Below are 144,179 nucleotides of genomic sequence, written 5' to 3'. Positions count from 1 at the left end.
ATGAAATCGATTAAATTGAGCAAAAAAAAAAAAAATGCAGTTCTTCGCCGACAACAGTCATTGAATCTAAAAAATTAAGCTCAAATTGAATAAATCAGATCAAATTGAATACATCTGTTATAAACAAGACTATAACGATTCAAAACCCTAGAAATCTAACACATTATTTGTAATATATTGTGAACAATAGATCGAAAGGCGGAAAAAAAAAAAAAAAACAGCAGAATTTTTTTTTCCACAGACATCACTGTGTTCTTCTAAAAACTCAGGCTGTAATTGAGTAAATTAAATAAAACTGAATATGGTAAATGATAAAAGACACGATAAAGATTTAAAACCCTACAAATTTAATTGATTATTTTCAAAATATGGACTGGAATTGATCAAATGGCGGAAAAAAAAAAAAAACGTAGAGTTCTTACCTGGTTTCGTGAACGTGTGGCTTCAATCTCCAAATTAATCTGTTTTCTCAAAGATAGTCATAAATTCGTAACAGAAATTTCTAATGAACACATTTACGATCAATATGCATCAAACTTTTCACAAATTCATGCCCTATTTGGCATGAAACAAAACGAAAAGCGGAAACCCTAAAACCCGCAACTTTCATGATCCAAAAACTTGAAATTTTTCCACCATTTAATACATGAAAAGGCTGAAAAAAGCTGTATAAAGCTTGAATATTCGATCACATGGAAAAAAAAAGAGAAGAAAAATGATAAAAAAAGACAAAATTTGAAGAAACCAGTGAAGAACACTGTGCAGCCTGTGTTCTTCACAGGACTCGCAGATTCGGTACAGTGAATCTGCAATTCACTGTACATAATCGTTCGGTTCTCTTTGGAATCAGGCAATTCCATGTAAAATACCGAAACCTGTACGGACTGTGCCAATTCTCGAGTCGAACCGAGCAAGTCAGGTTTGACTCGGCGTTTTTTAAAACACTGGTTAAAAGGGAAAACTTTATATGTGGTGCCACTCACATGTGACCCTATTCCCAACGTTGAAGCGTAATTTAGTTGTTTTCCGTCAAAATATATATATTTTTTATTTCTATCAGGTGTAGGGGTGGCAATGGACCCGGACCCGACCCGAGACCCATCGGGCATACCCGATGCAGGTCCGAGTATGGGTCCAACATTTGGACCTGGCGGGTTGGGTCCGGGTCCAAAACTAGACTTAAACACTATTAATGGGTTCGCTTGGACCCGACCCGTATCCGTAAACTGTTGGAGATAAAGTACTTCAAGCTCCATTCATTCGGGTGTATTAAGGATCGTATACAACAAAAACTTATAGTCATCTTTAGCTATTAAACGACAAATCAGATGGTCTAATAGCGGGTGATTGTGACCTTGTTGCCAATAATATAGGTATATGATACGGAAAAAAAGGGCAAAAAAGAAAAAAAAAAAGAAAAAAAGAAGCTCATAGTGAGGGTGCAATGGACTTGACTAGACCTAGGACTCGATGGGTCAGATATGGGTCCAAAACCTGGACCCGAATACTATTTAGGTTTGAGTCCGGGTCCAGTCGGACCTAACGCATACCGGACCGTTGCATGCACCACCAAATTTTTATTGCTAAATAATTTATGAAATAAAAAAAAAAAAAAAAAATATTCTGCGCCATTCTATCAAGATGGAACACTTGATAACTAACATGTAACATTGCGCCTAGATTTATCCTGACCATCCATTTAAGTCGAAGGACTGAGAATAGGGGTCATATATGACGTGCTGGTGGCTCCACATGTAAAATTTTCCATGTGTTTTAAAGTCACAGTTTGAACACATCCATGGCCATAAATTCTCTTTGTCCTTGTCCCTTAGTGCCGCACCTTGGAACCCCACTGCCGAGTGTGGATTGAACCCAGCCAATAAAACCCTATTTTGAGTTTATGCTTAAAGTGGGAGCGCTTGTTCTGACTTTTGATGATAAGCACCCAAACTTCAAAGCTCAGAAAATGAGCCAAAAACAGTGTACTTCTTTTGACCTTTCTCCATCTTTTTGTGATCCTCATTAGGCTATTGATTTGTCAGATCACAATGGTCCAATCCGAATATCACAGGAAAATGTTCAAAAAATCGGATTCGGCCTGAACTCATTAGTTGGGCCACGTTAGCTCAACTGTTCCCATCAAGATTGGCCGGATGATAAGCACCCAAACTTCAAAGCTCAGAAAATGAGCCAAAAACAGTGTACTTCTTTTGACCTTTCTCCATCTTTTTGTAATCCTCATTAGGCTATTGATTTGTCAGATCACAATGGTCCAATCCGAATATCACAGTAAAATGTTTAAAAAATCGGATTCGGCCTGAACTCATTAGTTGGGCCACGTTAGCTCAATTGTTCCCATCAAGATTGGCCAGATGATAAGCACCCAAACTTCAAAGCTCAGAAAATGAGCCAAAAACAGTACTTCTTTTGACCTTTCTCCATCTTTTTGTGATCCTCATTAGGCTATGGATTTATCATATCACAATGGCCCAATCCGAATATCACAGTAAAATGTTTAAAAAATCGGATTCGGCCTGAACTCATTAGTTGGGCCACGTTAGCTCAACTGTTCCCATTAAGATTGGCCGGATCTCAGATTAAGCCTCCCTAAAAGTGACCTAGGCAGTGGAAATTGAAAGAAAGACCAATGTAATCTTTTACCAAGGAATAATATATATATATTTTCTTCTTCACCCTTGTCTGTTGGCAAAAGATAACTTACATATGGTCTTTATTACAATAATATAAATTTCAAAATAAAATCAACATAATAATAAAACCAATATCTTAACAACTTGATGTCATTGAAACAATTACGCACTATGCTTGAGAATGAAAGATAAGATTGCAAGAAACAAAATGAAGAGTCTCGGAGATTACCTCAACCGGACTTATTATACCCCACACCGAGTCATTACCATCAGATGGCTCGTGATCAATGATCAACCTTCAATCTCAACTGGGAAAGCAAATTTATGCCAAGTCACACTAATAGAACATAAACCCCTTTGATCACAAAATCAAATCCTAGGTGAATTATCTTAGCAACCTAGTTTGAGGGAGATGAATTATCTTTTTGCTAAACCATAAATCCATAGTTGAGAGATAAGAGAGAGAACAACTCCATAACCTAAACCCTTAAGTTCTTTCACAATATGGGAAGAGAGATCAAAGATGAAAGAGTGGTGCGTGCCCATTTTGGCTTTGATGAGAGAAAAGATTTTCCTAAGAGAGAGAGAGAGAGAAATTCTAAGTGGGACATGCCCCTTTAAGGGAAATGAGAAAGAAAGATGAGAATTAGGTACAAGAGATAAGGTGTAGAGATTTTTGGTTAAAGACAATGACTTACCTTTTCTTGTGAGATTGAATATGAACCATTGATCTTGGGTGACTTGTGGGGTGAGATATTTGAGTCATCCATTTCATAAATGAGTCATCAACATTATGGAATATGCATGAACTATTATCCCCATTTCCTAAATCACTTACCCATCAATAGAAATTAAATAAATTAAATCTAATCAAAATATTGTGCATACTATAAATAACACAAGTCTACTCAATTATTTCACAAAATCTTTTAAAGATATATCAAGCCAATATTTAGTCAATATCTTCCAACCATATGGCCACATGTCATATATCATCAAAAAATAGAAAAAGAAAATATGGGTCGGGCGTGCCACCCAAGGGAGGCACTCATGAGTCCCACCTTCTAGAAATATGGTGGGCCCATGTGCACAATGGGCCTCCATGATATTTTTGTATATTTAAAATTAATAAAATGATTTTAGAATATTATTTGAATATTTAAATCATTGTAAAGTCAATATCTTTAATTTTATAAATCCAAAAATTATAAATAAAATATCAAGGGGTTAATAAAAAATCAAATAATAATCATAAAAAAAATTTCATCACAAAACAAACACAATTAAATTAATTTGATAGGAAAATTATCCATATGATTTAGGAACCAACAATCATGGGACACTCCACCTTCAACTGTGGACTACAGACCACACTTATATTATCAGACCGACCCAGTGTTTCCCATTACCCATAATCTAAACGGGGGCTTATTAGCGAGTTACTAAAGTCAGACCGATGAGTCAAGAGGTCACAATCCCAGTATGTAGATTTCAAGTCATCCCTTAGAGACGAGTCAAGGTCACCAAGACCTGATGCAACCATAGCTCCTATGGTGCATAGGAGTATCTCTCGCACATGCTTACGCTTCACCCTAAAAGATGGATTTTTGGTTTTTCCAAACGGTGATAGTACATGGATGATGCTTTGGCCCCCATCTTTGTAGGTCACAATCACACTAGGGTCACACAGTCCCTCGGCTCACTCATCCGGGCATATTTTCCGACCTCATCAAGGGCTAACCCATTAAAACCCTGTTTGGTTTGTTATTTATGCCAAAAAAACATGGGTTTTTCCCAATCGACTGACCTAGATCGTCAAGCACAGTCCGGTATCATCAAACATCGTTTGCTTAGTATGGTCTACGATGGACTACACTCCCACTGAGTTCATGTTCCACTATATCATTTCATTTTTACAAGTACTCATAAGGCCTTTAAAGGCCACATAAATCCAACATCTCCCATTTGGCCTTTGAAGGCCTTATATTCTCTCTTTCTCACTTTCTCTCATTCCCATCTCTCTCTCTCTCTCTCTCTCTCTCTCTCTCTCTCCCAATTACAATCTCTCTTCAGTATTTTTACTTATTCTCTCAATACATTAATCATGGCTTTCGCCATCAATCCTTTTACAAAAAGATTTATTGAGGCAACCCATTTTTCTCTTTGCTGCTCGAATCTCATCCCAAAAGTAGTCGTAGCTCATCTTTCACATGGCATCGCAAATCATTGACCTGTTGTCCCAGAAGAACATCACGTACCCTCATCACATGGGGTCGTATGTTCATGGGCTCAAAAGAGTTTTTTAAATAAGCTGCTTCTTTTTGTAACTATACAACCAGCACCACACATTTGGGTTCCATGGGTGAACAACATTATAGTATGTTGTTCCATTTAGCATGTCAATTACTAGCAGGTGCTCCCACTAGAATATTTAGTTTATCTGAATCTTGATCTTTTTCAATCTCACCTCATTTCTCATGTGATAAAAACATGGTTTTATATGCTTGGAGTTCTTATGGAATCGTAGCTCCTTTGACAAGCATATCGTCACCATGTTGTCGCAGAAAATTCTTACTGCCTCACAACATACGAGGTGAAAGTCAAGTCGATTAAAATATTTCTTAATCCATACGGCCTCCTCGATCACCCCCTCCAAGCATGAACACGTATCCAGATGTAGACTTCTCATCATCTGGATTTTTGAGATAGCTTGCACCTGTATATCTAAATATCCAGACAGCTAAAAAAACCGTGGGATTGTAGCAGCTCCCACTCAATTATTGCATATACAATATATACATTCTCAATATTCTTAAGCATATATTATGAGATAGCATATCAAGTCTCATGCAATGTATAATTCAATACCTGTTGGTTTCACAATATGCAAAAACCTTCATGAACCACAAAGCTTCAACTACACTAGACATCTTGGCAGTAATTCTTACAAACCAAGTTATCTAATCAACACAACATGTGTCAAGGAAGCCTAACATGATGGCATTCCTACAATATTCCCTATGGTTCAAAGTCTTAAGTAATCGAAGATTCTAAATAACTGGAAACATGAGTCAAAACATATAGGTATTAAAAAAAAAAAAAAAGGCGCATGATAGTTTTTCTCCCACTTTTATAAATACCTTCAAGACAGAATGTTTTTCTTTTTAATAAATAAATATATATATATATATATATATGCATCCACAAACAATAGTTATATAATAGTATGACAGTTTAAAATGATTTTCATAAAGACTTAATAGACCTTACAAGACTATATGGTTTTCTCAAAACCATATTCATAAACTTAAGCTTTTTTCAAATCATCCAATTTAATTTTAAAATACTAGCGTTCCTAAATCATTTTATTGCATTTACCTTTAATTTCCTACCAAGTAAAGTTCATGGCCACAAAAAACAAATCATAATACCATCTTATAATTTTATCTAAAATAAAGCACAACTAATTAATGTCTATTAAAGCCTTGACAAAATACTTTCTTTTCGACAATTATGAAGAATTTATCGAGAGATTATCATCACATGCAACACATCATATTATAGGCATTATTGAGAGGATGGTCACCAAGACCAAGTTCCATCAGAACACTCCTTTTGTACTTACATATTTGAATGAGCCACACCGATCTCTCGTGTTTCATCCTTAGGGCTCAAAGTCCTTGATCAAATCATCATATCTCTATGTTTATCACTGCCTTAAGTAGTTCATACTCAAGCACAAGGAGGCACAAAAGCACAACGTATTCAAAATCGACACTTTCAAATTTGTTAGCACTTATCACTTAATGTCCATACACTCCATACATATCCAACCAAAGCATATTAAACAAAGTTATTGAATAATCTTTCCCTATATGACCTTATCATGTATTGTGGTATAGATTTCATACCTCAAAACCATATAGTGTGGTACCTGGGCTTTTTTGATTCATCACTTTTACTTATTTGACAAGCTTTTGTGATCTTGGAAGTACACGCAACTGATGGAGAATACATTGGTCATCAGTTTAATATGTAACGAAGTGTCCATCTCTTTGGCACTTGGATTCTCCTATCTTACAGTGTGCAGAAAATCTCTTCTTCATCTTATTAATTTAAATAACACAATTTCGATTCTCCCACTGATCTTTAGCGTTTCTATTCTACCACCAAGTTTCTCTATATATCCCTTCATTTCGAAGAAACCAAGATACATTTATAGGTATTGTGTTTTTTCTTCTTTCTGTTATTCTTAGATCGAATACTCTTCACATATAGTGTCTTATCTTGCCAACTCTGTATTACATATCTCTGAAGTTGTACTGTAATAAATCATACTCATGACACACTATAAAACCTTTTAAAATGAGCATTAAAGGTTTCCATAATTAGGAAATCAAGGATGTGCATTAACATGCCACACCTTTTTAAATTTACTGCAATATAGAACATGAGCTTTATATGATAAAAATATAATATATGTCAACTCATAAAAAGTTTATCTCTGAATCCTTTTGAGTATTGAAATCAACTAAAAAATATAAAATAATGCTCAGTTCCATCCCTAAATCATACTATATAGTGAGCCTTTGTTTCAGTGACATTTAGGTCACAGGGCAATTTTCTCAGCAGAAAATCAGATTGAGCACCTCTCAATAAAAAATTGTTTATCTCAATTCTTAAAGAATTTCTTCATGAAATATTTAGTGTTGAAAACTAGACTCAAAATCAAATCACAACATCATAGTTTGAATCTCAAATAATATTTTTCTTCAGAGAAATAAATAAGTGACATTTACATCACAAAATAAATCATACTGCAGAATTCCATGATGAACACTATCTAGTAAAATTGTCTTTTTCTCTCTACTCTCATGGAGTTTCCATTTCAAATTAACTTTGTTTGAAATTAGATACATAATGATAACATATATATAGCTACAAGCCTCATATGACTCTGTTAAGTAGGCTTGATAAATATAGTTATTCGTGTCTCAATGAAGAACATACTAAATTGTCAAAAATTCAGGATGGCCTCTCTTCAATCCAAAATTTTAATTCCTCCCTTACCATAGATATTTTTCTTTCAAATAAATTTTATTAAAAAATAAACTCAGAATGGAAGTTAAAAATTGAGTGTGGACCATAAATCATTCTGTTAAATATAGAAATAAAATCACGACTTTCAAGTCAGAAATAATTGTCATTGTAGAAACAACACTTGCGCACCCTTTAATAAATTGATCATATCTTTCAAACCACAACGAATTTCTCGATGAAATCTTTTTTGCTTGAAAGTAGACTCAATTTTTTGAGTAAGCAAGAAATAAAATCATATGTTGGTGGAAAAAATCATGGAACTCATTAGACAGTTCCTAGATTTTGTAGGGTCAGAACTGACACCCTTTATTGATGATTTCATAACTCTCAATTTCCTTAGGATCTCCCACTGAAATTTTAAAAGTAGATCTTACTCTTAAAGACACAAAATATCACTGAAGTATGTAATAGAAAAATATCCCATTATCTTATTTATATCACTACTACAAAATAGCCAAGAATACTCATTATGCAGAGTACCTTTTCAGTGTTCGAGTATTTCAATATTTCTTAACTGTGGGTGGATTTCTTGACTACAAAGGTCATTAACTTTCTTAAATCTCATTCTCAAGCTTGATCTAAACTCAATAAAGAGAAAAGAGAATTAATAACATCACGTATCAATAGCTCTGATACCAATGAAAGAAAAACCTATGTGATCTTTTACCGGGGAATACATTTTTTTTTTTTCCTTCACCCTTTTCTTTTAGCAAAAGATAACTTACAGATGGTCTTTACTACTATAATATAAATTTCAAAATAAAATCAACATAGCAATAAAACCAAGATCTTAACAACTTGATGTCATTAAAACAATTATGCACTATGCTTGAGAATAAAAGATAAGATTGCAAGAAACAACCAAGCTTATTACACCCCACACTGAGTCACCACTATCTAATGGTGTGGGATCAATGATAAACCTTCAATCTCAACCGAAAAAGCCAGTTTAGGCCAAGCCGCACCAATAGAACATGAACCACTTTGATCACAAAATCAAACCCTAGGTAAATTCTCTTAGCAACCTAGTTTGAGGGAGATGGATTATCTTTTTGCTAAACCTTAAAACCCCTAGCTATAAATCCATAGTTGAGAGATAAGAGAGAGAAGAACTTCGTAACCTAAACCCTTAGGTTCTTTCACAATATGGGAGAGAGAGCGATCAAATAAGGCACACATATTATTTCCCCTCTTATTATATATATATATATATATATATATATATATATATATATATATATATATATATATATATATATATATATATATATATATATATAAAAATTAGGAATTCCCACTAAATATGAAACTTCCCATAGATGTTATATATATCTAAAAAACCAAGAGATATAGCCAAGGGTCCTAAGCTTTTAAGACTTCTATTTCTTTCAGGAAACTTTTCAATATCTATCATAACTCCACATATTATGAGATTTATTTATTTTTGGTGATTTTTGATGTCGTCATATCCAACCATCTCCACTTTAATATCAAAATCACAGGCTCACCATGCCAATATCCATTGGATAGCTTTATGAATTTTTCATAGTTTGCAAAATAAATTCCTTCATCACTTTTGCTGGAAAGATTGTGCATGTCATCTTATTTCTCCACCTCTAATAAGACATTTGTATACTTTGCTATATGCATTGCTTCAACTGAATGGACAAGTACTAGCCTTGTACTAAACCACACGTTGTTGAAATTTAAGAGCCCTCTTAGATGTAAAAATAAAAATTTCAAAAAGTTTGATCCCAAGAAGAACGTGTACTTCTCAAGTTAGAAACAAAATAGGCGAGAGTATGAGCTATATTAGAAGAAATAAAGCATAAAAATATACACGTCACAAGAAGACAAAGATTTATGTGGTTCATGCTAAAATAGCTACTTCCACAAGTATGGAAAGTTGAAATCCATTATATCAATAAAAATTACATCACAGTCCCACATAATATGATATTTTATTCTTTTAGGTGATTTTGGATATCTTTATATGCAATACTTTCGGGATGATAGTGTATCAATCATATGTTCTTTGTGAGGACAAATTTCCTACGTAAACTGATTCTTATTAGTAAGGAGTCATTATTGTCTCGTGAAATAAAGTTTTTGTACTTGGAGACAAGAAGATTGTTGGTCATTTGTATACCAAAAAGCAAGTTAGTGAAACCTTCGATCGTTTTGCCTCGCTTTAGCCACCAAGTTCTTTTAGGTATACTTGTGTGTATACGAGAGAGATAAAAGAAGAAGCAAATGTTACAAAGGGGAAAACATTACGAATGCCTTTAGAAAGGGTGCAGTTTTTATAAGGCACCCACCTAAAACAACCAAAGTAATGTGCACCTACAAACCATCTAGAAAATGCAATTCTGGTGCCGAAAACTCTTGTGATGACCTGAAAATATGTTCTTTTACCCCTAATTATGGAATTTAAATATTTGAAAATGATGTATACATCCTCATAATTATGACTAAGGAAACTCCCAAGAACCTTTAACCCTAAATGGTAATTATGGCTAAGGCAACTTCCAAGAACCTTTAACCCTAAATGGTATTAATTTAATGATCCCTAGTACACCATAACTATAGTTTAAATCCTAAATATATCAAAAGGACCCCCAATAACCCAATTTAGTAGGACAATATGTCGAAATGGCAGGTTTCAAACTTAAAAGGATAGAGGATTTGAAGTTTATAGACCCTGGCAAGAAGTATATCAAAAGAATCCCCAATAACCCAATTTAGTAGGACGATATGTCGAAACGACAAGTTTGAAACTTAAAAAGATAGAGGATTTGAAGTTTATAGACCCAGACCCTGTGATATGGCAAGAAGTAATAGAGACTGAAACTGAAACCCTAAATCTTGACCAAAAATAGAGATTGAAACTGAAAATCCTAGGATATATGTTCTCTACAATTTTAGAAGATATTTATACTCCACAATAAATTACGTGTCAAGGAAAGCACTAGGTAACCCATAAGGAAACATTTTCAAGCTCAAAATAATATCTGGTTCAAGCCAACACTAAAGCTTAAGGAGAAGAATGCTTCACCATCTAAGTCTAATCTAGGTTCCAATTCCTGGTTCTAGGTTCTGGCTTGGATTTTTCCTTCCTCTTTTGATGTCTACACTATAATTTTCTAAAGTTCTCTTTAAAAGTTATTTTTTGATTTCTTTAACCCATTTTAAAAGCTTTTACCTGGTTTTACATGGATCTTAAGCCAGTACGGCTACTAAAGGGAAATTGAGGTGGAGTAGATCTCATGTCATCTGGCCTCAGATTTTCATGTGTAAATGGATGCGAATCAAGCAAATCTATAAATACTTGAAAACATTGGAAATTGATGATCCATATGAAAGAAAGACCTATGTGATCTTTTATCGGGGAATACATTTATTTTTATTTTTATTTTTATTTTTTTTCACCTGTTTCTTTTGGCAAAAAATCACTTACATGTGGTCTTTATTATAATAAGATAAATTTCAAAATAAAATCAACATAACAATAAAACCAAAATCTTAACAACTTGATGTCATTGAAACAACTATGCACTATACTTGAGAATAAATGACAAGATTGCAAGAAACAAGAGGAAGAGTACCGGAGATTACCTCAACCGGGCTTATTACATCCCACACCGAGTCACTATGGTCCGATGGCGCGGGATTAACGGTCTAGCTTCAATCTCGAACCGGGAAAGCAAATTTTGGTCAAGCCACACCAATGGAACATGAACCCCTTTGATCACAAACTCAAACCCTAGGTGAAGTCTTTTAGCAACTTAGTTTGAGAGAGATATATTCTCTTTTTGATAAACCCTAAAACCCTTAGCAGTAAATCCATATTTGAGAGATAGGAGAGAAGAATTCTATAACTTAAACCCTTAGGTTCTTTTACAATGTGGGAGAGAGAGATCAAACATGAGAGAGTGGAGCGTGCCCGCTTTTTGGGATATGAGAGAGAAAGATGAGAATTAGGAACAAGAGATAAAGTGTAGAGATTTTTGGGTAGAGACAATCCCTTTTTATAGGCTTTGAATAAGATTAGTTCTTTGGCTTGTCTCTTCTTGTGAGATTGAACATAAACCGTCGATCAAGGGTGACTTGTGGGGTGAGAGATCTGAGCCATCCATTCCATAGATGAGCCATCAACATTATGGAATGTGCTTGGACCATTATCCCCCTTTCCTTAAACCATTTTCCCATCAATATATTTAAATAAAATAAATATCATGCATTCTATAAAATTTGCCCGATCCATGTCACATATTTTATAAGGATATGTCAAGTAATATCAATTAGATAAATACTACCAATTATAAATAAGAAAAGATCCATGTCAATTCAAATTGACCATATCTCTTTAAAATAAACTTGCTACAAAATAGATAAAGCCATGGTCAATATATCCCTTCCAAGATTTGACCACATGTCACAAATCAAACTAACCTTATCTTAAAAGTAAACAAGAGAATCCAAAGAGGGTGGGGTGTGCCACCCTTTTGTGGCACACGTGGGCCCCCGCCTACATGCCACATTGGTGGGCCCATGTGCACTATGGGCCCCATAGAATTTTATAAAAAAATATAATTTTTAAAATTGAATAAAATAATTTAAAATATATATTTAAATTTATATAACTTTGTAAGAACAATAACTGTATTTTTGTAAGTCCAAAAATCACAAATAAAATATTGAGATATTCATAAAAATTCAAATAATAAAACTAAAATCATTTCAATAATAAAATGAATACAATTAAATTAATATGATGGGAAAAAGATCCATATGGTTTTAGGAATTCAATATATAATAACGGGGTACTCCACCTTCAAGTATGAACTACAAACCACACTAGCTTTATCGAACCGACTCAATGTTTCTCATGACTCACAGTCTAAGCAGAGGCTCATTAGCGGGTCACCAAAGTCAGATCAATGGATCAAAAGGTCACAATCCCAGTTTGTGGATTACAGGCCCTCAGCTAGAGACGAGTCAAGGTCACTTAGACCTAATGCGATCATAGCTCATATGGTGCATAGGGGTTTATCTCGCACATGCATACGCTTCACCCAAAGGTGGATATCTGGTTTTCCCGAACGATCTATCAATATACATGTCGTGTGATGGAATATGGATGAGGTTTTGGCTCCCGTCTCAGTAGGCCACCATCACACACAAGGGTCACACAGTCCCTCGGCTCACTCATCCGGGCATGTTCTCTAACCCATAAACCCTCATCGGTTTGTTCTTCATGCCCAGGTAACATGGGTTTTTCCAGATCGACTAACCTAGATCGTCAAGCACATATCGGTATCAGCAATCATCGTTTGCTTAGTATGGTCCACGAGGGACCACACTCCCACTGAGTTCATGTTCCACTATATCATTTTATTTTACTTACACTCATAAGGCCTTTAAAGGCCACATAAACCCAACATCTCCCACTTGGCCTTTGAAGGCCTTACATTCTATCTTTCTCACTTTCTCTTATTCCCATCTCTCTCTCCCAATTACAATATCTCTAAAACATTTTTACTTATTCTCTCAATACATTAATCATGACTTTTGCCATCAATCTTTTTACAAAAGGATTTACAGAGGCAACACATTTTTCTTTTTGTTGCTCGGATCTCATCCCAAAAATGGTTGTAGCTCATCTTTCACATCTCATCGCAAATCATGAACCTCTTGTCACAAAATACCATCACGTACCCTTATTGCATGGGGTCGTATGTTCATGGGCTCAAAAGAGTTCTTCAAATAAGCTGCTCCATTTTGTAGCAACCAGCACCGAACATTTGGGTTCCATGGGTGAACAACATTATAGTATGTTGATCTACTTGGCATGTCAAATACTAGTAGGTGCTCCCACTAGAATATTTAGTTTATCTGGATCTCGATCTTTTTCAAGCTCACCTCATTCATCAGGTGATAAAAACATGGTTTTATATGCTTGGAGTTCCTATGGAATCGTGGCTCCTTTGACACACATATCGTCACCGTGTTGTTGCAGAAAATTCTTACTACCTCACAACACACGAGGTGAAAGTCAAGTCGATTAAGAAATTTCTTAATCCATATGGCCTCCTCGATCACCAAACAACACGTCACGTACTCTGCCTTCATGGTGGACAATTTCGTCACATCCTGTTTCTTTGATTTTCAAGAAACTGCACTCCCTCCAAGCATGAATACATATCCAGATGTAGACTTCGCATCATCTAGATCTGTGAGATAGCTTGTACCTGTATATCTAAATATCTAAACAGCTAAAAAAACTGTGAGACTGTAGCAGCTCCCACTCAATTATTGCACATACAACATATATATTCTCAACATTCTTATGCATATATCATGATATAGCATATCAAGTCTCATGCAATATGTAATTCAATACCCGTTGGTTTCACAATATGCAAAAACCTTCATGAACCACAAAGGTTCAACCACACTAGACATCTTGATAGTAAATACATTCAAACCAAGTTATCTAATCAACACAACATGTGTCAGGGAACCCCATGACATTCCTACAACATTCCATATGGTTCAAAGTTTTAGGTAATCAAATATTCTAAATAACTAGAAACATGGGTCAAAGTATATAGGTATTTAAAAAAAGAACAGTGCATGATAGTTTTTCTCTCACTTTTATAAATACCTTCATGACATAATGTTTTTCTTTTTAATAAAAATAAATAAAATTGAAATGATATATATATATATATATATATATATATATATATATATATATATATATATATATATATATATATATGCATCTACAAACAATAGTTATATAATAGTATGACAGTTTTAAATGATATTCATAAAGACTTAATGGACCTTGCAAGACTATGGGGTTTTCTCAAAACCATATTCATAAACTTAAGCTTTTTTCAAATCATCCAATTTAATTGTAAAATTCATGCTTAGCCTTCATAAATCATTCTACTGCATTCACTTTTAATTTCCTACCAAGTCAAGTTCATGGTCACAAAAAACAAATCATATATATCATCTTATAATTTTATCTAAAATAAAACACGACTAATTAATGTCTATTAAAGCCTTTGACAAAATACTTTCTTTTCGACAATTATGAAGAATTTATTAAGAGATCATCATCACATACAACACATCATATTGTAGACACTATTGAGAGGATCGTCACCAAGACCAAGTTTCATCAGAACACTCCTTTTGTGCTTACATATTTGAATGAGCCACACCATCTCTCGTGTTTCATCCTTAGGGCTCAAAGCCCTTGATCAAATCATATCTCCATGTTTATCACTACCTTAAGTAGTCATACTCAAGCACAAGGATACATAAAAACACAAGGTATTCAAAATCGACACTTTCAAATTTGTTAGCACTTATCACTTAATGTCCATACACTCCATACATATTCATAAAACAATTAGCCAAAATATAGCCAAAGCACATTAAACAAAGTTATTGAATCCTCTTTCCCTATATGACCTTACCATATAATGTGGGATATATTTCATACCTCAAAACCATGTAGTGTGGTACCTGGGCTTTCTTGATTCATCACTTTTACTTGTTTGACAAGTTTTTGTGATCTTGGAAGTGCATGCAACTGTTGGAGAATATATTGGTCATTGGTTTTACATGTCACAAAGTATCCATCTCTTCGGCACTTGGTTTTCTTGTCTTACACCGTGAAGAAAATCTCGTTTTCATCCCATTATTTCAAATATCACAATTTCGATTCTCCCACTGATCTTTAGCATTTCTATGCTACCACCAAGTCTCTCTATATATCCATTCATTTCAAAGAAATCAAGATGCTTTTATAGGTATTGTGTTTCTTCTTCTTTCTGCTATTTTCAAATCGAATACTCTTCACAGAGAATGTCTTATCTTGCCAGTTCTGTATTACATCTCTGAGAAGTTGTACTATAATAAACCATACTCATGACACACTATAAAGCCTTTTAAAATGAGTCTGAAAGGTCTCAATATTTGGGAATTCAATGATGTGCCTTAACATGCCACATCTTTTAATTTACTACAGCATAGAACATGAGCATCCCATGATAAAAATATGACATTCGTCAACTCATAAAAAGTTCATCTTCGAATTCTTTTTAGTATTGAAATAGATTAAAAAATATAAAATAATGTTCAGTTCCATCCTTAAATCATATTACATAGTGAGTCTTCGTTTCAGTGACATTTAGGTCACAATATAATTTTCTCAGTAGAAAATCAGATTGACCACATCTCAATAAAAAATTGTTTATCTCAATCCTCAAATAATTTCTTCTTGAAATCTTTTGTGTTGAAAACTAGAATCAAAACTAAATCATAACATCATAGTTTGAATCCTAAATAATACTTTTCTTCAGAGAAATAAATAAGTGACATTCACGTCACAAAATAAATCATACTGCATAATTCCAGGATGATCAATATCTAGTAAAATTGTTTTTTCTCTCTACCATCATGGAGTTTCTCTTTCAAACCAATTTTGTTTGAAATTAGACACATAATAGTAACACATATATTTTCACAAGCCTTATATTACTCTGTTAAATAGGTTTAATAACTATAAATATTCATGTCTTCAATGAATAACATTCCAAATTGCAGAAAATTTAGGATGAACTCTCTTCAATCCAAAATTTTTATTCCTCCCTTCCCATAGATATTTCTCTTTCAAATAAATTTTATTAGAAAATAGACTCAGAATGGAAGTCTAAAAATTTAGTATGAACTATAAAATATTCTGTTAAGTATAAAAATAAAATCATGACTTCCAAGTCATGGAAATAGTTTTTGTTGCAAAAAACAACACTTGCGCATCATTCAATAAATTGATCATATCTTTCAAACCACAAGGACTTTCTTGATGAAACTTTTGTTTTGGTTGAAAGTAGACTCAATTTTGTTAGTTACAGTAAAATTTTAGCAAGAAATAAATTCATATAATTGCTGAGAAAAATCAGGCGCTCAATGGACAATTCTTGAATTTTACATGGTCAGAACTGACACCCTTCATGGTTGAGTCCATAACTCTCAATTCCAATAAGATCTCCCACTGAAATTTTGCAAGTACATCCTACTCTGAAAAATACAAAATATCACTGAGTATGTAATCGAAAAATACCTCATTATATTCTTCATATCACTACTCCAAAATAGCCCAGAATATTCATTATTCAGATTGCCTTTTCGGTGTTGGAATATTTCAATAATTCTTAACCGTGGGTGTATTTCTTGACCACAAAGGTCATTAGCTTTCTTATATCTCATTTTCAAGCTTCATCTAAACTCAATAAAGAGAAAAGACAACTAATAGCATCAAGTATCAATAGCTCTGATACCAATGAAAGAAAGACCTATATGATCTTTTACCGAGGAATACAATTATTTTTTTTTTCACCCCTTTCTTTTGGCAAAAGATCACTTACATATGGTCTTTATTACAATAAGATAAATTTCAAAATGAAATCAACATAACAATAAAACTAAGATCTTAACAACTTGATGCCATTGAAACAATTATGCACTATGCTTGAGAATAAAAGATAAAAGAAGAGTGACGGAGATTACCTCAACCGAGCTTATTACATCCCACACTGAGTGACCACCATCCGATGGAGTGGAATCAACGGTCTAGCTTCAATATCGAATCGGGAAAGTAAATTTCGGCCAAGCCATACCAATCGAACTTGAACACCTTTGAGCATAAACTCAAACCGTATGTGAATTCTTTTAGCAACCTAGTTTGAGAGAGATGGATTCTCTTTTTGCTAAACCCTAAAACCCTTAGCCATAAATCCATATTTGAGAGATAAGCTAGAAGAACTCCATAACCTAAACCCTTAGGTTCTTTTACAATGTGGGAAAGAGAGATCAAACATGAGAGAGTGGTGCGTGCCCCCTTTTTGGGATATGAGAGAGAAAGATGAGAATTAGGAACAAGAGATAAGGTATAGAGATTTTTGGGTAGAGACAATCCCTTTTTATAGGCTTTGAATAAGAATATGGTTTCTTAGGGTTTTCTTTGGCTTACCTCTTCTTGTAAGATTGAACATAGGTGACTTGTGGGGTGAGAGATCTGAGCCATCCATTCCATAGATAGACCATCAATATTATGGAATGTGCGTAGACCATTATCCCCCTTTCCTTAAATAAAATATATTTAAATAAAATAAATATCATGCATTCTATAAAATTACACGATCCATGTCACATATTCCATAAGGATATGTCAAATAATATTAAGTAGATAAATACTATCAAATATAAATAAGATGAGATCCATATCAATTCAAATTGATCATATCTCTTTAAAATAAACATGCTACAAAATAGATAAAGCCATGGTCAATATATCCCTTTCAAGATTTGACCACATGCCAGAAATCAAATTAACCTTATCTTAAAAGTAAACAAGACAATCCAAAGAGGGGTGGGGCGTGCCACCCTTTTGTGGAACATGTGGGCCCCCACCCACATGCCACATGGTGGGCCCATATACACTATGAGCCCCCATGTAATTTTATAAAATTAATATTATTTTTAAAATTGAATAAAATAATTTAAAATATATATTTGAATTTTTTTTATCTTTGTAAGAACAATAACTATATTTTTATAAGTCCAAAAATCAAAAATAAAATATTGAGAGATTCATAAAAATTCAAATAATAAAACTAAAATCATTTCAATAATAAAATGAACACAATTAAATTAATATGATGGGAAAATGATCCATATGGTTTTAGGAATCTAATCTGTAATAACAGGGTACTCCACCTTCAACTGTGGACTACAGACCACACTAACTTTATTGAACCAACCCAGTGTTTCCCATGACCTACAGTCCAAGCAAAGGCTCATTAGCAGGTCACCAAAGTCCTGTCGATGAATCAATGTGTCTCAATCCCAGTCTGTGGATTACAGGTCATCTCTTAGAGACGAGTTAAGGTCACCTAGACCTGATGCGACCATAGCTCATATGGTGCATAGGGGTATCTCTCGCACATACATATGCTTCGCCCAAAGATGAATATTTAGCTTTCCCGAATGATTTATCAATATGTATGGCGTGTGATGGAACATGGATGGGGTTTTGGCCCCTGTCTCAGTAGGCCACCATCACACACAAGGCTCACACAATCCCTCGATTCACTCATCCGGGCATGTTCTCCGACCTTATCAAGGGCTAACCCATAAACCCTCATCGGTTTTTTCTTCATGCCCGGGTAACATGGGTTTTTCCCAACCGACTGGCCTAGATCGTTAAGCACATATCGGTATCAGCAAATCATCGTTTGCTTAGTATAGTCTACGAAGGACCACACTCCAACTGAGTTCATGTTCCACTATATTATTTCATTTTACATGCACTCATAAGGCCTTTATAGGCCACATAAACCCAACATCATATATTGTGTTACATGATGCAGCATTTTAAAACTAGAAATCTTTTTCGTTCTCATATCTATAGATCTCGAGATTGAGGTGATCAATAGGAGGGTTTTTCAGCATCCAGACAATCTTTTCGTTATGAGGTGGCCACACTTTTATAATATGAAGTTGACATCTTTGAACTTTTTCCTCCTATAAAAGAGTGTGTTATGTCATTAGAAAAGGATGAAGGGCCTAGGCTTTATAAAAACAAAATAAAGCCTCACATGAAATTCTCATTCAAAAAGCACTTTCAGCCTTAGAAATCCTCATGATGGCTCTATAATTGATTATGAACATCGACAATAAAATTTGAAACTAAAAAAATGTACAGATCTTGCGGAACTAAAAACACTTATTTTTGGGCGAAATGGATGGTTTAGATGATTTAGAGGATTTACTACAATATACACTATTTTTAGAATTTAAAATTCTAATTATTTTTGTACATCGATAATGTTCATACTGAGATGATCAGCTTAAAGGTTTTTCAACACTTGAATTGTAAATTTTGATAAGTTATGAGGTGAGGCTTTACTTAATTGGATGGGGTTGCAGCCCTATGAAACGATTTTCCTCCCTATGAAACGATTTTCCTTAGCAAAAACTCAAATAGTGTATGACATATATTCGGTAATGAAATAATGTAAATCATCTATATTCGATAATTCATTATTTATTGGGTGTAACTTCTTCAAGAGCGACTTTTGCTGCAATGACACTAGTTTTTGGGGTATATAAGTTAACTTTTCAATCTAAAATAAATGGAGGCATGGAACATACACACATGGAAATATCTTTTACCACTAAATCAAGGGTTCTTTTGGACGAAATGACTGAAATGCCCTCACTTTCCAACAAAATAGTTAGCCTTTTCTCATGCCACTAACAAAATAGTTTGCCTTTTCCCATGCCACTAATTTGATCCCCCTCCATTTTATTTGACTGCATTCTTCATGTTTTAAGCTTAAATCCATCCCTAAAACCTGGCAAAATCCAGAGCAGTTTGCTTCCCCTTATGAGGGATTGCAAAGAAATATTCCATTAACTCCCCAAAGAGAAAATCCTTGTAAATGGGTTTCCCATCTTTTTGTAGGATCCCCGGTAATGGTCCAATCTTAGTGTGAGGCCGAGGGCCCACGAATATAGGAATCGAGATGCGATTGGTGTTGCTAGTAGCTCTTGCCATATGCTCCACACACTTGTATACTCCATTGCTCAGTATCTGCAAAATCAATGGTTTACTGTTATTTGCCTTGAAACCCTGTAATGTTTTCTGAATTTTTAATTATTTTGTAATTTTCTTACCTATTTTTAACATAATCCTATTTTTAACATAATCCTTTTTTTTGGGTTTATGTCATTCGGCCGGGTAACTCGCCTTAGCCTTTGCGTTGCTACCTTTGCCGAGGTGATTTCCATGACATTGGTTTGGACAGCAACCATAGGGATATTCTTGGTTCATTTATTGTAAAATAAGGGGTAAATAGCCTTTGGATGGGGTTGCTATGAGTCAGCTGAATATATACACACGTGCAGCCCCTTCTAAAATTTACCTCAAAGATAGATTTTTTAGCTTAACTTTTAGAGATAAGATTTTTTAGCTTAACTTTTAGAGATTGATCAGTAACGCCAAGCTGATCATAAATAAATAAATTAAAAAAAAAAAACAACAACTTTAAAATGTGCTTTGTTTTTTTTTTTTTTTGGCACCGTTCATATTTGATCTGACCCGTGCGTTTTACACGATGTTCATAAAGATGGATGTTAAAGAGTCAACCGGTGCAAGAGCCCACTGACTCATAGAACACTTTTCCTTAGCCTTTTTTTTTGTAAAGTGTTTGGTGAGTCGGCCAACTCACCTGTAGATATACGCCCCCCTTCAAAATCCATCTTAAAGATGAATTTTGGATCCAACATTTTGGCATTTGTTAGTCCAAGCTATATTGGTGATTATTAATATAGAACATTTTCCTCTAGGAAAAATAAAAGTTCTATCATTGAATATTTGTTTTCCACCATCTATTTTGACGTATAATAGAAGCACCGCCTTTTGCCGTTCATCTCTAAGATGAAAGACGGATATATGATGAAAGAGGAGACGCGCATGTTTTGATGAGTCGGCTGACTCACTAAACCATGTCCTTTTTCTTTCTTTCTTTTTTTTTCTTCAAATGCTACGCGCACAAACAATGTATTTTACTTGTTGTTTACTCTTGTTTAATAGGCAAATACCCTTAACCTTCCATGCTTCACATCCCATACAACATATCCATGCATTGTGGACATACCTCTAGTGTAGCACCAATGTTCACTACGAGAGCACCAGGCGTGGGGGCTATCTCCACCCACTCATCTTCTATCTTGGCTTGGAGACCTCCAACGTCATCCTGCACTAGAAGTGTGATGATACCGAGGTCCGAATGTGGGCCCACCCCGACCGTGAGTTCAGGGTTCGGACACGCCGGGTAGTAGTTCAAGTTTACTGCGGTGCGCTCTATGTATGCTTTTATGACCTCATCGTCTATGGTCACACCAAGCCCCTTCAAGAGGGATTCGAATATGAAAGAGATAAGGGGCTGTTGCAGTTTTAGGTACTCTAGAAGCACATCCCTGCAAAACTGAAGGTTGGTAAAACACTAGCACTCAACCCCCTCTGATGCAGGGGTACACAAGATGAGAGAGCTAATCAATTACTTTTATTATCAAATTCAAAATGGTAGGGTTTAGGTGTGTATAACCATGCGCAATATGGTTGAGGCATCAGCACTTAAGGGACTGACGCTTAAGTACCGATGCCTCAACATTACATCCCAACATTAATATGTCAAAAAAAAAACACACAAATATAGTATGGAGTTTACCTTCCTGAACTCCATCTTGGAGATGGGTTTTAGACCCAAATTTTGCATGTTTATCATTTTGACTATCATGATCATGAGTATTGAAAAAACAAAAAAAAGATGAATTTTGAGATTTAAAATGGTTAAATTTGTAATTTTTTTTTTTTTTGCATTGTTCATTTAATTTATTCAAGGATCGTGAGATTTACTTGGTTTTTTAGTATCGAAGTTTAGGAATCTAAACCAGAAATGATTTCACAGTGATTTTGATATATTTTGGGCCCTAAACCCCTTGAAAAGCAAAACATATGCTTAACTTGGCCAATACCATGAAATATGTTTCCAATTTAAATTGGTGCACGAGTTATTTCTATGAAATTAACATATCTGAGTAGCGGAGCACATAACATCCTCTACAACCGGCTTTTTATAATAATAATAGTATAAATTAAAGGGGAAACAAATTTTGAATGGAATAATGAGAATAAAGTACACGACTAATAAGACTATTTTGTTAAGGGATTGTATATGATGAGACTATTTATCTTTGGTATAAAGAGGTCACAACTACTTATAACAATCTAATGCGAAATTGATAGCAATGGTGCATTACAAAGTTCAAAAAAAAAATTGATAGCTTGGGTATGTCACAAAGTTCAAAAAATTTATTTTGAAGTTTGAGCTTGGTCAATAGAATAAATGTACCGACCCAATTTCACATCTAGGTCATGATTAATTGTGACCACCTTGTACCAAAGATAAATGGTCACATTGTATATTTTTCCTTTTCTTAAAGGACACAGATATTGTACTCCTTTAGTAGCATAATCCACTTGTCCTGCCTTGGTTGGAAGACCTATTTGGGAGAATTTTTTGAATCTGAAATTTTGGAAACAACCTAAAAATCACCTAGATGAAAAACAAAAAAATTGAAATTTGAGTTTCTAAAAGTTAGCTCTCACCATCTAAAAATTAGACAGTCTGTATTCAATCTCGAGACGTTATTTTTTCAAGTGCATGGTGCAATTAGGATTTTTTTTTTTTATTGAGGTTAATCTATATGTTGAAGAGGTTACATCCTCAAAATTTGGTATCCTAAAAGCAATTCTAAGTAGGATTTTTACCCAAGGGAGTAAATGGACAATATACTCCCACCGGAGTATAATACCTCTTGAGTTTTTTTAAAAATATGGATTGGATTGAGCTGGTAAAATCTTTCTATGTTCCCCCTACAACATAGAAGTTCTATGTTCCCCTTATCCAACCGTCCACTTTTTATTGGAGGGCTAAGATTGCCCCAATCACAATGTCACGTTTCTACAATGTTTTATTTTTAAATTTTTTTCTATAAACTGTTTTGAAACCAAATTTTGGACGTCCATTCTTCTATTAAACTCGCACTCGCACTAATGAAAAATATAAAAAATATATTTTCAATAAAAAAAATGACAAAAATACCCTTAAAGATTTCAAGGGGTATTTTGATCGTTATCTTTTATCGAAAAATTATTGTTAATATTTTTTTATAGGTGTGCCCCAATGAGAAGATTGCATGTATCAAATTTCATGTTCAGAAAAATTGTATTAAAAAACTAAAAATAAAATACCTTGAGACGTCGGATCTAAGATCAAACGGTGAGCGGCTCTCTTAATAAAAAATGAACGGCTGGATGGTAGGGGGAACATATAACTTCTATTTTGTAGGGGAAACATAGAAAGCTTTCCCTTATGTTTTAATGTCCAGCATGGACTTGAAGATATTAATGTGTCAAGTGTGAATAACTGATGTAAGGATTGCGACTACAAGGCCATTTACCTTTATTGTAAGAAGGTCACAATTACTCATAGTCGTCAAATTGGAAAGCTTGAGGTGTGTAACAAAGTTTACAATTTATTTTTGAACTTTGAGTCTAGTCAATAATACTCTTACAACCACCTGATTAAAATATGAGAGAATATGATTGTGATCTTGTACCGAAAGTAAATAGTATCTTAGTAGACTTTTCTATTGATGTTAGACCATATGGTTTAGTAATTTTATGTTGATCAAGGTGGGTTTGGAACTAAAGGTTTGACCAAGCTTACACCTTTCTCTTAGACAACAGTAGGGGAATTGGTCTAGTCATATTGACCCGCAGACCTAATTGGTATACTTGACTTAGGTTTGGGTTTGGGTCCATGTCCAAAACTATAGAACCAAGAGTTATGTTAGGTCGAGTTTGGGTCCTTTCATGACCTAATCGGGATCCATTGGGCTTGGCACTGCCCGACCCGACCTGAGCCATTATTGTTCATATATAATACACATTTTTTAAATTTTCTTATACTTGACCTAGACCCAACCCGACAAAGATCGACTTGGACCTAATCAGGTCCCAAGTTGGGTCTAGGTCCAACGTTCGACTTGCTGGGTTGGATCTAAGTTAGGCCCAACCTAGACCTAACGTGACCCATTTACATCCCTAGTCAAGAGGCCAAACCCCCCTTATGTTAAGTGTCACTAGGAAAAGTATAGACATCAAATTACATAATGCAAGCCTTCCGCTCTATTGATCATGGTTATAGAAAATGGACCGTACTGCCATATCTTACTAGATAGACTGTCAACCATTGTTTTAGCTTGTCTAGTCTAAAGAAAAATTGGATTTGGTTGAGAACCAACTAAAATCAATATTTGAAATGTGTTGTGAACTTTTTTACAACACATTTCATATTTTAAAATTGTTATTTTTATTCTAACATTGTTAATCATATCCAATTGATTTGATCGATTGTCCAATGGATTTGATTAGACCAAACTCCTCACCAGTTTTGTAACTTGACACTGCCACTGGCTACTGACCTTTGCTTCAATTTCAATGTTAAAAGAGGCAATGGGAACAAACACTCACTCCCCTATGTGAATTGAAAGTGATTTACATACAGACTTTAAAGTTTTAGGTAAAATACGAAATGCTCCAGTTATGTGCAGAAATTACAAAAAAAGTTGGTCCACCCTCTTTTTGATTTTTTTAAAAAATTACCCCCTAGTCGACCTGAATATTGATTTTTTTATTTTTTATTTTTTTAGTTTTTACATTAGTAGGGCAGTGCCTTAAAGATTGGGGCACTGCCCTACTAACAAAAAAACCTAAAAAGAAAAAAAATCAAAATTCGAGTTGACCGAGAGGTAGTTTTGGTGGAAAAAAAAAAGTGAGTTGGCCAACCTCCTTTGTAATTCTTACCTATAAGCAGAGTATTTTGTATTTGGGTAAGTTTATATAGAGTAGAGGCTCTAAACAATCAAATTTGAGCCTACCTCAAAACTTTCACTAGAAGATGTTGTTTTGATGCCCAAATATCCTCAAATTGATCATCTCGACATCAAGATGTGTGGGCATAAAAAAAAAGTGGATTTTAAGTTTGGGAAATTGTGTATTTTGTAATGCATTTTTGGACTGTCAATATTCAAGATTTTTATAGATCTGTCAATCTACACTATTTTTGAAGCTTTAAACCCTATAAATAAAGATGAAAATATATTTGAAAGCTATCACAAAGATTTTCAATTTTGAAACAGCATTTTTCGACACTATTTGAAGGTAGGCTTTAAATTGATTGTTTAGAGCCTAGGCTCTATACAAACCGCACCCTTTGTGTTTTACCTAAAATTTTAAGGTCGGTACCTAAATCACTCGAATTTAAGAGATCAAAGCTTTTTACCTGAATTCTGGAGGCCAAAATGCACGGGCCTCGTCCTCCCCAATGAAAAACACTCCGAAATAATCTTTCCATTCCAATAATTTCTCAGTTTCAGGAGTAAAGCTTGTGCTTAAGAACACATTCTTGCAAGGTGAGACCCCTTTCAAATAACAAGCCTTTTTCTCAGGTGGCAATCCAAAGAACTCATAAGTTGAATCCATTAAGCGTTTGACAAGGTCTTGGGGCACACCATAGTTGATCACTTGAAAGAAACCAAACTTCTTTGTCGCCTCCCAAATTTCTTGGGCAATTGAATTCTTGATTGAGGCATCACTGAGACCAGAGAGATCGATTATAGGCAAGGTTATGGTGCTTGAGATCCTCTTGAAGTCGGCAAGCTTTTCAGGCGGGTGGATGTATCGGTTAGGGATGCGGCTTATACCGGCATCGACCAATCCCTTCACTCCATGCCCCTTCTTGACAACAAATTCAAAGAGTTGATCTTCATCGGAAGCAATGTGGGCTATGGAGTTGTCGGGAGAGGCCGCCATGACAGAAGCTGAACGAGAGAGAGAGAGATGAGGATGGATAGGGAGAGTTATTTAGCTTTTTAATATCGAGCATGCTGACAGAGTAGATAAAGATGAAGCTTCTAAAATGGGTAGTTTATGTATGCATGCTTCTTCTTTTATTAGTTAGCTTTTGATATCGAGCATGCTGTGACAGAGTAGATAAAGATGAAGCATGTACAATGGGCAGTTTTTCCTTGGATTCTTGGAGGGTGGCCGTGTCAATTCTATCTTTAACATAATATTAAAATATATTAAAATAGTTTTTATTTTTTATTTTTTCCCATCTAGATTTCTAAACTAAACCTAACCCAATTATTTTAAATTATCAAATAATATTTTTATACATAAATATATAAAGGTTAATATTGTAGTATGAGTAATGAAACTATAAGACCCTCCCACACTCATGAGTAAGATCTTAAATGATCACTATTAAATTTTGATACAGACGTCTAGAAAACTCATTCACCCAAGTCCCACACCTATGTCATAATTTTTCTAGAGATCTGTGTTAAAATTTAATGGTGATCCTTTGGCATCCTACTCACATGCATGTGGGAGGGTCTCATAGTATCATTTCTCTTGTAAATATATACATACTCTTTATAGTATTTTGACATTCTTTTTATAGCCTACCCACTCCGTATTATGTCTTTTTTTCTTTTTGGCAAATCTTCTTATTTGTCTTAAATGGGAAAATTGATGAATTATTGCTTAAATCTTCTTATTAGCTATTTACATATTTTTGGTAATATTTAGTAACTTTTGGGTACATGTTTTTAGGTAATATTTAGTAATTTTTTCTATGTATAGTTTGTCGGATCTAGGTTCGGTTAGGGTACTAGTCCTCCCAATAAATTCCAGGTTGGAGTCCAGATATTCTGAACCCGGTCGAGTCTAGGTCAGGGCATGAGTCCCATGTATGAGTTTCGGGTCCAGGTCCTGATCTAGGTGAACTCAGCTACTCGACCCCTTCCCACCCCTACCTAGAGTGCAAAAACTCATATGTCATATCCTTAGTGGAGCCAATAACCATAAATATGCTTCTCCAAAATGCAAAAAAGTTGTAGTCAATAGTTACTAAACCCATCTCCAATGTCCACCTCTACAACAGGTGATGGAGAAGAACCCTTCATGCCCTCCCCATGTTGCTTGAAGATGGACTACTAACAAGTTGGAGACGAGGAGCAATGATTCTACACACATTAGTCTATAATAATTTGTATTTAAGTACACGTCACAAATGAATGGTAACGCCATGGGTTGCATCCCATGCACCTATCATGCTTGTAAATGACTCCTAAATAAGGTGTATGGTGCATGCTAGCACTCGGCATAAGAGAAGGAAAACTTATCAAAATATACTCATCAACCATTCAACACCAAGAAAACGTATCAAAATATACTCATAAGCTATTCAACATTAAAAAAATAATCAATTATTCAATATGTCACATATTTCCAACAATTTCAACCCGTGATCATCTTTTCTGATAGATTTTTTGAAATTGAATGAACTAAAAAAAGTATAATAATAATAAGAATATCTACAAAAAGACCATTTATCTGTTATACATGGAGGTCACAATCCTTTAAAATTCAAAATATGTAGTTGTAAGAGTGTCATTGAATAGACATAAAATTCAAAAAAAAAAATTCAAACTTCATGACTCACCCCAAATTCTCCAAATTGACATTAAATAAGTAAGAGTGATTATAACCTCCAGATATATACGACAAATAGTATCTCTATAGACAATCCCAATAATAATTCATCTCCCAAATCCTTTTTGATAAATTTCACTGAAAGTGTTGTACAACCTTTGGAGATCGTACTATAGTTATTGAGATCGGACCAAAATTCTTATCTATCGAACCACGGACTGCTCGTGGCCAGTTCAATATAAAAATCAAGTTTGACAAAAAAAAACAATCAAACTGGTGTGTAACCACTTTGGCTAGTTTTGACCATCCAAACAAAGAGGGCATTCTAATATATCGTATATTTTTAATTATTATGCATATTTCTTAATATTTTTAAAATCCATTTAAATTGAACTACAATACCACGTCGAATTAATGCGTGATGCCAAGTTGCCCATGACCGGTGACTTTTGATTTTTGGGAAGTTGCAGGTATAGTCAATAACATGGCTCCTACTATTCATTTGAACCCGACGTTGAAACTTCTATTCAATGCTCAAAAATTTATTTCGTGGACACCTTGGATTTGGACTTTGGGTCAGGGTTTAGAAGGTTTAGCCACGGCGAAAATTCAAATACTAGCTACTATTGGGATTGGGATTGGGCTTGATTGATTAGCAGCTGATATTTAGCAGTGTTATATCGAAAGTTCGATTCCTAACATTGAACTAACAAAAACAAAAAAGAAAAAAACTAGCTAATGCTGTTATTTCAAAAACAAAAAATACTAGCTAATGTATATATACACAAGTGGACACCTATTCACTTAGGCCAATGGCTACTATTCAAAAAACTTGAAGGGTATGTATTGGGTGGTCGAGATGACCACTTTATACACGTGGTCAAGTGCCCCAAAATACAATTAACGGGAGTTTCTTTAAAGAAAAATGTATTGGGTGTCGACCGTCATTCCAAGATCAATTTCACCAAGAAAATTATTAAAAAAAAGAGAGGAGAATGTATAGTTCAATAACGTAATCAGGTCGTCCTTGGAGGCTGATTTAAAGACCTCCATTTGAGGGATGGTGTAATATAGGGTTGTAAGACTAGCTAGTTGTTGTCTAGGATTTTTTAGATGTATTCCAATGGAAGGCTCAAACAGGACGAGGGGTAATCTCAAAAGGATATGGTTGGAAGTAGTGAGAAGAGATATAGGGATTTATGGCCTCACTGAGGGTATGACCTCTAATAGAGTAGAATGACAGACCAAGATTCAGATAGCTAACCCTAATTAGTTGGAAAAATGTTTGACGATGATGAGAGTGATTTTCATTATTTTTCACTCAATATCCTCCCAAATTAGCCAACGTGATATTTGACATTATAGTTATTTTATGATTATATAGTAATGCATATCTATTTGTATATGGAATAATTACGGATCATAATATTAAAATAATTGTCTATGTGTAACTATATGTGTAACTATACAATAATATTTTATAACTACAAATTTTAATAAGAAAAAAATTTATATAAGGTGTCAACTATTTAATATAGAAGTAGGTGCACCAAAATAACCCACTGAAGAAGGTTGTTCCCATGTTGGAAAGCTCTCAAATTAATCATATAGACTTTAAGATTCATAGATAAGAGAATATGGGGATTTCAAGTCCTAAAAGTAGTTTCAATCTATTTTAAGATTGTTTAGTATTTATAGATCTCCTTGATCATCACCATTTTTTTAACCTTGAATTTCAAACAATAGATTTTATACCGGCTTTCCATCATAGTAACTACATCTTTTGCCATAGTTTTGAATTGTGCCTTACTTTAATGTAATAAAGTTGAGACTTTATACAAACCTAACCTTTTTGTAAAGGCAAAAGTTTATATAAGGTTGCAACCTTAAAATGTAGAATCACATATGCACCTCAAAAATCTATCGGAAATGTTGTTTTAATGTTGAAAAGCCCTCTAATCAATCATCTCAACATCGAGGCCCATGAATATGAAAAAAAATAAGTTTTTGAAGGCCGAAAATAGTGCATCTTGCAACACATTGCATAGACCGTCCATTTTTAAGACTTTCATATATTTATAGATCTACTTGATTTTAACCATTTTTGGAATTTAAAAAATTCTAATAAGGTATGAAAATAGATTTTAAAATAATACTAAGAATTTTTTATAACAAAATTACATACGATGATAAAATGTTAAGGTGCACCTTAATTGGATTGTTTAAGGTTGCAACCGTATAGAACGCGCACCCTTTTGTATATATGTAGACATCAGTCTTAGTTATAATTGATGATGAATATTTCATTTTTCAAAGTTATTTTATATGGTTTCTATGTTGACTTGTGCTTTGTCCATGTGAATCTGCGTACCATTCATGCACATTATTTTCTCTATTTTCAAGATATTTCTTTGTGAAATTCTTACTGTACTTTCGATAATATATTTTATTTGACAATTGATAGGTCTCATGACATGTGCATCTTGTTGTCCCCGGGCATTGTCAAGTGAAACCGACATGGGCTCAAGAGCAATTATTCTTAAGATTTTCTACTCCTGCTGGAGTATATAAACTCATGGTTAGGAATTTCCATTGTTTTTTTTTCTTTAATTCCAAATTCTAAAGATGTATTGTCCCTGGAGGTCAACTACAAAGAAAGAAATTTAACTCTCACTCTCTACATGCTTAAAAAACATGACATCCAAATATTGCACAGGAACCCTTCAGATTTTGGGTGGAAAGATGTAGATGTTCATGGACTCAAGATTTTTTTTCAAAGTAATAATCTAGAGATCCTTAGATGAATCCTAAAGTTTAATATGTATTTTAGGGAAAATTTTATCTAGATCTCTAATTTTCTATCTTGTTTCACGGTAGACCCTCCTTTTATTTTTCTTGCAAGCGGCATGAAAATACCCTCGAGTATTTCACCGCACCCCTTCTTCTCTTCTCTCCTAGGTTTATTCACTTTTGGCCATAGAAACTAGCCTTAACAAATTGTTTTATTTTATCTCAGTCCAAAAGCTTTTTTAACCTTATTTTATACTTTTTCATACCCATCTCTCTCTTTTCCTTTTTTCAAGTTTAAATATATGTGTGCACGAATTTAAATATGTGTGTACATAAATTCTTGATTTTTCAAGTGGCATTGGACAAGAATTTAAATATGTGTGTACATAAATTCTTTTGGATTGAAAAAATGTAAAATAGAGTTAAAAAAGCTTTTGAATTGAGATGAAATAAAATAATTTGTTGGGGCTCATTTTTTTGGCAAAAAATGGATAAAAATAGGAGAGAAGAGATAAAAAGGTATGGTGAAAAATATAAAGACGGTTTACCGTAAAATAAGATGGGAAATTAGAGGAATGTACAAAATTTTCCTTATATTTTACTCAAGGGAGTTGTTGTATAGTATGGCTCCCACAGGAGCATGCTATGCGCACTAATTAAGCCAAAAGAAGCAACGTTCAAATCCAACCTTTCCACACAATGATATCACAATGACGCACAGTGGGAAACATATGACCAAATATTTCTCAGATTTTCAGAGAAGGACAATAAAACAAAAATGTGCTTCTGAATACTATTTTTATTCCATATTTTTCTGGTCACCTGTTCAAATGTGATCTCCTTAAAAAATTCATGTTGGAAATGAATTTTGGACGTAAAGATTTGACGGGTCGATAATCTCCGCTACCATAAATTATTAATTTATAAAAAGTGGATTATGTACCTTAAAAACAATCAAATGTAAGGTGCATTTTTAAATAATGTTAAAAGATGATTTTTCAATAAAAAAATCATGAGTGCAGTATGTTATGACATGAAAACTTATTTTCATCTTAAGTTATAAAATTTAAAGTTTTAAAAATAGTGCAGATCGAGCACATCTATAAACATTTGAAAATTGACATGCCATATAACACATAATAAGATGTGCTGCTCCTTAGACTTGAAATCATTTTTTGTTTCTACATTTATACATGTTGAAGTCAAAAAATTTTCGACATCAAAACAAACTCTTTTAATGAATTTTTTAGGTTCACCTATATTGGACTGTTTAGAGCCTCGGCCTTATATAATTTTTTTTTTTTCCCATTTTTAAACAACTAAGTCATTTATCTAAAGCAACAACGCTTCAAGAGTGATTTAGGATGTAGTTCATTGATTAAATCTTTATCAACAACAACTTTTAGAGTGAAATGACTTTGGACCACAGTACAACCGTAGTGTTAAAGGGGAACTTTATATGTGGTGCCACTCACACGTGACCCCTATTCCCAACGTTGAAGCGTAATTTGGTTATTTTCCGTCAAAATATTATTTTTATTTCTATTAGGTGTAGGGGTGGTAATGGATTCGGACTTGACCCGGGACCTATCCAGCATACCCGACGTGTATCCGGGTATGGGTCCAACATTAGAACATGGCAGGTTGGGTCCGGGTCCAAAACTGGACCTGAATATTATTCAAGTCCGATTGGACCCAACATGTACCCGTAAACTGTTGGAGATAAAATACTTCAAGCCCTATTCATTCAGGTGTACTAAGGATCGTATATAATAGAAACTCGTAATCATCTTTAGTTATTAAACGACAAATCAGACGCCTTAAAATCTAAGGGCTATTGCAACCTTGTTGCCAATAATATGGGTATATATGATAGGAAAAAAAGAGCAAAAAAAAAAACAAGCTCATAGTGAAGATGGCAATGGACTTGACTAGACCCAAGACCTGATAGGTACGGGTATGGGTCCAACTTTTGGACTCGACGGGTCGGATCTGGGTCCAAAACCAGGACTCGGATACTATTTAGGTCTGGGTTCGGATGCAACCAATGAGAGGCATGCACCACTAAATTTTTATTGCTAAATAATTTATAATATAAAAATCAAAAATGAAATACTCTGAGTTATTCTATCAAGATCAAACAATTGGAGAAGTAACACGTAACATTATGCCTGGATTTATCCTCACCATCCATTTAAGTGGAAGGACTCGAGAATACGAGTCATATATGGCATACTGGTGGCTCCACATGTAAAATTTTCCAAGCGTTTGAAAGTCTCATTTGAACACACCCATGGCGATAAATTCTCTTTGTTCATGTACCTTAGTGCCCCACCTTGGAACCATTGAACCCAGCCAACAACCCAATTTTTGGCTTTATGCTAAATGTGGGAGACCTTTCTCCATCTTGTTGTGATCCTCATTAGGCTTTTGATTTGTCAGTGCATAATGGTCCAATCTGAATATAAAAGTAAAATGTTTATAAAAGCGGATCGGTCGGAACTCATTCGTTGGGCCAAGTCAGCTCAACTGTTGCCAGCAAGATTGGCCGGATCTCAGATTGAGCCTCCCTAAAAATGACCTAGGCAGTGGAAACTCAACCAAAACTGCAAGTATTTTAGACTAGTATGTCACCGGTTTGAGCCAAGCCAAAACTAATTGCATTTAGATTAATGCTTGCATGTCACCGTTTGAGCCAACTCGGGTGATTCAAAATCGGCTCACTAATTTCTAAAACATTGCATTGAGGAAATATGTTACACATACGTTGTGGAGTGGGCATGTTATCTTGGGCACTTACAACATCTACCTCTATGATGGGTGATGAAGGAGAATCTTGCTTGTAGCTCCATGGTACGGTGAATTTTATGTTAGAATTTAAGAGCTCTTTTAAATGAGGTAATAGGAATCCTAAAAAGTTGGATCCCATAAGAAATTTGTACTCATTCAGAAACAAAATAGGTGAAAGTACAAGCCATAATATGAAAAATGAAATATAAAACAACACGTCACAAGAATACAAAGATTTACATGGTTCACCCCAAAAAGGCTACATCCATGAGCATCGCAAGTAGAATTCTACTATAACAATAAAAGTTACATTACAGGTGTTGGAACACAGAGTTACCACTTTAATCCCCAACAAAACCTAGTTGAGCAACCCTTTTAGATTGGCTCTCCTGATTGGCATCACCTACTAATCTCTGATCAGTATTCCATAACTAAACTATTGGTCCAAGAAGAGAACCAAAATTTTCTCTCGCTAAAAGGAGAAACTACCCAAAATCTTCATAGAAACCACTACAGGAGGCGTCATCGCAGTGTTGAGCATTGGGGAGGCCGCATTGTAGCATTAAGCGTTGGAGAGTCATTGCCTCTCGTGCACATGAAGCCTATGCTTCTTTCTCTATAGAGGAAACAACTTTTCCCATATGGTGCACCAAATAAGGCATACATATTATTTTCTTGCTTATTTTATATATAGGTTTGTATAGAGTTAACAACCCCTCAAAATACAAAGGTTCAAGTTAAAAGGGGTTGTGATGGATGTTTTTATCAAAACAATCATCACTTGTTTTTATTAAAAATTTATTTAAATAGGTAATTTTACCATTAAACAAGGGAAAATTTGAAATTTTTACAAAAGTACAATGGCATTTCAGAAGTTAGTGTCCTGAAACTTTATTTGTAGAGTGCCTTTGTCCTTTAGGTAAAATTTCAATTTTACCCCTTATGGAGTTGACAAAAGTATCATTTGTCTTGTAGTAATATTTACAAAATTGGCCCACAAAAGTAACTTTTAAAAAAAAATAGACTACCTAATTAATAAATCAACCCTCCACAACTCTCTCTATCTTGAACGTTTGTAATTTGAAGGGTTGTGAAGTTTAGAGTATACCTTTATTTATATAAGATTAGAAATCCGCATTAAATAGGAAACTTCTTATAGATGCTACATATATCTAGAAAACCAAGAGACATAACCAAGGGTCCTAATCTTTTTAAACTTCTATTTCCTTTAGGAAACTTTTCAATATCAATCACAACTCTACATAATATGAGATTTCTTTATTTTTGGTAATTTTGGTGATATCATATCCAACCATCTCCACATTAATATCAAAATCCCATGCTCACCATGCCAACATCCACTGGAAAACTTTATGAATCTTTATATTTTACAAAATAAATTCCTTCATCACTTTTGCTAGAAAGATTGTGCATGTCATCTTATTTCTCCACCTCTAATAAAACATTTGTATACTTTGCTATGTGCATTTCTTCAACTGAATGCACAAATACTAACCTTGTTTTGAACACGTGCTCTAATACCTTGTTAGAATTTAAGAGCCCTCTTAGATACAAAAATAAGAATTTCAAAAAGTTTGATCCCACTAAGAACTTGTGCTTATCCAGTTATAAACAAAATAGGCGAAAATACGAGCTATATTACAAAAAATAAAGCATAAAAGTACACACGCTACAAGAGCGCAAAAAATTATGTGGTTCACCCTAAAATATGTACTTCCACAAGTATGGAAAGTAGAAATCCATTATATCACGTAATATGGTATTTTCTTATTTTGGGTGATTTTTTATATCATCATATGCAATACTTTAAGGGATGATAGTGGTATCAATAGTATGTTCTTTGTGATGACAAATTTGCATGAGGAACTACGTACACTGATTCTTATCGGTAAAGAGCAATTATTGTCTCGTGAAAGCGAAGTTTTTGTACTTGAGACAAGAAAATTAGTGGTCATTTGTATTCCAAAAAGCAAGTTTGTGAAACCTTCAATCTTTTTCCCTCGCTTTAGCCACCAAATTCACATTCTCATAGGCATCTTTGTGTGTATGTGAGAGAGAGAAGAAGAAGCAATGTTACAAACTGAAAAACATCATGAATGCAGGGTACAGTTTGTATAAGGCACGCAACTCAAACAACCAAAGTAATGTGCCCCTACAAATCATCTAAAAAAATGGAATTTTGGTGCAGGAAACTCTTATGATGATCTGAAAATATGTTTTTTTACCCCTAATTATGGAATTTAAATATTCAAAAGTGATGTTGTATACATCCTCATAATTATGGCTAAAGAAACTCCCAAGAACCTTTAACCCCTAAAATGTATTGATTTAGTGATCCCTAGTACACCATAAATATCGTTTAGATCCTAAATATATCAAAAAAATCCCCAATAACCTAGTTTAGTAAGACAATATCTGGAAATGGCAGGTTTCAAACTTAAAAGGATAGAGGATTTGAAGTTTACCGACCCATGTGATATGGCAAGATCTAACAGAGATTGAAACTGAAACCTGAATCTTGACCAAGAAATAGAGATTGAAACTAAAAACCGTAGGATCTATGTTCTCTACAATTTTAGAAGCTATTAATCCTCCGCAATAAATCACCTTTCAAGGAAAGCCCTAGGTAGCCCTTTCAAGCTCAAAATAATATCTGGTTCAAGCAAACACTAAGGGTTAAGGAGAAGAATGCTTCGCCATCTAAGTCTAATCCAGGTTCCAATTCCTGGTTCTAGGTTAGTGAGCCGGCTTGAATTTTTCCTTCCTCTTTTGATGTCTACACTTTAATTTTCTAAAGTTCTCTTTAAAAGTTATGTTTTGATTTCTTTACCCCATTTGAAAAACTTTTATCTGGTTTTACGTGGACTTTAAGCCAGTACAGCCGCTAAATGCAAATTGAGGTGGAGTAGATCTCATGTCATCTCGCCTCAGATTTTCATGTGTAAATGGATGCGGATCAAGCAAATCTATAAATACTTGAAAACATTGAAAATTGATAATTCATATGTTGTGTTACAAGATGCACCATTTTAAAACTAAAAATCTTTTTTGTTTTCATATTTATACATCTCGAGATCAAGATGATCAATCGGAGGGTTTTTCAGCATCCAAACAATCTTTCCGTTATGAGGTGGCCTCACTTTTATAATATGAAGTTGACATCATTGAACTTTTTCCTTCTAGAAATTCTCACCTGATATTCTCATCTAGAAAGCCTCATCTGAAATTCTCATCTAGAAAGCACTTTCAGCCTTAGAAATCCTCATGATTGCTCTATAATTGATTTCCAACACCAACAATAAAATTTGAAACTAAAAAAATGCCAGAACTGAACTAAAAACAAGTTTTTTTTGGCCAAAATGGATGGTCTAGATGATTTGTTGCAATATACAATATTTTTAGAATTTAAATTTCTATTTTTTTTCGCACATCGATAATGTTTATATTGAGATGATCAACTTGAAGGTTTTTCAACACTTGAGTTGTAATTTTTTATAAATTATGAGGTGAGGCTTTATTTATTTTGATGGGGTTGCAGCCCTATCAAACTATTTTCCTTAAAAAAAACTCAAATAGTGTATAATATATATTTGGTAATGAAATTTGATAATTCATTATTTATTGGGTGCAACTTCTTCAAGAGCGAAATGACTGAAATGCCCTCACTCTCCAACAAAATAGTTTGCCATTTCTCATGCCACAGATTTGCTCCCTCTCCATTTTATTTGACTGCATTCTTCCTGTTTTAAGCTAAATCCATCTCCTAAAACCTGGCAAAATCTAGAGGAGTTTGCTTCCCCTTATGAGGGGTTGAAAAGAAATGTTCCATTAACTCCCCAAAGAGAAGATCCTTGTAAATGGGTTTCCCATCTTTTTGTAGGAGTCCCGGTAATGGTCCAATCTTAGTGTGAGGCCGAGGGCCTACGAATATAGGAATCGAGATGCGATTGGTGTTGCTAGCTCTTGCCATGTGCTCCACACTCTTGTATTCTCCATTGCTCAGTATCTGCAAAATCAATGGTTTACTATTATTTGCCTTGAAAGCCTGTAATGTTTTATGATTTTTAATTATTTTTTAATTTTTTTTACCTATTTTTAACGTAATCCTTTTTTTTAAATTTTTGTCCTTCGGCCGAGTAACTCGCCTTAGCCTTTGCGTTGCTACCTTTGCCGAGGTGATTTCCATGACATTGGTTTGGACAGCAACAATAGGGATATTCTTGGTTCATCTATTGTAAAATAAGGGGTAAATAGCCTTTGGATGGGGTTTCTATGAGTCAGCTGAATATTTAATATATACACGTGCTTTGTTTGTTTTTTTTGCACCGTTCATATTTGATCTGACCCGTGAGTTTTAGACAATGTTCATAAAGATGGATGTTGAAGAGTCAACGGGTGCAAGAGCCCACTGACTCATAGAACACTTTTCCCTAGCTTTTTATGGTAAAGTGTTTGGTGCGTCGGTCAACCCACCTGTAGATGTACGCCCCCTTCAAAATCCATCTTATAGATGAATTTTGGATCCAACATTTTGGCATTTGTTAGTCCGAGCTATAGTCGTGATTGGTAATATAGAACATTGTCCTCTAGGAAAAATAAAATTCTATCGTTGAATAACTGTTTTCCACCATCCATTTTGACGTATAATAGAAGCACCCCCTTTTGCCTTTCATCTCTAAGATGAACGACGGATATATGATGAAAGAGGAGACGCATATGTTTTCATGAGTCGGCTGACTAACTAGACCATGTCCTTTTTTTTTTTTTTTTCCTTCAAAAGTTGGCACAAACAATGTATTTTACTTGTTGTTTCCTCTTGTTTACTAGGCAAATATCCTTAACCTTCCATGTTTCACGTCCCATACAACATACCCATGCATTGTGGACATACCTCTAGTGTAGCACCAACGTTCACTATGAGAGCACCAGGCATGGGGGCTATCTCCACCCACTCATCCTCTATCTTGGCTTGGAGACCTCCAACGTCATCCTGCACTAGAAGTGTAATGACACCGAGGTCTGAATGTGGACCCACCCCGACCGTGAGTTCAGGGTTCGGACAGACCGGATAGTAGTTCAAGTTCACTGCCTTGGGTTCTATGTATGCTTTTATGAGCTCATCGTCTACGGTCACACCAATTCCCTTCAAGAGGGATTCAAATATGAAAGAGATAAGGGGCTGTTGCAGTTTTAGGTACTCTAGAAGCACATCCCTGCAAAACTGAAGGTTGGTAAAACACTAGCACTCAACCCCCTCTGATGCAGGGGTACACAAGATGAGAGAGATAATCAATTACTTTTATCAAATTCAAAATGGTAGGGTTTAGGTGTGTATAACCATGCACATATCAGGGCAATATGTTTGAGGCATCAGTACCTAGGGGACCGACGCCCAAGTACCGATGCCTCCGCATTTTACATCCCACCCTCCATTCCCACCATTAATATGTCAAAAAAAAAAAAACACACACACACATTGTATGGAGTTTACCTTCCTGAACTCCATCTTGGAGATGGGATTTAGACCCAAATTTTGCATGTTTATCATTTTGACTATCATGATCATGAATATTGAAAAAACAAAAAACACATGAATTTTGAGATTTAATATGGTCAAATTTGTAATTTTTTTTTTTTTTAGCATTGTTCATTTAATTTATTCAAGGATCGTGAGATTACATGGTTTTTGAGTATCGAAGTTTAGGAATCTAAGCCAGAAATGATTTCACAGTGATTTTTGATGTATTTTGGGCCCTAAACCCCTTGAAAAGCAAAACATATGCTTAACTTGGCCAATACCATGAGATATGTTTCCAATTTAAATTGGTGCACGAGTTATTCCTTTCTATGGAATTAACATATCTGAGTAGCGGAGCACATAACATCCTCTATAACCGGCTTTTTATAATAATAATAGTATAAATTAAAGGGGAAACAAATTTTGAATGGAATAATGAGAATAAAGTACACGACTAATAAGACTATTTTGTTAAGGGATTGTATATGATGAGACTATTTATCTTTGGTATAAAGAGGTCACAACTACTTATAACAATTTAATGCGAAATTGATAGCTTTGGTGCATTACAAAGTTCAAAAAAAAAATTGATAGCTTGGGTATGTAACAAAGTTCAAAAATTTTATTTTGAAGTTTGAGCTTGGTCAATAGAATAAATGTACCGACCCAATTTCACATCTAGATCAAGATTAATTGCGACCACCTTATACCAAAGATAAATGGTCTCATTGTATACTTTTCTTTTTGTTAAAGGACACTCATATTGTGCTCCTTTAGTAATATTGTTCACTTGTACTGCCTTGGTTGGAAGACCTTTTTGGGAGAATTTTTTGAGTCTGTAATTTTGAAAACAACCTAAAAATCGCCTAGATGAAAAACAAAAAAATTGAAATATGAGTTTCTAACAGTTAGATCTCACCATCTAAAAATTAGACGGTCTGTATTCAATCTCGAGACGTTATTTTTTCAAGTGCATGGTGCAATTAGGAATTTTTTTTATCAAGGTTAATCTATGGGTTGAAGAGGTTACATCCCCAAAATTTGGGATCCTAAAAGTAATTCTAGGTAGGATTTTTATCCAAGGGAGTAAATGGACAATATACTCCCACCGGAGTATAATACCTTTTGGGTTTTTTATAAAATATGGATTGGATTGAGCTGGTATTATGTTTTAATGTCCAGAGTCTGCATGGACTTGAAGATATTAATGTGTCAAGTGTGAATAACTGATGTAAGGATTGGACCACGAGACCAATTGTCTTTATTATAAGGAGCTCATAGTTCCTCATAGTTGTCAAATTGAAAGGCTTGAGGTATGTCACAAAGTTCACAATTTCCTTTTAAACTTTGAGTCTAGTCGATAATACTCTTACAACTACCTGATTGACCTAGACCCAACCCGACAAAGATCGACTTGGACCTAATCAAGTCCCAAGTTGGGTCTAGGTCCAACCTTTGACTTGCTAGGATGGGTCTAGGTTAGGCCCAACCTAGACCTAACGTGACCCATTTACATCCCCAGTCAAGAGGCCAAACCCCCTTGATGGTAAGTGAAGCCAAGAAAAGTATAGACATAAAATTTCAAAATGCAAGCCTTATGCTCTAGTGACCTTGGTTACAAAAAACGAACCATACTTCCATATCTAACTGGATAGATTGTCAACCATTGTTTAGTTGGTATAGTCTAAAAAAAATCGGATTTGGTTGAGAACCAACTAAAATCAATATTTGACTGTTGGGGCCTATCGGTTTTGACCATCAAAACAAAGTCGGTCAACTTTTTTACAACACATTTCATATTTTAAAACTGTTATTTTTATTCCAACTTTTTTAATCATATCTAACTGTTTCGAACGATGGTAAGATGGATTTGATTAGACCCAACTCCTCATCAGTTTTGTAACTTACATTGCCACTGGTTACTGACCCTTTGCTTCAATTTCAATCTTAAAAGAGGCAACGGGAACAAACACTCACTCCCCTGTGTGAATTTAGAGTGACTTACATAAGGACTTTAAAATTTTAGGCCACTATGTGAATTTAGAGTGATTTAAATATAGACTTTAAAATTTTAGGTAAACTACGAAATGCTCCACTTATGTGGAGAAATTACGAAAAAGGTTGGTCAACCCGTTTTTTTATTTTTTTAAAAAAATTACCCCTGGTCAACTTGAATATTGATTTTTTAAAAATGTTTTTACTTTTTTTGTTAGTAGGGCAGTGCTTTAAAGATTGGGACATTGCCCTACTAACGAAAATACTAAAAAATCAAAATTCGAGTTGATCGAGAGGGAAAAAATGTGGGTTGACCAACTTCCTTTGTAATTTTTGCCTATAAACGGAGTATTTTGTATTTTACCTAAAATTTTAGAGTCTGTACGTAAATCACTCGAATTGAAGAGATCAAAGCTTTTTACCTGTATTCTGGAGGCCAAAATGCACGGGCCTCGTCCTCCCCAAAGAAAAACATTATGATATAATCTTTCCATTCCAAACATTTCTCAGATTCAGGAGTAAAGCTTGTGCCTAAGAACACATTCTTGCAAGGTGAGACCCCTTTCAAATAACAAGCCTTTTTCTCAGGTGGCAATTCAAAGAACTCAGAAGTTGAATCCATTAAGCGTTTGACAAGGTCTTGGGGCACACCATAGTTGATCACATGAAAGAAACCAAATTTCTTTGTCGCCTCACAAATTTCTTGGGCAATTGAGTTCTTGATTGAGGCATCACTGAGACCAGAGAGATCGATTATAGGCAAGGTTATGGTGCTTGAGATCCTCTTGAAGTCGGCGAGCTTTTCAGGCGGGTGGATGTATCGGTTAGGGATGTGGCTTATACCGGCATCGACCAATCCCTTCACTCCGTGCCCCGTCCTGACAACAAATTCAAAGAGTTGATCTTCGTCGGAAGCAATGTGGGCTATGGAGTTGTCGGGAGAGGCCGCCATGACAGAAGCTATGACAGAAGCTGTGTGAGAGAGAGAGAGAGAGAGATGAGGAAGGATAGAGAGGGAGAGTTATTTAGCTTTTTAATATCCAGCATGCTGACAGAGTAGATAAAGATGAAGCATCTAAAATGGGTAGTTTTACTATGCGTGCTTCTTTTTTTTTTATTTAGCTGTTGATATCGAGCATGCTGAGTAGATAAAGATGAAGCACGTATAATGGTCGTGTCAATTCTGTATTTAACATAATATTTAAATAGTTTTTGTATTTTTGAGTCGGGTCTAGGTCGGGTCTTAGCTTTCCATTTGTTAATTGGACCTCATAATATATAATATATGATCGCAAAAGGTCATACTAATATCATGGCTATGAGGCCATCGTTGTCACATCAATGGGCTTGACGGCGATGGAAGTGTGAATATAACAAAAAGTTACTAACTCGCAGTAACATCCAGGGGGAATAGCGGGTCGCTGATCTGGATTGCCCATCCAGATTTATGACCTGGACCTAACCCAATTATTTTAAAATATTATATAGTATTTTTATATATAAAATATATAAAAGTTAATATTGTAATATATACATACTCTTTATATTCTTTTAACATTCTTTTTATAGCCTTACCCACCCCTTATTATCTTCTTTCTTTCTTATTTGCAAATCTTCTTATTTGTCTTAAATGAGAAGATTGATTAATTATGGCTCAAATCGTCTTATTAGCTATTTACATATTTTTGGTAATATTTAGTAACTTTTGGGTACATATTTTTAGGTAATTTTTTAATGTTTATTTAAATTTTTTTTTTTTTTATGTATAATTTGTCAGATCTAGGTCCGGGTCAGGGTACAGGTCCTTCCAATAAATTCTAGGTTGGAGTCCAAATATTCTGGACCCGGTCGAATCTAGGTCTAGGCCTGAGTCCCATGTATGAGTGTCAGGTCCAGGTCGTGATCCAGGTGAACTCAGACCCTAGTCGACCCCTTCCCACCCCTACCTAGAGTGCAAAAACTCATATGTCATATCCTTAGTCGATTGGCACATGCCTAGAACCATAAATATGCTTCTCCAAAATGCAAAAAAGCTGTAGTCAATAGTTACTCAGCCCATCTCCAATGTCCACCTCTACAACAGTTGATGGAGAAGAACCCTTCATGGCCCCATGTTGCTTGAAGATGGACTGAGGTAAGATTAACACTAACAAGTTGGAGACGAGGAGCAATGATTCTACACACATTATTGAATAAGGTGGTAATTTTAATTGTAAAATAAAATTGTGGTGATCTATATTTTTCATTTTAGTTACATAATTTAGATCCAGTATGTATCTTAATATAAAAAATGACACACTTGTAAAGACAATGTCAAAGGTACACCATCTACTTAAATGATTGTATGCTATAAAATCATCCACTTTTGGTATAAGGAGGTCACAATCAATTTTAAATTTTAGATGTGAAACCATTGACGTGTGTCACTATGTTCAAGAAATCTTACTTTGAACTTTACGCCTAGTCAATAACACATCCCAAACCACTCGATTTCATATTTAACAGTCAATAATGATTGTGCCCCTCCTTGTATCTAAAGTAAATAATTTTATTTATTGGGTGATGGTGGTCATTAAAGGCCTTATGAGTGCTTGTAAAATGAAATGATATAGTGGAGCATGAACTTAGTAGGATTGTGGTCCCTCGGGGATCATACTAAGCATGATGTTTGTAGATATCAGACTGTGCTTGATGGTCTAGGCCAGTCGGTTAGGAAAAACCCATGTTACTTGGGCATAGAGTATAAACCGATAAGAGTTCTAATGGGTCAACCTTTGATGAGGTCGGAGTATACCTGGATGAGTGAGCTGAGGAATTGTATGACTCTTGAGTGTGATGGTGGCCTTCAGAGATAAGGGTCAAAGCCTCATCCATGTACCATCACACGGCATGCATATTGATAGATCGTTTCAAAAAAGCAAACCACCTTTCATGGTGAAGCGTATGCATATGTGAAAGATACCCTTATGCGCGCATAAAAGCTATGGTTGCATCACGTCTAAGTGACATTGACCCGTCTCTAGGGGAGAACCTAAAATTCACAGACTATGATTGTGACATCTTAGCTCATCAGCCAGTGTTTGCTGACCCACTAATGAGTCCTTGCATGAACTGTGGGTCATGAAAAACATTGGGTCGTTTGATAAAGCAAGTGTGGTCCATATTCCACAATTGAAGGTAGAGTGCCCCATTGTTTGATTGATTTAATTCCTATACCATATGAATCATTTTTCCATCTTAAAAATTTAATTATATTTAATTTATGATATATACGATTTTAGAATTATTATTTGAATTTTTCTAGATCTCTGGATATTTTATTTATCAAATTAAGATTTATAAAATCAGAGATATTGATTTTTCAATGATTTAAATATTCAAATAAATTTTAAAATTATTTTATTGAGTTTTAAAAATATTTAAAATTACATGGGAGCCCATCGTACACATGGGCCCATCATGGCCTAGATGGTGGGGCCCATGAGATCCTCTCATGGGTGGCACGCCCCACCCATTTTAAAGCTTTCTACTTTTGTGATAAGTGACTTTGGCTTGTAGGCCAAGTTGCTATATGTTTTGGAAAGGTATTAGCTTGAAGAAGCTTTGAATGACTTTTTGAAAAGCATGAGAAGGCTTGTGCATTATTATGATATGCACAATATTATATTTAGAATTATTTTGTTTAATTTCTACTGATGGGAAAATAGTTTAAGAAATGGGGATAAAGGTTCTAGCACTTTCATGATAGCCCATCTATGGAATAGATGGCTTAAATCTCTCACCCCACAAGTTACCTAAGATCAATGGTTCATATTCAGTCTCACAAGAAGAGGCAAGCCAAAAAAAACCCTAATCTTATTCAAAACCTATAAAAAAAAAATTGTCTCTACTCAAAATCTATACACCTTATCTTTCTATTTCTCTCATGGAAGCCCAAAGGGGAGCACGCCCTACTCTCTCATCTTTGAGATCTCTCTCTCCCATACATTATGAAAAGGGGCTAAGGGTTTAGGCTATAAAGTTCTTCTCTATCCCATCTCTCAACTATGGATTTATGACTAAAGATTTTATGGTATAGCAAAAAAAGAAAATCCATCTCTCTCAAACTAGGTTGTTAAGGGAATTTATCTAGGGTTTGAGTTTGTGATCAAAGGGGTCCATGTTCCATTGGTGTGGCTTGTCTTAAACTTGCTTTCCTAGTTGAGATTGAAGGTTGATCATTGATCCTGCACCATCGGATAGTGGTGACTCGGTGTGGGGTGTAACAAGCCTGGTTGAGTTAATCTCCGATACTCTCTTTTTGTTTTCGGTATTCTCTTTTTGTTTCTTGTCATATTTAATTATATTGTCTTTATATTCTCAAGAATAAAAATTGTAGATATTTTCTTTGTTTAAAGAAAATTGGTTTAATGGCATCAAGGTTTTTAAGATCTTCGATTTGTTAGTTTTATTTTTTTTTTGAAGCAAGAGTTATTGTAATAAGAGTATTGATAAGTGATATTTGCCAAAAGAAAAGAAAAAAAAGAGTGAAAAAAAAAATAAAAAATAAAAAAAATAAAATATATATATATATATATTTCCTTACAAGATTGCATTAGTATTTCTTTCATTATTATTATATACATGTCCCTAATTTAAATAAAAATGTAGATTCCCTCCAACTTCTACGAAACAAAGTTACCACCTTATATAAACTTTTATGAACCATTTTTTATAATTTTAATTGCATAGGATCAATTTCTTAGGGAATTTGGCAGAAATTACTAACATAAATTATATAACATAAAGCATTTAATTTTCACCTCAGTTCAACGCACTGAATGCATGTTTCACGCTGTTCATAATCCAGATCTTTGATAAATTACTCTAGAAGCTGAAAAACGAAAATTTGTTTTCTCAAAATTTTGAAAGAATTATTCTTGGTCTAACATCGATCTGGCAAAATCCAGGGTTTTCTTTCCGTCGTGAGCTGCAGAAAAGAAGTTGTTCATGTACTCCCCGAAGTCAAGGTCTCTGTAAATGGCTCCTCCATCTTTTTCAGCAAGCCCCTGCAATGGTCCAATCCTGGTTTCAGGTCGAGGTGACACGAATATAGGAATCGAGATTCGATCTCTGGTGTTGCTAACCCTTGCCATATGCTCCACACTCTTGTATCTTCCATTGCTCAGTATCTGCAGAGACAATTAAGTAATTGCAGATTGTGATTTTAAGTTGGTGCTCTTTGCATGCTAATCTACCATTTCTTGGAAATGAATATGGGGCACTGAGTCCATTCTCAATGTTTTCAAACTCGGCTTTGGCCTCGGACTTGGCCCTGGCGTGAGCTGACTTACTCAGCCAAATCTGTACGGTTAGTATAGAGCAAAGGCTCTAAATAATCAAATTAGAGCCCACCTTCAAATAGTGTCGAGAATTGTGGTCTCAATACTGGAAATCATTGTGATAGCCTTACAATATATTTTTTTTTTAATTATAAAATTTAAAGCTTCAAAATTAGTGTAGATCGAGCAGATCTATAAAAATATGAAAATCTTGAAAACTGACAGTCCAAAAATGTGTTCCAAGATGCACTATTTTCAAAACTTGAAATTCATTTTTTTTCTATTCCCATGCATCTTGATGTCGTGATGATCAATTTGAGGATATTTGAGCATCAAAATGACCTCTTCTAGTAAATTTTTTGAGGTGGGCTCTAATTTTATTGTTTAAAGGCTCAGCTCTATATAAACTTTTTCATATAAAGAAAGGATTATTGTTTAATAGTATAAACTGATTGTGTGGGGGACTAGATTATCCTGCACCTCCTGCCTTGCTTTTGTGCTATTTAGGATAATAACGTAGACAACCACCACCTAAGCATGACTCCAGTGGATATGTGGGTATATTAGTCTTGTGCAAAATTAGGAAAAGAGACCGGGGTTAGCACTTAAATGATTTGCAACGCTGCATCCTAGGCTCAATACCTATAAAGGATAGTAGCCCTCTCCCCACTGACTCACCAATAAAATTACTTGTCTAAAAGTCTCTAGAAAGTAAAAGAAAAATTTGAAAGGCATTGGTGGTTGGGAGGGCGGATGCCTCAGCATAATGTCCCACCCTCCATTCGCACAGTTAACATATCAATAATAAAAAAATGAAAAAAATACACTTAATTTTTAAATAACCACATCATTTATATGCTTGTTACGTTCATATTTCCTTTTCATGTCACTAACAATAAATAATCATTGGAGAGAATAACCAGTGTTTTTAAGAAAAGGAAATGAGTGCCAATTTGTGTTTTAAAAAAGGAAATGAGTGCCAACTCGGACACTCAGCAATCCTAGCCGGATCATTGATTCTAGAGTCCGCTCGTCATTCCTAAGTCGGCTCAATGATTCCTATACTCGGGAACCAACCTTGAAAAACAATATTACGAAAAAAATTGGAAAAAATCACCCTGGGAATCGAGAATAGCTAGAATCCCAACATTGAATGATCACCCTATTTGGGGCCATTTGAAACCAAGGTGATTCCAAGTCAGCTCGCTGATTTTTGAAACACTGAAAAAAACTAATGTGATTCAGGCAAGACCAAAACTATCTTGGCCATCCATGTTTCACGTGACATTCAAAATCAATTCATTATGCACATACCTCCAGTGTGTCCCCTACGTTCACTATCAGAGCCCCGGGAGTGGGGACTATCTCCACCCACCCCTCATCTTCTACCTTCAAATGGAGACCTCCAATGTCATCTTGCAGCAAAAATGTAAGGGCCGCGAGGTCCGAATGCGGGCCCACTCCAACTGTGAGTTCGGGGTTTGGACACACAGGATAGTAATTCATGTTAACTGCCTGGGACTCCATGTATGATTTTATGGCCTCATCATCGATGGGCACTCCAAGCCCTTTTAGGAGAGAATTCATAATGAAATAGATCAGTGGTTCTTGCATTTTCAAGTACTCTTGAGCCACATCTCTGTAAAAAGGGATAAAAATGGGTGTTAATAAGGAAATTATTGTTCTTATTATTATCATCATCATCATCAGTATCATCATCATCATTGTTGTTGTCGTCATCATTATATAGGGTCGTTTATCTCAAATACAAAAAGGTCATAGTTAAAACTATCCCTCAAGTATGAAATTGGGTGGCCATGGGAATCTCACAGTGGTCGACAAAGTTATTTTGGACTTTGAGCACAGATAATAACATAGCCTAACCACCCAATTTCACATTTAAGGGTTAAGAGTGACAGTGACTTTTTCTCTAAAGATGACCGGTCTTCTTGTAGACTTTTCCTGTTTTTGTTGCCGTCATTATTGTTGTTATTGTTATTGTTATCATCGTTATCGTTATCCTTGTTCTTGTTGTCGTTATTAACAGTATTATTGTTTTTGGTGGTGGTAGTATAAGATGTCCCAAACTAAGTCCATAAAGAGACACAAGGTAAAATATACCAGTGAAATAGTATAAAGACATTTTGGTAATAAGGCTGGGTATGAAATCTAATATATTGAAGTTTGTCGCAACATTCAAAAAAATTTATTTTGAATTTTGTGCCTAATAAAGGACACATCTCAAATCACCTAATTTCAAATCCAACGGTCAATAATAATTGTGACTTTTTTGTATCAAAAGTAAATAGTCTCATCATATACATTTCCTAATTTTAAAATAAACAACAAAAGAAAAAAGTTTCGAATTATACAAAACCAGAGGCCAAACACCCTCCTTTACCTGCACTCTTGTGGCCAAAATGCACGCTCCTCTTCCTTCCCAAACATGCTGAGATAATCTTTCCATTCAAACCATTTCTCAGCTTGAGGAGCAAAGCTTGTGCCATAATAAACATTCTCAAAAGGTGAAACCTCCTTCAAATAATAAGCCTTCTTTTCGGCCGGCAATCTAAAGAACTCGCGTGTTGAATTCATTAGGCGATCGAGGAGCTCGAGGGGCATGCCATAGTTGATCACTTGAAAGAAACCAAACTTCTTTGTTGCCTCACAGATTTCTCGAGCAATTGTGCTCTTGATTGAGCCATCACAGAGACCAGAGAGATCAAAAAGGGGCAAGGTTGGAAAGTTTGAGACCTTTTTCAGGTCGGCAAGCTTATAAGGAGGGTGGATGTATCGACAGGGAATATGGCTTATGCCCGAGTCGACTAATCCCTTTACTCCATGTCCCTTTTTGACGACAAAGTCGAAAAGCTCATCCTCATCCAGTTCGAACAGGGCTAAGGAATTCTCAGAGGAGGCCACCATGTTTGAGCTGAGAAAGAGAGAGAGATAGAGAGAGAGAGAGAGTGAGGAATAGGCACTTACAAAGAGGCACTTAGAGGGAAAAGAATAGAAGAAAATCTCTAAAAGTAGAGAATAGTGGTCTTAAAACTATTTTAAGGTGTGTTATGGATTGCAAAGACTTAAATAGTGAAACAGGAGATAAACACAGATAAAAATAGAGATAAAACATCATCTTCTTCTTTCTTTTAGGAAGATAAACATTATGGTCCCTCAATTTTGACTGAAATAGATAGCTTTTAACATTGTGGCAGCTATGCGGCATGCCCTTGCATCCAAAATATAGAAATGTAGTGTAAATCTGGTTAGAAGCATCCACATCTTTGGATTCTTGGATGGTGACATGGAGAAGAGAGACCTCTTAGCATAGTTATCAAGACTGGACCGGATGAACTGCCTGAATGGTGCCTCGACCGCTCTAGTTTAAAGTGAAAATTGTATTATGCCAAAAATCACTCAAAACCAACATTTGATCAGTTTTAAAGGGTTGGGCCTGCACTTTTTGTTAACTATTTCATATCTTTAAATTATTCTACTGATATTTTTATTTTTTTTTAATTCTAGTCAAACAGATTCAACTAACAATCAGTCTAGTTTGACCATTCCTTCAGCTGATCCTGATAACACTTCCTCTAGAGAGATTATTTCTTTCTTTTTCTCTTTAGACCATGCTGCATCTTGATTCAAATAGGTTGAATTGTTGAATTTATGTGGCCATGTTTCCCGTTTGATTGAAAAAGTTAACCAATATCGTCTCATCACAAATTTTCTCATCTCTCTTCTTTTCCTTCTAAATTTGTTTTAGCTAATAACATTAGTTTATAAAATTTTATTATAAAGAGACATAAAAGTTTAAACTAGTATTTTAAAATTCACTGATTTGGATTGGAAATCAGTCGGGATCAAATTGGTTCCCCTTCTTTCATAACTTTTTTTTTTTTTTTTTAAGCTTGTCTAATCTTTTCTTTCTTAAGTTCCCCCCTAAATCCCCTCCATAGAACTCTCTTTTAATTTTTATTTCTAAAATTTTTAACATTCTCCAAATTTTTGATTTGGACCTCTGGATCAGCAATCCAACGATTTGCGATGGATCAGTGGGGTGGAAGATACACCTTACCGATCTGGATTTTGAAACATTGATTTAAACCCTATCCCATCATCAGACTAGGTTTAGAAAAATGTTTAACTACAATTAAATAAGCATAAAAGCAAAAAAAAGCTAGTTGGAGATAAGAAGCAAACCTTATGCACTTGTAACGTAGTATGCAATCACCTCTATTTGGATAGCCTCTTTCACTAACAACTACCAACTACGTAATTTTATAAGGGTTTTGATGATGTGGGCATATTTTTGCATAGGATCAATTATATTATACTAACGTAAAACTTTGTCACAGCTTATTATGAATCTTGAATATATTTGAAAAACATCATTCATGTAGTCGACTTCAAATAATTAAGATAAGACTTGGATATGATAATATTCGAAAAAAACTAAAAAATACGTCTTCTTTTTTTCTTTTCTTTTTGCAGTAGAGGACTCATATACTTTGAGTAGTCCCATCTTAAACAGATGGTTGAGATGTTTCAATGAGATTTATTTCTAGTATTTGTCGCATGAATCGGATTAAGCTGAAATTTCAAGCATCGGTTTATCAAAATAGGTGCATACTTTCTGCGTACGTCTGCATTGATTGAATGTTACTTTGTTAATGTGATTATATCTTACAAGTGTATATGTGAGAAAGGGAAAAGTAGAGGATCAAATCATAATGGGTGAGGTTTGTGTAAGGTGTCAACTTTATACTGTTGAAGTAAAGTGCACTTCAAAACTATGCCAAAAATGCAGTTTTGGTGTTACAAAAGCCTTGCGATGATAGGAAAATCTATTATTGCCCCCACTTATGAAATTTAAAGTCCCAAAAATGGTGACGATCAAGCAAATCTATAAACACTTGAAAATCTTAAACATTGATGGTCTAGATAATATGTTAGAAAATGAACTATTTTTTAAGACTGGAAATCCCCTTTTTTCTCTTTTCTATGAATCTCGAGGTCTAGATGATCGATTTGAGGTTTTTTTTATTATGAGAACAAACTTCTTTAATGGGGTTTTTAGGTGCACCTTACTCGTACATTTTAAGGTGTCAATTGTAAGCTTCTCTAATACACTGAGTCAATTGAATCATTAGAAGCCAATATCTTGTCTCTTGAATTTTGGAGATCAGCTTCTACCAAAGAGTCCATTACACCAGTCAAATATGTTTACCTGCAAATTTTCAATCACCATAGGTTATTAGCAAATTATAAACCCTTTAAGTAAATCTTCATTATAATATCAACATCATCATCATAAGACGTTATTCCTAATTATTTGGGGTTGGTAAATTTTTATTACAATATTTGTGTGAAAATAAATAATGTGAATGTTGACAATGTACCCCGTTTATGTTGTACTTATGCAAATCCTTGTTTTGAGATATTTAGTATATATGGATAGCATTGCAAATTGTATTTTATAAGTTTGTTTACTTTAATACAAAAAGGTCACAATCATCGATGGCTATCTGACGTGAAAATTGGGAGGCTAATGGTGCATAAAAAGTTCAAATAGAAAAACTTGAACTTGAAGCCAGGTTCATGGCGCAGCCCTAGGGGCCCTATTTCACATAACCATTGACTTCCCTCACTTAAATTGCTATGTCTACCACTAAGATGAAGCCTAAGTTAGTATCAAGGGTATCTAGATTTGTGTTTTGTGCGTGTTTCTACTTGTTCAAAGATATTCGTGTAGTACTGTTGCACTTGTGTCTTTTGTTTTGGAAATTTATCAAAATACACCTCACTTTTTAACTATTTAATACTTTTTCTATTATTCAAACACAAGAGCATGTGTATTTTGATGGGCATTTTAAAATTAACTAAGAACATATAGATAAAATGTTGAATAGTTAATACCTTAAAATGTACTTTGACAAATATCTTTTTTTTAAAATTTTTGAATAGTTTAGCAATGAAGGAGTCCACACCCATGATAAAAAAGAAACTCAAGACGTCATATTGTGAGATCCCGCCACCCTAATGACTTTCCCCTTAGACCATTCCTACCTATTTATGTCTTTTGTGTATGGCATTGATTGGAGTTGTTAATGTATGATTTTTGTACAATTTCTATGGAGCAAAATTTTTTTTAGGAAGTTTTTATCGGAGAGATTACTTTTTCTTTGGAAAGTTTGGTTGGGGGATGCTCTCAAGGAAAGTATAATATGGTCACTCAAAAAGTGTGGAAAAACCATGCTCATCTGAGCATATCACCATCCAGTTGAGGAACAGATGGTGATGGAGAAAGAGATCGACTAGAACATGACCAAATTGGGTCCTACACTGCCTTCGTTATGGTCCATCCATTAATTGGCTAGTGATAATCCAAGGGCAAATGTTTATGTAGGGAAATTTATCAAAACACGTATAAGAGATGAACTATTTAACGTTCTATTCATTTGCAATTATTTCGTTCCAAGATCATAATCTTTTATGGGTATTTTGAAATTAAATAAAAAAAATATGGATAAATATTAAATTGTTCATCCCTAATGTATGCAGCAGTTGTGGTTGTACTATACCTTCACTACTTTTTAACAAAATCTACATGCAAATAAGAAATCACATTCTCTCGTAGGGCTAAACTATCAAAATGCCATTGCTTATTCATGGTACATTTTCGGAACAAGGGCAACAAGTACTGAGTGAATGGAAACTTACAAAGTAACCACTCTAACGCTAAACTGGTAGATTTGGTCAACTAACTTATTTTTTGTATTCACCAACTTAGTGAATTTCACAAAAATACAAAACAATCTTTTGCAATTTTTATGAGATTTTTTGTTAATAAAAAAAATATATTATTTCCCTTTTCTTGGAAAGTAAACGTAAATACCTTTTTACATATATTTTTAAGAATGTTCCAAAAATTTTAAAATTTACATTTTGTCTTCTTTTTTACAAATATGTTTTTTCACATATCACCCATTAGTTGTGCCCAAACTGAAGTTGGTTTTTACGAAAATCAATCATATGTATTGGAGTACTGAATATAATATTTAAAAGAATAAGTTTGTTCTATATTCTTAGTACCTTTGATAATGTTCGGTAGTGCAAGTACCAAACAACTTTAAAATTTTATGTTCAGTACTTTAAATATCGAATATTATTGTTTTGGGTAAATTATAAATTTTATGTTCAGCGTACTTTTAAATAGTACCTTTAACAATGTTCGGTAGTGCAAGTTCCCGTTTTTCAATAGTCCAAGATACAAACAATTATATCAAGCTATTTTACAACCTTGTAGTAGGGTAATTACGCCATATCATGAAGTAAAGAAAGATGAAGGAAATCGGGAGGTCTGGAGCACCAAATGGTGGCTTTCTTGAAAATTGTAGCTTTCTTCGTAAGAATATCAGCCGTCATATTAACTTCACGGTAGACATGACATATAAACCATAAAAAATTCTTAAGCCTCAACACACAATTAGCAGCTATTATGTGGAACCCATAGAGGTTTACATTTACCCCAAAAAAAAAAGAATATTATTGTTTTGCAAAAACCAACCTCAGCACAATTTGAAACTCAGAGTACCAAACTAATAGGTATTATGGGATAAGCACGTAAACTATGCTCCCGTAGGAGCATATTATGCATCTACTCCCTCAGCCAAAAGACCTACTCAAAAGGATTTTTTGCTGTCTTAAATTTTGGAACCATCTAAAACTCACTAGGTGATTATTTAAAAAATAATAATTAAATTTTAAGTTTTTTTTGACACTTAGATCCGGCCTTTGGAAAATTGGACGGTCCCTATTCAATATTGAAATATTATATGTTTCTAGTACAAAGAGAGTTGAAATCGAGAATTTGAAATTTTTTCAATGAGGTTATTCTAAGAAGTTACGTCCCCAAAAATTTGAGTTTTAAAATGACATGTATATTGGGTTTTACTTGAGAGAGTAAATAGACAATATACTCCTATAGGAGTATAAAATCTTGAGAAAATTGCTATAGCTCTCTAAAATTTACTTTCTAGACACTCTACCCCCACTTTTAACTTTCCCCACTTCTTTTTCTCAAAAACTATATTTTTTAACTAATACCCCCAACCTAAAAAAATAGAAATAAAGACAAAATTACCCCCCATTTTTAACTTCTATGTTAAAAAGGGCATTTGCATAGGCAGTCCGATTTGCGTAGGCAGTCCGGCATATACATAGGTAGTCCGGCATTTGTGACCATCAATCTGCCGTTTGCCTAGGCAGTCCTGCATTTTGTGGGCGTGGTCTGGCGTTTTGTGTACTGTAATAAAATCACTCCGACGTTTTGATGCAGTTATCCGGCATTGTATGTGCGCAGTCCGATGATATGTTTACTATAATGTGGGTAGTCTGGCGATTTGAAGTAGTGCTCCGGCAATTTACTTACTAGAATGGGGTCAGTCCGGCATTTGCAACATGCTGTCTGGCATGTGTTTCTAGAATGATGTTAAGTCTAGCGTTTCACAGCTTCGCTCCGGCATTATGGTCGATCTATCAGGCACTACGAGGATGCAGTCTGGCGATATCTTACTCGCGGTCCGGCGATATATAACTTCGGTCTAGTGATTTTACTACTGGAGACGTAAGTCCGGCATTTCATGGTCCCGGTCCGGCGTTTTAGATACATTAGTAGGGTGGTCTGGCGTCAGTAGTCTACAGTCCGGCGTATGTCTAAATAAGCAGTTTGGTATTGTAGAAATGCAGTCCAGCATATGTCGTAAGTTTGGCAAATAACAACCACGGTCCGACAAAAGTAGTAATGGGGTCCATCCAAATGATTTGTTCGTACGGTGAAAAAAATATATCACTTTTTGAGTTGGGGGTATTAGTTAGAAAAGGTGGTTTTTGATAAAAAGATATGAGAAAATTTTAGGGTGGGATAGAGTGTCTAGAAAGTATATTTTAGAGGTTTTTCAACAATTTTACCTAAAATCTTTTGGCTTTAGGGACCTCCGTACTAAGAGAACGGAGTACCCAACAAACTACTTTTATATTCGGATAACGTAGTTTGGGGGTTGTTTACCTTAATTTCCATGTTTTTCATCCGTTCACTTTCCCTAAAGAGTCCTACTTTAGTATCGCATATGATTTAAAAAAAAGATTGTATATTATAAGACCATTTATCTTAATACAAGAAGATCACAATCACTCCCAATCATCAAATATGTAGAATTCGGTAGCTTAAAGTGTGTCATAATTCTCAAGAAATTTTCCTTTGGTCCTTGATCTTATTCAATGCTACATTCTCAACGACTTGATTCTATATCAAATGGCCAGAGGTGCTTGTGATGTCCGTATGCTAAAAATAAACAGTCTTACAGTATATTTTCCCTGAAAAACATAGGATCTAGATCGGAACTGATTGATCTGAACTGGGAACGAGATGGATTAGCCCGGTTCCATGGAATTGCTGGTTATGTGACAAAGCCCTACCTTTTATTTTTATTTTTTAAATTTTTCCTATAATTTTTAAAAAAATTTAAAATTTTATAGTAGCCAATTCACTCACTTGGATCAACCATCTGCCGAACCAAAATGATTTTCCAAATGGACGATCTGGGTCATCGATCCACTTCTTAAAACCTTGTATCACGCAAAGTTACCTCCCTCTCTTGTGCTTTGGATTTAAGTTTCGAACTTCGAATTTGAATTGCGGATACGAAGTTTTTTTCCTGATCATCCATCAATGGAGTGTACGATGATACACTCTTACGTCCATAGATTTGTATATAGTCCTAAGGACCACGAACCACGAGTGTTTGCACGTTCCTTTGTATTGACCTCTGCGTACAAACTGAAAAATGGAGGTTGCCCTCTAACACAACATGGATCATCAAAGCAGAGGAGGGTCATGGAACTTGGTGCCAAGCGCCTCTCAAACCCTAATTCAAGATGAACAACAACGCTTTCATTCCTTGCCTTCTCAGTTCCACCTTTTACCTGTAATTCTTTTGATCTTATAATTTACTGGAAGTTGAGATCTCAAACCCTAATTCAAGATGAACAACAACCCTTTCATTCCTTGCCTTCTCAGTTCCACCTTTTACCTATAATTCTTTTGATCTTATAATTTACTGGAAGTTGAGATTTTGGCCTGGGAAAATTAGGGTTTTTTTCTCCTAGCTTTGCTTATGTGAATGGAAATTAGTTGCAGGATTCGACTTCCTCCTTTTATTTTCTCTGTGTTGTAATTAAAGTTTCTTTTTTCAAGTGTTTGTGACCTTTTTTGAAAGCTTCATAAATAACCCTCTTAACTTATGTAGCTATTGGAAATATGGTTTTCACGTGAGTATCTTCTTTGTTTCAGATTATTGAAAACTTAGCTGATGCGATAGAAGGTGGTACACGTGATCAACACTCTGATGCTCTGGTTTGTAATAAGTTTCAGCTTTTTGTTATCTTTTTATTCTTTGTTATTCGATTCTTCGAGTTTTGTTGCGATTATTTGCAGTCTTTATAGTACAATGTATGAATAAGAAGCAAAGATTTCAGACGATTAAGTACGTTTTTTATCATTTACTATTTAGTTTTTTATTAGTTGTTGCCGGTCGAGGATATTTATTGTGTCTTAGAAAGTCTCCATTTATTTTTAGTTATTCACAACTGGGCTGCCCTGTGTATTGAACAGTCACAATAATGTAATCATGAGTGGATGGTTTCCTATTTTCAACAAAAGTTTAATGAAGGCATAGTAGAATAAGAGAATGGATACAGAGTGAGATCCTAAAACTTGTGAGTTGCAAAAAAATAATGGTAAATCCATCAAAATGGAAGGTAGAAGGAGTAGTGGCTCGCAAAAGAGAACAAAGAAACCGTAGAGTGTGATATACAGCTGCTGCAGTATGTTCACAGAACAAATCACTTAATTGGATAAATTAGTATCACACTTACATGTCTAGTGCTTTCAGAGCATACGTCACATTCTTCTTGAAGAGTGCCTGAAACTCGTACCTTGTACGATTACGCAATTCCGGAAAAAAGTCCATACTCCATAGGGTTTTCACTTGGAATCTTAGCAGTCTAATTGTTCTCAAATCATTTATATTTTTTCTTATGGAACTCAGCGGTGTTTGAATTGTAGTTCACTAATAATTTTTACTTCGGTTTTAAATAAGGGTTATTAATATCAGTTCTAATGTTTCTTAGAAATAGCTTGATTTTTTTGTCAACTATGTCGGAGAGAATTTCAAGGGGCGAGATTTTAGGAGCACGTATATGAGAATTGTGAGAAAGAGAGACCATTAGAGAAATTTTAAGAATATTGTTATTGGATTTAGATATAAAATCTGAGAAATTTTTAAGGAGAAAGAGTTTAGGAGAGATTGAGTTAGATGGAGATTTTAGGAAAATTGTAGGGAAAAAGTTCTCATGGAAAGAAATTCAAATTCTCCCTTAAAAGAAGATTAAGAGGTTAATAAGAACAAAGATGTTAAACTTTAAGGGTTTCAGTAATTACTGTGAAACTAATTATGCAACTGAAGTTAGCTTTCACATCTTCCGACTGTACGTGGTGCTTTCGTTTTTTGTTCTCTTTGTTGATCAGTAAGGGACGGTTTTTTTTTAAATTGTCAATAGTATTTTTTTATCGATTTACATTTGACCAAATGGCAATTTGGTCAATTGGCATTTGCTCTTTATGGGTGTTTGATTGTTGCAATTTGAATTATAAATTATCATATTGTAGTGTTGATGGTGGTGGTATAATGTGATAGTACTGGGGGATTACAATGTGAAGATGGTGGTGGTGGTTGTTTTGGTGAAGCTAGTGGAGCGGTGGTGGTGATGTTGGTGCTGTCGAGGCAAGTAGGTGGTGGTGTGTAGGCGGTCGTGGTAGTGGCAGCTATGCAGTGGTGGTGGTGGTAGTGGCAGCTATGCAGTGGTGGTGGTGGTAGTGGCAGCTACGCAGTCGTGGTGGTGGTAAGTGGTGATGGTGGTGGAGTGGGTGGTGGAATGGTGGCAGAGGGGGTGGTGGAATAGTGGTGGCTAGGTGGTGGTAGTGGTGGTGGGGCGCTCAAGAGAGAGAGAGAGAGTGAGAGAGATTTTTTCCAAACAACTTGGGTTGGTTTTGCAAAAGTTGCATTTGGGTGCCCAATTGCTGTTGGGAATCATTCAAATTTGCAAATCAAACATCTTGTGAAGTTAAATTGTTCAGGAGAAATTTTCAAATGGGCCCAAATTGCAACTTGTTCGGAAATCAATAATGGTCACGTTTGGTTCGCGTTCACATGAAAAAATTCTCTCATGTGGTCAAGTGTGGGAATATTTTCATACCAATTGTTCTTTTTGCATCTTTTCACACCAATTGGCAACTAATTGATGTAAAACTATCCTACACTTGACCACATGAGAGAATTTTTTCCATGTGAAAATGTACGAATCAAACATGTAAGTGAACTTGATTCTATGCTTACTATTTTGAATTGTATAAATTCTTGTAATATTTTAGTAATTATTGAGTTTATTTTCCCACTATGATCTCACAATTGACATTTCCATTTTCATACAGGTTAGTGAGCTGAGTACCCAGTTCGATAAGTGCCAGCAACTTCTAAACTCCATATCAGCATCTGTAAATGTTAAAGCCATGGTATGAACTGTTCATTTAATGTAGTATCTGGTTCTGGAGAGCGCCTTTCATAGAATCACAGATATCTTTTATTTGGAACCATATTGCTAAACTTACTTTGTCTTTGTAAGTTGTTATGCTGACAATAAATGTTTAGCTTTGAAGCATGTCAAATTCTATGTATTAACGTTATATGTATATGCGTTTTTTGGCCTACGACATGAAATGCAGGTGTATTGTATGAATTAGAGTTTATGAGGTTAAAAATGGCTACTTGTCGGCTATCTAAACTTCAACTTGGGCATGTGTTACCAACTAGCTATTATTGCCATATCTGCTGGAGCCTCTAGGTCACCTGTAATGTTTGGAAATAAGAGGAATGTGAAAGGGTTAATATATGGTGATAATGGGATATGTCGAAACTCTTAAGTTTATTGCTCTCTTGGATGTGAAATTTGTAATGCCAGAAAATTGTTGACTGATCCTGTAGTGCAGTTTCTTAATATATGGTGATACTGGGATATGTCGAAACTCTTTAACTTTATTGCTCTCTTGGATGTGAAATATGCAATGCCAGAAAATTTGTCGAAACTCTTGACTTTGTTGCTCTCTCGGATGTGAAATTTGCAATGCCAGAAAATTGTTGACTGATCCTGTAGTGCAGTTTCTTAAGCGTTTTTCCTACTGCATCACATATTATACTTCAAGATCATACACATAGGTTAACTCTTTCAATCTTTTATCAGCACGTATTACTATATCTATGGAATTGTGTTTGTATCTTAAGGACACTCGCTAAAATGAAATTTCTTAATTGTTTTCTTTATCTATATCTTGCTTTATCTGTTAATGATTTTTCCACAGATTTTTTTTTTTTGGCGATATCCTCCCATTTGTTTCATTAACTAAAAGACAATAAACCACTGAAACTTTTAAAATCTCGTGCAATTGGCAATAAATGTATTGGTGTTACAATTTAGACTAGTATACTGCATAAGTTTGGAGGCAAAAAGAACACTTTTCACTCTTTTGTGATCTGTATTGGTATGAGCTGGGAAAGTAGTCCTTAATTCTTTTTTGTCATTTCACTTCCAACATATGTGCATTGTTACCACGCAAACTGCTGATCATCTGCTGCTTCTTTCAGACAGTAGAAGGCCAAAAGCGTAAATTAGAGGAGTATGAGAGGCAACTAAACCAGCGAAGGTTTGTATATTTGTGCTGTGGTTCTCTAGGGCTTATTGATTTTGCGATAAATAATAAATTGGTTCATTTCTTTATTTCTTTTGGGCAGAGAACTTATCGCTGAGTATAGACGCTCTGTTGAAGAGTTCACCAAGTCAGATTGCAACAGATAGTATATGTAACTCATTTGAATCTTTTCTCTTTTCATTTACTCATACTAAGAGACACGGTTGTTGCCCTTCTGTGTGATCTTGGGAGTTTGTTTTGTACTCTTATTGAGAAAAAAGTTGGGCCTTTTATTATTCATTAACTTATACTGCTCGGTATAGTAGGAATAGGATATGCTTATAGGAGTTTCTTAAACTTTTGTATATTGTATGAGCTTTGTTGGCAGAATTGGGAAGTTGAGATAATCTATCTGCACTTCAATGCAAAGCAAGTGGGTACGTTTTTGTTGTTATTCCACCAGATAGATCATGAAGAAGTGAATTGCATGGGCATGACGTCATGGTCCGAGCTTCGTACATTGACACTTGTTCTGCAGCGTTGGGGGTTTGCATCCTTCTATGGAGGTTCTGCTGTCTGCATTTCTATGATAAATGTGTGTGAGAGAGAGAGAGAGTTCAAATCTTTTTCTGTAATGCCAAATTCTAAATAAGCTAATAGATGTTATGCTACCTGGTATATGCTCCTCTAATGAAACCCCATTTATGTTTCAGAATCTCAAATTTTGGGGTGCAAGCTCAACCCGGCAATCAGGGGGAAAAAAAAATGTGTCTGAAAAGAAAAAAATAATCTCTTTGAGATTGAATCTGTATTGTCGAATTCTGGATGACCATATTCGAGTGTTTAGGATTTTATTTTATTTTTTCTTTTGCAATAGATTTGAGTGTTTTAGAATGTTTTTTCTTTTGCAAATACTCATCTTGGAATTCTAAAGTGGATCTCAAAATTTTAGATCCCATAAAACTCATAAGCAGGCCTTTTGCTTTTTGCTTAAGGGAGTTCTGAAAGTCGAGTTTTTTTCCAAATTGTAATACTTTGACTTATTTTAAAACAAAGGTATTAGTGATTCAATGTGTCTACTTTTAACACAGACATTTCATGATTCAATATGTGTACTTTTGTGATTCAATGCCTATTTTTGTTCCTTTCACACAATGAGATTGTGTTTGATGAAACTGGTGCCTAATGTCATTGAACCTGGCGAATCTCTAAAGGCGAACTTCATGGCATAGATTCAAATGAGGAGCAATTACGATCTGTGACAGAGGAAGCTCAGCTATGAGATGTAGTAGCTAAGATTAGTGGCCTATTGTTTGAGCAAATTAATAGCAAAGAAGATAGCAAAAATGCAATACTCAGGATCTTTGTATGAAAATTCAGAACTTGCAAAGGGCATACTTGAATGGAAAAAGTATATATAGGGTTGCAGCCTTATATTATAGAAGCAAGGTGCACTTCAAAAAACCAGTAGAAGAGAATTTCATCGACCTGGAGACTTATGGATATAAAGAAAAGGGTGTGGTTTGTATAGGCTCTTAACAATCAAAGTAGAGCGCGTGTTCAAATAGTGTCAAGAAATGTGGTTTTAATACTGAAAATCTTTGTGATAGTCTTAAAATATAGTTTTACATCTAATTATAAAATTTAAAGCTTCAAAAATAATGTAGATCAAGCATATTTATGAAAAATTAACAATCTTGAAAATTGATGGTAAAAAAAACATTACAAAATTCACTACTTTCAAAACTTGAAATCCATTTTTTTGTCGCATCCATGCATCTTCATTTTGACATGATAAATTTAACAATATTGGAGCATCAAAATAACCTCTTTTAATGAACTTGTTGAGGTGCACTCTAATTTGATTGTTTATAGCTGTGGCTCTATTTAAACTTTTTCCTAAAGAAAAAGAAGAATTTCAAGTTTTAAAAACTAGTACATATTGTAATAAGTTATCTGGATTGTCTATATTCAAAATTTTCAAGTGTCTATATATTTGGGATTTTAAGTTTTATAATTATGTTTGAAAAAGGATTTCAAACCATTGTAAGATTTCGGTCGCCCGAACTACATTTTTTGTCAAAATTTAGAGGCATGCTTTACTTCTATAGTATAAGGTGTCGTAGTATAAGGTGGACACCTGATGCAAATCTCATCCAAAGTAAATTAAAATAGAGAAAAGCATTGAAAGAAGAGAAGCAATGAAAAGAGAAATTGGCTAGGTATAATTCTTGAATTTTCTTATTTTGAAATTGGCCCATTTCTTAAATTAGAGTAGTAGGTGTTTTCGTCTGATTGATGCCCCATAGATGTAGCTCCAGTTAATGAATGTACAACCCTAATAGAAGGACCACTCATAGTAGCCTAAGAAGGAAAAGAAAAAGTGAAAACAGGACAATTAAACATTTCATTAAGCTGCCTTATTGTTCTTCAACATTGGATCAAAGTAGGATTCCTGATTATACCAGCATCTGGATATCAGATTAGGGAGGAAGATTAGATTTTCGGGTTTGATAGAAAGGTAGGGATATGAACGTGTCCATGAAATTATATATACATATATTTCCGTCGGAGTTTTGGTGCATAAACCCACACACTTATTTAAATGTGATCTGCTTTAAAATTCATTTTCATATACGTTTTGGATTTAAAAAATTTATGGGATTGTATATTATGAGACCATTCTTTTTTTTTTACAAGAAGGTCATAAACACTTTTAGCTTGTGAAATGTAATAGATGAAATTGTATCTCAACATTCAAGAAATTCTATTTTGGACTTTATGCTCAAACAAAGTAAAAAAGTAGCAAAAACACATTTTGTTGGCTGAAAGAACTTCCCATGGGAACGGAGTTGGGGTCGTGGTGGTAACACCCTATATCCTAGTCACCACATTAGTTTTCATTCCCAGCACTAACACCACTCTACTAATACATTAAAAAAGCTAACCCCTAATCTACTTGAAAAAATAAATAGGGGCTACAATAATTACCGCTTCATGCTAGCTGTTAAGTCGCTTTATGCTAAATTGAGTAACTCAAGATATGTCCAAACTATGAAGCTTGCTAACAAAGCCAAGATCCAGAGTGCTAAGCATAAAACTAGAGATTTTCTATGGTTGGTAATCCGAAATTAAAGTTGTACGAGGAGGATGAGGAAACATCATCATCCTTAAAGTGATTTTTTAGTTATTTGGGATCAGTTACACGAATCTTGATCCGCTATTCTACTATATCTTTTCAGGATAAATGAATAATAACCTATTATTCCCTCATTGCTTGTTGTTAAGAGCATTTTTGTGTTGGATTGTAAGCCTTTTTCATCATTGTTGGGTGATACCTCGAACCACAGATTAATCGTTTCTACAATGTAGAATGGACATGTTGTACAATGCTTGCACAAGCATCACAATAGAGTCACCGTAAAAGGGACTTACCCAATATCATTAAAGGATCAGTAAATGCAATTAACTTCAAGTGAAACAGAGAAAATTATCAATTTTAAATACGAGACTTCGGAGGATTAGTAAATGTAATCAATTCCTAAGTAACATAGGTAAGGAAAAGTATACAATGAGAGGATCGGTAAATCCAATGGTAAAGACTTGGGAGCAATGGTTTAAAAAACGGATCGGTGACCCGGATCGGGCTTCCAAAAAACCGATCCGGATTGGCGAATCGGCGATCCGGATCGGGAATCGGGTGAATCGGTCCGAATAAAGCTTCAAAAAAATCAGAAAAAATTATTAAAATTCATTATAAATATTGTTTTTTAGGAATTCAATAAGAAATGAGGGTACTCCATTAAGAATTTTCATGTTTTTGAATGAATATGCGAATATTGATATATTCTTTCCCTGCATGAACCGCCATTCAGTATTTAATTTACATCACACAAAAGGATAAACATAGAATTATCATGGAATAAGTATATCAACATACATGGACTACAATAAAGCATAAAATTAGTAACATACGATCTAAAAATAAAATGATAGACGACGTTGTTGTTCTTCTTGGTCACGCTGGTGCCATTGATTGAATTCGTTTAACAATTCATTGATTCGATCTAAAAACGAATCATCGATATTAGCGGGCCTCTGACTATTCCCAAATCCCTGAGTGTTAGTGTTTTGTTGTGTTCCCAATCCAAAATCCCCGAAGTTTGTCCATCCTTCATGCTCACCTGCACTGTCGTGCTCATCCCTACACTGTTGCTGTTGGGACTCGATATGTGAATAATATGGCTGGGATAGGGTGGCCTCAGAATCATCATCTCTCTCATTTTCTCTTAGACCCCCTTCCCACTCTCCCTCATTAGGTGCAATATCACCGACATATTGTGGATACATTGGCTGGCTGCTTCCTCTTTCATGCTGCTCATCACTTTCTTCAATATCTTCATCACCGATAGCCTCAAGGAACGCTCTCTTGTGCAACACTGGCTCCTCCTCTTCTACTACCCATTGGTCTGCAGTGTCTGTGACAAATATTGTGTCTAAGTCTATCGGCCCATAGTCTTCAAGCTTCCTTCTTATTTGTCGCTCTCTGAGGTTTAAATTATAATGAACGTAGACTAGTTTATGAAGGTTCTCAGAAGCGAGTCGATTCCTCCTAGTAGTGTGCAACCATTGGAACGTACTCCAGTTGCGCTCACAGCCAGTAGCAGAACATGTCTGGGAGAGCACCTTGATTGCTATCCTCTTTATGTGAGGTGCATCAGTACCATATATCTCTCACCATTCAGTTGGATTAAAATGTAAAAAGCATTGTAAGGGCAAGAACAATTCATAAGATTAAATATATGAATGAACAAAATATTAGCGAGGGGATAACCTGGATCCATCATAGTTCGAGAATTTCTGGCAAGTCTAGTTCCGAAGGATCCTATAGCATCCCTATACATAGCAAGCTAAAACAAATATATTACTTTTTAGTGCATTATTCCTCACAAATATAACAACTCAATGAAGTTCTTACCCGAACATTAAATAATACCTCTTGTATTGCTGCTACTTGGTTTCGATGGCTTCTCTCCAACCTTGCAATAATGTATCTGACCCCTTCCATAATCTTGTGAGGTTGTTCAGGTGTCAAATAGAAAAATTTTGGGTTGAAGTAGTAACCTAAAAAATATATAGGTAGAAAAATGTCATTTACAATTTCATAAAAAAATGATTTAAACTGAATCATTGTAATGATATAAATATATATTTACCAGCATAATGAATTGGGCGTCCAAATTTGGTGTTACACCTCTTTTCTATAATCTCGATCACTTTGCTAGCAAAATTACACTTCTCCCCAATAGTTGATTTCGCCCTCTCAATACCTTCATAAAGGATACCCATGGTAGCTTTCTTGTCAGCATTCACCATTCTTAACACCGTGACCAAAGGGGCAGTAGCCTCTACAACACTGGAACATCGAGACCAGAACAACCTATTTGAGATTATGTTGTCCACTTTTATACCGGTACTGGACTTCAAGAGGCGGTCATTTAACCACTCTTCACAAGTAAACAATCTCTTTAATGCACCTTCAGATTATCGAATGGAGTCCACAACTAAGTAATCGGTCGCAAAGCGGGTTATGGCAGGCCTGATTATCTCTTTTTTCTTAGAGTGTTTTCTAAACAGAAATAATATTGTAAAGTGGTTGTATATAAATCTCGACACCAACCTTGCTTCATCTAGAGTCTCCTTCACAATTTTGATCTCACCAATCTCCTCTAACATAAGATCGATGCAGTGTGCAGCACACGTGGTCCATACTAGATGCTGCCTCTTATCGATCAACTTGCTGCCCGCAGAAACACATGCACGCGCATTGTCCGTAATAAACTGGACTACATGCTTATCTCCTACCTCCTCCATTATCTGATCATATAGTCGTACGTAGAAGTTTGCATCCTTCTTCGTCCCTGATACGTCTTTGCTAGACAAAAAAGCTGTACCTTTTGTGGAATAGGCCAAGAAGTTTAAAAACTCCTTTTTGCTAACTTTATTCAACCAACCATCACTCATGAGAGTAATTCCTGTCCTTGGTCAACTCTGTTTATATTCTTCAATCCACTTTTTAACTTCCTCTACCTCTTCATCTAATATTGGCCCACTGAGCTCATATGCCGTCGGGGGTTTTACCCCGGGCCCGACGCTCTGGATTGCACTAATCATAGGTGGAAAATATGGGCTATTGGCTGCATCAAAGGGAATCCCTTTATCGTAGAGCCATTTACCAACATATCTCCCTAACATGTTTCTTGTACCTTTAACCATGCCTTTTAGGGTCATCTGTTGTGACTTAGGCTTTGAGAGAAATGGGTCTTTACAACCATGCCCTGCAATACTGGCACTCCTAGGTAACCTAGAAACAATTTCTTCAACAACTAATTCTCCTTGATACATATTGCCACTAACCCCTCCATACATATTTGAGCTGGGCCCGCCATACATGCTCGAGCTGGGCCCACCATGCATATCTGAACTAGGCCCACCATGCATATCGGAGCTAGGCCCACCATGCATGTCTGAGCTAGACCCACCGGGCATTCTAAACCTACGTTCCCTCTGATATTCTTCATGTAAACGCAATCTTGTGGCCATGTCCAGCTCATTATTATATTGCTCTTCTAGGTCATTATTATATTGCTCTTCTGTATCATTTCTGCTTGATGGTGTATATAAACTAGCTATCTCCTCATTCATCCTATGTTTGGCAATTTTTTTACCTTTGTTAGCATTAAGAATTGCCACCATCTGTTTTTTTACATTACTAGGGACACTAGTGCATGCAGAAACTTCTCCCTTAACCCCTGCCAAGTGTTGCTTGAACCTATGTACCCCACTACTTATCACTCTTTGACAGTAATTACAAATAATTTTGTCTTTCTTGTTAGGATCAAGTCTGACCCCATGTTGCCATGCAGCGTCTTTTGCAGATCTTGACATGATTCAACTGTTTTAAGATGTAAAAAGTATAAAATTAACCTGACAGTTCAAAAAGAAAAATAATCACCATGTGTAGTGATAATATGTTGCGGTAGTTCCTGTAGTCATATTCGTTGTTATTTGTTATTGCAAAATACCTTTTTTGACAATAATATTTTCGTACATATCAATTACAAACATTCAGAATAATATAATACAAAATGCAAGCTCCAAACATGGCTACAACTCAATTATCAAGAACATACATTTTTTGCATTAAAAAATTAATAATAAAAACAATTCTTCTAAGAGCCAGCTAACATCAGTCATTCCAACTAAAAAATCCAAGAACAACAGATAAAAAAAATACAGTTTTGTATTAAAAATATAATAACATGCATTTTTTTACATAAATAATCCATCAACATACAATTTTTTCAACAAAAGCTTTAACAATAAAAATTTAAAATATGGTTTAATACCTCATGATAATTAAAACCTTGTCACGATTTTCACATCTTTTCGGAAAATCATCATTTTTCAAAAAATTTGAACATGGAAAAAAAAAAAAAAAAATACAGCAAACTCAAACAATAAAAATTAAAAATCGGGTTTAATACATCATGATAATCTAAACTTTATCACGCTTTTCACATCTTTTCGGAAAATCATCATTTTTCAAAAAATTTGATCATGGATAAAAAGAAATAATAAAAAAAAAGTACAGCAAATTTTCAAAAAATTCGATCATGGATTAAAAAAAAAAAATAACAAATTTTCAAAAAGTTCGATCATGGATTAAAAAAAAAAGATCACAAATTTTCAAAAAATTCGATCATGGATTCCAAAAAAAAAATCGATCATGGATTAAACAAAAAAAATCACAAATTTTCAAAAAATTCAATCATGGATTACAAAAAATTCGATCATGGATTACAAAAAATTCGATCATGGATTACATAAAATTCGATCATGGATTACAAAAAAAAAAAAACATAAAAAAACAAAAAATTCGATCGTGGATTACAAGAACAGAAAAAAACAATTCGATCATGGATTACAAAAAATTCAATCATGGGTTACAAAAAAAAAAAAAAAACAAAAAATTCGATCATGGATTACAAGAAAAAAAAACAAACATTTCGATCATGGATTACAAAAAAGTCGATCATGGATTACAGAAAATTCTATCATGGATTACAAAAAATTCGATCATGGATTACATAAAATTTGATCATGGATTACAAAAAAAAAAAAACAAAAAAACACAAAAAATTCGATCGTGGATTACAAAAAAAGAAAAAAATAATTAGATCATGGATTACAAAAAATTCAATCATGGACTACAAAAAACTCTATCATGGGTTACATAAAAAACAAAAAACAAAAAATTCGATCATGGATTACAAAAAAAAAAACAAACATTTTGATCATGGATTACAAAAAAAAAACAAACATTTCGATCATCGATTACAAAACATTCGATCATGGATTATAAAAAATTCTATCATGGGTTACAAAAATAAAAAATAAAAAATAAAATTCGATCATGGATTACAAGAAAAAAAAACAAACATTTCGATCATGGATTACAAAAAATTCGATCATGGATTACAAAAAATTCTATCATGGGTTACAAAAAAAAAAAAAGAACAAAAAAGAACAAAAAAAAAAAACAAAAATCTGTTCTTCATAGAGCCGTTTTACATAAGCGATTTTAACTCAAAAATCCACCTCTAAGTGAATAAATTACATCCAATTGAGTATATTTTCTGATAAACAACAATATAAGGAATCAAAACCCTAAATTTTTAACACATTATTTCTAATATATCATGAAAACAAAATCAAAAGGCGGAAAAAAAAAAAAAAACAGCGGACTTTTGGTTCCGCAGACATCTCAGTGTTCATCTCAAATTTCATGCTGTAATTGACCAGATTACGTAAAATTGAAAAATTTAAATCATACTAGACACAATAAAGATTAAAAACCCTAATTATTGAACTCATTATGTTCAAAATATGTCGTGAAATAAATCAAATGGCGGAAAAAAAAAAAACCCAAACTTCTTACCTGATTTTTTGAACCGAAGGCTTCAATCTCCAAAAAACTCCGTTTTTCTCAACGATTATCACAAATTAGTAACAAAATGTTTTGATTCATAGCTTTAAGATCAAAATGCCTACAAATTTTGAAAGATTCATGCCCTATTTGGCATGAAACTTTCAGAAAAGGCGGAAACCCTAAACACCAAATTTTTCGTGATCCAAAAACACTAAATTTTTCAACCATTTAATCCTTGAAAAAGCTGAATAAAGATGTTTACAGCCTGCAAATTAGATCACATGCCAAAAAAAACAAGAAAAATGATAAAAAAATGACAAATTTCAAAGAATCCCGTGAAGAACACTGTGCAACTCGTGTTCTTCACGGACTCGCCGATTATGCACAGTGACTCGGCTAGTCACTGTGCAGAATCGTCCGGTTCTCTCTAGAACCGGATGATTTCCAATTTTTTAGCCGATCCGATCCCCTTTTCGCGATTTTCGAGTCGAATCGGGCGAGTCCGATTCGACTCGGCATTTTTTAAAACACTGCTTGGGAGGATTAGTAAATGCAATTTTTGGACTCAGATCGGGTCTACTCCTCCAGTCTAGGTCCATTGCCAACTTTAATTAAAAATAGATTTTCAAGGCATTGTAAAATTTATAGACCCCTGAATTACATATTCCTACAAAATTTAGATGTGCGTCTTACTTGTATAGTATAAGTTTAGCACAACAAACCTCACCCTTTAAATAAATTAAATTATTGCTAATTATGAGTACAATAAAACATTTCAGAAAAGCATAAATAGTACACTAACGATATGACATTGGAAGGGAGGGGACGTATATTACACATTGTGTGTGAACTGCATAGTCTAGTGATCAACCATCCATCTTCAACCTCATCATCGTAGGAGAGAGATTAGCTGGCTGTTTGTCCCATATTCTCTCAACATAGGAATAGGAGATCATCTCTACCGTCAGTTGATGCGGAGGAACGATGGATGGCCTACCTATGGGCCATTCCATGCACCATACACACTACGTGTAATATGACAAGCATGAGCCCTTTTGTAAAGGAAAATTATCTCATGTGGGCTGGACCACATGACTACATATGCGGTTCAAAAAATATAAAGCATCATTATAGAGATGGATGTAAATAGGTGTTTCATTTAAAAACAATGAAAACTAATAGTCTAAATGTCTTTTTATTATATTTATTATTTTACTTTTTAAAATTTAATTTTTTTTATATTTATTATCTCCATGTTAGAGATTACGTATCCTTAAAAATTAAATACAAAACCCATATGAAAAAATAGATTTATTATTGCTACATATGCGGGCTTGGACGCATAGAAACCGCGTCCTTTGTAAATAGCGATAAAAGCGAGGGCGGTGAATGTTTCATTAGGGGTATATTTGTAAATTTTCACTGCCGCCTTAATGAGTTTAGCCTTCTATTTTATGGTTTAGGGTTTTTATTTCTTCGCTCTATAAATTCGCGGGTTCTGTGTTTAGGGTTTCCTCTAGTGCGGAGGCCCTCTCCTGTTGACTGGTACGTTGTCACTCCTTTCATTGTGCTTTTTCTGTGTGAAATTACATATTTACGTGAAATTCGATCTTATTTATTTACATATAGATCTAATAGTTCTTTCTCTATTGTGTTTTCTGTATCTCTCTCTTGCTATGTATTTCTCTTGTTATGTATTTCTGAATATCTATATGAATGTTGGTTTACTCTTTTTATTTTTTACTTTTCTATTTTTCTAGTTGAATCAGGAGTTGGGTTTTTCTCCATTTAATTTCGCAATGTTAACCTTTAAATTTGATGCATTATTTAGTGAGAAAAAATGCTTGCATTTGGGCTAATCGTATGCTCATGAGAGTATTATTGCTGATTTATTGTCATTTTCTCACGAGAAAGTGACATTTCTGGGAAGATGTGATTGTTGTCATAGTCGCTGACCTGAGCTGATTGTATGCTTTATAGTTTAATATGTTTTGAGCTTGAAGGAAGATTAATGGCTAATGAATTTGTGTGGTTTGATAGTTGGGATTGATATGTGGCCGTGGAGATGTAGATGAAATCTTTTAGTGCGTTTTGCTATTCATTAACTGATTTTGGGTAAAGAGGACATTCAAAAATCAAAATTGCGGAGATTCCATTAAAGGGGTGATTTGGGGGATAATGAGTGTGGTTGCATCTCAATTATTTGCATGAATAATCATGATTTCAATTTTTATTCGATAAACAATAGTTTTCTGATCAAAGTGAGCAATACAAAGAGACTGATATAAGCATTACTACAGTAAGGTGGCAAAAGTTCTCACAAAATCTTTTTTGTTGCACTTGTATTTGCTAGATGCTTGCAATTTTTCCACAAGCCAACACTTACCATTCTCCTATGCATGTTGAATGAGTTGTGCCAAGCATTCCAGTTCAACATATAAAATCAGAACTGGCATGGCCATGATGTTTTTCTTAATCACTTAGCATTCATCTTTGACATAGAAAAATGGGTGTATTTTTCATGTCCAGTGTTGGGATTGATTTCCCTGATCACTTGAAGCCTCCATTTACACTTCATCATTTTCTTCCTTCTAAAGTATGTTTACGTTGCCAATTTATATAGTACTCTTAACCGTGCTGAACTCATTCATTCTTGTTCATGTAACTGGCATGCATTTGTGTTCATTCTAGATTGTTATCTTGAGGCACTTCGATCATGTAGTTGTCCTTGCTGAAATGTTTGATATAAATTCATTTGAGTACTGATTGTTGAATGATTTAGGCCTTACCGACTTGACCTTTTACCAGTTTAGGATGCTTAAATTTTAGCTAAAAACTGAAAGGACTAACTCTGCTTTAAGTAATGGTGGATTACGTGATGCTGAACTTTGATGGAAGGTTTTCAAGTATGGCAGGATTGGGAGAACTACTCAGTGATTGTCAGGCAAACACAAGCTTTTTCAGCATTTAAAAATGAACTTGATGTCCTGGGGGTTTTCAGTGGTTCATCCACCAAAGAAGTCCATGATTGTTTGCCACAAAATTATGTGTTTTATTGTTGGTTTTAACCCCACCCTTCTTTCCCCCAGAGAAACATCCATCAAACGTCTTTTATTGAACTTTTGACAACAACCTTATCTGAGTATCTGCTCAGAGACTCATCATATTGTTTGAGAGGAAAGGTGAAAGCAAGAAATCCTCCCTAGGACCCCTGGCGCTCCTTAAGTCGCTTTTCGAGGCCCTAGTTATGGTATGAGACATGCCGTTTTAATGGGAATCTTTATATGTTGAATTCATTATTTGCAGTCCTAGTCTTCATAAAAAATGTACCAAGGCATAAATTTTGTGGGTCTTTTCCTGGTCGATCTTTGTAAACAATAGTTCATGCACCTGGCAAGGATATTGAATTTGAATCTTGCAACTCATTGACCAAAATGAGTCTAGATTTAATTTAGTGGACTCTTATCAACTCCTTGGGATTGGTGATCTAGTATGAAATAATTACTGTAGTGCTCTTAGCAACAAATCAAGCTACAGTTTTTGTCACTAGCCTGGCACCAGCTTATTGGCATGTGGTTACTAGCGCTCAAGAGTTTCCACAACCTTCATTTGGGTATGAATTAGCATTGATCACAATCACCATTATTTAGTATGTTAATGTACCTTTATTCTGTACTAGAAATCTCGCTCTCTTCTTCCCCCCTGTGGGGTCTCTCTTTTTCCCTCGCTCGCATGCATATATGAACTTCTTTACGCTAGGATTCTTTACATAAAGCACTTGAAAAACCATTAGGTTTGGGACTTAACATCTATACATGTTAAAGACCTAGATTGGACCTTCATTTAGGTTGGTACCTCTTCTTTCATTAAACCCAGTTCATATGCATGGCATATGATTCGTAACTTCCTAGCAAAAGAGGGTGTGGCAAGAGACGTGCTACTTGTGAGGAGCTTCATTCTAATTCCTAGAATTTTGCTGCTCATATGTGCTAGTTAACTTGATATACTTGGCTTTGTAGTGTAATTTACTTCTAGAAAAAAACAAAATGATGTTATATGTTGTTCCAAAGTTTTTAGTGAATGACAAATAGATATCCAATTCCATAAACTCAAGCAATATTGTTTGTTGCAAATTGTACTTGGGGGTAATAAGTTTAGTTCATGTCAGTTATCTTTTGCATGACTTCTTTATTCTAAAATGTGTCATTGTGTTCGGATTTTTAGGGTTATGGTTACTAGTATGGTTTATTTGTTATCCTCCAGGTGTTTATTGATCAAATAGATGTCCAATTCCATAAACTCAAGCATTATTGTTTGTTGCAAATTGTATTTGAGAGTAATAAGTTTAGTTCATGTCAGTTATCGTTTGCTTGGCTTCTTTGTTCTAAAATGCATCATTGTGTTTGAATTTTTAGGGTTATGTTTACTAGTATGGTTTATTTGTTATCCTCCAGGTGTTTATTGATCAAAGGTTAAAGAATTCCTATCATCCAATGGCTCCTAAAGGTAACCCTTTTTAGATTGATTATTTCTTGTCAATATGTATTTGCTATTAGACTGGTAGAAACAGCAACAGAGGTAAATGCACTTATTCTCTGGCGAGTGGAGGGGTCATTGCTGTTTTGAGAAGACGTCGTTTAATGTTGTCTAGCATTTTAGTTATTAGCAGTTGGAACTTTGTTAAGCTCTTACTTGGAGGAAAACTTAGTTGTCGGAAGTAAACTCATTTTTTTTAATTAGTAAGTTCCAGTTTCATAAAGTTGTGAACTTGTATGAAAAGCGTTATTGTCCTGTGTTTCCCTAGCCTGTCCCATTTTCTGTGTTGGTTCTGTGTTTACCACATCTCTTGTGTTTCCATCTGGTTTTCCATGTTTTTCTTTCTAGTTTTCTTCCCATTCCCCATTTCCCAAGCATTTTAAAGGTGAAGACTTAGGTTTGCTGACTTCAACTCGCTGGCCGTTTTTTGAGAGCAATGACTTGGAGTAGTTTGGATTGTATACATATTGGTGGGTTGGTGGATGCTGGACCCCTATTAGCGGTGAAAGATGAGTGATGTCACTGACTTCACTCCCTCTTGCTACATTATATATATATGTGTGAGTGCGTGCGCGCATGTGTAGATCTTGCTGTCCATCTTTACTTTCAAGTTTATCTCGATACCCATGAAAGAAAATCTAAAACCGCTTGTTCATGCAGCCGCTGCCACAAAGAAGGCTGACCCCAAGGCCCAGGCTTTGAAAGCTGCTAAGGCAGTGAAGTCTGGTGCATCAACTCTTAAGAAGAAAACCAAGAAGATCCGCACGTCAGTTACTTTTCACCGCCCCAAGACATTGAAGAAAGAGAGGAACCCCAAGTATCCTCGCATTAGTGCACCCCCAAGGAACAAACTTGATCACTACCAGATTCTGAAGTTCCCACTCACAACAGAGTCAGCAATGAAGAAGATTGAGGATAATAACACATTGGTCTTTATTGTTGACATTCGTGCTGACAAGAAGAAGATCAAGGCGGCAGTCAAGAAGATGTATGATATTCAGGCCAAGAAAGTGAACACCTTGATCAGGTTAGAATTTTCTTCCTGATTTTTCTTTTTAATTCTTATGCATCATGTTTGAATTTCTTGGACCTTAAACTGTCTTTTCTGAGGATGGGACGTGGAACTGCCACTTGCTGATTAAATCATCGAAAACCTAACTTGTTGATTTATCAAAGTAGTTAACTTTTACAAAGTCTTTCTAGATATTGTTGTAATTAATGGCCTTTACATGTTCTTTTCTCTGGATTTTTATAATCTCACTAATGTTTGTTACTGAACCAAAAGTTTAACTAGGGTGTAGATTTGACTCTTCCTTTGTTTTTCTCTCCAAAGGTCTCGTAAAGTGTGCTTTAAAGCACCATCTATCTCATTGTCCATGAGAAAAGAAAAAGAAATATTTGATCACCTAAATCTCTCTCTCTCTCTCTCTCCCCCCACACTCTGTGTTCGTGTGCATGCATGGATGTACATGCGTACGCTTGCACACGAACAGATTCCCCCCACACACAACACAAGTGCACATGTATAACACACAAGCATGCATTAAAAATAACTGTTGCATATCTTGTAAACATCATTGTTATTTTGTCATGTGTAAATTCAAGGTTATCTGATCATTCAGTGCTAAACTTTTTCAAATTTCACCACCTCAACCAGATTCTGATCATTGAGTACTAGACATTTTCAACTCTCATCCCCTCAACCAGATTAGTATGAGCCTTTGTTGTCCTTTTTGCGGAAACACCATATCTTTACTTTCAAGTGCCACTGCCAAATGGCATGGATCACTATTGTTCTGAATGGAGGTTCCCAGTGATAATTGTTAATTTACTTTTGAATTGTATGGAATTTGCTATTAACATATTGCTTGAATTCTGTAGTATTCTGGCATATTACTGTGAGGTTGGTAAATTAATGTGTTATATACGAAACAACAAACTAAAAATATACATAAATAAAAAATAAAATGAAATTGACAATGAACTCTGGATGTTCCTGAAAAAAAATATGCCGAAGGATTGAGAACACAAGACTGACCAGTTTTTGAATAATTAGATCTACGTGTACAAGAACTAAAAATCTTTTCTTTTTAATGCTCATGTTGTGATTCTAAAGTGGATCCGAAAATTTTGCATCGAGAAAATCCTAAGCTGATCTTTTACTTGAGGTGCAAATGTACAATTTGCTCTTTGGGAGAGAATGTTGATTTGGTGAATACATTCTGATAGTCTTTTGCTTCTATTTTGTTATGAATTCAGGCCTGATGGAAAGAAAAAGGCTTATGTGAGGTTGACGCCTGATCATGACGCATTGGATGTGGCTAACAAGATCGGCATTATCTGAGGCTCCATTTTTCTCTTTTTGCTTCTTTTCTCGGATATCATTTATCATGTCACCTTGTATTTGAGTTTCTTTTGTAGGGCCTGTTTATTTGTGACGGTTTAGTTGTGTTAGATACAGCAGTAGTACTTCTTTTTATGGGATTTTAGGCATGAGTAATCTCGATTGGGCTTTCTCTTAGTTGATTGAGGCCCATGGTACCTTCATTGTTGGCGGATTCTATATGAATCTTGAATTTGAGAAGTGACCTTCATATTGCTGCGTATTACAAATATGATACATGTCATCTCCATTGTCTACAATGAACAGGTGATTGAGACGAGACATTCATCATTAGCATCCTTTGTTTTTTTAGCATGTGGGAAGGACTTGTGTTTGATATGCTACATCTGATGGTTTTTACAGAAAAGTAGTGCGTACTGAGTTTCGCCTGTAACACATTCTGGCCAATGTTAGATGTTTCAACCCTCCAGGTGTTAATGGACCTAAAAAATAGACATGCCTCGACAAGTCAGTACAAGAAAATTTTTAGAATTAAAAAACACTTTCTGCAATAGAAGTTAATCATCGGTTTTTCTGCGGTCTATTATTGTATTGGCATACTCAATATCAGATAAAATACTACATGCACTAATAATACAAAAGCACTCTATTCCTGAAAGAGGAAACTTTGTGATAGATTAATAGTATTTTTTCGGTTTTTTTGTTTGGGTAATAACTGGAAAAAGGTTTTGATGGTGATGGTGATGATGAAGTAAATTGTTGCTTTTCATTTTTGTGTAGTTCTTTGATAATTTACAGATATTAGTTGTCCAAGACAATTCGTTTTTTTCTTCTTATTCTGTATAAGTAAATTGTTGCTTTTCATTTTTGTGTAGTTCTTTGATAATTTACAGATATTAGTTGTCCAAGACAATTCGTTTTTTTCTTGTTATTCTGTATAATAAGCATGTTTATAGTTAATCATGGAAATTAAATGGCATAAGAATAGGACTTCACTCTCTAGGTCAAAAGGTCCAAGTGCCATTTTTGGTTTCCTTGAACATGACATCCCCGTGTGTGAAACATTGGTGATCCTATTAGGGACTTCAAGGCCTGGTCATTTTTTTTTTTTTTTTTGGAAGAGTAGGGTAGCTCTTTGTCATTTAATCTGACATATTTGGACGGAGTGTCTTACATGTGTTTATATGCGACACCAAGTCAATGGCAAGGTGTCTAGGTGGCATTGATTCTAGCTAAGGTTGAGAACTAAATTATCACGAACAAGCTCTTCATAACTGCTTTCTGGTTGAATTTCTTGGGAAAATGAACACGTGTATTGTCTTTCGAACAAACAGATTTGATGCAATGGACGAAATTTGTTTTTATTGCACCGAGTGGGAGGAGACATCATGCTGGTAGTGAGAGAGATGGCTGAAACCATACAAAACAACAGTGTCCTGGCAAGAGTCCTTAATCTGGAAGGTCTTATTTCTGTTGGGTATGAACCTTTCCAGTGTTGGGACATGGTTGATAGAGCAGAATGATTGACTAGAATTATGGATTAATCTAATTACCCCCAAAACATAAAGTATGGATTGGAAACTCGTGTTTGCCTATGCCTTTAACAGTTTATTTCGATACCAGATCCACGATATGATGAATACAGGAGTTCTGATTTCAGCGCGGATGTCTCCCTTCTTTCAGCAGATTGGCTTATGGGCCTCCCCCTCCCCCTCCCCAAACGCCACGAGTGGTGATGTAAACCGCTGTTTCCCTCTCTAAAAATGGCAGGGATGCTGCAAAGCTCTCTAAATGAATGGCGCATGGTGTAAACCTCCTTTTTCTCTGTGAAGATGTTTTGGAGAGAGAAAAGCCTGGTTGTAAGTCTACAGAGAGAAACAGGATGTACGAGAAAGAGGGAGGCGTATGCAACTGTTTTTACGGGATATACGAGCGATTAATGGCTCATTCTCTCTTCAACTCTATCATTGAAAGAGCTATCTGGTATTTTAACATTCAGACAGCTTTTTTATTTTGAAAAAAATAGCGTTCTTTTTGTTCCGTATTTGCATTGCCCCACATTACATGATACTAATTGAAGAATCCTTAGCTAATGGGTATTGAAGCTCAACATGCATATTCTTTTCAAGTGTCAAGGCATGGTACCAAAAAAAGAAATGAAAGAAAAAGAAAAATAAAGGACGGCGGGGCAAAGTAATTGCATATGAGAAATTGCATGATACACGTGTGGTATAGGTTATATAGATCACTCATCCATCATCTTTTGCATGATACACGTGTGGTATAGGTTATATAGATCACTCATCCATCATCTTTTAATATATATATATATATATATATATATATAGAGAGAAAAAAGCTTGGGTGAACCCACTAGCTCATGGAATGGTCTAAGTTTAATGGTCTAGATTGAATCGCAACCGATCTGACGAACATGGATGTCTAGTAGTGTTTGAATTTTAATTTTTTTTCTACAAATCCAAATCACTTGAAATTTTAGGCGTGTGTTCTTCTCATCATGTCACATTTAATAAAAATATAAAAAATAATAATTAGTAAAAAAAAATTGATCAAAATACCTCCAAAACCTTTTAGGGGTATTTTGGTCAATTTATTTCATATAAAATATTTTTTTGATATTTTCGAAGATTCACGTATTTTTGATGTATATACATTCCAAAATTTAAGTGATTTGGATTTGTAAAAATAAAAAATAAAATTCAAACACTATCGAACATCCATGATCGTCAGATCGGTTTAGATTCAATCTAGATCGTTGGGCTCATTTTTCCTGTGAGCTAGTGAGCTGTTTATATATATATATATATATATATATATATATGCTACGATTTCTATAAGGTTGCAACCTAAAACAATCCAATTAACGGACACCTTCAAATTTTATCACAACATGTAATTTTGTTGTAAAAAATTTTTAGGACTATCTTAAAATTTCTTTTCATATCGAATTAAAAAATTTTAAACTCCAAAAATAGTTAAAATCAAGGAGATCTATAAACATATAAAAATCTTGAAAATTGATGGCCTAGATAATGTGTTGCAAGATACACTATTTTTGATACCCGAAAACTTTTTTGTTTTATATTCATACGTCTCGCTGTCGAGATGATCAAATAGAGGGTTTTTCAACATTAAAACAACATTTTCGATAAATTTTTAAGGTGCATCTGTAATTCTACATTTTAAGGTTGCAACCTTATATAAACTTTTCTTATATATATATATATATATATATATATATATATATATATATATATATATAGGAAGATGCTAAGGTGAACCCACTAGCTCAACGGAAAAAATAAAGCCAATGGACCAGATTGAATTTGAGTCAATATAACAATCACGGATATCCGATAATGTTTAAATTTTAATTTTTTTTCTACAAATCCAAATCACTTGAAATTTTAGACATGTATTGCTAAAAATTAGGTGAATATTCGAAAAATATTAAAAAAATATTTTACATGAAAAAAAGATCAAAATACCCCTATAAATATTCGAAGGTATTTTGATCTTTTTTAATTTATCGGATTATTTTTTTTTATATTTTTATTAAATGCGGTTTGATGAGAATAATATTCACCTAAAACTTCAAGTGATTTGGATTTGTAGAAAAACAAAAAAAAAATTCAAACACTCTTGACCGTCAGATCGGCCCAAATTCAATCCAGACCATTGGACTTATATTATTTTGTGAACTATTGGACTCACCCCAAGCTTTTTTCACATATATATATATATATATATATATATATATATATATATATATTTATTTATTTGACAACAGATCAATAGTTCGCCTACACCGTTTTGTTGATGAAGACGGATAGGGGTTGGCTTACATATGTACCATCTACTACATAGGAACATGAATAGCATAACAACGAACCACCAAAACTTGCCTCGTACAAAGACGTATTTGAAATTTGGAAACCATATCATAATACAAGGAAAAAATATGAAAGCACTATGGCAAAAACATTACAAAGAGTTATGTAGGTATAGTTCTTTCTTTACAATGCTACATTAAATCTGAAATGCTGATAGCATCATGCATATAAAAAGATTTTGGATGATATAAAACCCTAACAAGTGACCCCTGTTTTCAGGGTGCTTGATATTGTGGGGATTTGTGTATAGGACTAAAGCACAAAGAATAAGCCATTCTCTGCCACGATGATTTTATAGGACCTCCATGAATGATGCCAGCATACCAAACGAGTACGTTCTTTTCAGTTAAATTCAACAGGTCCCTTTGTGAGCTACCTTCATCTGTAACAGGGTATAAACACAATTCCACTGGGCAGTCAAATATTTCATATGAAAAGATAAAGAGGACATACTAAATCTGAAAATTGGCATACTAAATCTGAAAACTGATTTCTCAGTAATTTCACTAAACAATTTCATTAAACCATAACATGGTAACAGCTACAACCAAAACAGTTCATGGCATGTAATACATATCCAAATCGGTATTGAGAGAGAGAGATGGCAAATGTCTGTCTGTTACTAAATATTCTAGGTAGTTCGGCAAATCTGCCTTCAGTGCATCACCTAGAAGCCTGTAGGTCTAGTTTCTGGTTTGTCAAAAGCATATGGAGAAAAAGGGTTCATTAAAAATGTTGATGAACAGTAATAACCAGAAAAACAAAAGAAAGCCAGAGATCATAATTTGGACAGTAAAATTATAGGACCAAATAAGTTCACATACTGAAAACATGAGGGGAAGAATGACATGAGTTTCCCAAAGATCCTCTAGAAAATCAGGCCCCAAGGCCCAAAATCAGACCTGCACCTAGCTGTGGTACTTGATTGAGGTCCATTTCTTTTACAGGTCAGTGGATTGCGCTCCTATCCGTACAATCAAAAGGCATTCCAATTGCAACCATAATGTAGCCAAAGCTAATCAAGTTGTTTTTCTTTTTTAATCTTTCTTGTGCAGTGGGTCTGTAACTGGTTTGAGTTTGCACAGCACGTCTCATTATCTTGCATGGGCTTGAGTTGGGTTCCTTAGTGAGGTACTAAGAAGTGGAGTTATTCTTGCTTCTTTATTAAAAGAGTAGGTCTTGGCGGACTGCAGGACCAGCAGCAGAGGTGTCACCAAGCACAAATAATACTTAGTGAAGGATTCTCTAGGATCATACAACTTCGCCATTGCCAGTCCCAACCCCGGATGAGAAAGAAGGTGGGTTGTGTTACGTTGGCATCCAGAGTAGAACTTTTGCCACATCTCTATTATAAATCCTTATCCAATTGGCAGAATAAGATTCGTGTAGCCGACCCCAAATAGTTGGGATAAAGCTTAGATGACGATGATGATGAAATATTCTATTGGATTTGCATGCTCCACAAGTTGTGCCAATAACATACTTGATAGGACTTTATAATGTTGTAATTATTCCCATTTTCATTTTGAGATATAATCTGGATTCCTGGATTATTGACGATTGGATAAGAACCTGAATATCTAGAACCGGAATGTTCTCTTTAATATGTAAGAGCTCGAGCTTGTAAGATGGTTTTCTTTTTTATCAACTTTCATTGCCAACCAGAGTATCTTGCTTGTTGGCAACCCACTGCCTTTGCTGCTTGAAAAAGCAAAACAAATAAGGCAATCGATTCTTCTCTGCTTATTAAAAAATCACAGGGTATGAACACACATCTAGGTCGTTGAGTAGCTGCTTACTGTTTAGAAGTACATATAGATGGTTCCAAAAATGGAATTGTTATTCCTGATTTGGACAAGACACTGATTTGTTTACTAAATGCTTGTCATTTTATAGGATCTCCCATTCCTCACTCCTATTCAAGATCACTAGAGTTCTTCTTAGGGGACTGTAGGACAAACACCAATCAGGTTTCCATTGGGTTGTACCATGCGGCAAATCTTCCCAAGTGGTTAAAAAGATTAGTTATGTTAACAAAATAATATTCCATGGAAGATAGATATGTTAACAAAATAAAATTCTATGGAAGTTAACTTCTCTCCAATTATATTTGTGTTGAATGCTAGTTGTCACCACCCTTTGGTATCAATATGAAAACGTAGTGAGGATGAATGCATATTTACAGCTGTGTTTGTATCTAGATGCGATTCAAGACATATACCTTATGTCAATATCTGTAACTCATTCATATCTATATCTGGGCATCATATCCCTGTAACCAATCAAGCAATCGGTAAGGGTTTTGTGTTTAATCAAGGATTTTGAATCCTCTCATCAGCAATTTTCATCATGAGAATATATAAAAATTGGTAAAATAAACCATATTATATGCAGTATCCAAACAGTGCACATGTAGTCTAACCCATCCATCCTCCACCAAGGATGTTGAGATGAATAGTGCCTCTGTTTGAGCAGATAATGACATATTTGACTTGAGAAGCATCTCACCTTAATAGTTCGTTGTGAAGAACTTAAAATTGCAATCGCATTCAGGATATAGCTGCAAGTAGCATATCCTAATCCTTGTCATCATATGCTTTCCCCATAGTAGTCTGGATGCAGTGTCATGTCTCCACTATAGTTTCCAAGCATAGGAAATCAAGGGCCATCCATGCACTATATGTTCTCCACATATCCTCCCATGCAGCCTAACTCCGAACTATATGTTTTCCTTCAATGTTTCATATCTCTGGGGTCTATACACTTGAAGGGGTATATGTTGTTTACACCTTACCTTAGTCTACACAATATTTCTTTCAAGCAAAGGTAAAAAACTAGCCATTTCAGAAAGTTACAATTCGATAATATTTATTCAATTTGATAGTTTTTTATACTTGTATCCTTCCTAAACTGAGAAATCCACAAAAGGCTACTAAGTCTACACCAAGAAAATCTAAAGCTTGCAAAACCTACTCTCAGAATGAGTCAGCAATTACAAAATCTACCTGATAACAGAGTTTTACAACCAACAGAGCATCAATAAAATATCCAATAGTTGTATCAATGTCTGGTTGCTTGTAGCAGGTGATTTCCTTGCAAATCTAGCTGGGCAACATGCTTCAAAGATTGATCCTTTCGAAGAATGTGTCCACACTCGAGACAGTCGTGAGCTTATTTATAGTCAGTGTAACCAATCATGATTTTTTTCTTCAAAGGAATTTCTACATGGAACCATTTCATATTATTAAAACTAAAAAGATTGTATGCAAAAAAAGGAATAATTTCCATATTCCAACCTTGAACTGCATGCTGGACAGCTGGAGAGCTAGGCTTTCTTAAATAATAAATCCAATAGAAGTCCTTTGCAAAGCTTGTGAGATTCCTGAGATCCAATACAGTTAAGGTCCACCATTGTTAATCCAAAGTCTGTTTCATATACCGAAGTGCAGATCTCAACATCCCTCTAGCTTTTCTGTCTGGTGTGCATCCAGATAAAATCATTTCTTCATAGACATCGGGGACCTGGGACAATCCAGACAAAAGTTTTTGATAGTTAGGAATAATCTGGACATATAAACTTCAGATGACATGAGAAACCCCAAATTTCTTATAGGCATGATAACAAGAAGGATTCATCATTGTAATACCTCTTGTTGAGAAATGTTAAAGAGTTTAGGAACTGATGTAGTTAGGGTTTGCTAACTTTTTTATGTTTCCTAGGAGGCTGAAAAAAAAAAATTCAGCTCAATAAGAACAGCAGGCAAGCTATGGAAAACAGTTTCTTCAGGGATAAATAGGCCACTAAAGGAGAACTAACACTCTTACTGCACAGAGATAATCCCCAGTCAAATTTATCTTTTGCAATTCTAATTACTAACTACCATGCCCAAATACAGGGATAGAAACGGACAACGACACAAAGAACTATGAAATGACTAGTCAATATGAGTATCTTATCTAACACATAAAAAAACATGTCATAGATTGTATAATAAAGATATACATGCATCCAACGCATTCACACATATAAATTGGTACTATTATAGTTTATTCATATTTTTCTCTAATTGTGTCATTTTGTACTAACAAGTATCCTTGCAGTTTCAGGTATCAGTCTTGGTGTCAACATGGTACAACACTTGCACATTAATAATATACCAGTACCCTTGCAACATAGCCTATTAATGTTAGGGTGTAAATGTCATAACAGACCATCCTATTCAGTTTTGCTTAGTTGATAATCCATGAAAGCACTATTTTTTTGAAGGAAGTTTTCTTCGAAGACTCTGGAGTAGCGGGAAATGTATGAAAACATAACCTGTACACAGAAATGGACTTGATTGATAAATAGCACAAGTGAATACCAAAACTTCAAGAAATCAAGTCAGATAGTTCTACTCACTTATATTTTTTTATTTTTTGGAAATGCAAAAAAGAAAATTTAAAGTTTAGTCACATGTTCTGAAAGATTATAATTTTTAAAGTTTGTAGAGCCACTGAGCTGAAGCCCTCGACACCATTCCCATTCTGCAAAGTAAGGGAGGGCAAGTACTACAAAAACAACATAAATTTTTTCACACATCACATATGCAACATCAGAGTGATCATACATGCAACATCAGAGAGACAACTAAAAATTTTCATTCTTGAGTTCCCAATACAACCTTCTAAATGGAAGAACATTATTAAGCAGCAAAAACAAATATATATGGATACATGCAAAAGAAACAAACCCAAAGAACAGACAGCACAAATGTATAACCATCAAAGAAAGAGAGACAATCGTATTAGCCTCATTCCAATTTTTCCCTTTTTTTATTTTTTTATTGCATCTAAATGCCAACAGAAGTCTTTAATATCTGAAGGAATTTACCAGGCCTCTCATGTAATTAACAAAGAATACCCATATACGAAAATAAATAAGAAGGGATGCTTATATATGTTAAGATAAAGCAGTCACTGAAACTTGAGAAGGGCCATAATGTATTGTAAGTTACACGTGGATAGTTATATACTTTGAATAAATCTCACAAGTTTCAAATTTCCAGGAATCAAATCAAAACTAATAGAGAGAAGATTGTAGAAATCATACCTTATCAAACTTCTCTGCACGGATCAGAGCTTTCATTAGTGTTGTGTAAGTCACAACATCAGGTTTCAAATCCTATAGTCATGGAAAATAACATCAAGTCAAATTTTTAGGATCATAAGATGTCACAGATATATGCATTTTAAGAAAAGCTTCCACTAAGATGCTTTCTCATGCATGTAGGACAATATAGAGCATCATCAGAACTACACAAAAAACATAATGTAGTACATACAACAAGAAGAAACTTCGTAGGCAAAACATGTAAAGATTATCGAAGCTCTTGAGTATAAGAAAATAAGGAGGTTAAAGAACATGATGGTGATAAATAAAAGGGTCTCATACTTACATTTTCCTTCATAAACTCGAGCACTGCGAAAGCATCAGCATCCCTTCTATCCTCACCAAAGGCATTTATTAGTAGGTTTAGTACTAAAACACTAGACTTTAAACCATCAGCTCTCATGACTTTAAAAACATTCACTGCTTGATCGGACAAGCCCTGTAAAGGTAATTAAGATGACAATATCAAATGTATGCCCAATTACCAATTAATATCCATCATAATGTTACTCCATTTAAACAAGAGATACTGGAATTCATCAGCCCTCCAGTAGGGAGTGGATAAAAACTGCTTGGAGCGAGATTGTTTATTACCACTTAAAGGGGTTCTCATTGACCTGCTCATCTACCTGACTCTAAGAGTCAGAAAGGCCCTGCATTTCTTTGGATTTCTTGTTGGCTCTTTAGTTCATACAATGCCAATAAACTTCAAATGAAGATTGTTGATAAACTAAAGGCCCTGCATTTCTTTTTTATCAGACCCACCCATCCTACATTACAATCAACTAGGCTGCCCCATTTCAAATTTTCTATCTAATGGCAATAATTTGGATTGAATTCCACTTCAGCCATGTATAGAAAGTTAAGATTTTCATGCAATGGTATTTAAAAAGCAAATAATCATTTAGGAGCTCATAATGGAACTTACTGATAGGAAAAATTTGAGTTTCTAAAAGTAGGACAAGCATTTCCAACTAAATCATCAAGCACAAAAAATAAATAACTAAACTACCATCTCACTCTGTGAGTTTACTACAGCTTGATGTGTACAATTAAAGACGGAAGGAATTTTGTGCTTAAGAGAAATAACCAAAAACTAGTATTGTTAAGGAGACACAGAACCAGGAAGACCAAATGGAAGCTGCATTAGAGGACACAGTAGTAGTTAGTACCTTCTGAGCATAGGAATTGAGAAGCGCATGGTACATGCTGGGCGATGGCTGCATTCCAGCAGCCCGCATTCCCTCCACCCACTGTATGGCCTCCTTGAACCTTCCTGCCTTCCCATACACATCAACCAGTGTCGTGTACGTAATCACGTTCATTTCCACCCTATCCGCCCTCATCCTCTCCACCACTTCCTCCACCTCCCCCCACCTCCCCATCTCCCCCAACGTATTCAACGCAATGTTAAACGTTGTCACGCAAGGCTTCACACCATTACTCTCCATTTCCTTGAACATATCAAGTGCACGTTCATGCATTCCTGCTCGTCGATAACAGTCGATTATCGTGTTCCATGTGACACCGTCAGGCTCGACCCCATCAGCCTGCATTTTTTTAAATGCACGGGCAGCCTGCTCGGGGTCCCCGCACCGACCCAGAGCGTCGATCGCCACATTGTACAGTCTGCGGTCGGGAATGACACCTGAGCGCTGAGCTTCTCGGAGTACTGAAAATACTCTCTGCCATTCGCCCATGTCTCGGTAGGCAGCGAGGAGACGGGAGAAAGCACGAGGGTTCGGAGGGAGGCCTCTGTGCTCCATCTCACGCAAAACAATGCAGGCGCCTTCGTGCCGCCCAGCCCGCGCATACACCTCTGCTAGCAGCGCATAGGTCTGGGTGTCAGGGGGAGCGTCGGAGACCTCTTCCTCCATTTTGGACACCAATGCCTCCGCTTCTGATACCCACCCCGCTCTCAAGTAGGCCTTTAACAGCGCATTGTATGCCCTCGTGTGCGTTCGCAATCCTGAATCGAATGCTTCATAAAAAACGGCCTCGGCCTCGATTGTTTGGCCCGAATCAGCCAAGGCAGAGATTAAAGCAATAAGCGTCGAGACTTTAGGGCTCAGCCCCTGGCTTTGGATTAAGGAGACGAAATCAAGAGCATGAGAGGGGAGATCAGCAAGAGCGAAAGCAAGAGCGAGGTCATTCAATAGCTGAGAATCAGGCTCCAGGAGATCAAGTTTTAGGTGCTTGTGAAAGAGGTTTAACAAATGTCTTGGCGCCGCTTTCGACCGCCTCATGGCCTGCACGAGCACAGAGTAAGAAGCCGGGTCAGGGAGCAAACCGTGGCGACGAATTACAGAGAGAAGGCGAAGGGCAGGGGCAGGCAAATTCAATTGCGCACAGGCAGCGAGCAGGGAGTTCAGAGTGAGAGGAGACAGGGGGAGGGGGGAGTCAGAGGCAAGACGGAGAGCGCGGCGGAGCTGCCCTGCACGACCAAGGGCGTGGATGACGACGGAGTGGAGGAGGGCCTGCGAGAAGCACAGGTTGTGGCGCGCAACCCACGACACCAGCTCCGTGGCCGCTGACAGATTGCCCTCTGCGCATAGTGACCTGAGGAGCGAGTGCCACGCGCCTGCTGGCACAGCCCGGTACTCCGAGACAAGGCGCAGCTCCGCTTCACACATCAAAGTGGCGGCAGAGATGGACGCGCTACTGTTCTCGGAGGGAAAGCCATTGGTGGTGGTGACAGGGGAGGCGGTTTTGGTGAGAGAATTGGGTGCGGAGGAGAGGAAAGAGAGGAGGGGCTGGAAGTCATAGGGGCGAGTGGTGGCGGACAGAGGTGGAGCAGTTGTGGAGGGAGACGTGGGATAAGAGGAAGAGGGGAGAGGGGAAGGGGATAAGGAGGCGGAGGTGGAGGCGGGGAGGAGGGCGGACATGGTGGGTGATAGGACTGTGGAGTGTGTGGTGTTTTTATTTTTATTTTAATTTAATTTGGTCCCTCTCTTCCTTCGGATTTCGGACACAGACATAGCATGTGTCTACTCTCTACCCAATCACATTATTCCGAAATATCCACGCCTATTCTCTAATTAAACAAGGGAAAATTTATGAAAACATTTCTAAGAGATCTTTTATCCCTGTCATTTGATTTAAGAGAAATTGATGGACATAAAAAAGCCGGGAGATTCAAATTTTAAATTTTAAATTTTAATTTAATAGATGTGAGTATACTTTTTATTTTTTTTATTAGAGTTAACTTTTTAAGAATTATAATATGGGTGAGGTTTCTATGAATCATATGCGACCCCCCTCTTAAACCATCTTAGAAATAGATTTTTAATCTAAAATTTTAGAGATTCACGATCTAGGTTAAGATGATTATGAGCATGAAAACAATTAAAATTTTGATATTTAAACCTCGTGAATCTTTTTCGTCCATCTTAAAGATGGACATTGGTGAATCAGCGGGCTCTTGCTTGCACCTCCTGACTCATGATGGATTTTTCCTTATAATATAGGGTTAATTTTTCTAACACTTAATTTTTTTTTCTTTTTTCTTTTTCTTTTTTTTACTATTTATAGGTATTCTTCACATGTTACTGCTCACATAGTTATTTTTTAAAATTTTAATATTATTTAGAAGTATTTTAGAGTTTTAAATTATTTACTTAGAGATTAGGTTAATTTTAGAGTTTTATGCTTATAAAAGATGAGACTCACATTATAGGAAGCTTATATTATTGGAATGAGTTTAATTTTATATAAAAAAAATATTCTCTTCACTTGATTTAAACCCCACGCTTTTTTTTTTCCATTAACGCTAATTTTTACTTATTTGATGTTTGAGAAAAAAGATGGATTTAATTTCCCGCATTTCCGTCCAGCATCAAGTGATATCATAGCTTTGTTTGAAGACCGTTAGATATTGCGATAATTGGTTGCAGAGATCTTAGCCCTAGGGATACTGATATGATCCAATTGTGCAAAAGAAATCAACCACCTGACATATAGGGTTACACAAATATTACGTAAGTACGATCAGCAATAACATGCCTTAAATGAAGAAGAATTTACATAGATAGATCCTGAGGGTTTCATAGAGATCGGTGCTAATCAAAGAAGGAAAAAGTTTATATAAGGATGCTACCTTATAATGTAGAACTACAAATGCCCTTCAAAAATCCAGCGGAAAAGGTATTTTTAACGTTGAAAAATCCTTTGATTGATCATCTCGACATCGAGACGTATGACTATGAAAAATAAAAAGATTTTAAGTCTAAAAAATAGTGCATTTTACAACATATTATCTACACGGTCCATTTTCAAGATTTTCATATGTTTATAGATCTACTTGATTTTAACCATTTTTGAAATTTAAAATTTTATAATTAGATATAAAAGTAAATTTTAAGATAATCCTAATAACATTTTACATCAAAATTATATACCATGATAAAATTTGAAAGGCACCTTACCTCTACACCTTTGGAGGCGTCCGTATGCCAACTGCACCCATCAAAGAATGGATTGATGACGAGTCAACTTATGTAGATGGGTTTTATGTATGATGGCATCAAGATGAGCTCACTTTTGAAAGAGAACAATAAAGATCTAATCTTCAATTGGATTTAATATTTTATGAATTAATGATGGTCCAATCTTTGATAGCACTCCATCTTTGATAATTGTGTTTTTTTTTTTTTAAATAAGAACCATGTGATTCTATATTTGATAAACTATTGGATGAAAATGAAAAACTTGAAATTCCTATCTATAACGAATGATAAGTTGTAGGTGATGGTGATAGTCATCACAATGGTGGTAATGACGCAATAGTGGTAGTCGTGAAGAGATAACAGAGGAGGCAACAAGAGGCAGCGACCATAATTAGCTTTTTTTTCTCTCATCAATGATAGGACTCACCATTCCTATTTCGAATTATAGGATTCCATCTCACAAAGGCATTCTACTATAGCTAGGTGCACCAAAATCCTCAGCAACTTATTTGAGGACATTTTCGAACATATTGATCAGGCCTGTAACCATAGCTCCTGAGATCAATCCCTAATGTTGAGGTGCAATATTTGGGTTGAGACAAAAATCGTTTTTAGATGATGATTCTTACTACCCATTTCAAAACTCAAGGGTGAGTTTTCTCGAACTAGGAGAATGACGGCGATCTGGGTGATTCAAAATTTTAATTTTTTTTTTAATTTAATTCATAGATGTGGGTGTATTGTATTGAACAAAAAAGACATCTAGAGAGAGGGGACATGGAAAATCTAAATGTTCAAGAATGTTCTTCTGCAAGAAGCTTTGATATACATTACATTGAATTTGCAGGGCAATATTACATCTTTTAAAATCAAAAGTTTGTAGACATAAGGAATTTGCATCTCCCACCTTGAAGATCTTGTGTTTGATCAAAGAGAGATGCAACTAAATATGATACCCTTGTCGTTCCTTAATCTAACACCATCATTATGATGATGATGTGGGCAAACCACCTCCCTTCACATGGTTTCTCGAAAAGATGCATTACAGTGACAAAGCTTCACATTGTTTCTCGAAAAGATGCATTACAGTGACAAATTTTACATAGTTAGGAATCGGGCTCGAGTTTGAGCGGTTAGTAGTTGACAATAGCAATGCTATATTTCAAGTTCGATTCCAACTAGCTGAATTGTCGAAAGAAAACTATATAGGGCTTATTAATTTGTTTGGTGCTACAACTGAACTGGAGCTTGATCACACCAAGTATTTTCATACATTTTATCCTGCCATAACCAATTTTAGTGGGCAGATGCTGCATATTTTTTTAAGTCAAGGCGCCCAATGTATGACTTATCAAGATATCCAATATAGAGATATTTTCCAATCTTGATTCCTCCTGTAACTTTGCTCAGTTCTGGGTCTGAGTAAAGGGCAATGGCCTCCCCAGTTAGACTCACAGCAAGAACTCCACCATTCATTTGGAATTCAGGTAGCATAATAAACTTGCTCACAATCACCATTGCTTTCCTCACCACAGCATACTTCAGCATGATATTGAAAAATGCTGTTTTACCCTAGAAAAGAAAACAAGATATGCATTAAATTAAATGGTTCGTCGTAATCTATTTCAAAACTATGCTTAATGTCAGAAAAGAAAGAAAGAAACAAAGACAGGAAAAAAAGAGAGAAACAAAACAACCAAAAATTGGAAGTACATAGATATTTCGTACCAAAACAATCCGAGGTAAATATGCAGAATGTGACCATATGGGAAAAGGGTTGTACTACCAAATTTTATTCTAAAATGTAATTTTGGTGCCAAAATTCACTAGATGGCCTGAGAATCCATTTTAAAATTTTAGACACAAAAATTAGTTCGAATCTAGTAGATTTATAAACACATGTTATAATATGCACTATTTTGGGATTTAAAATATTTTTTTTATTTTTTATTTTTTATAGGGAAAATGACTTTTACCCCTCCCCAAAACTTCCATTTCTATTAGCCCCCTGGGTTCACCCAAATCCCTTGTACCCCTCAAATTTAAATTTTTGGGACCGTTAGGCCCCTAATTGTGTTTTTCTTTGTTCTTTTTATAATTTTGATTCTTTTATTTCACAAAATGCTCCCTTTCCTTTCTCTTTCGTTGCCTAAAACCAATCTTACCTCCATAGATCCCACTCTATAAATTTAAGCATGAAAAGAAAATGAATTTTTCTTTAACATTATGACCTATTTTACAATTACATCAATATCTTTTGAACTTAAAAAATGATTAATCAATATATTTGTTACTATTGTTAATGGATTATCATTAGTTATTTATTCATTTATTAAATTTTTTTATCAAAATACCTATAAGAGATTAAATATTCAACAATTAATATATTATTATTGTTATTATTATAATTATTAATTAACTATAATAATTATTATTATTACTATCATCAATAAAATTTGTATATCGACACAAAAAAAAGTATGGATGACTAATGTATGGGTTTGGCATTTTGTAAAACAAAGTATCAAATTTGTAAAAAGAACAAAAATAATAATAATTAGGGGGTTAATGGTCCCAAAGTTTTAAACTTGAGGGGTGCAAGGGATTTTAGGGGCTAATAAGAAATGAAATTTCAGGGAGGGGGTTAGAGGTCATTTTCCATTTTTTATATTCATACATTTCAATATCAAGGTGATCAATCAGATAGAGTTTTCCAACTTCAAAATAGCATTTGCAGTGGATTTTTGATGTGCACCTTAATTGCACTTTTTAAGGTTGCAACCTTTGATAACCTTTTTCCTATAGATAATCCACATACCATTGATTACTAAAGCATACTTATTATTTTCCTCAGCCAGATTTTAATAAATAGTCTCAAACCATACATGTTCTCTTCCACTTCTCTGACTTCTTACATATCTCTTAGTCCTTTTCTCAGAGAGAAATGACCTATTTACTGGAAGGCACCAACCTTCTAAAAAATAAAGACATTTGAGCTCAAACATAAAATTCACATTTTTCCAATGCATTCATTTATGTGCTTGTAATGAGTATTTTCCACTTTTCTGTGGTTTTAGCTTGATCTTTTCATGAATGGATGGCAAACAAAACCAAAATTTCGTGACATAATTGGAATACATTATTATGATACTCTTCTGTTTCTTAATATTTTCTCCCAAGTCCCAACTTCACATACTATGGAATTGAAAACCATATTGGAGCATGGATTTATCTTTTCAGTCATCAAAATTTGAAATTATTGAGGAAATGGAAACTTCAAAATCCGAAAGCGGGGGTGAAGAATGTACTGCCCTCATTGCTATCATTGAATAGAAAAAAAAAGAAGGAAGAATTGTTGAATTTAGAATTTAGAATTTTTTTTGTTAAAAATATTATATAAACAAGTGACTGGTTGAAATTGTTACAAATTCTATAGTTCATGTCTAGTTTCGATAGAGTTCTGCCTTTAAAGCGCGATTATAAAGAATCAATTCACAAGCCACTTTGCTCTGAAACCATGGAAATCCAATAATTTGAAATCTTAAATGTTACTCTAAGTCAAATTAGATTGAGCTAGAATTAAGATGTACTTACAGTGGCTAGGCCTATCCAGAATCGACCCTCGCCATCGTACCGAATATTGTCCGGCACACCTGGCAACTTATCTATGAATATCTCTGTAGATCCCTTTTTGTCTCCTTCAATCCAATATTTTACACATCTTGCCCTGAAAAGTTTAAACCACTCTTAACATAATGATAATAAGACTGATATGATCTTCTATAAGATTCCTTAATCATCTTTCACAGCTTTCACAAATCAAAGCAAAAAGAACAATGTAAAAGCCATTGAAAAATTAAAGAGAGAAAAATAAAACAAATGACTGTTGGTGCTAATATTGTTAACTGCTGAGGATTGATGTCTCGTATTCTGAAGAAATATATATGTCAAGGTTCAGATATATCCATACATGGGACTCGATATATCTGGGACTTGATATATTTATCTGTACAAGGGTATTTCGATAATTTGTACCATCTATCTAGGACTCGATATATATCTTTACGATTGGGGGTTCAACCAAAGTTGAGGGTTAAGGGAAAAACGCAGATCTCTTTGTAATTAGATAAATACAGAGAGGCGTGAGGAAGAGAGAGAATTGTAACATTATTTTCATTGCCAGTAAAGAAGCTCTAATCTCTCGCGGACGTAGGCATGTTGCTGAACCATGTATATATTTACGTTGTGGTTGGTTGTCTCGTTCTTTTTTGTTTGTTTCTTCTTTCATGTTTTCGTGGATTGCTTTTTGTTTACAAATTAGTATCAGAGCCTACATAGTTGTTCCGCATTCTGGGGTTTGCTACCACGATGACAGGAAATGGGTCAAGCGTCAAGTATGACATTGAGAGGTTCAATAGAAAGAACAATTTCACCCTTTGGTGACGAAGGATGAAGGATATTTTGATACAACAAGGTCTGGCTAAAGCTTTGCTAGGGAAATCGAAGAAAACAGCAAAGATGGACGATGAAGAGTGGCAAAAGATGGAGGAAAAGGCGGTAAGTGCGATTCGTCAGAATCTCTTAGATGACGTATTGCGTTATGTGGTGGATATCGAAACTACTCCGGAGGTTTGGACAAAAATCGAGAGCATCTACATAACGAAATATCTGACGAGTAAGTTGTTCTTGAAGAAGCAGTTGTATTTTCTTCAGATGGAAGAAGGCACAGATCTGCTTGAACATCTCAGCGAGTTCAGCTAGATCATAAGCTAGTTAGCAAGCCTTGAGGTCGAAATCGAGGATGAAGACAATGCCCTACTTTTGTTGGCTTCGCTTCCAGGATCATACGATCACCTTGTTACGACTCTACTTTAGGGGAAGGAAACTCTTGAGACGGATAAAGTCACTGCTACTCTTATATCAAAGGAGACAAGGAAAAAGACTAGCAATATTAAATTTCAAGGAGAAGGTTTCTTTAGAAACACAAAGAGAGTCATGAAAGGGGTAGATTAAATCAAAAGAGGTATGGAAGCAGAAGTCAGTCAAAATCGAACGGGAAGGACAAATTTATTTGCTATTATTGCAAAAAGGAAGGTCATATGAAGAGAGACTGCCCAAAAAGAAAAGAGGATATAAAAAAGATAGAAATAGGAAAAACATCTAATGAAACTAGCGTGGCCGATAGCTCTGATGGAGATGATGTAGATTTTCTCTTTATATCTTCGGATAATAATCAATTTACTGATTCTTGGACTTTAGATTCTGGTTGTTCTTTTCATATGCGTCCAAATAGAAACTACTTCGAAACCTACAAATCATATAGTGGTGGGTTTGTTCTAATGGGGAACGATGTAGTATGCAAGACAATTGGAATAAGAACTATCAAAATCAAAATGTTTGATGGGATAATACGAACCTTATCAGATATGAGGCATGTCCCACAATTAAAGAAAAACTTAATATTTCTAGGGGCTCTTGATTTGAATGGTTGCAAGTATACAGCAACAGGTGGAGTCCTCAAAGTTAGTAAGGGATATAGGGTTGCCATGAAAGGTCAGATGACTGGGAATCTATACAGGTTGATAAGGAATACAGTTATAGGTGGAGCTTCTGTAACCATAGATGTTGAGTCCAACATAGATGACACAAATCTGTGGCATATGTGTTTAGAGCATATGAGTGAACGAGGTATGATGGAACTTCATAAAAGAAAATTGTTGAAGGATGTCAGAGCCTGTAAACTAGATTTCTGTAAGTACTGTGTTTTCGGTAAACAGTGCAAGATTATATTCAAACTACAATTCATACGAGCAAGGATATACTAGACTATGTACACACTGATATATGGGGGCTTCACTAATCAAATCCAAGGGTGGGGTAAAATACTTCATTACCTTCATTGATGATTACTCAATAAAGGTTTGAATCTACTTTATGAAACACAAAAGTGAAGCATTCACGAAGCTTAAACAATAGAAAGCAAAGGCAGAAAGGAAGACATGAAAGAAACTGAAATGCTTAGGGAATTGTATGTCACTTTACCATACCAAAAACTCCTCAACAAAATGGTGTGGCTGAGAGGATGAACATGACTCTTTTAGAAAGAGCTCTTAGTATGAGATTGAATGTAGATTTGAAAAAAAGTTTCTGGGCAGAAGCAGTTAACATGGCATGTTTCATTGTTAATAGGTCACCATCTACAACGATTAATTGCAAAATTTCAGAGGAGATGTGGACAAGAAAGCCGGTAGATTACTCTATGCTGAGGATCTTCGGATGTCCAGCCTATGTCCATGTGCAAAGTGGGAAACGTTTCAAATTAGACTCTAAATCTAAACAATACATCTTTCTTGGTTTTGAGAAGGGAGTGAAGGGATTCAAGCTTTGGGATCCTACTTCACATAAGGTTATGCTTAGCAGGGATCTTGTGTTTGATGAATCTCACATGATGAAGTCAATCAACATGCAATATGACAAAGTGCAAGTAGATGAAAGTGATGAAGAAAGATCGAAAGTCCAGGTGGAGCTAGAAGAGTCTGAAACATCAAAAGAGGAAAAATCATCTAGCAGCATACCAGAACAACAACAATCACAAGGTGAACCCTTCAGTTTGGAAGAAGGTAGAAAGAAGCGTGTTCACAAAGCCCCTGTGAGATACGTCTGTGAAGACATGGTAGCCTTTGCTCTAACTGTTGGTACTGGGAAAATCGACTCCTTTGAAGATGCTCAAAGTGATGCACGGAGTGATAAATGGATGACAACCATGATGGAGGAGATGGAGTCTTTGAAAAAGAACAAGACTTGGGAGCTTGTCAAGAGGCCAAAGAGAAGGAAAGTGATTGGGTGCAAGTGGATCTTTCGAAGAAAAATGCAACAACAAAAAATAAATGTGAGAGATTCAAGGCTAGGCTCATAGCAAAGGGCTACACTCAAAAGGACGTTGGGGACTACAATGAAATATTCTCTCCGGTTGCCAAGCACACTTCAATAAGGCTATTACTTGCTTTAGTAGCCATGTTTGATTTGGAGCTAGAAAAGCTTGAAGTGAAGACAACGTTACTTCATGGTGATTTGGAGGAACAAATTTTTATGGAGCAACCTGAAGGCTTCAAGGTGTATGGAAAAGAAGATCAAGTTTGTTTGCTCAAGAGATCGCTTTATGGTCTTAAGCAATCTCCCAGGCAGTGGTACAAGCGCTTCGAATATTTCATGATGTGGATTGGTTATTCAAGAAGTGAGTATGATTGTTGTTTTTATTTTAAAGTTCTTGATGATAATTCCCTTATTCTCTTGATGATTTATGTTGACGACATGCTCATCGCTGCCAAGAATGCATGTGACATAACTTCTCTCAAGTCTATGTTAAGTTCTGAGTTTGATATGAAGGATCTAGGGGCTACTAATATGATCATTTGTATAGAGATTCATAGAGATAGAAGTGCAGGTAAACTCTGGGTAACTCAGAAAAAGAATGTTGAAAAGGTGTCGGAGCGTTTCAATATAAAAAGGCCAAGTCAGTTAGCACTCCATTGGTGAGTCACTTCAAGTTATCTGAACAGCAGTGTCTCATTACGGATGAAGAGATAGAGCAGATGTCTCTGGTGCCCTATGTTAGTACAGTCGGAAGCCTCATGTATGCTATGGTTTGTAGTAGGACAGATTTATCTCATGTTGTCAGTATTGTTAGTCGATACATGAGTAATTCTGGAAGGGAGCATTAGAATGCTATTAAATGGATTTTCAGATATCTGAGCAGGACGTCAGATCTCATATTTATGTTCAACAGGAAGAGAAGCTCTACAGAACTGGTGGGATATATCGATTCCGACTATACTGGTGATTTAGACAAGCGAAGGTCTACTACAGGGTATGTCTTCACACAAGTAGGTGGACCTATTTCATGGAAGGCAATGCTTCAACCCACGATTACCTTGTTTACGACAGAGGTAGAGTACATGGCAGCAGTTGAGGCTGCAAAAGAGGTGATTTGGTCGACTGCTTTGGCTCGTGAGTTGGGGGTGGAGCAAGGAGGTACTGTGTTGCGTTGTGATAGTCAGAGTAGCATAAATATTGCAAAGAATCAAGTGTTTCATACAAGGACAAATCACATTGATGTGAGATATCACAAGATCAAGGAGGTTATGTCAAAAAGAATCATTCACAAAAAATTCATACGAATAACAACCCTGCAGATATGCTTACAAAGCCGGTCACCACAAAGAAGCTCAAGCTTTGCTTGGACTTACTTAATGTCTTTCATTGTTGAGAGTGAGAGAAGTACCCCATGGCAGGTGAGGGTGTAGTAGCGTACCTTTATGGAGGTATGGGAATGAAGACATCTTCAGGGTGACTCGACAGAATTCAAGCCAAGGTGGAAATAGTTGAGGATTGATGTCTTGTATTCTGAGGAAATATATCTGCCAAGGTTCGGATATATCCGTATATATATATATATATATCCCTACAAGGGTATTTCGATAATTTGTACCATCCATCTGGGACTCGATATATATCATTGCGATTGGAGGTTCATCCAAAGTTACGGGTTAAGGGAAAAACACAGATCTATTTGTAATTAGATAAAAACAGAGAGGCGTGAGGAAGAGAAAGAATTGTAACCCTATTTTCATTATCAGTAAAGAAGCTATAATATCCCGTGGACGTAGACATGTTATCGAACCACGTATATCTTTACCTTATGATTGGTTGTCTCTTTCTTTCGTGTTTGTTTCTTCTTTCTTAATTTCATGGATTGCTTTTCGTTTCTATAGTTAACAAATAATCAGTTTAGTTGCTGTTCCAAACAAACTACACTGAAGAACTTGAACCGCAAATCACATCTGCTAGGGTTAATCAAATACAAAAACCTAACTTAAATAAGTGTGTACTACATATACTAAGGTCACAAACAAACATAAACCACCAAATATTAGAAGATCATGCCCAAGTAACCCTAAACTTCCTCAAAACAAAAATAATTTTCTTTTTTTTATTGTGCTTGCTCTTGTGGTCTTGTGGGAGCATGCTACACACTTGGTCCCTTGGGCAAAAGAGCTGCATACGAATACTTTTTCGTCTTGAATTTTGAATTGAAGTATTTAAAAAAAAAAAACTTGGATTTTGGGTTCCAAAAAACTTTGATCTGACCATCCAAAAACTTAGATAATTTTGATCAATCCTAGGATTTAATTTTTTTTCAGGTACATGTAATGTGTACATGAAATTTTTTTTTTTTTCTTTATTAGGTTAGTTACTAGATTGAGGAAGTGATATCTCCAAAATTTATGTGCTAAAAATACTCCTGGTTATAAGTTTTTACCCAGGGAATGAATAGATGATATGCTCCTAGGAAGCATATAATCTTTTGGCTTCTTTTTCAAATTTGAATAGTCCCTCTGAGAATATAAGGCGAAGTGTGTGGAGATTGTAGGGTCCGAGAAAGTAAGAGCACTTACAACGTGGACTCACAATAGACGAGAAAGTCTTGGTTCGGAGAGAGGGCCAATCCATTTGCAAAATAGAGGCCTTTCAACAGCACATGGGTCTCACCGGTCGAGGGTTCGAATCTCAACAAGCGACCGTGAGGGCGCCCCTCGAAAATGTCGAGCATATGATGATCAAGGTCATATTTATAGCTTGCATCAGTGAAGTAAATGGTTCCATCTGAGGCTACATCCAGGCCGTCCGCTAGCTTGAACTTTACGCCCTCCGCCCCGTCCGACAGTACCTCCACCTTGTTGTCTGCCACCTTCAGAAGGCCCTGCCCCCATAGAAATGAAGACGATCCAAATTTTGGTTATAAGTGTCCAAGGGCATGGCTTTCATATAGGAGGGCAATAATGTGTCACAGAGTTATAGATAAGTGCGTTTGTGTGTGTAAAAATTTTTGTTGGAGGAATTTACCCTGTGTCCTCACATTGAGAAAGAGAGAGGAGTATATCCTGTGTACTAACACTTTTGTTTGGTTGGCTGTGAAGTTAAATGGATTTAACTGCTCATTTGCCGTTAAAAATGGACAAAGATAAACCATGTCATGGAACAGTTCCCAAACAATTGTGCTCAAAATATATAATTAAATGCGTTTAGTGGTAACACGCCCTAAGTGTAGAAGAAATAAAAACTATCTCATTTATAAAATGGGGAACTGCCCTTGAAAGAAACATGAAAAACAATTCCAGTGCTGCTCTTTCGCGGTATATTGGGAGGGTACAATAAATATATAAAAAATGCTTTCCTTCACGAAGAGGACTATAAAATGAACCAAAGCATCACTAAAAGAATCTCTAAATATTTGAAATTTTCAAAAGAGTAAGAATTCTAGCATATTGTACACAACTTTTTCACAAAAGGATTATTATACCAAACACATTGTGTGTTTATAGTGTATGGTACCCAAACCTATCATCCACCGTTTGTCGTCATCAACAAAGGGTGTACATGAGCTGTTTTTTCGCTTTCGAGTCCACTCCTGTCTATCAGTCTTTATCAACAAACTAGTAAATGAGCCATTGTTGAAATGGTGAATGGCCAGGGCTTAGGGACCATATACTATAAACCAGTGCTTTAAAAAATGGCGAGTCGCAACGAACTCGTTTGAGTCGACACGGGAATCGACCACCCCGTGTTAATTCCAGTAAACACGTTAAGTCGTCCGATTCTAGAGAGGTATCGGCGATCCTGTATAGTCGTCCTATTCTAGAGATATATCAGCGATTCTGTATAGAGAACCACTCGATGGTTCAGTTATTGGGTTTATGTGGCCTCTAAAGGCTTTATGAGTGTGTATCAAAATACTTTTATTAATAGTGAAACATAAATTCAGTGGGCGTGTGGTCCCTCAAGGATCATACTAAGGAAATAATGTTTGTTTATATCGGACTGTGCTTATCGATCTAGGCCAATCGGTTGGAAAACCCAAGGTACCTGGGTATAAAAAATTAACCGATGAGAGTTTTAGGTTAGCCCTTGATGAGGTCGGAGCTTATGCATAGATGAGTGAGACGAGGGACTGTGTGACCCTTGTGTCTGATGGTAGCCTACTGAGACGGGGGCCAAAACTTCATCCATATTCCATCACAGGGCAAACATATTGATAGATCGTTCGGAAAAACCAGATATCCACCTTTGGCTGCAGCGTATACATGTACGAAAGATGCCCCTATGCGTCACAGAGCTGTGGTCGCATCAGGTCGTGGTGACCTTAACTCGTCTCTAGGGGAGGACCTGTAATCCATAGATTGGGATTGCGACCCCTTGATTCATCGACCTGACTTTGATGACCCGCTAATGAGCCCCTGCTTGGATTGTGGGTCATGAAAAAACTGGGCCGGTTCGATAAAGCTAGTGTGGTATGTAGTCCACAGTTGAAGGTGAAGTACCCCATAATTACAGATTGAATTCCTAAAACCATATGGATCATTTCCCATCATATTAATTTAATTGTGTTCATTTTATTATTAAAATGATTTTAGTTTTATTATTTGAATTTTTATGAATCTCTCAATATTTTATTTATGTTTTTTGGACTTATAAAAATACAATTACTGATTTTATAGAGTTATAAAATTCAAATATATAAAAATTCATTTTATTTAATTTTAAAACTTTTAATAAAAATTCATGGGGGGCCAAAGTGCATATAGGCCCACCGTGTGGCATGTGGGTGGGGGCCCACATGTGCTACATAGGGGAGGTACGCACCACCCTTTTGGATTCTTTGTTTGCTTTATGTTGAAGTCTTTAAGTTATGGTAACTTTGATTTGTGGCATGTGGTCAAATCTTGGAAGGAAAATATTGACCATGGCTTTATTTGTTTTATAGCAAGTTTGCTTTAAAGGGATGTGGTCAATTTGAATAGATAATAAATATTGACCTTATCTTATTTATATTTGGTAGTATTTATTTGCTTGATAATATTTGACATATCCTTATGGAATATGTGAGATGGATTATGCAATTTTATGGAATACACGATATTTATTTTATTTAAATATATTGATGGGAAAATAGTTTAAGAAAAGGGGGATAATGGTCCAAGCACCTTCCATAATGTTGATGACCCATCTATGGAATGGATGGCTCAGATCTCTCACCCCACAAGTTATCTTGATCAACGGTCTAGATTCAATCTCATGAAAGTGACAAACTATGGGAAAACCCTAAGAAACCATTAAACCTAAATATTCACTATAAATAAGGGTGTTCCCCCATCTCTACACAACCTCTCTCTCTCCCATAATCTCTATCTAACCTCTCTCTCCCTCATAATCTCTCTCTCACCTCTCTCTCTCTTAGAGAGGCACGCCTCACTCTCTCTCCTCTATATTTCTCTCTCTAACTTTCTCTTTTCAAAACCCTAAGTAGTACTCTCTCTCCTCTTTAGATCTAAGGAGAATTAAGGGTTGGAAAAATTAGAGGGAAGCCTAAGTTAATTTTGGGGGTTAGGATTTGGTAGAGATTTTAAGGGTGGTTACTTAGTTTGGCCGAAATCAGTTTTCTTGGATCGAGATTGAAGCTAGACCGCAGATCTCGCGCTATTGGATGTGGTGACTCGGTGTGGGGTGTAAAAAACCTGGTTGAGGTAAACTCCGACATCTTTAATTTTATTTGTTAGTTCTTTTATTTTATATTCTCAAGCATAATATTAGGTTGTATGAATGACATCAAGTAGTTAAGATTTATTTTATTGATCTGCTATTTAGTTTTTTGGAATTTCTATTGTTTGTAATAAGACCATCTGTGAGTGATCTTGTTGCCAAAAATATAAGAGGTGATTATTATTAAAAAAAATTGTATTTCCCGACAAAAGATCACATAGGTCTTTCTTTCATTGGTATCATAGCTATTTTACTTGATTGCCATTAGGAGTCTTTTTTTATTTTTGCTTGAGAATATAAATATATGGCTGCTCGTACCTTCATCTCAGAGATCCTAAAAACCAAAGGGTTTGATGGGACCAATTTTGTTTCATGGAAAAAAAAAAATCAAATTTGTGCTTTATGAGAAAAATTTGCATGAGGTACTCTTTGAGGACTGACATCGTCGTTCAATTGACGACTCATCTCAAGTCATTAAAGATGAGTACGCCATTTGGAAGAGGAAGAATATGAGATGTAAATACATTCTTTTATTTGTTATGCCTGACTCATATGCTTTTGAGTATGAGTCAATCTATACTGCAAGTGAAATTTATGATAAACTTGAGAGAGAGTATCTTGAAGCATCTCTTATGAAGAAAACCATAGCTATGAGGAGGTATAATGAATTAAAGATGGCAGAAGATACCAAGTTTACATATCATGTGCACGTATTTCGTGCTCTAGTCAGAGAGCTAGAAGATACAGACATGAAACTTAATGAACCTATGCAAGTGATTCATCTTCCTAATTCTTGGGAGACCTTTATATATTCCATCTCAGCCAGAAAGAAAGCATCAAAACTGGAGGAGCTCATCACTACAATCAAAGCAGAAGAGGAGAGAAAAAATTCAAGGCAACTACTACTAACAACTCCAAGGGAAGCCGTGCATATAATAAAATCCCCACCTTCTTTTAAATTTAAGAAGGGAAAGGGAAGAAATAATTTTCGAAAGGAAAAATATTTCAAAGGGAGAGATTTTGGAAATAAAAGAGCAAAGAGAGAGACTCGAACTTGCTTTATTTGTAAGAAGGTGGGCCACATAGTCAATAATTGTCGGTTTAACAAATCTGGAGGGACCAACAAGGAATTGACATGTGTGATTTTGGAGTCTATGCTGGCTGACCCCAAAGGATCCTCTTGGTGTCTTGACTAGGGTGCTACGGCCCACGTCACAAATACCAAGGATGATTTTCGTTCTTTCACTCCCATGGGGCCAGGACAACAACATATTTATATGGAAAAAAATCAGAAGACTAATGTTCTTGAAGTTGGAGATTTTGAGCTAAAATTGAAGAGTGGAGCACCTTGATCCAAGCACTTTATGCTCCTGATATGAAGAAGTGTTGGTTTCGGTTCCGACGATGTCTATGATTGGATTCATAACTACTTTCATTGGGAAAAAAGTAGTGGTCAAAAAGGAGAAAGATGTGACGACATATAGACAGGCTTTTACTATTGAAATAAAAGAGAATGTTGCTTATGTCTCATCCCCTAATGAATTGGATGCTTATGACACATTAATATTAAACGAATATAAATATTAAAAAGGGACGGGATTCTTCAAAATTATAAGAGAGATTTATTGAAAATTTGCGAGTCTTGTGTGCAAGAAAATTAATAAAGAGAAATGCCACCAGGGCAAAAAGAGCTACTAGCGTATTGGAAATCATTCATAGTGACATATGTGGACCTATGAATGTGACCACCAAAAGTGGAAAAATATATTTTATCTCTTTTATAGATGATCACTCGCGATATAGCCATGTGTACTTTATTCATGCAAAATCAAAGCCCTAGAAAAATTCAAAGAATATAAGGCCCAGGTAGATAATCAAACCAACATAAAAATTAAAATTCATAGAACCGATAGAGGGGAGAAATATTCATCTGACCTTTTTAAAGAATTGTGCATTGAAAATGGGATCATCCATCAGTACACCATGCCTTATACTCCTGAACAAAATGATGTAGCTGAGAGAAAGAATATGACCTTAGTGGAAATGGTAAGGAGTATGATAGGGCATGCAAATCTCTCATTGGAGCTTTGGGGAGAAGCCGTTTTAACGGCATGTTACATCCTTAACCGGACTCCCACAAAAGCTGCCCCACTTACTCCTCACAAAATTTTCACATGTCGTACTCTCTCCTTTGAACACCTGAGAGTTTGGGGTTGCTCACCCCATGTCCTTATCTCACATCAAAATAGAACCAAATTGCAATTCAAAACTGTCAAAACCATTTTTATTGGTTACTCAGATCATGGTAAGGGGTATCGATTCTACAACCTTGAAACAAGTGCAGTTATTGAAAGTCACGATGCTCACTTCTTCGAGGAAGAGTTCCTTGAAGCAAGAGTGAGTAGAAAACAAGCCGACTTTTATGAAGAGGCTAAATAACAAGGATGTAGTTCAAGACTTTGAACTTGAAACTTCTAAACGAACCCAACCTGATCCTAAACTCCCTAGAGAAAGTGAATATTTACCTGAACCTAGACGAAGTAACCGAGTCAGTAGACCACTTCTTTACCTAGAACAATTTGTCTACCTTTGAGAATATTTTGATAAGGTTAGGGAAGACCTAGATTCAGAATCCAGAACTCACCGTGAAGCCTTGACCTGCCCTGAAAGGGAATACTAGGTAGAAGACATGAAAGATGAGTATGCTTCCATTAACCAAAACCATATATGAGAATTAATACCTCTACCTCAAAAGAGTAAGGCCATTGGTTGTGAGTAGATTTTCAAAAAAAAGTTGAACTCTGAAGGGAAAATAGAAAAATACAAAGCTAGGCTAGTTACAAAGGGTTTCACCCAAAAAGAAGGGATATATTATGAGGAAACTTTTTCCCTTGTTGCCAAATTTTCATCTATCCGAATCCTTATAACTATAGCTGCCTATTTTGATTTTGAGGTTCATCAAATGGATGTCAAAACAACATTTCTAAATGGGGATTAAAAAAAAAAATTTACATGACCCAACCTGAGGGATTTGAGGAGAAAAGGAAAGAGAACCTGTATGCAAACTTAATAAATCTCTTTATGACTTGAAACAAGTATCGCGACAGTAGTATATAAAATTCCAGGAGACACTTGCTGTTGTAGGGTTCTCCACAAATAATGAGGATTATTGCGTATATCAAAAGGTCAGTGGGAGTGATGTGGTTTTTATATCATTATATGTGATTGATATGTTAATTGTTAGTAGCTCAATTGCCCTAGTAGTAGAGACGAAAAATTTTCTTGTACAACACTTTGATATGAAGGATCTTGGAGAAGCTTCATATGTGTTGGGCATCAAGATAATAAGAAACAGGAGAGAGAAGACTACCCAACTTTTCCATGCAACCTAATGTAAGAGGATTTTGGAAAAGTTTGATATGAGTATGTGTAAGTCCATGTCTACCCCAATTAACAAAAAGATGAAGCTTAATAATAAGATGTGTCCTACCGATGACATGGATATAAGAACCATGGAGAGAGTGTCATACAGGAGCGCAGTTGGTTCCCTTATGTATACCATAAAGGGAAGAAGACTTGACTTGTCATTCGTTATGAGTCTGGTGAGCCGTTTCCAAAGTAATCCAGGAGAAGAGCATTGGAAAACTATAAAAAGAATTCTCAGATATTTAAAAGGGACCATGAATTATGCGCTCACATATAAAGGGGAAACTGAAATAACAATAGAGGGATATTCTGATGCAAGCTGTCTAGCAGATCCAGATAATGCGAAGTCTACTTCTGGGTATGTTTTTTATGCTTGGAGGGGAAGCGGTTTCTTGGAAGTCAAAGAAACAAGATATTGTGGCCTTGTCCATAATGGAATCCCAATATGTGGCATGATTTTTAGCAGCCAAGGAAGTTGTGTGGATTAAGATGTTTCTTAATCAACTTAATTTTAATCATGTACGTTGTGAGGCAGTGTGAATTTTCTACGACAACACTGCGGCTATTTGTGTCTCTAAGGAGCCTCGGTTTCACAAGAACTCCAAGCATATTAAGCCTCATTTTTATCACTTGAGAAATGAGGTAAGATTGAAAGAAATCGAGATCAACTATATATCTACAGATTTGATGGTTGCAGACCCTCTGATTAAGGGAGTTGTCCCAAATGTTTTTGTAAGACATGTGAGAGAGATGGGGATGAGAGAAAGTGAGAATGTAAGGCCTTCAAAGGCCAGTGGGAGATGTTGGGTTTATATGGCCTCTAAAGGCCTTATGAGTATATATTGAAATACTTTTATTATAGTGAAACATAAACTCAGTGGGAGTATGGTCCCTCGAAGACTATAGTAAAGAAATAATGTTTGTTTATACTGAATTGTGCTTATTGATCTAGGCCAGTCGGTTGAAAAACCCAAGGCACCTAGGCATAAAGAATTAACTTATGAGGGTTTTGGGTTAGCCCTTGATGAGTGAGCGAAGGAACTGTGTGACCCTTGTGTGTGATGGTACGCCTACTGAGATGGGGGCCAAAACCTCATCCATGTTCCATCACACGGCATGCATATCGATAAATAGTTCGAAAAAACCAGATATCCACCTTTGACTGAAGCGTATGCATGTGCGAAAGATACCCCTATGCGCTTTAGAGCTGTGGTCGTATCAAGTCGTGGTGACCTTAACTCATCTCTAGGGGAGGACTTGTAATCCACAGACTGGGATACCGACCCCTTGATTCATCGATCTGACTTTGGTGACCCGCTAATAGCTCCTGCTTGGACTGTAGGTCATGGGAAACACTGGGTCGGTTCGATAAAGCTAGTGTGGTCTGTAGTCCACAGTTGAATGTGGAGTATCTCATAATTACTGATTGAATTCCTAAAATCATATAGATCATTTTTCCATCATATTAATTTAATTGTGTTCATTTTATTATTGAAATGATTTTAGTTTTATTATTTGAATTTTTATTAATCTCTCAATATTTTATTTATGTTTTTGGACTTATAAAAATACAGTTATTGATTTTATAAAGTTGTAAAATTCAAATATATATAAATTCGTTTTATTTAATTTTAAAACTTTTTATAAAATTTCATGGGGGCCCAAAGTGCACATAGGCCCACCGTGTGGCATGTGGGTGGGGGCCCACATGTGCTACATAGGGGAGGCACGCACCACTCCTTTGGATTCTTTGTTTGCTTTATGTTCAAGTCTTTAAGTTATGGTAACTTTGATTTGTGGCATGTGATCAAATCTTGGAAGGGAAATATTGATCATGGCTTTATTTGTTTTATAGCAAGTTTGCTTTAAAGGGACGTGGTCAATTTTAATAGATAGTAAATATTGACCTTATCTTATTTATATTTGGTAGTATTTATTTGCTTGATAATATTTGACCTATCCTTATGGAATATGTGAGATGGATCATACAATTTTATGGAATGCATGATATTTATTTTATTTAAATATATTGATGGGAAAATGGTTTAAGGAAAAGGGGATAATGGTTCAAGCACCTTCTATAATGTTGATGGCCCATTTATAGAATGGATGGCTCAGATCTCTCACCCCACAAGTTACCTTGATCAACTGTCTAGATTCAATCTCATGAAATAAGCAAACTATGGGAAAACCCTAAGAAACCCTAAACCTAAATATTCACTATAAATAGGGGTGTTCTTCCCCCATTTCTATACAACCTCTCTCTCTCCCATAATCTCTCTCTAACCTCTCTCTCCCATAATCTATCTGACCTCTCTCTCCTACAGGGGAACGCCCCACTCTCTCTCTTCTATATTTCTCTCTAACTTTCTCTCTCCTAGGTAGTACCTCTCTCCTCTCTAGATCTAAGGAGAAACTAAGGGTTGAAAAAATTAGAGAGAAGCCTAAGTTAATTTTGGGGTTTAGGGTTTAATAGAGATTTTAAGGGTGGTTACCTAGTTTAGCTAAAATCAGTTTTCTTGCTTCGAGATTGAAGCTAGACCGCAGATCCCACGCCATTGGATGTGGTGACTTGATATGGGGTGTAAAAAACCCGATTGAGGAAATCTCCGGCATATTTTTTTTTATTTGCTAGTTATTCTTTTTTATATTCTTAAGCACAATATTAGGTTGTATGAATGACATCAAGCAGTTGAGATTTATTTTATTGATGTGCTATTTATTTTTTTAGAATTTATATTGTTTGTAATAAGACCATCTGTGAGTGATCTTGTTGCCAAAATTATAAGGGGTGATTATTATTAAAAAAAAATTGTATTTTCTAGCAAAAGATCACATAGGTCTTTCTTTCATCTGTACAGTGAACCGTTCAAATCATTATACTTAAAGACTCAAAATCTGCCTAGATAAGCTTGTTGCATCAGATTGTACCCTGCCAATGTCAGCATGGGTCAACGTGGACCAACCCCCACATGCGCGTGTATAAAGTGCAACCCCATAATTTTAGGATGTTGGACAACAATCGAATGATTAGGATGGTTGAGTTTTTTTATAGTACTATTTCTTCCCACATCATTTATGTGAGTTGAAAAACCAGCTCGTCATGAATAAGAAGCCCGACAAATATTGTTATCTTGGGATAAATTGCAGTGAGATGGTATATGCAGGACCATATATGCCCATCATGAATAAAAAGGTTGTACATCCGATGGTGGCAATTAAATTAGACAATAAATTTTTTTTTATTAAAAATAATAATTCGGTGCCCATCACCCCCTATCTTTCACCAAAAAAATTTAAATTTACTTACCAGAAAAACATAAAAACTCTATTAAGCTATTATATCATGACATTATTTCATTATATGAGCAGTCAATAATTAATTAGTTAATTAAGATTAAAAAATCCGTAATACCTAATAGGATATTAAAAAAAGAATAAAAATAATACAAATTCTAGTCTATTGGATATTAAAAAAATTAGTTTAGAGAATATTTTAAGAGAGAAAAATAACACTAACTCATACAACTTTAGAATTTATTTCAAGTTGCTTTATCAATTATCCCACATTGATAATTATAGTTAGTTAGGTTGTAATAATTTTGGATAAGTAAAACAAATTAATAAATGTTTCATACTTTGATGTGATACTAATTTATGTGGGAAATTAATTTTTTTAATCTTATAATATATAAGTATTTGTAACTAGTTACCTCACATTGCAAGTATGAATTTATTTATTTATTCACTTTTAATTTTATTAAAATATTATTGTAAATTTATATTTGTAAATTCTATATTTCTATGCACACTAATTGTTATATATTAGATTTATTTATTTGTGAGGGTCAGACCCTTGTTTATACTAATTACAATGATAAACAAGTCGTATATTTTATTTATTAATGTATTTTTTTTTAATCATACAGACATCCAGATAGAAAAACAACATCTCAATAATCACCTATTTTTACAAAGTAATGAAAATACGTAATGCACCACTCCTCAATTCTTTTAGAAATTAAAATAACATTATTTTTAGATATTTATAGTGATTTGTTAAAGATTTTTTTAGACAAAAATAACCGATTCCACTCGATTCCCAATCTGAAACGCCGATTCACCGGTCCAATGGGTTTTTGGGATACCCTATCCGGGCACCAATCTGTTTTTTAAACCACTACTATAAACACTTTGTATATCCACTTTAGCCTTTGAAGAAAGCCAAGTATTTTGTTCCTTTATTCATCTTTCAATCATTTTCAGAGCCTTTCTAATATGCATATGCATGTTTATGGCTTTTTAACATGGGACAACACACCAAAGATAACACTTACCTCTTGACATTTTAGGAACTTGTCCTCTTTAATGGAAAAGTAAAAAAAAAGGTAAGGTGCACCTCAAAAATCCAGTAGAAAAGAGTATTGCAAAGTTGAAAAATCTTCCAATTAGTCTTCTCAACTATGCGATATAAAGGAAAAAAATGAATTTTAAGTACTAAAAGTAGTATATCTTGTAAGAAGTTATCTGACCATCTATTTTCAAGATATGCAAGTAATTATAAATCTGCTCGATCTTCATTGCTTTTGAGAATTTAAATTTCATAATTTGAGTTGAACTTAGATTTTCAACTCATCGTAAGGTTTTCAACACTGTCATAAGTGAGGCTATGATCGTTTGATCTTACAGCACATAATATTCTATTTTCAATTTTTCTATAATCATATTAACAAGAAATTTAGTATTTTTCATCACCTTATTGGCCGCACCTAAAAAAGATAAAAAATATTTTCTAAAATAAAATGACCAAACTGCCTTTAAAAGTTTTAGAGATATTTTGGTTTTTTTTTTTTATCAAGAGTATTTTTATATTTTTCGTCAATGCAACCCTATGAGAGGATGGGATATCCCAAATTTGGTGTTGACATGATTTATAAAAATTAAAAAACCAAATAGTATTTAGGTGTGAAATGTGTTTGAGACCATCTCAGCCATCATTCAGATCATATAGCTAGAAGAGATTAGAAAGTTTTCCCTTCTTTGAAATCTTATAAGAAAGTACTTAATACACCTAAAATCTCATTTTCCCATCTTAAATAATATATGAACGAGCTGTATTTAAAAAGCTTGGAGTTTCTTTCCTTTTTTTTTTTTTTTTTGAATTTTTTTATTTCTATTTTTTATATTCATACATTTCAATGTCAAGGTGGTCAATTTTATGATACTCATATCTAACATAGCCAAGTTGAGCCTGAGAAGAATATCTTTTGGATAGCAATAGAGATGGGCCAAAAGATAGAGAGAAACCTAACCACAAATGTTAGAGAAAATATAGTTGGGCCAAAGGAGGGAGAGAGATATTCTTGTGAAAGGAATCCGTATATTGTGTATAGGGTTAATATAAAAAGTATATATTGCAATTAATATTTACGGGAAGGGTTGATAGAGTATCTGTATTTAATTATAAATTTGGATATGGTTTAGGTATTTATAATTTAGTTTCTATTATTAACCCATACTCAGTAGTTTCTTCACAATTCTCAATTTACATAGTAAACAACAAAGATTATTGAATGAAAACCTACAGTTCATTTCTTATCGACAAAAATAAATTGAAATCACAATTAATACCACATTGGAGTGATCTACTGTTCGAAAAATCTCGGATCTGGATCAAGAATCACTAGTCCAGATCACAACACCATATCAGGTTCTAGTAAAGAAATTTATCAAAATACACCTAATATTTGAACTATTTAACAATTTATATTAGAAAATTCACGTAGAGGACGCTGAATGGGTTTGACGTGCAGGTGTGGAAAAAAGTTTTGAATTTACGTATAGATGTGGATGGGTTTGAATTAGAAGATATCACTACTTTTTTTTTTTATACTGATCTCAACCCTCAATCATAGGATTTGAGATCACTACTTTCCCTATATATTAATCACATCCCTTCAATCATAGGATTTGATATCTCTTTGTATCACCTATAAGTGTAGTGATTTGCCAATAATGAAAACAAGTTTCACTTATTATCAATTGAAGTAAAATGTATTTTGATAAGTTTCAAAATTCATCTTGATGTGTCATTTAATGAGCTATTTAAAATTTTATCAAAAGAATGCTGCATATTTGAAATTAGATTAAAAAATATGGGTAAAATGAATCATATGTATCTTGATAAATTTGTCTAAATTAAATATTATATTAATTAAGCTAAAATACATTTAGTTGGCTAGCATAAACGGGTTCAATCCGGGCTTGAAGCCCCTCTTAGAGCGTACTTTTATAAATGTTCGCTTTCTTTTATGGTTGTTTTCTTTTAACATTAGCAATAATTTATTTTTTCTTTTCTTGTTTGTTTTTTTGTGCTGGATTTGGTCCAATAAGGTTAAGAACTTTAAACTTGCCCTAACCCATCCTAAGCCCGAATAGAGGAGGTGAGTTGCATTGACACATCTCAAGCCCGAATAAAAGAGGTGAGTTGCATTTGGTAAATATCTAGCATAAAATTTTGCCACATCTTATTATTAATTTTGAATCTATGTTATGGCCATTGATAGAGAACATAATTTATATGGCCGATACCAAATAATTATGATAAAACTCGAATGACGATAGTGATGTTTTCTATTAGAGGAGGACAGCAATTATTGGGTGGGCAATCCGTTATTTTCTAAAAAAAACTGAGAGTGATTTAATGACAAAAAAAAAAATATCCTAAGTACAGAAGCATCTTGATTTATTAGAACGCATCAAACTTTTTGGGACCCGCTGCGGGCCATCTCAATAATTTGGAAGATGTGAAGAGAGCAATCACTTAACCTTTAGAAATAAAAAGAGATATGGCTCAAGAGGAGAGCAACTATTAAAAAAAGGTACCCGGGCACATAGATTGGGACTTTTGAAAAGTTTTCTCTAAATTTTAAACTGTTGGAGGGCAATTTGGGTCCCTTTTAATGTATTTTTGTCTTTTATAAAATGAGTATTTCTCGAAAGGAAACAAAAACTACAATCAATAAGCAGCCCAGCATGTCACGCAAAGCCTTGGACCTATTCCTGTGAGGGCCGGCCATCTTAAATAAAAATAATGTTAAAAAAAAAACAAGAAAAAAGAGTGATTTATGTACGGAGGTAAAACACAAAATGTTCGGATTATTGGTGAAAATAAAAAATAAAAAAACTCGGTCAACTTATTATTAATATTATTGTTTTTTCAAGAATACTTCTTGGGGAACCCAAATTTTGATTTTTCTTTTTAGTTTTTTTAAGTTAGTAGGGCAGTGCCGAAGCATTAAGACATTATCCTATTTACGGAAAAAAAACTAAAAAAAAAAATCAAAATTCAAGTTCATCAATAGATAATTTTGGAAAAATTAAAAGAATAGATTGATGGACTTATAAGTGGAGCATTTTGTATTGTGCTTAAAATTTTAAGATCCCTAGGTAAATTACTCTAAAAATAAAGGCCAGGGTAGGCCGGGTTGAATCAATCGGCCGGCCTGTTTTGGCGGCATCAGCTGGCTCATGCCGTAATTTTTCAGGGCCGGGCCGTTGCTAGCCCTAAGGCAAAAAAAGAGATCCGAGTGAAGAGAGAGGTGGTAAGCATCTGGAGAGAGAGAGAGAGAGAGACGAACCTTGTAAGCATCGCAAACAAACACCTCCTTCGACGGCCCGAGCGCCACCCCAAGTGGCCTTCCCCCGGTGAAACTAAGGTTGCGCACGGCGATCTCCCCACCGTACGCAACCCCTTCCACCTTCTTTACCCACCCATCCGCGGTGGTCACATACACGGCCCCCTCTTGTGCATCGTACGCCAAGTCCTCTGGCCCCATCACCAAGCCCTCAGCCACACGCTCCAAGTCCCTCGCCACCCTCAGGTTCTGCTCCCGCACGTGCCGTATCTCGGGGTCATAGTCTGGTATGGGCGAAGTGTCAAAGGGCTCGACGATCCAAAGCGCCACCACTATTACGACGGGCGCCACCGCTATGAGCGGCGCCAGCAACTTTCCGCCTCCTTTCTTCACGCCTTCTACTACCGCCATTCCTTTTTGTTTTAAGAGAGAGAGGAGACGAGTTACAGAAATTTATACTGTTTTTTTGAGTCTCCCCTGTGAGCGCTTGTTGTTTTACCCGATTTATCCGATCAAACGTTCCGGATCGATTTGATTTTTCCTAGAGAGTATGAGATGGAAGGATCTACTAGAAAGAGCGAGATGACCACCTGGATTAGGACTTGTTTATTTGTTATTTGGATAAGAGAGACGGGGCAGAGAGCGGTTACGACTTTCGAGGATTCATAAACACGAGGGAGGCGGGAGATGGACGGTAGGGATATGCAGATAGGATGAGTGGACGAGTGACTGATCTTGGGGCGGCCTGTTAAAATGCTCCGAGGAGGGGCTCGGGGATTGGATTTCTTTTCTCGTCTTTTGTCTCCAAGAACGTGGACGCCAACTCCTTGACTTTGAGAGGTTCCCTTTTTGTTTTGTTGTATATGGAAAACCTTTATACAAGGACTTCTCCACTCATCTACCCCAAAAAAAAAAAACACAAAGACGTATATATAAGTTGTAAATTTTATATAAAAACGTTTATATAAGTTGTAAATTTTATATTGTACAAGTAAGATGCAACTCAAAACTCATGGAAAAGGTTGTTTCGTTATTAGAAGACCCTCCAATTGATCATTTCCAATTCGAGATATATATGAATATGAAAGAAAGTTGAATTTCAAGTATTAATAATAGTGTATCTTGTAATGTATTATCTTAGACCGTTTATTGTCAAGATAATTAAGTGTTTATGGATTTGCTAAATCTGCACTATTTTTTGAGTTTTCAATTTTATAATATGGGCTGAAAATACATTTTAGAGTGATCATAAGAGTTTCGGCACCTAAAATACATCTTATAGTGAGATTTTGAGGCGCACCTTATCGTGATTGCTTAAGGTGGACACCTTATACAAACCTCACCCTTTATAAAAAAAAAAGGTTTTGATAAGGCTGCAACTTTAAGTAAAGCCTCACCTTAAACCTCATAGAATATTGTAGTTTTAGGATCGAAAACCTTCAAACATCTCAGTCTTGACCATTATAGTTGTGAAAGAAAAATAATAATTGGATTTTAAGCCCTGAAAATAGTGTATATTGTAACACATTATTTAGAACCTTTATTTCATCCTAAATAAAACTATTCACATATTGCAAGATCTGTATCATTTTTTAGCTTCAAATTTTATAGTCGGTATTGAAAATTTATTTTAGAGCCATTATGGAGCCAAAGTGATCTCCAGACGAGAATTCAAAGTGAGGCTTTACTTTATTTTCATAGAGTCTAAGCCTTATAGAAACTGCATCCTATTTTAAACTGCATGCATCGCGGTGCCACAAATTTTGACTTATCAAATGAGAACAATAATCATATTTTTGAATACTTCAGTGACCAACTAGGGCACGTTGGTACTACCATCACCACCGAGTCCAATTCTAAAATCATAGCTATTCCTTGTACCTAGATTTACTACTATGTTAGGAGCATACTATCTATTTACTCCCTCAGGTAGAATACATGTTAGGGATTGTTTGGATCTCAAAACTTGGAGATATAATATCTACAACCTAAAGAATAACCTCAACAAAAAGAATTTCCTAAATCAGCTCTCTATGTACTTAAAAAATTCAAAATTTGAAAGGCTAGATCTAAGTATCACAAAACTTCAAATTCAAAATTTTTCTTTTGAAAATAATCATCTTGCAATTCTTATATGGTGTAATTTTAGACCAAAAAAATCCATCTAAATAGATGTTTTAAATGAGGGAGTAGATGAACAATATGCTCCTGTAGAAGCAATACTTTTCAATTGATGGGCACATTTACTTTCCTTAGTTTGAGATTGTGAGTAATATGAAAAATTTTCATTCCTTAATGTGAGAACATGAATAATATGGAAAATATTCATTCCATGCCTTATATTTCCTTATTTTCTCTTTCTAAAAAACTGTTCTCTTTTCAAAAGATTCCAAGGCTCCCCACCTCTTCAAATGATTAAATCTCTCCAATAATCTCTCTTTTTAAATTAAATATCTCATGTAGAATCTCTCTTCTCTCATTTCTCTCTTCTCTCATTTCTCTCTCCTTTCACTCATCCCTCTCTCCTTAAATATTTCTTTTTATATCTCTTTAAATTTCTCTCCCGCTCCTCCTTTTCTCTCTCTCTCTCTTTCCACGCACCCTCTCTCTCTTTCTAAATTTTCTCACATCATTTTTTCCCCTTTCCCCTCTAGTCCCTCTGTGTGTATTTTCTATCTTATTTTATCTTATTCAAATATTGTCATTTTGTCTGCCATATTTCTGATTTTTATCAAATATACTAGTTAATTATAGATCCTTGGACACTATCAAAATTTAAACACCATTACGAGATAAGGGGAAAATATAAGTTTCTTTTATTTGTTGTAGTTTGGTATTATATTTATTCCTGCCATTTTCTATTTAACCTAATTATATTTTTATTTGTTAAATTCATAAATTTAATTTATAGTTGCGGTTTGTATGGAGCCAAGGCTCTAAACAATCAAAGTAGAGCACACCTTCAAATAGGGTCGAGAAATGTGGTTTTAATATTGAAAATCTTTGTGATTGTCTTAAAATATATTTTCATCTTTAGTTATAAAAATTAAAGCTTCAAAAATAGTGTAGATCAACCAGATTTATGGAAACTTGAAAATCTTGAAAGTTGAAAGTCAAAAAATGCATTACAATAAGTTACTATTTTCAAAACTTGAAATCCATTTTTTTTCTCATGTCTATGCATCTTAATGCTGTGATGATCAATTTGAAGATATTTGAACATCAAAAGAACATTTTCTAGTGAAGTTTTTGAGGTGGGCTCTAATTTGATTGTTTAGAGCCTCGTGTAAACTTTTTCCTTAGTTTATTAGTAATTCAGAAATAAAGAAAAATATCATTTGGTTTGCGTAATTGTGGTTCAATAATTTAAATAATGATAATAAATTTTTTTTTATTGTTGTATCTACCATTTTCATAACTATAGTTTTGTATCCAATTATATATTTTAATTAATCCATTAGTATAATATTAATATGATGTTTTTATTGTTGTATCTATATAGTTTTGTATACAGTTATGACAATTATATATTTAATTAATCGATTAGTACAATATTAATATGATATTTTTAGTATTGTATCTATTTTCATAGGTTTAGTTTGAATACAATTATGACAATTATAAAATTCAATTTATCGCTTAACATAATATCAATTTGATAATATCAATTAATTATAATCGTATAAGGACTTTTACATAAATTAATGTAATAGCGTCGTTCATAGTAATAACGAATTATATATAATTAATGCATGCCTTATAATTAATAAACACAATATATTATTATATTGTGCTTATAATTAATAAACATAATATACTATTATAAAAACTTATATTCATAATAATTAACATGATTATAGATATTGATATGAATAAATTTAAAGTTATTAAAAATTTACAATAGTTATTATTTATTTTAAAATTTGTTATTATTAAAATTATTTATTGTAATTTCATTAGTGGAGATTTGGATAATTACATTGTATCAATTGATGATAATTACATAAATTTATTGATAATAAATAAAACTTTTAAAATATATATGTAGATTTTATATCAAATAATAATATTTATCGATAATAATTAACGTGGTGATAATGAATCATTTTGATTTATAAATTTATTTTCCTTACAAAATTTATCATTAACAAAAATATTACATGCTTGACATTTCAACACTACAATGCAGGTGGAGGCTACTAGTAGTAATAATATGTTATAAATTTGTAATGATATAAAAATAAATAAATATAAATAAGGATGTCTATTATTAATAGGGAAATTATTAAAAATATATCTTAATTTTGGCCTAATTGGGAAAAATACCTCAATTTTTATAAACTTCGTCCACACTTTTTTTCTTAAATTTTGATTTTTTTAATACCAAAATGACCTTTATGGTAATTGTATTATCGTAATGACTACCGCATTATGGTACTTTAAGCACCGTAATGACCAGGTTAAGCATTACAATACTTTTAATACTATAATGACCAGGCTAAGAATTTCGGTACTTTAAGTACTGTAATGACCAGGCCAAGAATTTCGATACTTTAAGTACCGTAATGACCAGGTAAAGCATTACAGTACTTTAAAGATCGTCATGCTCAGATGTGGCAAATGAATGAGAAAGAGACCTCAATGAGAATTACAGTCTTTAATGTTTAGCCTAGTCATTACGGTACTTGCAGTACCGTAATGCTTAACCTAGTTATTACGGTACTTAAAGTACCGTAATACGTAGTCATTATGGTAATACGACTACCATGAATGCTATTTTGGTAAAAATGCCAAAATTGAGGTTTATGAAAGTTGAGAATTTTTTTCTAATTAAACGGGAAGGTATATTTCTGATAATTTCCCTTATTAATACTACACTTGTTTAAGATTAGTTCGGAACTTAAGTCTCGGCTTGATATTTAGACGATGGGTATTTTTGTCATATTTATAAAAGGTAAAGTTGAAATTTTTACTAAAGGATAATGGTATTCTATAAAAAAAATTCTATTTCAAAATACTATTGTGCTAGGTAAAATATCAAATTTACTCTTAATTAACGATTAAGTTACTTATTAAAATAATTATTTAAATAGAAATTAATAATTTTCTGATAAATAATACGCACCACAACTTATTCGAACATTAACTTTTGTAATTTGATGGGTTATTAATTCTAATGAAACGTTTATATCAGGTTGCAACCATAAACTGTAGAATTACCTTAAAAATCCACTGAAAAAGGCTCTTTGAACGTCGAAAAACCCTCTAATTGATCATTTCGATATCAAGATGTATGGATATGAAACAAAAACAAAAACAAAAATATTTTTTTTAGTCCTTAAAATAGTGTATCTTGCAACACATTATCCCTACCATTTTTAAGATTTTCATGTGTTTATAAATCTATTTGATTTGAACCATTTTTTTAAATTTAAAATTTTATAATCAAAGATGAAAGTAAATTCTTAGGCCATCTTAAGAATTTTGGACATCAAAATTACATCTTATGGTAAATTTTGAATGTGCACCTTACTTTGGGTGTTTAAGGTTGCAGCCATTTTGACAGTGATGTCTGATAACTCCTATCTCAAAATTTTGAATATCTTTTAAATGTATTTCTCTTATTTTGAAGATGCTAGTATTAGGGGCAATTTTAGAACCCCACCTAGATGGTACGAGGGAATAACAGGCTAATGAATCTCATTAACACTCAAACTTGATTTGTCTGCAGGCGCATGAAAATTTCAATTTTGAACTCAAATATACTAGCAACTTTTTTTAGTTGAAATTCATGTTTTACTGCATTAAAGTAAAGGATCTAGTTTTTATGCGGCCAAGCCTGCATATGCAGAAATACGGGCCTCTTAATAAATCTATTTTTGAGCTAGCAACGCCCGGGCCAGCCCTACCCCTAGCCCGGCTTATTCCATTGACGGTTGGCCTTGGCCCGGCCCTAGCCCTATTAGGGCCCGAACGAGGTATAATTGAAGAAAAACAATGCAAAAAAGACAAAAAAAATAAGGGCTGAGCCAAACTGAATAAGGCCGGGCATGTCTATGCTTAGCCCAAGCCCTAGTTTTTTAGGGGCTGGGCCAGCCGGCCCATTGTCACCCCTATTACTGAACCCCTTTATCCATTAAATTCCCAAATCATAAATGTTGTATTTCAAATAGTGCTTGCAAAATCGAATCGGAATGATTAACTAGACATGGGCCTGGAAGCAGTTTAACCGGCCTAACCGGTAAACCGGCAGATTCAACCATTCTAACCGGACAAGTATCGGGCGGTCCAAAAGTGTTGAAAAAAAATAAAAAAAATACAAAAAAATCTACTAAAATATGAAAAGCATATAAAGGATGATTAAAACAAAACGTATTCAAATGAAGTTGAAAATTAATGAAAAAAATAGATTTTAACCTATTTTATATTTTCCAATGGCTATTTTTAATTTTTTTTAACATGGATGGGAAAATATAAAAGTGAGTATAATGACCAAAACAATTTTTAATCTTTACCATAATGTAAATAATATTGAAAAATGCATTACAAATCAAATTTTTTATTTTTGAGAATTTATATATATATTTTTTATTTTATTTTTAAAATACCAGTTGATCACCCTAACCGCCCAAAATCGAAACCGGCCACATGTTGGTTCCGATCTCACTGGGCGGTTAGTAGTTAGATCGGGCGATTTTGCCAACAATGATTTCAAAACAATCATACATAATTTGTTTTGTTTGAGAAAGTTTTGGACCTTGGTCTTTTGTCAAATGAGAGATTTCAATAATAAAACAAAAAACAAAAATCAACATGTAGACCAGTGTTTTAAAAAACGGCGAGTCGAACCGGACTCGCCCGGTTCGACTCGAAAACACGCGTGACCGTGCCGGTTCTAACCGAAAACCGGGAACCACCCGGTTCTAGAGTGGAACCGCCGGTTCATCCCAATTCTAGGCCCCATCCGGTTCCGACCGGTTCTAGAGTGGAACCGCCGATTCCCATCCGGTTCAGCCCGGTTCACACACGTAACACATGACACGCACGTGCGAGCGTGCCCCACGCACACTCACACGCGCACACGTGTGTTCGAGCGCACGTACGAGCGTGCCCCATACACGCTCACACGTGCACACGTGTGTCTGAGCACACGTGCGAGTGTGCCCCACGCACACTCACACGTGCACACGCGTGTCCGAGCGCACGTGCGAATGTGCCTCGCGCACATGTGTGTCCGAGCACACGTGCGAGCGTACCCCACGCACACTCACACGTGCACATGTGTGTCCAAACGCACATGCGAGGTTGCCTTAATATTTTTATACACATTTTATAATTCATATTGCATAGGTATTTATATACCAAATTTGAATACCCATCTTTCGATGTGGGATAATTCCCAAACATCATTAAATGAAAACGAAATGTAAATATAGTCTATTAATCAGCAATTTATAATCACATATAGTAGATAGCTTGATGGTTATGACTTTAAATTTTTTAGGGGCACCCCCTTGGACATGTGTTGCATTTGAATCCCCTTGGGCATGTGTTGCATTTTTGTTGTGTATATAGTGGTTGGTATAAATATTTTTGTTGTTTTCGAATCTCCTTGGGCATGTGTTGCAATTTTGTTGCATATATAGTGGTTGGTATAAATATAAATATTTTTCTTGTGTATATAGTGGTTGGTATAAATATAAATATTTTTGTAAATAATATAAAAGACATAAAAAAATGAAAAATAAAAAAATTAATTTTTTATATAACCGTTAATTTTTGTTGTATATAGTGGTATAATTATTTTTGTAAATAATATGAAAGGTATGAAAAAAATAAAAATAAAAAGTTTATTCTATTTGAAATCTCTATCTTTCTACTAACAATCTCTTTTACTAAATTTATTATAGAAACCTAAAAAAATAAATTTTTGGAAAATTGAAGTGTTATTTTCAAAATTTGTACGTATTTTATTAATTTTTACATTGATAACCAAATCTTTTATTTATTTATGAATTTTTACATTATAAATCATGTAATGTACTATTTTTCTTACAGTTGTCAATAATACATTTTAAATTAGATAATAGTATAAAATATTTTTAATTTGTTATTATTTTTTTAATAAAATAATTATAAAATGTAAACTAATAATTATAATTTCAGTATATAATATTATAATTAGTGAGGTTGTAATAATTTTGGATTATAGTTAGTTAGGCTGTAATAGTTTGGGTTTTTTCAGCGGGTTAGGGTTTTTCGCCAAAACGAGATTTTAATGGCCATTCTTTCATTGATTAGTCTACTCTTTATAATAGTCCATATATAATTATATATTTTATCCATGATAATTCTATGATTTTTCTTTTATGTGATGCAAATTTAATAGTTAAAATAAATTTATAAAGGGAAAGAACATCTCAATATTCACAAATTGATAAAAAAAATGAAAGTTAATAATGTAGTACCCTCATTTTTTATTGGATTCCTAAAAAACAACATTTATAACGAATTTTAATAATTTTTTTGGATTTTTTGAAGCTTTAATCCGACCGATTCAGCCGATTCCCGATCCAGATCGCCGATTCGCCGATCCAGATCGGTTTTTGAGGTGCCCGATCCGGGTCACCAATCCGTTTTTTAAACCATTGACCAGTGTTTAAAAAAACGCCGAGTCGAACCGGACTCGCCCGGTTCGACTCGGGAATCACCATGGACGGATCGAATCGGCGAAAAAAACGGGAATCGTCCGGTTCTAGAGAGAACCGGACGATTCTGTACAGTGACTCGCCGATTCACTGTACGAAATCGGCGAGTCCGTACAGTGAATCGACGAGTCCCGTACGGAACTCTTTTTTTTTTTTTATATAATCCATGATAGATTTTTTTGTAATACTTGATCGATTTTTTTGTAATCCATGATCGAATTTTTTTTTGTTTTTTTTTGTAATCCATGATCAAATTTTTTGTTTTGTTTTTTTTTTTTGTAACCCATGATAGAATTTTTTGTAATCCATGATCGAATTTTTTGTAATCCATGATCGAAATGTTTGTTTTTTTTTCTTGTAATCCATGATCGAATTTTTTGGTTTTTTTTTTTTTTTTGTAACCCATGATAGAATTTTTTGTAATCCATGATCGAATGTTTTGTAATACATGATCGAAATGTTTGTTTGTTTTTTGTAATCCATGATCGAAATGTTTGTTTTTTTTTTTGTAATCCATGATCGAATTTTTTTTTTTTTGTTTTTTTTGTAACCCATGATAGAGTTTTTTGTAATCCATGATTGAATTTTTTGTAATCCATGATCGAATTGTTTTTTTTCTTTTTTTGTAATCCACGATTGAATTTTTTGTTTTTTTTTGTTTGTTTTTTTTTGTAATCCATGATCGAATTTTATGTAATCCATGATCGAATTTTATGTAATCCATGATCGAATTTTTTGTAATCCATGATTGAATTTTTTGAAAATTTGTGATTTTTTTTTTTTAATCCGTGATCGAATTTTTTTTTGTAATCCATGATAGAATTTTTTGAAACTTTGTGATTTTTTTTTTTTAATCCATGATCGAATTTTTTTTTGTAATTCATGATAGAATTTTTTGAAAATTTGTGATTTTTTTTTTTAATCTATGATCGATTTTTTTGAAAATTTGTTATTATTATTTTTTAATCCATATTATTCAAAGAGAAAATGAGAGAGATGATGATTCTGAGGCCACCCTATCCCAGCCATATTATTCACATATCGAGTCCCAACAGCAACAGTGCAGGTGAGCATGAAGGATGGACAATCTTCAGGGATTTTAGATTGGGAACACAACAAAACACTAACACTAAGGGATTTAGGAATAGTCAGACGCCTGCTAATATCAATGATTCGTTTTTAGATCGAATCAATGAATTGTTAAAGAAATTCAATCAATGGCACCAACGTGACCAAGAAGAACAATAACGTCGTCTATCATTTTATTTTTAGATCATATGTTACTAATTTTATGCTTTATTGTAGTCCATGTATGTTGATATACTTATTCCATGATAATTCTATATTTATCCTTTTGTGTGATGTAAATTAAATGCTGAATGGCGGTTCATGCAGGGAAATAACATATCAATATTCGCATATTCATTCAAAAACATGAAAATTCTTAATGGAGTACCCTCATTTCTTATTGAATTCCTAAAAAACAACATTTATAATGAATTTTAATAATTTTTTTGGATTTTTTTTAAGCTTTATTCTGATCGATTCACCTGATTCCCGATCCGGATCGTCGATTTGTCGATCCGGATCGATTTTTTGGAAGCCCGATCCGGGTCACCGATCCGTTTTTTAAACCATTGGTTATTACTAAAGTATGTTTGTTTTAAAAGAAAGTGAATACAAAAATTGAAGTGAGCAGATTTAAGATTCGAACCCCATACATCCCGCATATAAAAAAAATAGAAGGGGGCCACAATTGCATAAAAATGAAGGCTATAACACATATAAATTTAATTTTGTGTTGATTTTTTTAAAAAAAAACTTGAACTTACTCTCACGAGTGAATCGGGTCGGGCAAGGCCCAAGTACCTTGGCCAAGTCGATTTCCAGAACACTATTACAAACTGAAATGAGGGTAAAAAATCCCCAAAAATAACAAAAAAATGTTCACATAAAATAAACAAAACAAAAAAATATATTATAAACATAATTGGGTTTCGAATAAAATTTTTAGTCACATGAAACAATACTTTTTTAGTCAACAAGTCTTTGGAGCAATACTTTTTTAGGAGACTTTATACTAAAAAGCCAATTTTAGATAGAGAGAGAGGGGGAGAGAGTGGTAGGGGAGAAAGAGAGGGAGAGAATGATAGAGAGAGAGAGAGCGGGAGAGGGAGCCTGGGGCTGGCCTAGAGATAGAGAGATAGAGAGAGGTTGGCACATGCCCTACCCCAACTGAAAGAGACAGAGCTTTGGGCAGGCCCCCAATAGAGAGATAGAGATGTTGGGTAGGTCCCTGCCCCAATAGAGAGAGAGAGAGGTTGGGGTAGGGCCCTGGCCCAACATATAGAGAGAAGTTGAGGAAAGGCCCGAGAGAGAGAGAGGGGGAAAGAGTGGTAGGGGAAAAAGAGAGGGAGAGAATGATAGAGAGAGAGAGCGGGAGAGAGAGTCTGGGGTTGGCCTAAAGAGAGAGAGAGAGATAAAGAGAGGTTGGCACAGGCCCTACCCCAACTGAGAGAGACAGAGCTTTAGGCAGGCCCGAACAGAGAGATAGAGGCGTTGGGCAAGTCCCTGTCCCAATAGAGAGAGAGAGAGAGAGGGGTTGGGGTAGGTCCTTGGCCCAACAGATAGAGAGAAGTTAAGATAGGCCCGAGAGAGAGAGAGAGAGGTTGGGGCAAGCCCCCTACAGAGAGAGAGAGATTAAGGCAGGCCCCTGCCCCAATCGAGAGAGAGAGAGAGAGAGGTTGGGTTACGCAGCCCCAACAAGAGAGAGAGGCCTGCAAAAAGCATACATTGTAACAATGCATAAATCCATTGATCTTCATAACAAATCACCGATTAATACACAGTAAATTGGACGATTCGTGCATTGCATGAAAATGACACAATATATAACTTTTGGAATCGGACAAACTCAAGATCGGCAATTGATCGACTTCGATTTAATCAGCCAATTTTTAAAAAGTTGGCCGACTTTTTGAATATTTAAGTGTTGTGGAGACTTTGGGGAGGGACTAGGGAGGCTTTTGAGTCACAGGGAAAGTGGGACATCAATGTAGAGGACATGAATCTTGGATCCAAGCAGGTACGCGGCATTTTGGTAATTTTATATAGTTATGGGTTTTATAGATGATTTAAGTCATTGGGGCATTCTCATGAAACTTTGGATATGGGTATTTAGTGATTTTAGTGGCTTGGGTTTTATGTACTTTTATAATAGGAGTGGGAGGCAGGTATTTTTGGTAGAGGATAAGGGGTATCTTGGTCATTTACGGGTGTGGCCACTCTCTATATGCCCTAGGCATATTATTATCATGTAACCCATATAAAAAGCTCCTCTTGATGTGAGTGAGAGACGAAAAGAGGTTCCAATTCACTTTCAAGCATTTGTCCTTGAAGTAAGATTTCATAATGAGCTTTAAAAAATATTCTAAATCCATTGGATAGCCCATTTTTGGGTGGCTTTTCCAAATAATATTTGATTTCGGGCTTTAAAATAGCCTAGAAAGTCTTTGATTCACTTTCCTTTTTGCATAAGAAGATCATCATCACTATTGATCATTACATATAAAATCGGGTGGTTGTAGTGTGATATATTTGAAACTCAATATAGAACGTTTGAAACAGCGTGACATATCTAAGCTAACATATTTCACATCTGATGGTTAAAGATGATTGCGACTTTCATATACTAAAGTAAAAACTCTTATAATATGCAATCCCTATTCTAACAAAGGAAATTACATCATATCCAAAGGAGTTTGATGAAAGGTACTTCAAAAAACATCTACCATCCCCTCCTCAATGGATGATGGTGATTAAAGCCCACATTCATTTGAGTATAGCTAATCACAACCATCCCTCGATGAAAATGGGCGATAACTTTGTATGCACTAGATACTGTACTCCATTGTTGCATAGTATACTTCGCTACTGATAATTTGACCATGATTGGGATATTTCTCACAACCCAAAACAAAATGCATAACATGATAAGGGCTTGTCTACAAAGAGACTATTTATCTTTTGTACATGGATGTCACAATCATTCTTGTCTCTTAAATTTCAAAATGAGTGGTTGTAGTGTTATTGAATAGGCACAAAGTTCCAAAGACAAATTCTCACACTTCGTGACTCACAAACCATCCAATTTGACATCTAATGAGTGAGAATGATTGTAACTTCTATGTACAAAAGATAAATGGTCTCTCTGTAGACAATCCCCTATGATAGTTAGGGAGTATGACAAATATAGTTCACCAATGCAACACACACCCTGCATTACATGTAATGTACGGTGGAGATTGTTGGGTTTATGTGGCCTTTAAAGGCCTTATGTGTGTAATAAAAAACATCTACTGCAGTGGAACATAAACTCAGTGGGAGTGTAGCCCCTCGAAGACCATACTAAGCAAATGATATTTGCGGATAACAGACTGTGCTTAACGATCTAGGCCAGTCGGTTCGAAAACCCAAGGTACCTGGGCATAAAAAATAAACCGAGAAGGGTTTCTGGGTTAGCCGTTGATGAGGTTGGAGCTTATGCTTAGATGAGTGAGTCGAGGGACTGTGTGACCCTTGTGTGTAATGGTAGACCTACAGAGATGGGGCCAAAACCTCATTCTTGTTCCATCATACGACATGCATATAGATAGATCGTTCGGGAAAGCTAGATATCCGCCTTTGCATGTGCATGTGCATGTTGGGTGAAGCATATGCATGTGCGAGAGATACCCCTATGCGTCATAGAGCTGTGGTCGCATCAGGTCGTAATGACCTTGACTTGTCTCTAGAGGAGGATTTGTAATCCACAGACTGAGATTGCGACTCCTTGGCTCATCGACCAGACTTTGGTGCCTCGATATTGAGCCCTTGCTTGGACTGTAGGTCATGGGAACGATTCGATAAAGCAAGTGTGGTCTGTACTCCACAGTTGAAGGTGGAGTACTCTGTGATCATTGATTGAATTCCTGAACCATATGGATCCACTTCCTATCATATTAATTTAATTGTGTTGATTTTATTATTAAAGTATTTTAGATTTATTATTTAAATTTTTGTAAGTCATTTGATATTTTATTTCTTATTTTTGGACTTATAAAAATGAAGTTATTAATTTACAAAGTTATAATATTTTAAAATTCATTTTATTTAAATTTTAAAATATTTATTAAAAAAAAATACATGGGGGGGCCATAGTGTACATGGGCCCACCATGTGGGTATTAGGTGGGGCCCCACATGCCATACATGGGTGGCACGCCCTACCTTTGGATACCTTATCTTGTTGCTTTGTCTTCAAATCTATTAAATATGGTAACTACATCTTGTAGCATGTGGTCAAATATTGATTAGGAAATATTGACCATATCTTATCTTGATTATTGAAGGAATATCTTGACTTGATATTATTGAAATATTCTTATGAAAAATATGAGATGGAATATGCAATTTATGGTATGCACTATATCTTTAATGGATTTAATTTATTTAAATATATTGATGGGAAAATGGTTTAAGTAAAGTGAGATAATGGTTCATGTACATTCCATAATGTTGATGAACCATCTATGGAATGGATGGCTCAGAGCTCTCACCCCACAAGTCACCTTGATCAACGGTCCATATTCAATCTCAAAAAAGAGACAAACTATGAGAAACCCTAAAAACCCTAGACCTAAATTTCACTATAAATAGGGGTGCTCTCCCCCCATCTCAACACACCTCTCTCTCCCACAAACTCTCTCTCTATCTTCCCTAGGGGGCCCGCCCAACATAGAGACTCTCTCTCTCTCTCATGATCTAATCTAAGGGTTGTTGGGACCCAATATAGAGACCCTCTCTCTCTCATGATTTAATCTAAGGGTTGTTGGGACCCAATATAGAGACCCTCTCTCTCTCATGATCTAATCTAAGAATTGTTGGGAAAATTAGGATTTGAGCCTAATTATTTGGAGTTAGGGTTTTGTAGAGATTTAAGAGTGGTTACCTAGTTTGGCCGAAATTAGCTTTTTCGGTTCGAGATTGAAGCTAGACCGCTGATCCCGCCCATGATCTAATCTAAGGGTTGCGAAAATTAGAGTTTGAGCCTAATTATTTTGGAGTTAGGGTTTTGCAGAGATTTAAGAGTGGTTACCTAGTTTGGCCGAAATTAGCTTTCTCGGTTCGAGATTAAAGCTAGACCGCTGATCCTACGCCATTGGATGTGGTAACTCGGTGTGGGGTGTAAAAAGCCCGGTTGAGGTAATCTCAGGCATCTTTTCTTGTAAATGTTTGTTCTTTTATTTTATATTCTCAAGCACAACATTAGGTTGTATGAATGACATCAAGTAGTTGAGATTTATTTTATTGATGTGTTATTTATTTTTTTGGAATATCTATTTTTGTAATAAGATCACCTGTGAGTGATCTTGCTGCCAAAATTGTAAGGAGAGATTATTATTAAAAAAAATTATATTTTCCCGTTATAAGATTACATAGGTCTTTCTTTCAGAGATTAGGTGTAGTACTTGAGATAAACTTTCACTTTTTGTAGGTACACCAAATTTCCTCTTGCTGGACATCGCCATTTTGGTCAACTAGGCGTATAGCACTTTTTGATATATTGAAAAAAAAAGAGAAAAAAGAAAGGAGAACAATATTTTTTAAGATTTTGGTTTAATTTGGTAATTCCAATTTTGGGTGTACTTTGGTAATTGTTGCTTCTTCACACGATTGTAGCTCTTAGTTGTAGTGTTGGTGAAACAGGTGTATCAGGTAGAGTTTGTGATCTTATGTGTGGACCAGAGGTGTGCCCGATTTACATCGCTTCGAACCGAGTAAAGGACCTCAAGTTTTTAGAGGAAAGGCTATGCATGCCATGAAGTCCTCTGCCTTGGAAGACTCTGATGCGGTCGAGCTAAGTCGTGGAAAGCGAGTTGCATTGGTGGGATCAATGAACTCGGCCCTTGTATTAGCTACTGATCACGCCAACGTAAGCGGCAAGTTAACTTTACCACGATTTTATTTTGTGAACGTGTGTACGTGCATAAAATACCATAAGATTATGGACGTAGCATATTGTGCATACTCTCTCTCTTGTAAAACCTTTTAAGAGTATTTTTTAAGAATTTATTGTTTAGATGTATTTATCATCATCTTCGAAGCTTTATCTCTATTGCGTTTCTTTTCGTACACGCTCTTTAAGTGCCTTAAGAAAATAACATCTTAACATTGAAGAGAAGCCATTTGAATTTAGGATGACCGATCTAAACATTAGAAACTCAAAATGTAATTTTCTTTATCTAATATAGTAATTTAGTGACTATAAGTGCATACCAAAATTTCTTATTAAATGAACTTTTATATTGAATGAAACCTCCTAAACCAGCCTTCCACTCAAGGGAGTAAATGCAGTATGCTCCACAAGCATGCTATAAGCACTTTACCTATGCAAAGCAAAGTTTTGTAAATAATGTAGGAGTTGGTTTTCGAAAATGCTAGTAAGGTAGTGTAAGTAGGAATGAAAACCACAACATGATAATTAAAATGTAGAGGTGCTACCACTACAACCCTAGTTCCTTTCCCAAGTCTCACCTAATTTTCTAGGTAAGAAAAGAGTGAATATCGCTTTCGCGTGTTAATCACTTCTGCTAAAAGCTTTTATTGATGTAATTTATGATTGTCCCTAGTTCTTGCCGTGTCACGATATAATACATGCGTGTCCACTACTTCAAACTTATATTGATGTCTTTTTCCTTTCATTGTCGCTAATGAAGGGATGGTACCTCATTTCTATGTTCTTACGGAAGCATAGTGGTTGTTATTTTATGGAGGAAACCCAATCTCGTGGAGGAAACCCAACCTCGGAATATTTTTAAGATCCTAAATTAGAATGTAATTTCTTCAACCTAATTACTAACCTCAAAAGACAAAACTCCCAAATTATAATATATTAGTGCCTTAAAAAAAGGAGCTTATATATTACGACTTCGACACCAATTATTTTTTGTATAACAAAGTCAATCATTTTTAACCATTAGATGTGGAATCCAATACATGAAAATGTGTCACTAACAAATTTTATTTTGAAATTTGTGCCCAAACAATGATATATCCTCAACCACTAGATTTCAAATCTGACAGTCAATGATGATTATGACCTTCGTGTATCAAAAGTAAATGGCCTCATTGTATCATCATCATCAGAGTTTTTTCCCAACTAATTAGGGTTGGCTCAAAAATCACGATCTGTCGTCCTGCTCTATCAAGAGTTGTACCCTCAATGAGGCCATAAGTCCCCATATCTTTTCTCACAACTTCCAACCATATTCTTTTAAGCATACCCCTTGTTCTTTTTAAGCATTTTACTTGAACCAACTCACACTTCCTAACAGATGTAATACTGAGCCTACGCTGCATATGGCCAGCCTGCCTAAGCCTATTTTTTCTCATCTTATCGCTTATTGGTGCAGCGTTTAAATTTTCCAAAATGTATACCAATTTGTTAGGATCGGTTATATGAATTTGTGATGGAGGTATTGTAGAAAGGGTGAGGTTTGTATAACGTGTCAGCATTAAACAATCACAGTAAGGTGGACATCAAATTTCATTAAAAGATGTATTTTCGGTGCTAAAGCTCTTATCCTGGCCCAAAAGTCTATTTTTCACTTGTATAATGAAATTGAAAGCTCCAAAAATAGTGCAAATCCAACATATCTATCAGCACTCAAAAATCTTGAAAATTGACGGTCTAGATAATGTGTTAGAAGATGTACTATTTTTAGGACTTAAAATTATTTTTTTCTTTCCTATCCATATATATCGAGGTCAAGATGATCAATTGGAGAAATTTCTAGTGATAAAACAACCATTTTCGATAGGTTTTTTAGATGTTTCTTACTTCTATAGTATGAGATTGACACCTTGTATAAACTTTTTCATTTTCAAAATAATCTAAAAAAAAGTGAAAGTGTAAAAATAAATATTCATGGCCAAAACACTTGTCAATCTTTACTAAAATGATAAAAAACATAAAAAAAAAAACATATCACAAATTAATTTCTTTTTATTTTTTATTAATTTTTATAATTTTATTTTATTGTTTTTAGATCCGCAGGTTGGACCACCCAAGTTGGGGATACTCGATCAAGTTGGACTTGGCTCGCCCCAATAATCAAACACCGCTATAGACAGCAACTCTATGCAAATATAATACCATTTAGGGTTTTTGATATTTTAATTTTTAAATTGCTTTCTTGGGATTGTTTATTGAGAGTCTATTTTCTTTATAGCAACTATATCATCCATGGCCATCAAATGATTCCAACAAAAAGGTGCATCACGTGGTTCGAAAATTTTCATTTTGCATTTTGAACCAGCTTAATGGACGGCCCCAAACCAGCTAGTTTTACATCCAATTGCTAAAGTTGACCTCCTCGTACTAAAGAAAAATAATCTTATTCTATACTTTTACTACCGGGTATAGTTTGTATAAGGTGCTAACATTATACCGTAAACGTAAGGTGAATAAAAAAATTCCACTAAAAATAGTTACTATTTTGAGTGTTGATTATAAAAATACTATTTTGAGTGTTGATTATAAAATTTAAAACTCCAAATATATTGCAAATCAAGCAGATCTCTATACACTTGAAAATATTGAAAATAGACAATCTAGATAATATATTATAAGATACAATATTTTTAGAGCATGAAATCCATTTTTCTGTCATATCTATATACCTTGAGATTGAGATAATCAATTGTAAAGTTTTTTTAGATCGGAACAACCTTTTTAGGTGGATATTTAAGGTGTACCTTACTTCCTCAATAAAAAGTTAACACCTTATATAAACTTTTTGAAAGTTCGACCAGTGTAATCTTTATCGGGGATTTTTTTTTTTTTTTCTCACCCTTTTTCTTTTCTTTTCTTTGGCAAATATCACTTGCAAGTAATCTTATTACAATAACTCTTGCTTCAAATAAAACAAAAATTTACCAATCCAGGATCTTAATAACTTTGATGCCATTGAACCGATTTACCTTTATGCTCACGCTAGATTCTTGGGATTAATCCCCCAAAGCACTAAGATAAAAGTTCTCCCTTCTTTATTTTTCTTGAGCCTTAGGTTTTTGAATAAAATTGAGAGAGGTGAGAATTTTCAATACGCAAGAGAGAGACTTACTGCCCTTTTCAGAACCCCGAGAGAATAAATAAGAATTTTCAAAGGCCAATGAAGAGAGAGAATAGGGGCATGAGAGAGAGAGATACGTGGATGTCTGTTTGGAATGAAGAGGGATGACCCCTATTTATAGAGAACGGTCTAGGTTTCCATTGCTTGCCTCACAAAATTGAGTTTTAACCGTCTATCAAAGGTGACTTGTGGGTGAGAGATCTGAGTCATTCATTCCATAGATGAGCCATCAAGATTACGGAATGTGCTGAACCGTTATCCCCCTTTCCTTTGACCATTACCCATCAAATAAAAATTAATCAAGAGAATATTATGCTCTATCCAAAATATATATTCATAAGCTTTACAGGCATATTAAAAGATTTACTCAAATCTTTTAAGGATAAAACATTTTATCAACTCAAACCAATTCGAGATAAAATATATCAACAAATCCCATAAATATATAGCATGCCCTCCCATGGGGATAGGCAGCCCCCTAAAATAGGAGCGTGCAATCTAAGGGATGGCAATGTGGGCGCCTATAAAATTTGGGTATAGTGAGCCCATGTGCACAATGGACCCCCAAATATTTCATATATTTAAAAATAATAAAAGGTTAAATTTTAGAATATTATTTGAATATTTAAATCATTAAAAATCAATATCTTTAATTTTATAAAACCAAATTTTATAAATAAAATATCGAGGGATTTATAAAAATTCAAATAACAATTCTAAAATAATATTTATCATAAAAGAAACATAATTACATTAATTTAATGAGAAAATGATCCATATGGTCGAAGAACTAAATCAGTAAATATGGGGTACTCTACCTTCAACTGTGGACTACAGACCACGCTTGCTTTATCATGCGGACTTAGCGTTGCCCATGACCCACAGTCTAAGCAGGGGCTCATTAGTGGGTCATCAAAGTCTGGTCGATGAGCCAAAGGATTGCAATCTCAATATGTAGATTTCAGGTTCTCCCCTAGAGAAGAGTTAAGGTCACCTAGACCTGATGCGTCTACAACTCTATGGTGCATATGGGGTATCTCTCGCACAAGCATATGCTTCATCCTAAAAGGTGGCTTACTCGCTTTCACAAACGGTCTATCAATATGCATGTCGTGTGATGGTACATAGATGAGGCTTTGGCCCCCGTCTCCGTAGGCTACCATCACACACAAGAGTCACACAATCCCTCAGCTCTCTCATCTAGGTATACTCTAACCTCATCAAAGGATAACCCACTAGAACATTTCTCGATTTATTTTCTATGCCCAGGCAATATAGGTTTTTTCCAACCGACTGGCCTAGATCGTCAAGCATAATCCGGTATCTGCAAACCTCGTTTGTATGGTATGGCCTATGAAGGACCACACTCTCACTTAGTTCATGATCCACTGTATCAAATGTCTCTTCACAATCACTTATAAGGCCTTATAGGCCACATAAACCCAACATCTCCCACTTAGCCTTTGAAGACCTTACATTCTCTCTTTCTTATTTTCTCTCATCCCCATCTGTCTCTCCCAATCGCAATATCTCTCAAAAGGTAAATCGTGACTTTCACTATCAATCATTTCACAAAAGGACTCATAGAGGCAATGCTTCTTTCTCTTTACTGCTCGGATCTTATCTCGAAAGTGTTGGTAGTTCATCTTTCATAGCGCATCGTGAATCATGGGCCTGTTGTCACAGAAGATCATCACGTATCTTCATCGTATGGGGTCGTAACCTCATGGGCTTAAAAGAGTTCTTCAAACAAGCGACTTCTTTTTGTAGCCATACAACCAGAGCCACATATATGGGTTCTATGAGTGAACAACGTCATAGTCTGTTATTCCAACTGGCCTGTCAAACACTAGGAACTCCCACTGAAATATTTAGTTTTATACGCTTGAAGTTATTATGGAATCGTGGCTCCCTTTTACAAGTATATCACCGTCGTTTTATCGCAGAAAATCCTCACTACCTCACAATACACGGGGTAAAAGTCAAGTCAATTAAGAAATTCTTAATCCATACGATCTCCTTGGCCGTCAAATAGTACGTTACGTATTCTGCCTCCAGGATGGGCAATGCCACCGCATCCTGTTTCTTTGATTTCCAAGAAGTTGTTTTCCCTCTAAGCATGAACACGTATTCAGATTTAGACTTCACATCATCTGGATCCTTGAGATAGCTTGCATCTGTGTATCTGAATATCCAAGTAGCTAAAAAAACATGGGACTATAGCAGCTCCCACTCAATTATTGCACGTACAATATATATAATCTCAACATTCTTATGCCTATATCATGAGGTAGCATAGCAAGTCTTATGCAAAGTGTCATTCAATGCCCATTGGTTTCACAAAAAGTAAAACCTTTATGAACTACTGAAATGTTCAACCACATTAGTCATCTTGGTAGTAAATTCATACAAACCAAGCTATTTAATTAACATAATATGTGTGAAGGAAGCCTAGCAAGATGACATTCCTACAACATTCCATATGGCTCAAGGTCATAGAGGATTCTAAATAACTACAAATATGAGTCAAGGCATATGGGTATTTTAAAAGCTTGTGCTTGACAAACTTTTTCTCAATTTTATAAATACCTTGAAGACATAATAGTTTTCTCCCTTTTAAAAAAATTGACTTGGTATATATATATCACAAGTAATGGTTAAATAATAGTATGACGATTTAAAATGATTTTTCATAAAGACTTAGTGGATCTAACATGACTATAGGCCACATTAATTGACTTAGGTTTTTTCTCAAAATATCCAAATTTAATATTAAAATATATGTTTAGTTGTCAAAAATCATTTTATTGCATTCACCTACCAAGTAAATCATTTTACCGCATTCACCTACCAAGTCATGTTTATAGCTACAAAAAAGCAATAATGTCAATATTACAATTTTATCTAAAATAAAGCATGACTAAAGAATGGTTATCAAAATCTTGACAAAAATTTCTTTTTGGCAAAGACTTTATGAAGAGATCATCATCATATACAACACATCATATTATTTGACATTATCGGGAGGATGGTCACTAAGATCGAATTTCATCAGAATACTCCCTCCGTGCTTACACATTTGAATGAGCCATATTCATCTCTCGTATTTTATACTTAAAACTCAATGCCCTTAATAGTTCGTACTCTTAGCACAAGGAGGCACCACAACACATAGTATTCATAAACATACTTTTTCAAATTTGTTAGCACATATCACTCAATGTCTATATACTTCACATATATTCATAAAACAATTAGCCAAAATATAATCAAAGCATATAAAAAGTTACTGAATCATCTTTCCATATATGACCTTACCATGTAATGTGCGATTGATTTCATATCTCAAAACCATGTAGTGTGATACCTAGGCTTTCTTAATTCATTGTTTTTGCAATCGTTTGGCGATGTTGGAAGAGCACATAATTGATGGAGAATATATTGGTCTTCGATTTCACATGTCACAATGTGTCCATCTCTTCAGCACTTGGACTCTTCCTTGTATCATGCCGTGAAGAAAATATTTTATTCATCCCATCATTTCAAATATCACAAATTTGATTCTCTCACTGAACTTTAGCTTTTTTTTGCTATCTCCAAAGCTCTCCAAGGGTCTCTATGTATCCCTTCATTTCAAAGATATCAAGATGCTTTTATTAGTATTGTGTTTCTTTTTCTTTCTGCTATTCCCAGATCGAACATTCTTCATATAAAGTGTCGTACCTTGCAAACGTTGTATTACCTCTCTCTAAAGTTTTATTATAATAAACCATACGTGCAACATACTATAAAACCCTTTTTAATGAGCCCTAAAAAGGTCTCAATTATTGGGAATCCAAAGATGTACCTTAGCATGCCACATCTTTTAATTTACTGCAGAATAAAACATGAGCATCTTATGATAAAAATATGATATCTCTCAACTTATAAAGAGTTTCTCTTCGAATCCTTTTGAGTACTGAAATAAGTAAAAAATATAAAACATTGCTCAGTTCCATCCCTAAATCACACCATGTAGTGAGTCTACCTTTTAGTGACTTTTACATCATAATGCCATTTTCTCCGTTAAAAATCAAGTTGAGCATCTCTTAATAAAAAAATTGTTTATCTCAAACCTCAAACAATTTCTTCCTGAAATCTTTTGTATTGAAAACTAAACTTAAAAACAAATCATAACATCATTGTGTAAATCCCAAATAATTCCTTCTTTCAAAGAAATAAATAAGGTGATATACACATCACAAAATAAATTGTACTACAGAATTTCAGGATGATCATTGTCTAGTAAGATTGTATTTTCTGTCTACCCTTGTGGAGTTTTCTTTTCAAACTAATTTTGTTTAAAAGTAGACATATAATGGTAGTATATATATTTCTACAAGCCCCATATCACTCTGTTAAGTAGACTTGATAATTATAGCTATTTAAGTCTCAATAAAGAGCATACCATAAATGCAGAAAATTCAAGATGACATCTCTTGAATCCAAAATTTTATTCTTCTCTTTCCATAGATATTTCTCTCTCAAATAAATTTCATTAGAAATTAAACTCATAATAGAAGTCTAAAAACTTAGTGTGAAATAAAATCTTAACTTCCAAGTCATGGAAATAATTTTTGTTACAGAAAGCAGCACTTGCGCACCTTTCAATAAATTGATCATGTGTTTAAAACCACAAAGAATTTATTAATGAAAAGTTTTTTGATTGAAAGTATACTCAATTTTATGAGTCATCGTAAAATTTCAGCAAGAAACAAAATCACATCATTAGTAGGAAAAATCACGGAACTCAATGGACAGTTCCTGGATTTTGCAGGGTCAAAACTGACACCCTTTAATCATGAGTCCATAACTTTCAATTCCTTTAGGATCTCCCACTGAAATTTTGTAAGTAGATCCTACTCTCAAAGACACACAAAATCACTGAAGTATGTAACAAAGAAATACATCATTATCTTCTTCATATAACTGCCCCATAATAGCACAGAATACCCATTCTACATAGTATCTTTCTCAAGATATTGAAAATTTCAATAATTCTTAACCGGGGTGTATTGTTTAACCACAAGGATTATTAACTTCATTATATCTCATTTCCAAGATTGATCTCGACTCAATGATGAGAAATAACATCTAATGGCATCTAATATCAACTTTGCTATGATACCAATGAAAGTTTGACCAGTGTGATCTTTACCGAGGATTTTTTTTTTTCACCCCATTTTTTTTCTTTTCTTTGGCAAATATCACTTGCACGTAGTCTTATTATAATAACTCATGCTTCAAATAAAATAAAAATTTACCAATCCAGGATCTTAATGACTTTGATGTCATTGAACCAATTTTCTTTAACCAAAGAAAATAACCACAAATCTTATGCTTGAGAATATAAAGACTATAGAATTAAATATGTAAGAATCAAAAGAGAATGTGGGAGATTACCTCAACTGGGCTTATTACACCCCACGCCGAGTCACCACCATCTAATGGCGCGACATTGACGGTCTTCATTCAATCTCAACTGGGAAAGCTAATTTTGGCCAAGCTCTTCAATGGAACTCTTATGCTCACACAAGATTCTTGGGATCAATCCCCCAAAATACTGAGAAAAAAATTCTCCTTTTTTTATTTTTCTTGAGCCCTAGGTTTTTGAATAAAATTGAGAGAAATGATAATTTTCTATATGCAAGAGATAGATGTACTCCCCTTTTCAAAACCCCGAGAGAGTAGATAAGATTCAAAACCAATGAAGAGAAAGAATAGATGGGGAGAGCCCTTTAAAGATAAAGTTGAGGGAGAGAGAGAATAGGGGCGTGAGAGAGAGGTGCGTGGATGTCTGTCTGGAATGAAGGGGGATGACCCCTATTTATAGATAATAGTCTAGGGTTTCCATTGCTTGCCTCACAATATTGAATTTTAACTGTCAATCAAAAGTGACTTGTGGGTGAGAGATCTGAGATATTCATTCTATAGATGGACCATCAAGATTACGGATTGTGTTGAACCATTATCCTCATTTCCTTTAACCATTATCCCATCAAATAAAAATTAATCAAGAAAATATTATGCTCTATCCAAAATATATATTCATAAGCCTTATAGGCATACTAAAAGATTTACTCAAATATTTTAAGGATAAACACTTTATCAACTCAAACCAATTTGAGATAAAATATATCAACAAATACCATAAAGATAGGCATGCCTCCCATGGGAAAGGCAACCCCAAAAAATAAGGGTGTGCCACCCAAGGGATGGCAATGTCTGCCCCCCACAAAATTTGGATACAGTGAGCCCATGTGCACAATGGGCCCCCAAATATTTCATATATTTAAAAATAATAAAAAGATAAATTTAAGAATATTATTTGAGTATTTAAATTATTAAAAATTAATATCTTTAATTTTATAAACTCAAATTTTATAAATAAAATATCCAGGGATTTATAAATTCAAATAGAAATTCTAAAATAATATCTACCATGAAAGAAATATAATTAAATTAATTTGATGGGAAAAAAATCAAAGGTCGAAGAACTAAATCAATCAACATGGGGCACTCCACCTTCAACTGTGGACTACAGATCACGCTTGCATTATCATGCTGACTCAGCATTGCTCAGGACCCTCAATATAAATAGGGGCTCATTAGTGGGTCATCAAAGTGTGGCCGATGAGCCAATGGGTTGCAATCTCAGTCTATGCATTTCAGGTTCTCCCCTAGAGACGAGTCAATGTCACATAGACCTGATGCGACCACAGCTCTATGGCGCATAGGGGTTTCTCTCACACATGCATACGCTTCACCTTAAAAAGTGGCTTGCTCGCTTTCCCGAACGGTCTATCAATATGCATGTCATGTGATGGTACATGGATGAAGTTTTAGCTTCCATCTCTGTAGTCCACCATCACACACAAGAGTCACACAGTCCCTTGGCTCTTGCATCCAGGCATACTCCGACCTTATCAAGGGATAACCCACTAGAACCTTTCTCGGTTTATTTTTTATGCCCAGGCAATATGAGTTTTTCCCAACCGACTGGCCTAGACCGTTAAACACAGTTCGGCATCTGTAAATACCGTTTGCATGGTATGGTCTATGAGGGACCACACTCTTACTGAGTCCATGATCCACTGTATCAAATGTCTCCTCACAGTCACTCATAAGGCCTTTAAAGGCCACGTAAACCGAACACTTTTCCCTTACTTTTTACATTTTCTCATATACATATTGTCAAGACTTTCCAAAAACTAAAAATAAAAACCATTTGTTAATCGTTCTCACTTCATGCCCGTGTGCCTATGCAATCCTTTGGTAGTTGTTCCCACATTGGACTCCCTTGCCCAAAAAAATGTGTTAATCTACTTGTTTGTGTACTGTGATAAGGAAAAGGTCTATATACTTCCCCTATTGCATGGAAGATATGTACTTCTCTCTCCATCCAACCGTCCAATTTAGATCTAGTGAGTTATTGATCATTTGATTTATATCCGATGCCTCAGAGTATTTTATTTTTAGTTTTTTCTACAAATTATATGAATAAGAAATTTAGTACGTATCATCATTTCAATAAAGAACACCTAAAAAATATATTAAAAAAATATTTTCGATAACATACAATGACCAAAATACCCCTGAAATTTATAAGGGCATTTTAATCATTTTATTTTATTGGGAATATTGTTTTTATATTTTTTACATATGCGAGATTAAGAGAGGAGTGGATGCCTAATATTTGGTGTTAAAATAGTTCGTAGAAAAAAAAACTAAAAATAAAATAGTGTGGAGATATGATATTGTGATTAGGGCCATCTCAACCATCTATTCAGAATGGATGGTTGGATAGGGGGAAGCATATATGTTTTATACAGTAAGGGAAACGTAGAAAGCTTGTCCATGTGATAATGTCCTTCCTCTAAAGCAATAGAAGTTGTCTTCTCTCTTTCTTCTTAGAGAGGTGATACACCCTTGGATTCTGCAATTGGTGGTGATCGGATACGCGGAGGACGTATCAAATATGTGCATGTCCGAGACGCGTGAGTAGATGGCTATGTCATTTTATCGATGGTGGTTTTCAGCTTCCACCCGTAAGGGAGATGGAGGAAGGCATCAGCACGTGGTAGAGGTACAGGAAAAAATGCTGGGAAATACTACAGAAGATCTTGTGTGGCCTCTCTCCACATTTTGGCACAATGATCAGTTGCGCAGGGACATGGGTTGTAGTCCTTGGAGAAAGAAAGGGATTGTTATCAGTGCCCTTTAGCCCTTATAGAACAAAATGAATGAATATATTTTTGCTATACATTCCATTCTAAAGTTTTCAATGAATGGATACAAGTTTTTCGCAGGATAACTGTTTTGGATACATTGGTCGATTGATGCTTTAGACTCGAGACCATCAGCATATATGCTGCCACAATTATCAAGACAAGAACTAACCTGCCAGTCCGTCTGATTGGAATGCTAATGGGTGCCTTAATTGATCTGTTGTAATATAAAAAATGACTTTTGTTAAAATATAAAAAATGACTTTTGTAAAAAAACGTAGCAAAATTAGTGTTTGATTGGTTTTGGTTAGTCATACCGAACAACCTGTTCCGGTGTTTCGTGACTACCGGTCAAAACCAATTTTTGTCGATTCTCATGGATGAGTTGGCCCATTCTTCCAACCACCACTCTTGCTATTTTTTTTTGCCTAATTAATTATTGATTTACTATTTCTCTATTTTGATTGCACATGGTATTTTATTTCCAAAATCTTTAATCCAAAGTATCTCAAGATTTTTTAAGAAATCGTTCACCCAATTGGTAAAAAAATAATTTCTCTTGTTTACCATTTTGGCGTGCATTCTTCACTTTTTTTGCTATATTTTTTCCTTTATTTAAGAATTGTCTTTCCCTCTCTTTGGAGCCCCTCATTTTACCTCTCTTTAATGAGAACAAACACATACCCAGTTCTCCATTGATACATTTCGATTTTATGAATGATGATGTCATATATTATAATATTTTGGCATTAAAAATCATATAATATATTAAATTTTTGGGAAAATTATACACATATCCGTTATATTTTACGTTATTAAAGATGCACCAAATAGTTTCCGTTATTACATGTATGTCCATTTTTTACCTTTTATAACACAATTTTTTTAAAAAGATAACTTTATCTTTTCGGATGTTGGATATCCAAAAATTACATACATACCCATTTTCAGATGTTCACCAACACCAACAGCTCCCTTCAGTATGGGACCAACGAACATCCGAAAATTACATACATACCTTTTTTTTACGTTTTCGGATGTTGAACATCCGAAAATAGGACGAAAGTTTATATTCTCATTTTCGGGTGTTGAACATCCGAGAATATGATATTTTCAGATGTTTAACATTCAAAAATACGACTTTCTAGTAGGTCTCTATAATTTCGCAGTCATTTTCAGATGTCCAACATCCGAAACCATTTTCGGATGTTCAACATCCGAAACCATTTTCGGATGTTCAACATCCGAAACCATTTTCGGATGTTCAACATCCGAAAAAGTGACTACGAAATGTGAAAAATGGGAATGTGAACATTTAACTTTCGGGCTATTTTTCGATGTTGAACATCCAAAAAACCCTTCAAATCGGATGTTCAACACCCGAAAATAGGAATGTGAATGCTACACTTTCGGCCTATTTTCGGATGGTCAACATCCGAAAAAGGTAAAGTCATCTTTTTAAACAAATTACTTTATAAATGGTAAAAAACAGACATACATGTAATAACGGAAGCTATTTAGTACATCGTAATAACACAATGTATAATGGATATGTATGTAATTTTTGCTAAATTTTAAAAGCCTTCAATATTTAATTTTTTACACGAGTAGGAATTTTGTACATCAATGTTCGAAAAAATTTTATATTTGAACTTCAATGGTTTTACCTAATATTTTATTTTATTAAACTTTTAAAATTAAGTCAATTATTTATTTATTTATTTATATATAAAATAAAAAGGTTTGATCGCCGGTTGGACTTTTTTAAGTAAACCAACCCCTTCACCCATTCGAGCACTGCTCCAATCTTAATAACACTGGCTGAAACAAAGTTGAAGAACTACTTTTGTAATGGGAAAAGTTTATATAGAGCCAAGGCTCTAAACAATTATATTTGAGCCTACCACAAAAATTTCATTAGAAGAGGTTGTTTTGATGCTCAAATATCTTCAAATTGATCATCTCGGCATCAAGAAGCATGGACACGAGAAAAAAAAGGATTTCAAGTTTTGGAAATATTGTATTTTGTGACGCATTTTTTGACCGTCAATTTTCAAGAGTCTCAAGTTTTTGTAGATCTGTCGATATATACTATTTTTAAAGCTTTAAACTTTATAAATAAATATAAAAATGTATTTTAAGGCTATCACAAAGATTTCCAATATTGAAACCACATTTATCGATATTATTTTAAAGTAAGTTCTAATTTGATTGATTAGAGCCTAGGCTCTATACAAACCAAACCCTTTTGTAATAGATTTTATATTTGGTAAGTTATTACTCTTTCTTGTTTTTTCTTTTTCTTTTTGAACATCGTTTAACCACAATCCAAACTATTTCTTACTCAACCAAGATCATTGACTTGGATGCATCTAGGCTAATATCTCAGTATTAGGGGTGGCAATGGGCTGGGCGGGTCGATGTTGACTTGGATCCGGACCTAATTTGGGTCCAGGGTTTCATCCATTTGGTCCAAAGCTTGGACCCGGAGGTTTTCGATCTGAATCGTGTCCAGGTTTATAACCTAATAAAATATTCAATATATATATATATATATATATATATATATATAGGAAGCATCTACAAAACGTCTATATGGAAAGTTCTACAGTATTTCACCTATACCTCTTCACCGTCCAAAGTTCATCACACGGTTACAGTTTTCGATAGTATTTGAATTTTTATAATATTTGTCCTAATCAGATTTATATAAAATTTGGGGCGTATGTACATATGACCAAGTCTCACCAAAAAAAAATATTAAAAAATAATAGTCATAAAATGAAATGACGAAATTTACCCTGAAACTTTATAGGGGTATTTTACATAATTTTTATCATTCAAATTATTTATTTTATATTTTATTCATGTGCATCTCACTAAGGCACACATCTACAAAATTTCAAATTATTATGATATGTAAAAAAAATATTAAAATTCAAACACTATCAGACACCTGTGACCGTGTGATAAACTTTGAACGGTGATAAAACCGTAGGTGAAGTACTGTAGAACTTCACCAATAGGCAGTTTGTAGTATATATATATATATATATATATATATATATATATATATATATATATATATATATATAGGGAAAAGTTTACATTGAGCCGAGGCTCTAAACAATCAAAATTGAGCCTACCTCAAAAAATTCACTAGAAAAGGTTGTTTTGATGCTCAAATATTCTCTAATTGATCATCTCGACATCAAAATATATGGACATGAGAACAAAAAAATGGATTTCAATTTTTGGAAATATTGCATTTTGTAATGCATTTTTTTACCGTCAATTTTCAAGATTTTTAAGTTTTCATAGATCTATTGATCGACACTATTTTTGAAGCTTTAAACTTTATAAATAACGATGAAAATATATTTTAAGGCTATCACAAATACTTCCAATATTGAAACCACATTTCTTGACACTATTTGAAGGTAGGCTCTAATTTGATTGTTTAGAGCCTAGACTATATACAAACCGTACATATATATATATATATATATATATATATATATATATATATATATATATATATGGGAAACATTTATGTAGAGCCGAGGCTCTTAACAATCAAATTTGAGCCTATCTCAAAAATTTCACTAGAACAGGTTGTTTTGATGCTTAAATATCTTTAAATTGATCATCTCAACATCAAGATGAGAAAAAAATGGATTTCAAGTTTTAGAATAGTGTATTTTGTAACGCATTTTTGGGCCGTCAATTTTCAAGTTTTCATATATCTGTCGATCTACGATATTTTTGAAGCTTTAAACTTT

General features: G+C 34.8%; 6 protein-coding genes, 2 long non-coding RNA genes and 1 other non-coding gene across 16 annotated transcripts; 4 read left to right on the top strand and 5 right to left on the bottom strand.

Annotated features, from left to right (window-relative positions):
* Positions 1-20,003: 20,003 nt before the first annotated feature.
* On the bottom strand, positions 20,004-26,303 carry LOC18424100 (scopoletin 8-hydroxylase). Its single transcript, XM_020676590.2, has 3 exons — positions 25,751-26,303; positions 21,497-21,818; positions 20,004-20,430 (listed from the first exon to the last, which is right to left on the bottom strand). The coding sequence occupies exons 1-3, from the start codon at positions 26,278-26,280 to the stop codon at positions 20,185-20,187; spliced, it is 1,098 nt and encodes a 365-aa protein (XP_020532249.1). The 5' UTR covers positions 26,281-26,303; the 3' UTR covers positions 20,004-20,184.
* A 10,240-nt stretch (positions 26,304-36,543) lies between these two features.
* On the bottom strand, positions 36,544-42,259 carry LOC18424099 (scopoletin 8-hydroxylase). 2 transcript variants are annotated; one of them, XM_006828693.4, is made up of 3 exons: positions 41,503-42,259; positions 38,459-38,780; positions 36,544-37,573 (listed from the first exon to the last, which is right to left on the bottom strand). In XM_006828693.4, exons 1-3 carry the CDS (start codon positions 42,030-42,032, stop codon positions 37,331-37,333), a joined length of 1,095 nt encoding a protein of 364 aa, XP_006828756.1. In that variant the 5' UTR covers positions 42,033-42,259; the 3' UTR covers positions 36,544-37,330. The 2 variants fall into 2 exon arrangements, with proteins under 2 accessions (XP_006828756.1, XP_088703716.1); XM_088847590.1 differs by lacking the exon at positions 38,459-38,780 and having other exon boundaries at positions 37,157-37,573; positions 41,503-42,254.
* Positions 42,260-45,993: 3,734 nt separating this feature from the next.
* LOC18424098 (scopoletin 8-hydroxylase) lies at positions 45,994-49,326 on the bottom strand. The gene is made up of 3 exons (XR_016040167.1): positions 48,803-49,326; positions 47,716-48,040; positions 45,994-46,251 (listed from the first exon to the last, which is right to left on the bottom strand). It is a non-coding gene; the product is annotated as a scopoletin 8-hydroxylase (transcript).
* Positions 49,327-56,231: 6,905 nt separating this feature from the next.
* On the top strand, positions 56,232-61,276 carry LOC18424096 (mediator of RNA polymerase II transcription subunit 9). 4 transcript variants are annotated; one of them, XR_967155.3, is made up of 7 exons: positions 56,232-56,390; positions 56,756-56,818; positions 58,955-59,035; positions 60,162-60,220; positions 60,309-60,377; positions 60,594-60,771; positions 60,919-61,276. XR_967155.3 is itself a non-coding variant. In XM_088847588.1 (5 exons), the coding sequence occupies exons 1-5, from the start codon at positions 56,274-56,276 to the stop codon at positions 60,370-60,372; spliced, it is 384 nt and encodes a 127-aa protein (XP_088703714.1). In that variant the 5' UTR covers positions 56,232-56,273; the 3' UTR covers positions 60,373-61,276. The 4 variants fall into 4 exon arrangements, 1 of the variants encoding a protein (XP_088703714.1); XR_967154.3 differs by having other exon boundaries at positions 60,594-60,800; XR_016041257.1 differs by having other exon boundaries at positions 60,309-60,800.
* Positions 61,277-70,686: 9,410 nt separating this feature from the next.
* LOC18424095 (large ribosomal subunit protein uL23) lies at positions 70,687-76,346 on the top strand. Its single transcript, XM_006828689.4, has 4 exons — positions 70,687-70,742; positions 73,652-73,703; positions 74,394-74,760; positions 75,993-76,346. Exons 2-4 carry the CDS (start codon positions 73,691-73,693, stop codon positions 76,075-76,077), a joined length of 465 nt encoding a protein of 154 aa, XP_006828752.1. The 5' UTR covers positions 70,687-70,742; positions 73,652-73,690; the 3' UTR covers positions 76,078-76,346.
* Positions 76,347-80,042: 3,696 nt separating this feature from the next.
* Positions 80,043-88,147, bottom strand: LOC18424094 (Pentatricopeptide repeat (PPR-like) superfamily protein). Of its 4 annotated transcripts, XM_020661557.2 has the most exons (7): positions 86,316-88,098; positions 85,430-85,582; positions 85,084-85,155; positions 83,288-83,513; positions 82,500-83,212; positions 82,213-82,263; positions 80,043-80,373 (listed from the first exon to the last, which is right to left on the bottom strand). In XM_020661557.2, the coding sequence occupies exons 1-4, from the start codon at positions 88,026-88,028 to the stop codon at positions 83,406-83,408; spliced, it is 2,046 nt and encodes a 681-aa protein (XP_020517216.1). In that variant the 5' UTR covers positions 88,029-88,098; the 3' UTR covers positions 80,043-80,373; positions 82,213-82,263; positions 82,500-83,212; positions 83,288-83,405. The 4 variants fall into 4 exon arrangements, with proteins under 4 accessions (XP_020517216.1, XP_020517219.1, XP_020517218.1 ...); XM_020661560.2 differs by lacking the exon at positions 82,213-82,263 and having other exon boundaries at positions 82,997-83,212; XM_020661559.2 differs by lacking the exon at positions 82,500-83,212.
* LOC148780338 (uncharacterized) lies at positions 80,373-81,494 on the top strand. The gene is made up of 2 exons (XR_016041256.1): positions 80,373-80,938; positions 81,047-81,494. It is a non-coding gene; the product is annotated as an uncharacterized LOC148780338 (long non-coding RNA).
* A 2,466-nt stretch (positions 88,148-90,613) lies between the features above and the next one.
* Positions 90,614-114,054, bottom strand: LOC18424093 (protein STRICTOSIDINE SYNTHASE-LIKE 5). The gene is made up of 4 exons (XM_006828687.4): positions 113,252-114,054; positions 99,044-99,348; positions 93,183-93,315; positions 90,614-91,160 (listed from the first exon to the last, which is right to left on the bottom strand). Exons 1-4 carry the CDS (start codon positions 113,657-113,659, stop codon positions 90,885-90,887), a joined length of 1,122 nt encoding a protein of 373 aa, XP_006828750.1. The 5' UTR covers positions 113,660-114,054; the 3' UTR covers positions 90,614-90,884.
* Positions 114,055-127,677: 13,623 nt separating this feature from the next.
* Positions 127,678-129,061, top strand: LOC148780337 (uncharacterized). The gene is made up of 2 exons (XR_016041726.1): positions 127,678-128,198; positions 128,703-129,061. It is a non-coding gene; the product is annotated as an uncharacterized LOC148780337 (long non-coding RNA).
* Positions 129,062-144,179: the final 15,118 nt, after the last annotated feature.

This window comes from Amborella trichopoda, chromosome 9 (genome assembly GCF_054954075.1).
Source record: "Amborella trichopoda isolate Santa Cruz 75 chromosome 9, AtrichopodaSantaCruz75HAP2 v2.0, whole genome shotgun sequence".
Lineage (NCBI taxonomy): Eukaryota > Viridiplantae > Streptophyta > Magnoliopsida > Amborellales > Amborellaceae > Amborella > Amborella trichopoda.
This window is presented reverse-complemented; position numbering and strand designations above follow the sequence as displayed.

Bases quoted from the DNA above. Each gene is read 5' to 3' on its own strand.
- LOC18424094 (XM_006828688.4), bottom strand. From the start codon at position 88,028: ATGTCCGCCCTCCTCCCCGCCTCCACCTCCGCCTCCTTATCCCCTTCC. The intron at 85,583-86,315 runs GTACTAACTACT...TTACCTTTACAG, and splicing joins TCAATTCCTATGCTCAGAAG to GGCTTGTCCGATCAAGCAGT. The intron at 83,514-85,083 runs GTATGATTTCTA...GGATTGTCCCAG, and splicing joins GTGCAGAGAAGTTTGATAAG to GTCCCCGATGTCTATGAAGA.
- LOC18424095 (XM_006828689.4), top strand. The intron at 74,761-75,992 runs GTTAGAATTTTC...TTATGAATTCAG, and splicing joins AAAGTGAACACCTTGATCAG to GCCTGATGGAAAGAAAAAGG.
- LOC18424093 (XM_006828687.4), bottom strand. From the start codon at position 113,659: ATGGCGGTAGTAGAAGGCGTGAAGAAAGGAGGCGGAAAGTTGCTGGCG. The intron at 93,316-99,043 runs GTAAGTGCTCTT...TAAACTTTTCAG, and splicing joins GTCTATTGTGAGTCCACGTT to GGCAAGATGTGTAAAATATT. The intron at 91,161-93,182 runs GTAAGTACATCT...TTTCTTTTCTAG, and splicing joins TCTGGATAGGCCTAGCCACT to GGTAAAACAGCATTTTTCAA.
- LOC18424096 (XM_088847588.1), top strand. From the start codon at position 56,274: ATGGATCATCAAAGCAGAGGAGGGTCATGGAACTTGGTGCCAAGCGCC. The intron at 56,391-56,755 runs GTAATTCTTTTG...TCTTTGTTTCAG, and splicing joins CTCAGTTCCACCTTTTACCT to ATTATTGAAAACTTAGCTGA. The intron at 60,221-60,308 runs GTTTGTATATTT...TCTTTTGGGCAG, and splicing joins AGGCAACTAAACCAGCGAAG to AGAACTTATCGCTGAGTATA.
- LOC18424100 (XM_020676590.2), bottom strand. From the start codon at position 26,280: ATGGCGGCCTCTCCCGACAACTCCATAGCCCACATTGCTTCCGATGAA. The intron at 21,819-25,750 runs GTAAAAAGCTTT...TCAGTTTTGCAG, and splicing joins TTTTGGCCTCCAGAATTCAG to GGATGTGCTTCTAGAGTACC. The intron at 20,431-21,496 runs GTATGTCCACAA...TTGATTTTGCAG, and splicing joins ACATTGGTGCTACACTAGAG to ATACTGAGCAATGGAGTATA.
- LOC18424099 (XM_006828693.4), bottom strand. From the start codon at position 42,032: ATGGCGGCCTCTCCCGACAACTCCATAGCCCACATTGCTTCCGACGAA. The intron at 38,781-41,502 runs GTAAAAAGCTTT...TCAGTTTTGCAG, and splicing joins TTTTGGCCTCCAGAATACAG to GGATGTGCTTCTAGAGTACC. The intron at 37,574-38,458 runs GTATGTCCACAA...TTGATTTTGCAG, and splicing joins ACGTTGGTGCTACACTAGAG to ATACTGAGCAATGGAGAATA.